This window comes from Hemicordylus capensis, chromosome 5, assembly GCF_027244095.1.
Source record: "Hemicordylus capensis ecotype Gifberg chromosome 5, rHemCap1.1.pri, whole genome shotgun sequence".
NCBI classification, from domain to species: Eukaryota; Metazoa; Chordata; class Lepidosauria; order Squamata; family Cordylidae; genus Hemicordylus; species Hemicordylus capensis.
In genome coordinates, this window is record NC_069661.1 from 216320409 (window position 1) to 216442304 (window position 121896).

At 45.6% G+C, this 121896-nt stretch overlaps 1 protein-coding gene across 3 annotated transcripts; it reads right to left on the reverse strand.

Moving 5' to 3' along the window:
* Positions 1-29719: 29719 nt before the first annotated feature.
* On the reverse strand, positions 29720-119532 carry MGAT3 (beta-1,4-mannosyl-glycoprotein 4-beta-N-acetylglucosaminyltransferase). Of its 3 annotated transcripts, none has more exons than XM_053253053.1 (2): positions 118408-119532; positions 29720-38362 (listed from the first exon to the last, which is right to left on the reverse strand). In XM_053253053.1, the coding sequence occupies exon 2, from the start codon at positions 38359-38361 to the stop codon at positions 36856-36858; it is 1506 nt and encodes a 501-aa protein (XP_053109028.1). In that variant the 5' UTR covers position 38362; positions 118408-119532; the 3' UTR covers positions 29720-36855. The 3 variants fall into 3 exon arrangements, with proteins under 3 accessions (XP_053109028.1, XP_053109027.1, XP_053109026.1); XM_053253052.1 differs by lacking the exon at positions 118408-119532 and adding an exon at positions 61202-61331; XM_053253051.1 differs by lacking the exon at positions 118408-119532 and adding an exon at positions 53693-53989.
* Positions 119533-121896: the final 2364 nt, after the last annotated feature.

The window sequence follows — 121896 nt, forward strand, 5'->3', positions numbered from 1 at the left end:
ACATGGCAAGCCTCTCTCCCTGCACCATGTGTGCAGAGAAGATGCAGAATCCATCTGCATCCAGCTAGATAGATTGATTAGAGATCCTAACTCCTCACTTTCTTATCTAGAATGGAGTTCCTTAATAAATGCCTTTTATATTGATTTGAAACTATGAATTGGCTCCAAGTTACTTTACTCTCAGTATACACGCATGCCTAACTAAATCCGCTGTGTTGTGCCTCTGTGCACTCTGCTATAATGAGAAAGGAATTCTCTCACCACAGAGAATTTCCAACAAAATGAGCCCCCACCCCCACATTCGAATAGGTTCGAACGCGGGAGTTGTGAACCTGTTTGGTGTTCTAGGAATAGAATGCCAAACAGGTTTGTGCACATCCCTGACATACACCAAGCAGGGATCACGTACACACATCAAGCAGGGACCATGTTATTTTTGCAACGCCACCTGCTGGCCAGCTCTTATATTGTGAGAAGTACCCACCCTTTCCCATTCCTACTTTTGTGGTGACTGGGGAGAAGGGCAGGTTCTCAGGATGCAAGAGATGATTGACAGATGACACTTTGAAAACCACACAAGGTTCCTGCTTGGTTTCTGTACAAAGGGTAACAGCATGCTAGGAAGTATCACATAAGCTTTCAGGAAAGTGTGTATAGCAGCAAGAGGGACAAGATTGTGCTTGGAACTTGTGCAAAAGCTTCAAAACACACACACACACACACACACACACACACACACATATGAATGACACTGTATGTGAGTACAAGCATCTCAAAGCACTTCAGAAGTCCTGCCTTAGCATGTCTCTTGTTCCTGTATTGCACTTCTTCATGCTTATGGTGCCATTGTCTGAACTGGCAAACACTGTAACCATGATGTCGGGCATTTCCATGATTGGTGGGCTGGGCCTGCTGTCATCACACCATCACAGTTTCGCTGTTTACCACTTCAGTTGAACACTGTTGTAACCCTGAAGAGATTGGTGACGCACCAGGACGGGACTAGCACTTTATGATGCTTGTACTTGCATACAGTCTCTCTCTCTCTCTCTCTCTCTCTCTCTCTCTCTCTCCACACACACATACCCCTATCTAAATAGGGTCTAATCATTTGGCTCCCACATCCATTTCTGTTTCAGTTGTATTGGAGAGTTCTCTAGTTGGCTCACGCTGGCATTGAACTGCTGCAAAGCTTCCCGTGCTCCTTGGCCTCCATTCTTGATTCAAGATTTTCTTTAAGCGGATGGCTTTGCTACCGGTTTGTTGCTGCAAGACCTCCTTGGCTGCTGGGACTTCCCCTCTGTGTTTGCTTCAATATAATTTTTAAATTGCTACTATTTCCTCCAACCTGACTCAGTAGCAGCAGTTTTTCTCCAAAGAAACACAATCTCACTCCTAAGGCTAGCATTATGTGTTTTTTATTTTATTTATTTATTTATTTGATTTCTATACCGCCCTTCCAAAAGTGGCCCAGGGTGGTTTACATTAAAATAAAAACAACTAAACTCAATTAACAGTTAAAATTTGAAACTGTAAAAACAACATAAAACCATTAACAATTAAAACATTTAAAACAGTTTTTAAAACCGTGGTAAACCAGGCCAAACATTTACAGTTTAAAAACCCTGGAAGGCCAGGCCAAACAGATGAGTTTCCAAGGGCTCTCCTGAAGACAAATAATGAACTCAGATTACAGATCTCTGCCGGGAATGCATTCCACAGCCCAGGAGCGGCTACAGAGAAGGCCCGCCTCTGAGTTGCCATCAGACATGCCGGCCGCTGGTGTTCTTACTTCCCAAAGCAGTGCCACCCAGGATTTGATGTTCTTTGGTCAAATCCTAGACTCTGACCAGGAATTGCCTTTGTTCCCAAGGCTTATGACACTGAACTACATTGTTGAACTGACTTTGGTTTCCAAGTCAGGGTTCCCAGTTTTGGGTCCCCAGACATTGTTGGACTATGTCTCCCATCATCCACAACCTCAATGGCTGAAGCCATTGTGACTGAGATTAGGAAGTTGCTTTACACTGAGTCACACCATTGGTCCATTTAGCTCAGTATTGTCTATGAATGGCAGCGGCTCTCCAAGGTTTCAGGCAGGAGTATTTCTGAGTCCTACCTGGAGATGCTGTCAGGGTGTGAACCTGGGACCTTCTGCAGGCAAGCGGATGCTCTAGCACTACAGCCCCATCTCCTAAAGGGGGATATCGTACAGCAGACAGTGCTCACCTATCCAAATGCAAACCAAGGCAAATCCTGCTAAGGATTCATTCATTTCATGCTCACTACCATACGACCGGCTCTCCACTGGCATGATGGGAGCTTCCATTCATAGAGAGCCTGGCGGGGTGTGGGGCCTAGGGCAAATTAATTAGTGGGGGCCCCTTCTAGCTAATTTTAATGGCAGCAACATATGCTGGGCCCCTCCAAAAAGTGGGGCCCTGGGTGGTCACCCTCCTTGCCCTGCTGTAATGATAGCTCTGGGGAGTTGTAGTTCAACAATGTCATAAGAACAGCCCTGCTGGATCAGGCACAAGGCCTATCTAGTCCAGCATCCCATTTCACACAGTGGCCCAGCAAATGCTTCTGAAGAGCCCACAGGCAAGAGGTGAGGGCATGCCATCTCTCTGCTGTTGCTCCCCTGCAACTGGTATTCAGAGGCATTTTGCCTCTGAGACTGGAGGTGGCCCACAGCCACCAGACTAGTAGCCATTGATAGACCTGTCCTCCATGAATTTGACCAAGCCCCTTTTAAAGCCATCCAAGCTGGTGGCCATCACCACATCCCATGGCAAGGAATTCCATAGATAAATTATGTGCTGTGTGAAAAAGTACTTCCTCTTGTCAGTCCTAAATTTCCCAACCTTCAGTTTCATGGGATGACCCTTGGCTCTAGTGTTGAGACAGAGAGAGAGAGAGAGAGAGAGAGAGAGAGAGAGAGAGAGAGATTTCTCCCTGTCCACTCTCTCCACTCCATGCATAATTTTATAGACCTCCATCATGTCTCCCATTAGTTGCTTCCTTTCCAGTGTAAAGAGCCCCAGATGCTGTAGCCTAGCTTCATAAGGAAGGTGCTCTGGGGCTCCCAAGGTTGGGAATCCATACCTGAGTGCAAAATTAAATTAGGAACATAGGAACATAGTAAGCTGCCTTATACTGAGTCAGGCCATTGGTCCATCTAGCTCAGTATTGTCTACACAGACTGGCAACAGCTTCTCCAAGGTTGCAGGTAGGAATCTCTCTCTTAGCCCTGTCTTGGAGAAGCCAGGGAAGGAACTTGAAACCTTCTGCTCTTCCTAGAGCAGCCCCAAAGGGGAATCTCTTATGGTGCTCACACATGTAGTCTCCCATTCATATGCAACCAGGGTGGACCCTGCTTAGAAAGGGGGACAAGTAATGCTTTCTACCACAAAACCAGCTCTCCTCTCAAAGGAGGAGAACTGGTTATTCCTGAACACTAGAAGGTAGCAAAAGTCTGGCCCTAGTGATTGCATTGCACTAGACCTATACATAAACAGAACAGTGATCCCTTAATACTAAATAATATACTCGGCAACAAGGTGAATTCTCCTTGTCACATGACCCTGTGAGTCATAGATCATTTTTAGAATTTGCTAGGTTGGTTTTGCATTATTCCTTTCTTTTGGGTTGGGTTGTCTGCCCTATTGGTCTGCACTAATGCTCCTAAAGCCTGGGTGTGATGCTGTGTGGGAACAGCTCGTGTTTACATTGGGATTTAGAGGCCAGTCCTGTGGGCTGCTGCCAGGAGAGAGCTTTGATCGAAGCAGCTCCTTGAATACTTTGTAGCTCAGAGAGTGTTTGTAGCTTTGGCTGGGGTGGCACCAGAAGTTGAATGTTCCCTTCTGGTATGTTGATTAGGAGACAAAAATGTATTAACTCTGTTTTTCAGATTCTGTTGGATGGGTTTTATAATGTGCTGCTAATATTTGCTTGCAGCACTGATGGTTTAGGGTTTCTGCTGGAGATTTGTTTTGCCTTGTATGCTTTGGCTGTTAAAATGCTGTCTGAAAAATGACTTTACAAATGTCAGAGCATCCTGTATGCCTCCTCATATTGCTCTCTCTGTACAAAACACACACAAAAAGATGCTTTCCTGCAGTTGATTGCATCGCAGCACCTTCGAGGTGAGGGTCCAGAAGGATGAAGGAGAGGGTGAAGGAAGAAGTACATTCATTGTTAAGGCAGTCTTAGGTTTCCAGATAACGTAGTAGTCGAAAGTGTGGCCAGATGCAGAGCAACTGCCACTTCTAAAGTAAAAGGTAAAGCTGTGCTGTTGAGTCGGTGTCGACTCCTGGCGACCACAAAGCCCTGTGGTTGTCTTCAGTAGAATACAGGACAGGAGGGATTTACCACTGCCATCTCCCACGCAGTATGAGATGGTGTCTTTCAGCATCTTCCTATATCGCTCCTGCCCGATATAGGTGTTTCCCATAGTCTGGGAAACATACCAGTGGGGATTCAAACCAGCAACCTCTTGCTCCCTAGGCAAGTTACTTCCCCGCTGTGCCATTAGGTGGCTGCCACTTCCTACGGCTCTCAAATATACCAAATTTTTCAGCTTCCAAGACCTGATAAAATTTAAGGTTGTTGCTTAAATACTTTGTTATTTCCTTGACTTCACTGCCACTGACTGGTTCAAATCACACAGTAGATCATTCACTGCCTTCTGGATTAGTAACTATCTTCGAGATTTCACTATCTTCTTAGAAGATTCACTATCTTCTAAGTTCTGGATTTAACTATCTTCTGGATTAGTTGTATAAGCAGTATAAGCGGTTTAACAGAGCCACTCAGACTAACTACTTAAATAAAAATAATAAGATAAAGGTTTATTGATTAAGTATTCTGAGGATATTGTCATTCAGTACTAGTACAGTAGGGACGTACAGTAGGAAGGAAATACAAAAATAAGGTGGAAATTTTTGGGACCTAACCAAATTTGAAATTTTAATAACTAAAAATACTGACCACCTATTGGGAATGATATATAAGTTGTTGCTGAGGTACGATACAGAAACTGATCAAGTCAAAGACTGCATGATTAAGTGGAGGTGAAACATAAATAGAACAATTGACATTCAGGAATGGGAATATCAATGGAAGAGGAACATCAGATTCACAGCAAAGAGCAATCTAAGAGAAAATTGGTATAAAATGTTCTTTCGCTGGTATACCACTCCAGTGATTATAAACAAGATGGATCATAATTACCCAGGAGACTGCAGGAAATGCAATCATCATGCGGGCATGTTTTATCACATGTGGTGGACTTGTCTTAAAGCCCAACAATTTTGGGGGGAAATCCACTCCAAGATGCAGCAAATTCTAAATATAAACTTCTCCTATTTACCAGAGTTCTTTTTGTTAAATGTGACCAAACCTAATATATCCTCCAAATATACAGAATTATCTTTATATATGATCACTGTTGCTAGGATTCTTTATGCGGCAAATTGGTGATTACCGACAACTCCGACTATGGATAATTGGCTATTAAAACTATGGGAATATGCTTTGATCGCCAAGGTTACAACTTATTTGCGGCATAATTAAGATGATTCATTCGTGTCAACTTAATAAGATAAAGGTTTATTGATTAAATATTCTGAGGATATTGTCATTCACTACTAGTACAGTAGGGATGTACTATCTCCTATTACAGTAGGAGAGGAGAGCTGGTCTTGTGGTAGCAGGCATGACTTGTCCCCATAGCTAAACAGGGTCTGCCTTGGTTGCATCTGAATGGGAGACTTGATGTGTGAGCACTGCAAGATATTCCCCTCAGGGGATGAAGCCGCTCTGGGAAGAGCAGAAGGTTTCAAGTTCCCTCCCTGGCTTCTCCAAGATAGGGCTGAGAGAGATTCCTGCCTGCAACCTTGGAGAAGCTACTGCCAGTCTGTGAAGACAATACTGAGCTAGATAGACCAATGGTCTGACTCAGTATATGGCAGTTTCCTATGTTCCTATGTATGCTTGCTCTGTTACATGTGTTTTTTCCAGTACAGCTCTTTGCTTACAGCTTTTACACAGTTCTTATATGGTTCAATCTTTAACTTGTTGCTTCACAGACCTTCCTTTTAAAAATGTATTTTGTTACTTAGAACCTATCCAGGTTTTGCTTTACAACCAGCGAGCCTTCTTCTAGGCTGTCTATTCACAATCAGGTTCCTATACCCACTGAACACTCTTCGCCCTTCTCCCACCATTTTTTAACTGTCTCATTTCCCTGCAAGGGTTCCACAAGCCACACTTGTAGCTTAGAAAATGCATTAACCCTTTACTGACCAAATAACACCCTACAGTCCATTACATCATCATTTCCCCACAAATGGGATATGGTGTAAAAGGAAAAGGAAATTTCATTTTTTTCCTTTCCTGGATTTCCTCCACCATGGCATTTTCCAGATTACATGCTACAACAGCGGTTGTTTACTTCGGCTTGGCAGGATTGTCTTGAAACCGTAAATGAAAGGTGTTGCGCAAAGCCACCAGCAGGAGGAGCAGTCTTTTCTAGCTTGTGCAAACCTCCTACAACAGAAAAATACAGCTTTTTTTTTTTTTTACAATGTTGTAGCACTGTAATGCAAAGATAAAACCTGAAAGAAGGCATCAGAAATGTGAACGGCACTTTGCTGACAGTGCAGAGACTGTGATGTTGAAACACACAGTATGGAAGCACACTTAAAGGACACGTAGTGACACTGTTGTAGGGTGTAATCTGGAAAGCGTCCATCTTCTGTAATGAGAAATAACCACCCTGGTATATTACCATGAATTATCTTACCCTTGACTATAAGCTTATCATTTTAGAAAAGCAGGCTAAAAGGACATCAAAAGCACAATCCTAGGAGAAAATATTACAAGATCTCAAGGAACATCTCACGGACAGCTAGGGGTGCACCTAGGTAATTTTGACATCCGGACCTGAAGGGCTTTGGAGGCACCCCTCGCTGCAAGGCCTCTCTTAATTGTTTTTAAAAGATACCATATCTCCTCCACTGCTGCTCCTTCCACTTTGGGGGGCCTCCAAATGATCTGAGGGCCTCCCCATAGCCGAGCTGCTCCTGCCCCACTGCTGCCCCACCGAACCATTGCTGCTGTCCCATTGCGCTGCCCCGCCGCTATTTTCCCCTCTTCACCACTGGGGTGTAAGTTAAAAAGTTTAGTTGAAGTACAAAATTGGGTCAGTAATTGGTTTCAGTACCATCAGTTAAATGAAGTTTATAAGAAAGATCTTAACGTTGGATTTGAGGATCAGACGTCGAGATTTGAGAAGGAGCTGTGTGAAAATGACGAAAAATTAGTTTCCAAAATGTATAAGCTCTTGCTTTTGGAGGAGACAAGAGATGAAGTAAATGAAATAAACTTAGATGTCATTCATCTATGTCAGATGAAGTAGATGAAGTAAACGACTATGGTAAAATGGGCTCAATATGTGGGCTATAATATAGAAATGGCAGCCTGGGGAAAATTATGGAAAACTGATTTAAAGTTCACTGCATGTTATGTTGAAGTTGCCTCAAAAAACCAACACAAAAAAGTGGATTTTTTAACCCTGGATATAAAAGCTACGCTGGGCTTAAAGCAGGGCAACTTGTAGCATGTCTGCTTTCAGATATCTGGAGAATATTCAAATATCTACGATAGCATTTTTGGCGTTAGGGTTGCCAAGTTGCAAACTAGAGGCCTGTAATATACCCTTAAGCATAGTACCTTTAAGCGGGGGTTCCCAACCTGGGGTATTTCAGATGTTGCTGAACTACAACTCCCATCATCCTCGGCTGCAATTTATTGTGGCTGGGGTGATGGGAGTTGTAGTCCATCAACATCTGTAGTCTGTAGTCCAGTAACACCTGGCAAATGCTAGCCCTGGCAAATCACACACACACAGACACAGAGATTTATCCCTTAAAGAGAAACCAGCCCCTGAAAATCTCCCCTCTTCCTGTTAGTTAGTTTGAAGGGGGGAAAGGCTAGATGTTTAGAAAAGCTTGCTCACCTCCTCAGCTGTGTCTGCTCTTCACAGAGTAGCCTTCCCACTCCTTCACAGAGTAGTTGGAAGAAACACATAGAATAAACCCTGCTGGAAATGCCCCATCTGTGTGTTGGATTGTGCTGCTGCGTGTTCTTTGAAAATTAATTTTCTCAGTATCACCAGTGTGATGCAAAAATTCAGTAGAGCATAATGCTGAGATGCATTTGTGATGGCAATTCAATGAGCTTTTAACAACACATGTCACCTGCTGTTGGTTATCTATGCCTTTCATAGATAGAAATAAATTAACCTTTTCCTACTGAAGAGCTGAAATGATGGGAAATGCTTCACTAGTTGAATTTCTGTCTTTCAAGCAGTTGCTAAAGGCAGAAAAGACCTGCCGCTAAAGCAGGGTGTTTTCCAGACTGTAGAAAATGAAGTGATGTATAATCCTACGGCTAACCCTAATGTTTCTAAGATGCCATAGGATTTTACACCACTTCCTGCTGGGAGAGAGTGAGAGAAGAGGAGGAAGGGCCAGGTGACTGAAGGTGAATTCGCTCATGGGCGCCAGCTTCCAGAAAGCTCAGGAGGAGTTTGCCACTGGCATGTTCTCCAACCAAGCCTTGTGCATGGCATCTGCTAACGCAGCCACTGAGGTGGCAAGCAGAGTCTTTCAACCTTCCTAATGCATGGTGGGTTGAATCAGCAGCTGTCCTTAATCGGCAGTTGCTCATCCTCTGGCCCTGTCCTGCGATTTGAGGAAGGCTTTCACACACACAAAAAGGGAGGGGGAATAGTCTGCTTCTGTGCAAGCCACACTACTGCAGCTGCAATCCTATGCACTCTTACTTAGGAGGAAGCCCACTGAACTGAATTGTTTGTTTATATAACACATTTGTATACCGATATTTGTATATTGCAGGTCTCTTGCGTTTACTTCTGAGTAAATCCAGCAAGCCTGCAAACTGTTCTCAAAACTAAAAAAAACCCCACAGCTACTATTTTGTAATGCACATACAATGCTTTAAACTGAAATGTCAAGAAGATAAGATCTGAATACAGGTTGTGGCTATGAGAATGACACCTTACTCCCATATGTAAGGCGGTCTTGCATATGTCCCCATATGCAAGACGGTGTCAAAACCCAGTTCATACGAATGCACACCAAGCATATACATAGCAAAGCAATTTTAAGTTGTTATCTGGAAAGCAAACAGGGATCTTATATTGCAAATAAACAAAGTTGCAGAGGAAGGGATTTTCTAAACTTGCTTCAGAAAAGTATCTCTCTTGGTTGATTATATATTTCTGAAGTTTTCTAATGCACTTCATTTCCCATTAATGAGCCAAAAGAAATTTATTTTGTCAAAACTGCAGTGACGCCAGTGGCAGGATTGTTTATGCAAAATTTGGCATCTGTAAGTGGTGTGGGATAAAGTTATGTACCTTTTACTTGGGGTCAGTAGCTTTTAAAAGATGATTTGGAACAGTTTGTATCTGTTTGAACTAGTTTTGCTTAATCAAGGAGAAAGTGCCAACTGCTTCGTTTTCATCACAGCGGAAGTGCATCTGTGTTTGTCACTGCTAATTAAACATTGGCAAGAACGATGGTGAATGCCTCTGTAAATCCGTGAAAATCCTATTCCTCCTCTGAGACCTTGCTTGCTACACTTTATTCTGCGAGTGCTTTCATGTCTAAATGTGCATATCCAAGTGGGGTGTGTGTGTGTGTGTAGGGAGGAGACGATGCTTATCTTGAAGGGCAGGGTAGCTAACACCCTTAGGTCCAGGCTCCAAAATTACCTAGCTGCACCTCCGTCACCATGCCAGCATAAAGCCGTGTGCTTACGGTGTTCCTGTTAGAAGTTGTTGATTTTTACCCACAATAGGTAAAACAGCAGAACACTAAGGAATGCGCACACACTCCAGAACCAATATAGTACAATGGATAGCAATGAACTTGAATCAGGGAAATCAGGCTTCAAGTCCCCACTGTCTGGCCAGGATGCTCACCAGATGATCCCAGGCCAGTCACTCTCTCTCTCTCAGCATAGCCTACCTCAAAGGGCTGCTGCAAGGATAAAATGGGATGGGTATGTCACCCGCCAGTTTCTTTCAACAAGGGCAGGATTAAAATGTTGGAGATGAACTTCCAGTGCGACTTTTTGCACCAACTGTCCTAATGACCACTAGGGGCATTGGGAGTAGAGACAGTGAGTCAGGGTCTCCCTACCTGTCCCTACTCTATGACCCCTGAACTGACTCTGCAGCACTTCCTGTGCTGAATCACAATCCTTCCTTTCCTCCTAGAGAGCAGATGGAAACACCTCTCTCTCTCCTTACCTATCCACTAGGTAGTCCTTTAGATTAGATATAGGCCTTTCCTATCCAAGTGTATTTAACCAATAAATATTTAGTATTTAGTTCTACAAGAATCTCCGTGTGTTTTCTCTAAATAGCTGCAATATCCAAACCATCCTCTGCTACCTACTCTGTAACTGGAGTGTGTGCTCATTCCTTAGTGCTCTGCTGTTTTACCTATTGTGGGTAAAAATCAACAACCTCTAACATAAAAAGCATAATAAATAAAATAATTGCCACATACAGTACCTTCCACTTTGTGTTTGCCTCATTCTTCAGTAGTATTCATTTCATTTGCATTTAGTTATCAGACCACAGCGAAACAGATTGTACACACATACCAGCAAATTAGCATACAGGCCCAAAGCGCAAGTTGCTTTCCCAAGTAGAGCAAGCAGAAAACACTGTCACACTGCATTTATTCTTCTGCATCTCCATACAGTGATCATTGATGAGCTGGTGGACAGCTCCCAGGAGGCTTTACAGACAGGGCTATTACCCCAAACCTCCTCCGGCAGAGAGTGTGTGCGTTCACACACCAGCCAAACTTACCCCGAAGTCTCTTCGAGATCCTTGGAAGCACTCCACACACAAATCAGGCTTTGTCTTCTGAGTTCTAGCTTATCTCAATGTATTTCTGGGTTTTTAAAACGCTGGTTTCAAGAGAGTTTTTCTGAAAATGCAGGATCAAATATGGAGAGGCACTACCGTAGAATCATTAGCATGATAATAGCTAATTTAGAAATGCAGATATAGCTCTTTAGAAATCTCTCTCTCTCCCCACCCCCCATTGGCTAGAAGGAAAACACGGAGGCATGCAATGTGAACTTGCACCAAAACTAAACCCGAGAGCAGAGGGGAAGGGATGATTCTCTCAATGCTGCAAGGATAATTTGAAGTGGCTTCGCTCAACATTTACCCTGCAGCATGAAGCCATGTGCAAATAACTCCTAGGCACCACACTTCCTCGTTCACACACAGGTTCTGAAACCAAGAGATAGGCAAAAGTAGAGACCTGGTACTAAGATAGTCTGAAGTGCTCCTTTTCAGAACGCCCCTGGGAATGGAAAGCAATTTAGGATGACCCTTTGGGTGCTCCAAAATACACTGAAAATGTTTACAGGCAGCTCCAAGATGAAGGGTGTTCCACACTGGCATACCACAAGGGAGACATATGGTCCCTCAGCAATTGCATTCAGTGGCATACTGCTTTATGATTTCTCCTTACACACTTCCAGTTAAGATGATCAAAAATAGAAGTTGAGGGAGGAAGACCAGAGAAGGACCAGGTTTGAGGAAGGGGAGAAATGAGGCCCGGCCCAGGTGACAGGAATCCTAATCTCTCACACTGAATTTGAATTTGGATTCCTGAAAATACTGCCTTTAATTTTATTTTCCCATTTTGCATGCTGGAATTTATAAAATGAAAACATTTCAGCAACTTCAAACCTTGTGGGTACACTTCATTCTGAAACAGGATAGCTTCCACTCTCGCTAAGTTTCATTCAGATTTGTTTCCAGGTCCTGAGTGTTGAGGGCAATAGAAGATGTGATATAGCTCAAGGGATTCCCACTGAAATGAGCAGCAACACCTCCAGTTCCCCCTTCTCTCCCCATAATGTTGAGTAAGGGGGAGACAGGTTGAGGTACCACCACATCACATGTTTCCCCTCCTCACATTATTAGCTACTCCAGTGGGGAGGGGTTGGCAAGGAAACACACAGTAGGCTTGTTCACACAACCATTAACTGGGTAGGACAAGCATCCTTGCCAGCTTCAGGAGCTGTGCACATTCCCCATGTTTGGTCATGTGCAAGTAAAAAGCAAGGTAGGAAGCAGGGAGCATGATCATGTGCTAACATCTCAGTGAATAGGTTTCTGGTCCAACTGCATTTATTTTCTGTTTCTCTTCTTCCCAGATTAACTATTGCAGCAGGCCCAGTTCTTCAGTTTGGTAAGACAGTTTTTCCTCCTCCTTTGTTTTGTTGAGGGTAATTACTTATCTAGCAGAGTATTTCAGGGTTATTTTCAGGCAACAGCTTGTAAATGATAAGCATAGAGACTGACTTAAGTTAAACTAATCTACTTTATTCAGAAGTACACAATGACAGAAAAGACCTATGTCTAACTGCTGGCTACATGGTGGTCAGAGAGAGACCTATAGAAGCATGATGCTCAGAGAGAGAGAGAGAGAGAGAGAGAAGCATTCTGGGAAGAAGAAGGAGGAAGTCACTCCCAGGAAGTTCTTGAGTATACGCTATCAATTGAGGGGTCATAGAGGCAGAGAAAAATAGGAAAGAGAAGGAGACCCTAACTATCTCTGCTCCCAGTGCCCCTAGTGTTTCATTAGGGTTACTGGTGCAAAAGGTTGATGCCATCTGGAGCTCGATCTCCAACACATTTAAAAGATGGGGATGGAAGCTGGGTAGGGCATGCTTGTCTCATCCAGCTGCCACTCAGCAGATGATAACATGCCACTTACGAGCTCCCTGCTTTCTATCTTGCTTTTTACTCACACATGACCAAAAACTGGGAGCACAGATTGGGTCACTCACCTGCGAGCAAATCATGCCTGGTGTATTTTCTTCTGCTCTGTCCCATTCTTTCTGTTCCTTTCTTGCAACTGCAGGATGCTGAGTATGCTGAGCACTGCCTAGTCCATGACTTGAAGAACATCTCCATCTTGAAAGACCACAGCTCATACTCAGGAACTTGCAGCTTTCCAATCATCTGGAATCCTTGTGCTGTCTCCATTTTTAAAGCTTTTCTCTTTGCTTTGCTTTCTATTTAATTATCTAGGCTTTTCTCCTTTATTTACTGGCTTCACGACCTATAACACTTTGTAGGGGAAGAAGGGCAGTTCAGTCCTCAAATAGCAAAGCAAAACCAGTTTGGTGAGAAAGCAGAAAACCAAGAGGTCTTGAGACAGTTCTTTAGTACTGAAGTACTACAAGGATTTATTTAAATAAAAGGTTACAAACAAATGTGACAAAGCCCGCAGCTTAATTTCAGCCGTAGCTCATGGCTGAAGAGAGAGAACAAAACAAACAGCCATCTCTGGAGAGACAAAATGAAGACTAACATTGGAAGAACAAAAAGGGGAGGAGTCCTGCACTTTTATCCATGACCCTAAAACGTCCTCAGCGGTCACTATGAGACATTGCAGCTGAGAGCTGATGCTGCCAAGGACCTAGCTCCAACATGTCAATGCCTGACATCTCTATGTAAAAGGATTTCAGGCAGTAGGGCTGGGGGAAGCTTCTATACCCATGACCTTAGAGAGCAGCTGCCAGTCAGTTTAGACAGTACTGGTGGATGGACCAGTGGTCTGACTCAATATAGGGCAGCTTCATATGTGACAGCAATTATAGAATTATGCTTTCCCCCCTTGTTTCTGCAGCAACATAAACAGAAAGGTGTTTGCAACACCTGCCCAATAAATACAAAACTTCACCACCTGGTGGCTCACTAATGCCTGATCCTGAGGTTTTGGGGGTGGGGTGGGGAGGATACTTGAGAGGTTTTTCCCCACCTGGGCTGCCTTTAAGGGAAGTAAGCCAGATTTTTAAAAATTGGATTTTAATTCCATTTGTTATTTAAAGATATGAATTTCTTGTTAGCCACTCTGAGCCTTAAGAATCAGGCAGTTATAAATAAAATAAATGAATGACTAGGGTAGGAGTGGGGATTGAAACTGTCAAAGATTGCTTAATAATTGTCAAGTGTTTTTAAAGCATCGACGGAAAGATACTTTCATCATCAACAGATTTGATACTAATGCCAACAGCAAAAAACACCATAGTTAATATTATTATAGATCAATGAAATTAACTTCTGAATCTCAAGAAAACATTTAATTCAAAGGTGGACTGGGGGGCAGGGATGGGAAATAAGGAATTTGTGAATGTGCACCATGGCATTTCCACCACATGACTTTACAACGGCGTTTCCCAACCAGTACCATGGCACACTGGCTGGTGTGCTGACTCACCCCATAATGCAACAAGAAGGATGCGTGTCTCTCTGGTCTACCAGGGAGTGAGTCAGCTCCAAAGTGGAGAGTTTAAACTTTCTTCCTTGGGTCTGTTTGTGCCCAGCAGCTACACAGACTGCTGGCTGGGAAGGGACCGGGAAGAAAGGTGCACAGGTGTGCCTTGCAGTTGGCAAGAGACGCTGGGCTGAATGGACAGGCCCAGCGTTGCTCCGCTGCTGGTGGGGAGAGAAGGACTGCTCCACTCACCCCACAGCAGCATGGTGGCTGTAATTTTTTTAAAAAACCCACAGAGGTTCAGCAGTGGGGTGGGCCTCCAAAAGTAGGTTTTGGGGGGCCTCTCACCGGGGGAGGCCTCACGCTGGGGGTGGGGCTTGTGGCTGGGCAGTCCAGGCACCCAAATTACCTAGGTGCACCCCTGCCTACATCACCGGCTGGTTTTCTAAGATAGTCTCCCATCCAAGTAATAATCAGGTCTGACCCTCCTTAATTTCTGATATCAGATGGTTGCTTTTGGCTTGTTACCATCTACTAGCTATGCACAGAATGCCTGCCTGGTGAGGGGAGGATGTATATCCACCCCCACCCACCCCCCAATTTCTCATTCTGAAATGTTGGCAGACATGATGTTTTATAGCAGCACTTTCACATGGACATACTCTCAAATGCCAAGGTAAACCTTTGAACCACCTTTCCATGGCTGAGAATGGCAAAGCATTTAGTTTAGCCATAGAGAAATCTTATCTATTTAGGGATATTTTATTATGAGTTCTGAAGCACCCTGACAAATGCTGCAGATGAAGAGTACATAAATAATATAAGTAAAATTAAAACAAAATTAAAATCCCTCCTCTGGGAAAGTGGGAGATTGTAAACAACCTTGTCTGAATTCCCCAGAGGTATTCAACCCTGCAGGAGAAGTATCCTTGTTTCAATCAGTTTAATATTGGAAAGATCCATCCGTGGATAAAATCTAAATGTTATTTTGAAACTCACAGATAAATGCCAACCTTTGCCATCATTACCCACATCTCACCAAAAGGCTCACTTTTATCACTTTTATCAAGGAGCCCTCCCTTTAGTTTATGACCTGACTTCCAACCCCATGGGGTCCTCAAGGCTACTCATAGAAGTCATAAAACAATGGGACTATCTAGGTCCCTAAAAGTGCTCCCTATTATTGATAATAATAAATAGCTGGTTGCTAGTTTGGCTATAAGTCTGTTCTGACAAGGGAGCAGGGAGCAACACACCAAGGCCATAAAACCCACTCCCCAGATTAGCCTGCTGTCAGACCACATTATATGCTCCTATCTTTGATTTGTGAACATGACAGCTGAGGAGCCCAAAGATGTGTTTTGGAGAGGCAGATCTGAGCTGGGGGCTAGCTCCTGAAAACCCTTACTCTAGGGTTGTTGGAAGTTAAGGACTTTGCGCTGTCTCTTGTCTCAGACAGTGGAGGACAGACTAGTGAGTCAGAGGGCTAGAGGGTCAAGACATTGGTCATCCCTTCTCTACTGCTCTGACACTATCCCTTTTGAAATGTAGATTGCTAATCTCAGGGACTAACTTCCTTCCTCTCTCTCTCTTCCCTACCTGTCCTTCTACCTTGCAACATGGCAAGCCTCTCTCCCTGCACCATGTGTGCAGAGAAGATGCAGAATCCATCTGCATCCAGCTAGATAGATAGATCAGAGATCCTAACTCCTCACTTTCCTATCTAGAATAGAGTTCCTTAATAAGTGCCTTATATATTGATTTGAAACTATGAATTGGCTCCAAGTTACTTTACTCTCAGCATACACGCATGCCTAAGTAAATTCCGCTGTGTTGTGCCTCTGTGCACTCTGCTATAATGAAAAAGGGATTCTCTTACCACGAAGAATTCCCAACAAGGGTAACCTCTATCATACAGCAGGATATCCTATATCTAAAAGTAGTCATGGTAGATGCTGGTTCTACTCAGTGGCGGTCGGTACCTGAGGGGAGGAAAATCAGACTCAGCTCATTATCATGTTTCCTGCCCTTTCTGTGTACAAGGGTGCTTCATTCCATGCTGTTTGTCTATCAGCTTGCATGGCTGTCAAGGCTTATGTGGAGACTACCACAAGATGTACAATGCACAGAGTTAGCATCTTGCTTTCAGCAAGTGGGTGGCCTGGAATAAAAGATACTTCCTTTTCCCAGGAGTTTCCTGAATCAGTGATTGCACACTACAGTGCTAAGCCAGAGGTCTAGGGAGCCACCCATATGAACAAATAATTTATGGAATCCATAGCCACAAGAGAAGGCAATGGCCACTGGAACCAAGAGCTTTCAAAGAGGATTACAGTCATAGAAGATTGGTTAGTAGCCAAAGTAACTCAAAACAACCAAACTAATTTTGTGTGGACCAGATAACATTTTGTGTTGGAAGTGAAGGACTATGCACTGTCTCTTGTCTCAATGACATAGGAGGACAGACTAGTGAGTCAGAGGGCTAGAGGGTCAAGACATTGGCCATCCCTTCTCTACTGCTCTGACACTATCCCTTTGGAATGTAGATTGCTAATCTTAGGGAGTTCCTTCCTTCCAGCCACTTCCTCTTCCTTCTTCTTCCCTACCTTCTACCTTGTTGCAACATGCAATCTCCTCTTCCCTGCATCATGTGTGCAGAGATGCAGAATCCATCTGCATCCAGCTAGCTAGATAGATTAGAGATCCTAACTCCTCACTTTCTTATCTAGAATGGAGTTCTCTAATAAATACCACTTATATTGATTTGGAACTATGAACTGGCTCCAAGTTACTTTACTCTCAGCATACACACATTCCTATCTAAATTCCGCTGTGTTGTGCCTCTGTGCACTCTGCTATAATGAAAAAGGGTTTCTCTTACCAGAGAGAATTCCCAACATTTTGCATATGAGGGACTGGAGATTTTCACCAATCCTCCCTTATTCAGCTTTCTCTGTCTCCCCAAAACATGTCTCTGAGCATCCCACAGCAATCAGGGATATATTTTTGAGAGGCACAGAGGCAAGGGGGAGATGGCTGAAAGTCAAACCTCCCCTGTTGTGCTCATGCAATGTTAATCTGGGTCTCAGCCGTTACCTCCACATTCAGAAGCAGGACACCTCTAATTAACAGCTGCTGCAGAGAGATGGCAGCCACTACTACTTCCATGCCCTGCTTATCCTGGGGTATCTGGCTGGCCACTGCTGGAAACAAAACACTGAACTAGACATAGAGGTCATTCACACAATCAAAAACTGTGTTCTACCCAGGTTTGGGAGCTGTGTGTACTCCCAGTTTTTGACTGTGTGGAAGCAAGGTTAGAGGAAAACCTGGGTAGAAGTGATTGTGTGGAAGCAAGGTAGGAGAAAAAACTAACCAGGTTTTCCTCTAACCTTGCTTCCACACAATCACTTCTACCCAGGTTTTCCTCTAACCTTGCTTCCACACAATTGAAAATTGGGAGTACACACAGCTCCCAAACCTGGGTAGAACACAGTTTTCGATTGTGTGAATGACCTCATAGCCTTTGTCTGATTCTTATTTGATTGCAGCACTAAGCTCTTGATGGTTTTTTCAATTTGTCTAATTCTGCCTAGAATCTGACATTATTTTTCAGTGGTTTTCACCGGGGTTTTACGATATGCCCCAAGATAAAAATACACTAAATAACATTTGTTTCATTAACTAATCAGAATCTTGTTTCTAGCTGTATGCAAACCCTGTTGCTGTAAAATTTCAATAACCACAATAATCTGGGCATTTAGACACTGACACCTCTGACACCTCTGGCACCTAGAGAAGGGATAGACATTAGATAACTCGGCAGCTACTAGTAGCTCTCAGGCTGAAGTAGCTCACCAGGCTTTTGGGCCTGGTTCTCCCTCCCTCTCCTTCTAACCAATACTGCAAATCTGATTGGCTGGCTGGCTAAGGGCATGGTTGTGCCATTTTTAATCTTTCAGAGTTGCTTTTACTCTCCCATTAAATTATCTCTTCTCCTACAAAGTAGCCTCTCTTATTCCCCTCCTGCCCAGCAGAAAACTCTCTGGGAATTCAGGGGGTTTGATGTTCAAGTCCCTTGTGTACAAGCTGCCATTTTATGACTAGTTCTGCCTCCCTATGTCACCATTTTGTGCTGGTAGCTCCCAAGGCTCTGGCCAGAGGTGCACCTAGGTACATAGGAACATAGGAAGCTGCCATATACTGAGTCAGACCATTGGTCTATCTAGCTCAGTATTGTCTTCACAAACTGGCAGCGGCTTCTCCAAGGTTGCAGGCAGGAATCTCTCTCAGCCCTGTCTTGGAGAAGCCAGGGAGGGAAATTGGAACCTAGATGCTCTTCCCCAAACAGCTCCATGAGGGGAATATCTTACAGTGCTAACACTTCTAGTCTCCCTTTTATATGCAATCAGGGCAGACCCTGCTTAGCAGAGGTGCTCTAACCCCCAGACCTTGGGGCCCCGTTCTGTGACCTCCAAGCTCCCTGAAACTAATGGGAAAGTCAGTGCTCAGGGAGGCTCCTGGGGGGTGCGTGCCCTGTCCCCGGACTCAGAGAGGATGGCAGCGGGCGGGGGGGGGCGATTTTCAATTTTTTTAAAAAAAAATCAACTGTGGTGGTTGGGGCGGGGGTGGGGCATGGCAGGCACTTGCCGCCCCCCTGCAACTGGCACCTAGGGCACGTGCCCTGCCTGCCCCACCCTGGTTACGCCTCTGATCTGAAATCACCCAAAATCTGCACTTGGAATTGCTCAAAAACTACTTGGTTTGGTCTTCCAGAATGCGGTGCTTTAGACAAGACTACTGTGCTTTGGTAAAATAAAGCAATTTTATGTATTTGTTTGTTTATTTGTTCAGCAATAGTCCAATCTGGAAAGAACGATAGATGCTGGATTTAAAGTGTATAAATAGTTGCTGCCATTCGGGGAGAGAAAGCTTCAAAACAGAATTTCTGTCCTCGGGATTTAATGAAGCAGAGAGCATGGACATCCAATAAACTTGTCGGCCTCTGCTTTATTGACACAATCTTTCCAGCTTTGTAGATTGCTATATAAAGTTATATTTAGTCCTGTAGATCGTAATGTTCCTTGCAGTGTGTATGACCCAAATTCAAGCAAAGCATTTGTGCATGTGCTTAAATTCAAGCACTTGAGTAATCTCATTTCTGGGCTGCAAAATACCCAAGCGTGACAGTGTGTGGGTTTGTTTTCAGTTTATTGACTGGCTCTCAGAAGAAGTAAACCTTAATACAGCTTTATGTCTTTCATGGATATTCTTTAAAAAAAATAAATGGAGAAGTGTGCACAAGGGCTTAGCTATTTTTAGGGAGATTTAGTCCCATTCTCTAAACATATCCCACTAGTAGGAAATAAAAAGAAACCTACCAATTTTTAAAACCTCAGAAAGACAAAATATACTGTTTTTCTTTGATAGATTATGTAAAGTTTCATACTTTACATGATCATCCCCAGCCACAGTGGCTAATAGGGACGATGGGAGTCATAGTCTAAGATCTGCAGGATCAGCCAAAGTTGTACAGCCCTGCTTTACACCCTTAATGAGCAACCTATGTAAGTCAGCCAGCCTCTCTCCAATTATTTGCACTCCAGAAGGAATGCAAACCCCAACTCACTAGTTCCCCAATGCATGGGGTTGGAAACATATATGTACAGCAGTGCAGTAATGTACTGCACATATAAGGGAAGGGAGCTGGTCTTGTGGTAGTAAGCATGACTTGTCCCCTTAGCTAAGCAGGGTCTGCCCTGGTTACATATGAAAGGGAGACTAGAAGTGTGAGTGGCGCTGTAAGATATGCCCCTTAGGGGATGGAGCCGCTCTGGGAAGAGCAAAAGGTTCCAAGTTCCTTCCCTGGCATCTCCCAGACAGGGCTGAGAGAAATTCCTGCCTGCAACCTCGGAGAAGCCACTGCCAGTCTGTGTAGACAATACTGAGTGAGATTGACCTATGTATGGTCTGACTCAGTATATGGTAGCTTCCTATGTTCCTAACTTCCAGAGAGAAGGTTGTGTGTGAGAAATTGAAATGTGAGTTAAAATGGGTCTTTTCTGATAAACCAAGGTCTAGAGGTGGAATCAGATGCATTTTTAGGAGCACTTTATTGTACCTGGGTGGGTCCAGTGTGGCAGGAAGCATACTGTGAGAGCAGGCAAGTCAGGGTCAAACCAGCAAGGAATCAAAAGCCAGAAATCAGTCTGTTGGGGTAGAAAAGGTGAAGTCAGGAGCCAAAGATCAGTCTGTTAGGAGCAGGCAAGATCAAAGTCCCCAAACAAGCAAGGGGTCAGAAGACAGGGAATCCTAGAACAGGGAGCAGGAACACGGTAGCACACACCCACAACAAAGTTGCTTCAGTAAAAAGCAAACTGAAGTCTTTGATACAGAGCCTGCACTGGAAAGTCTGAAAGGAACTGAGACCTATTTCTTGAGTGCCGGCTGCGGTGTGGCTGGGTGGTTGCTGGTTGGGATTGGGGTCCTTCTGCTTCATCCTCTGATGACACTGGCAAGGGTGTTGTGAGGGGCTGGTGTTTCCACTGGTGGAGGCGAGGACTCCTCAAACTCTGCCTCATCCTGTGAGTCATCTTGATCAGAGCTGGGCTCAGGGGTCATGACTACTTTGCCTCAAGAGCCCCCAGAGTCCAGCTCAGGGGTCATGACACACTTCCAAAGAGCTGTTTCTGAGGCTCAGGTGTACTCAGGCACCCCAGGCATTTGTGATCCACAAGAGTACTCAATGCCTATCCCTGCATTAGGCATATTAGCACGGGTGGCAGCAGTACAACAGCCACAGTAGCTCCAAGCCCCCGCACTAGTTGGTATCTTTTTCATGGAGATACTTTGACTCTGGTTTCCAAGTTACTGCTACTATCAATGCCCTTCCAGGAATGCCAAGAACAACTTGGGCTCCTCCAGACAGTGATATATTCAAATTCCAGTGCAAATTATAATGGGAGATAAAATGATAAATGCAGACAACGTTCACAAGGATGCAGCATAACCTTCTTAGCACCATCTGCTGGCAATCCATGAAAATATAGTGGCTGACAACTAGACTCAGTTATTCCTGAATGGTTCTATTGAAATCGAGTAGTTCTTTAGAGTAATTTCTGAATATCACTATGGAGTAACCCAGTCTGGATGTCAGCCTGTGTCTTTTGAAACTACTTTTATTCTAATGGGGTGGGGGAGACCACTCCTTATTCATGGGTTGCCAGATGGTGTTAAGAATGTTAGGTGCTTGAATATGATCTATATTTATAATTTTGTCTCCCATTGTAATTTGCACTGAAATTGGGATATATCACTGTCCAGAAGACAGTTCCTTGTCACCCTGTTTGTCAGATGTGCAAAAACTTGCAGGAGTCTCAGGGAGGAAAAAAGGAAAAATTTTCACACTCTTTTATACAGTGATGAAGGGTGAATGGGGAGATAAGGGGATCTACTCTGTTATGGGACCAGTTCAGTTGTTACCTGCTTCATCAGAACGTAATCTTGAACATGGTAGTAACTACTTTGGCTTTGATCCAGCATATTTTGGAACCTATGATTCTTTAATAATTCCCCTAAATACTAAGTAGCGTTGAAATCCCCACTTTTGTATTGAGTAAAATCTCTGAGCTTATTTCATTTCATAGAGGAATAATTATACAGTGCAAAGTTTAAAAACACAATTAAGCTCCCAACTTTCAGAGCTTCACTACAGGAGCAGACCCACCATTATCAAGAAGAATATTTACAGTTTTAATAATGGTATCAAATCCCTTTTATTTTATTTTCAAAAATAACCTTCACCTGTTGCTGAGAGAGCAAGCCATATCATCAAAAGCTTTACAAAAGGAGTACAGAAAGAATTAGAGCTGGGCTTGGTATCAGACCAGGAATCTTACCCTCACTCAGGTTCTCAAACATAGGTCCTTAGATGTTGCTGGACTACAACTCCCATCATCCACAGCAGCCATTGTAGCTAGAGATGATGGGAATTGTAGTCCAGAACCATCTGAGGACCCACATTTGAGAACCTCTGCCCCAGGTTGTTTTAAAGAAGAGGTAACAAACTCAGTCCCATCCACCTCCTCCTATTTATAACAGAGCCCAAACAGCCTCTGAATCAGGCCTGCACAATGTTGGTCCTCCAGCTGTTTTGGACTACACAATTCCCAGTTACAGTAGCCAGGGCATTTTTCACACAGCAGGCCTCATCACAAGTTTACTGCAAGGTTTTACTGCGAGTTTTAAAACCAATGTGAAAATTGGATTTTTTTTTACCCTGGATATAATTCCGGCTATGCAGTCACTTAATGGTGCAGTAGGGAAATGACTTGATTAGCAAGCCAGAGGTTGCTGGTTTGAATCCCCACTGGTATGTTTCCCAGACTATGAGAAACACCTCTATTGGGCAGCAGCAATATAGGAAGATGCTGAAAGGCATCATCTTATACTGTGTGGGAGATGGCAATGGTAAACCCCTCCTGTACCAAAGACAACCATGAGGCTCTGTGGTCGCTAGGAGTTGACACTGACTCTATGGCACACTTTACTTTACACTCTAATGCACAATGAAAAACCCAAAGGATGTGTGAAGTGCTCCCCAATAGCTCGCAGAGACTTCAGGGTAAATTTTGCCAATATGTGAATGCACACCCTCCATTCTGGAGGAAATGCAAGTGAAAAACCTTGTGTGAAAAATGCCTAGTAGTCAGGTATGATGGGAAATGAAGTCCAACATCTGCAAAGTTGTGCAGCCCTGCTCTAAACCAACAAAGGTGGGGCTTGGAGTGTGTTTTGGGATACATTGTGCTGTGTTTCATAATGTCATTTTTGTTTACTTGGATTTGAGTAAGATGCAAGTCTCCCCACAAGAAAGCTCTATACAAACCATCGTTTCCAAGGCAGTTTTCAAAACTGCCCATGGTGCACATGCTAATTTCTGTTTTCTCACCAGTATATCTAGGGGTTGCTATAAATTGTGGGCTTTACCACAAGTTGCCAGCACAGTCTGACTGGCTGTACACACAGAGAGACCCACAGGTGTTTGCTCTCCTTCCATTTTTTAAATATCCTCTGGCCACATGTCAAGCAGGGAGCCTGTCCGATTTTTGCAGTGCCCCCTGTCAGTCAGCCCTTGCATTCAGCAATTTTAACCATACAGTACCACCTAATGGTGCAGTGAGGAAATGACTTGACTATCAAGCCAGAGGTTGTGGTTTGAATCCCCACTGGTGTGTTTCACAGACTATGGGAAACGCCTGTATCGGGCATGAGCAATATAGGAAGATGCTGAAAGGCATCATCTTATACTGCGTGGAAGAAGGCAATGGTAGACGCCTCCTGTATTCTACCAAAGAAAAACCACAGGGCTCTGTGGGAGCCAGGAGCTGACACCAACTCGACGGGACACTTTACTTAGTACTTTTGTGGCAACTGCAGGATAATCACTGAAGGCAAGAGCTGGCTTGCAGATCATCTGCAAGCTGCCAACATCCTGTGAGTTCCTTGCAAAAAAAACATGGAAGGAAACCTGTGGGTCTCTGTGTGCAGACAGATTGTGCTGGCCACAGGGGCGTAGCTAGGGAAGAGGGGGCCTGTGTTCATCCCTCTCTCTGGCGCCCCCCCCCCCGGGTGAGGGAGACAATGAAGAAAATAGGGAGGGATGGAGCTGGAGGGCCCTCAGGAGCTGGGGGCCTGTGTTCTTTGAACCCTTTCGTTCAATTATAGCTACGCCCCTGGCTGGCCACTTAAGGGAAAGCCCACAATTTATTGCAGTCAGGACAGACTCTGGGTCAAACAGGCTTTTCAGTTTTCTGAAGTACTGCAAAGCCTGCAGAACATTTGAGCAGAAACAATAACTGGGTCCATGACACAAATATATACTTCATATACAAAACATATTATATCACTTTCAACTCTCTGGGGAAAGTGTGGGGGACAGTTGCATTTACTGTATAGAAATACTGTCCCTATTTCCGTCCATTAGTTGAGTCTTTTCATGACGGGTCCAGACCATTGCACACTTGTATTGGACACCTGACTCATTTCCACGGTCGGTTTCTTTTAGCACAAGTTCGGACTGCAACTTCGCAATTCCACTTGAAGATGCTTCCTTGTTTTGGTGCACACTGCATCATGTATCAGTGCACAAGTGCAGTTTTGAACATTTATTGTACATTGTGTGTGGGGGGGGGAGGCTGATTAGCTCACACCAGCTTGTCAAAGAGGAAAGATCACTTTAAGGTTACTCATGCAGGACACAAGTAAGTCATCCTACACTGTATTACTATGAGGTAGCAGAGAACACAAGATGAAGTAGACCTTTTCAGTGGCAGTCCTGTTTCTCTTGCATTTTTAAAGGCTCAGACCCCTACCTTTTGGATCAAAATGATCTCCAAGTCAGTTGACAATGGATTATAGGATTGCTCAGTAGCCCTTATTCCTCCAACTAGTAAGAGGCACGAGGGTGCCCTTCAGAGGCATACCTAGGGAAAATAGCGCCTAGGGCAAACACTGAAATTGCGCCCCCTGTCCAAACATCTGACACCCATCTTTCAGATAAGTTTACCATATCAGCTCAAAAATACAAGTCAGGCTCGTTAATCTTTTAATATTTCAAAAACTATTTAGCAGTGGATGTAGCCAGACCAAAAAATGCTGGAAAACTACAAATTTTAGTATGCTGGGGCTCATGAAGTCCCCAAATACTATGTGGAGGTGTACTTGGAAAACTAAACAGAAGTGCCTGTCTAATTCTCTACTATGCATTGTAGCATCACCATTATATAAGTTTTAAAAATAAATGGAGAATTTGACTTTTCCCAGATACTCTGAAGATAATTAAAGGATATGCAGAGTAAACTGTCACTGCTTGGAATATATTCTAGTATTTCAGAAAGACAGTTAAAATGAGAGAAAGAGAGAAAGAAACTCCCAGTGGCCTTAATACTAAGGATTTCACACTGATTCAAAGACAAACTCACCATTAATAGCCATATTATTAAGACATCACATTTAACTCACTTATCACAGGAAGCAAAGTAAGAGCAAATGAATACAATCCTAGCTCATAAGCTTCAGCTCAGTATTCACAAGCCCTGGTTCTCTGTACATAGTGCCAATCTGAATATGTGTACAATGTCTTATATTATATTAATTGTTTTAATTTTTTTTACCTGTAGTTCCTTTGGGGGGCTTCCTAAAGGCTGGGGGGGGTCTGCAAAGGTTCCCCTTCCCCCCGCTGGCCTCTAGGGCCTCGCAGGGACCATTTGAGCATATGCAGTGGCCATTTTTAAAAACAACCTTTTTTAAAAAAAAAAAAGGCCACTGAAAACAAAATGGGCACAGCACATGCTCAAATGGCTTCTGCAAGGCCTGGCATGACCTAGGGCCTCACAGAGGCCATTTGAGCATGCACGGTGGCCATCTTGTTTTCGGGAGCCAATTTTTCAAAAAAAATTAATTTCACAAAATGGCGCCCCCCTGCAAGTGGCGCCCGGGGCACGTGCCCTGCCTGCCCTACCCTAGATACACCCCTGGTGCCCTTCTATAGCCCAATAGCCCAAGGGTGACTTGTCCAGTGTAGCTGATTCTTTCCATCAAAAGGAGGGCAGGGAGGAAGCAAGCTCTCTGCAGCTACTCATTAGGATATTCACGTGATAATTGTGAGTTTAGGACAAATGCTGTACCCTCGTTCAGGAGCTCTGCACACTCCTGTTTTGTGATTGTGTGCTCTTGAAAAGCAAGATTGGAGGGGGAGGAAGCCATCCCTGGGAGAGAGGAGATGGGCTGGATGGCATTTCTTCCTACTTTGGTAAAGTGCTGGGTATAAGAGCTGGGTAGGAAGGCACCCCCACCCCAGCTCCTCTCTCTCAGATGATCACTTTCTCCCCCTCTGACCTTGCTTTTTAAGAACACACGATCATAAAATGGGAGCATGCAGAGCTCCCAAATTAGGGTACAGCATTTGCCTTTCTAATCACTGTGTGAACAAGCCTGTTTCCTGTCCAATGGATGGGTCTTTAGGTGGGTTTCTCCTGTCCAAGATGGTGTGGAGTGGGTGCAGTCTCCCAGTGGTTCTTCTTCCTCTGGTTCATGGCAGGCCCACCTGCCCTTCCCTTCATTTCTGTCTTCCCAGGACAACCAAAAGGTAGTTTGTCCTTAAGCTTCTTGTAAGAAAATTGGCAATTCTATTGTCTCTTAACTGAAGTTTGCTTAAATTGGTTAATCTTTGAAGGTGCTTCCTAGGCCTTCTCCCTATTAATGATTCCTATAAACATGGTTGTTTGCTGTAGCTGACCTGAGATTTTTCTTCAAATGTTTAGAGATATGGTAGAGTATAAACTGCAAAAGAGTTGAGCGATAAAGCTGACTCCCCAGGATAACACTCATTGAAATGTCAGCAAATACTTTCAGACTGCCACTCTGCTGTTAGCAGAACTCCACACGATGCCTTTGAAAATAAAGTGTTTGGGTGAAGACAGAGCTCCAGAGCAGTCACAGCTGGATCTTCACCCATGGTGTGAACTCAGCTTCACAACTGGCCTTGGAGATATATGTATCCGCAAATCAAAATCAAATCAAAACTTTTTTTAAAAGCACCTGGATCAAACCTCAGATTTGCCCCATCCTTACCCTGTGTGCCTTTTAGCCTGCTTTCTGACTCACAAGATTGTCATGCCTCTCTGTATGTCCCCCTCAAATAACTTTTGCATTTACAGTTCAATACAAACCAAATTCACACCACATGGGAGGGGGATCTAGAGGATCTGAACAGAGTTGTTTTGTTTGGGTCAATCCACCATGTCTGTTCAAGGTGGTGGCCACAAAGTAGGGAGGTGTACCAACTGAATCTTCAGATTCGATTCAAATTCTAATCGAAACTGGCCAATTCGATTCAAATTTGGATCAAATTGGATCGAAACAAGGGACAAAATAGGTCAAATAAATTCAACCTATTTTGGTGCCTTTTTTGACCAATCAGGGTGCCTGAATAGTTATTAAAAAGGTGCCCATACAAATTACCCTTTTAAGGGGTGATTGGATTTGAATTCAAATAGATTGGCACATCGCTACCACAAAGCATGGACAACACACCTATGTAATGGAGAGCATGGCTACAATTGAACAAAGGGGGCAGGGGCCCCTGAGGGACGGGGCCCCACCAGCTGGATGGAAGTTTGCTCTTTGCTCTACCCTTTGTGCCTTTCTGAAGAAGATGGGGGCTGCAAACTGGGGGCCATCTTCACTTTTTGTCCCAGGGCCCATTCATCCTTGCTGGGCCCTTGTGCTGACAGCCGGATACAAAATTCACAGCCCACAGGAGGTGGTTCTGGGCAAGAGTCACCATATTAAAGGAAGCAGAAAGTAGCCTTCATTAGTTCTACTTGTTTTCTTTCTTTTAAAAGGAGGCACTTGTGTGTTCATTTAACCACCCTGCAAACATTATACCAAGTAACATTAGCAAAACCTCCTCTGAGGACCCGAAGATTGGCGGGGACAGGACATGAAGAGTTGTTGATGTAACAAGTGTGAAGCAATAGACACCTGCCATCGCTAGTTTGTCTGCATGGTGAAAGGAAAAATAGTTGGTGCTCAGTAAGTGCATGAATTGGCCCTCCGATTTTAAGGAATCTACTGGTGTTAGTGGCGTAGTGGGGAAATGCTTGACTAACTAGCAGAAGGTTGCTAGTTCGAATCCCCACTGGTACTATATCGGGCAGCAGCAATATAGGAAGATGCTGAGAGGCATCAGCTCCTACTGCGTGGGAGGAGGCAATGGTAAACCCCTCCTGTACTCTACCAAAGACAACCACAGGGCTCTGTGGGCGCCAGGAGTCGAAATCGACTTGACAGCACACTTTACCTTTACAGATGTTAATTAAGCTTCCAATAACTGGCAGACCTCTGGTTAAAAAGATTGTGTAAGGCTTCCAATTGCTTGATATAATCAACATCAACTACAGGTCTTGCATTATATTCCATTCGGAGAATTACTAACCCTCCTTTCAGAGTGCAATTGAGAAACACAACGAGCTGTCTTCTATTGAGTCAGACCATTGGTCCATCTAGCTCAGTACAGTCTACACTGGCGGCAGCTCTCCAAGGTTGCAGGAAGGTGTCTTTCCCAGCCCCTGCTAACTGAACAAAGAGGCTCCTTTTAAAGTCTTGATTCTCTTCTGTTTCACAGTGGGAGAGCAAATGGCCCTATCCAACCCCAGCACAGCAACCCTCCAGGAGCGGTTGCTGGTGTCTGCCTTAGAGGACTCTTTTTTAGATTGCCGGCCCTTTTGGGGCAGGGGACCAGCTTATTTATCTATTATTTCTTGTTCTATGTAAACCACTTTGAGAACTTTTGTTGAAAAGTGGTATATAAATATCCATAGTAGTAGCCCTACCTGGAGATGCCAGGGACTGAACCTGGGGCCTTCTGCATGCAAATCAGATACTCTACCAGTGTGAGCTGTGCCCCCATCCCCAGGTCCTTGGAACTAAATATAGCTCTTGCATTATTATGTTTGCTAGACAAATATAGAAATACAAGCTATATTTCTCAATCCGCCCTCCCCACCCCAGAGACCTGGCAGGGCAGCAGAAGGCCCGCTCACTTGGACTCCCCGCCTCCAGCTCGACCTCCCCACCCCCAAGACTTCTCTTGGCCATTCCTCCCCCTACCCTCGCCCTTTGCTCACCTCTCGAGAGCTGCTTTCCCCTGCCTGCTTGCTCTTTGCTCTCCCCGCCGTCTGCTCACCACTCAGCAGTTGCTTCTCCCGTTTGCTGCTCACCTGTTTCTCCCCACTGTTCGCCGCTCGGCAGTTGCTTCCCCCCACCTGCTTGCCCATTCCTCCCCCCGCTTGCCACTCGCCCTTTGCCCTTGCCCCCTGCTCAGCAGTTGCTTCCCCCCCTGCTCGCCATTCGCCCGTGCCTCCCCTCATTCGCTTGTTCTTCTCCTCTGCTCACCACTCTGCCTTTTGCTCCCCCCCCTCGCTACTCGGACTTTGTTCCCCCCGCCACTCGCCCACCACCCCATGGCAGTGGAAATTATGGGCAATGATGGGTTGCAGCTGCAGCAGGGATTGCCACACACACGTCCTTAGTGTATTAAATATATAGAAGATAGAAATGACAAAGAAACATAGCTCTAGTTAATCATGTCGTAAAGGGGGTTATACACTCCGTTTGTCCTCTTACAGAGATAACACATATCTGAGATGTGCATGCCCTCCTTTGAATGACTGGGCACTGCTTCTTCAGGCTAAAAAGGGAAGAAATACAGACAGCTCCAAACTGGAAGAAACAAACAAGCAATCTTCCCTCTTCCATGAAAGCCTTCCTCCTTCAGTCAGAAATAAAAATTGCCACACATGCCAGTATCCCTTCATGGTTTGCAATTTGTTTTATTTCCTCCTTTAAACATCCCTTTAAGGGTGAAATGAAATCCAACCATTTACAGAGAAAATGATTTCAGAATGTACACTTTGATTTATTCTTACAAAAAAAAATATTAATATTGGTATTTATAAATTAGACTTTAAAGGGCTTGTTCTACTTATTTGGCAAGTACCACATATTCCTTAGCCCAAGGGTTCTCAACCATGGGTCCTCAGAGTCTGTTGGACTACAACTCCCATCATCCCCAGCCTTTGGCCATTGTGGCTAGGGATGATGGGAATTGTAGTACAACAGAATCTGAGGACCCAAGGTTAGGAACCCCTGCCTTAGCCAATGGGGCACAAAAGGTGTTCAGGTTGCAATAATGAGATCCCATATCCTTTCCTTGAGAAATGGGCTCCATTTTCCAGTACTGCTCCCTGCAGAATACTGTTGGATTGCTTCCTCAGGAATTACACTGGATAGTGGAGTGTACCCTTGTTGCCAGTTTTTCCCTTTTAAGCTGATTTACCAGCCCTGGTTTTGCTAACATCAGAATAATGCATCATACCTCTCTTTCTCCATGCCATGGTTAAGGCCCTCCACTTTCCTCCCCCACACCAGGACTCACCACTTCCATAATTTCCCCTTTTTAAGTTTCCCAGAGTTACAGAAAAGCTCTGAAAGTTGACATAAATAGAATGAGACTCTACGCAACTCTGTTTGAAACCACTGAGCTTAAGGTCTTTGTAAAGCGATGGCATTCTGTCCCTTGCAATCCAGTAGTACAAAGTGCAACTACTCTAGGTCACACAGAATCTTTGCCAAACCAAAAGTAGTCAGGTTAAGAGAAATGAAGTGAGACGATTAGCTAGGAGCAGGCAACTGGCAAAGAGGAGTACAAGTTCAGACCCAAGCTTGACCCAGCTGTGATAAAAACATCGGTGTTTCAATATAAGATACTCAAAACATCCTTATGTGTCTGTGACAGGAAAATAAGTTATGAATCTTTCCATGTTCCTGTTAAGCAACTAAACACCCAGTCTTAATGCAGATGTTGGAAGAAACAGAATATGGAGCTATATCCTAAGGAACACACACTTCTCCCTTGACAAGGACACACAATACCAACTTTGTCTTCTGTAACTGGATAAGATATGAAGAGCTCCTAAAGTCACCGAGAACATTATGAGGTTGTTCTCACGTGTAGGCAAAACCAGGCTAGGGAAGCCCAGCCCAGGTTAGCCTGCACGTGAGAATGGCCAGGAGCCACGGGACTCCTGCTGGCGGCATAGCAGCAAACCTGCAAGGGAGCCCCAGCCGTTAGCCTGGGTTAAGGATGCAAATGCACCATGAGCCTGGGCTAATTGATCGTGTGTTGGTGCCATGTGGCTCTGCACAACGCCCACGCCAGCAGCCTCCCAGCCAGCATCGGACTCTCCATAATGCACTGTACACTTGCCGGCAGAAGACAGCAATAGTCTCGGCGGGTAATCCGCCCACCCAGCAATAAGAAGAGGATCATCTATGGAGAGGTAAGCTTTTCGAGGCTTCCTCCCCTCGCCCCGTCATGCCCTTCTCATGGATCGTGAGAAAGGGCTCTATATGTTCAACATGCGAGTATGAGAGAGAATTCTTACACAGGGATAACCAACGTCAGTGGTTGTTGGTGCCAGGTGGCATAGAGGTTATTTGGAGGATTAAAGATGAAAGAGTATTCCATATTAGATGGAAGAAGCTATTGTCAAATGCCGAGTTTGCACAAAAAGAAGATGGTAAAACTGCTCTTGGACAGTACCATTTCAGGCTACAGGTAGGGGATTGCATAGCTGAGTGCTTCTTCCCAGGAGAAGTGGTTTCCAGCGTTGGGTCCCCAGATGATGCTAGACTACAACTCCCACACAGTGGCCAAAGTCTATTGTGGCTGAGGATGATGGAAGTTGCAGTCCAACAACATCTGGGGATTCAAGACTGGGAACCCCAGGGCTAGCATGCAAATAGAAGGCTACACTTTAGGCTTGATCACACAATCATTCAAATCTAGGTTTAATGTGGATTACCCACATTAGCATTATTGTGTGAATCCATGCCAAGGTGGTTTATGGACCAAACCCAAATCTAGATTTGAATGGCTGTGTGAACCAGACCTATGACGTCTCCCTCATACCCAGTTTTCTATGTTGCAGAGTAGTTTTGCTTTTAATTATGAAGTACTCAGCTATGTAACCCGTCACCTGCAGCTTAGGGAAACAGTCCAGAAAACATTTCACTACCCAGGTAATTGTTTGTATGTGAAAGTTAATAAGTGGAATGTGGTATTGTAGCAGATGAAGCTTCTCTGTCCATGGAAGAAATGCAAAAGTTAAGTTCCAGTTAGCTGCAAGCAAGGGGGCACCCTGTGGTCTGCTGCTTGCTCTCACTAGCTGTGATACCAATGAATAAACCTAATCTGGAGATTTTGCTAGTGGGGTGAGGGAAGAAGGGCAAAGAATAACAGGTCTTGTTGCTAGGCAACCACAAGATGTACTCCCTAACCTCCTCCAGTTATTCATGGGGACTGAGGGAACAGAAAGAAGTGAAGGACGAGTCAAACTAGACCTTGTTGGTCTGGTTTGAAGGTCTCCAATTGGACAGAGGCCATCTCTGCTATGGATTCTATATGGACCTTTTCGGGTGAAGTATATTGATGTGGGTATAGTACCACTGGTACATTTCCTAGTAGCTGGGTACAAAACTATAGCAAAGACTTCCAATCTTTTCTGCGTAGTAGGGAAGAATCCTACAAATCTGATTTTTGAAATCTGCCTGCCCTTTCCCCCTATTAAAGTGACACAATTTTAAAAACAGATTTCCCTTCAAAAATCCACAAACATCACCTCGAACAATACATGGAAGATATAATCACTGCAGCCACAATGGTATAATGGGATGTGACCTCTTTCTTTGTATCAGCCCCGACACTTGTAGAATTCCGTGTAAGATTCTTGCCTAAGACCTCTTCACCTAGTCCACTCTGGCTCAGTCACCATTGTGCCCTCTCCTGTGGCTTATGAAAGAAGCACTCTCTTCCTCCTCATCTATCTGTTCAGCATATGTAGGATTTGGCTTACTCATTTTCAATAGCTCCTTCAGGCTTAATAGTGCGTTTATCATGAACAACCAAGTCCACTGCTTAAAAGCAACCCTTTATATTCTACAAAGTTGGGGGTAAGATCAAGTGCCTAACTCTCTGAGGCATTTCCAATGTGTAATTTCTTCCTTAGCTGCCCTGCTGCCCCCTCCCACCAGGAATGCAGAAGTCCAAAGGCTTTTCGTTAGTGCAAAGTTCCTCAATATAGACTCTGTGAGACTAGGTTCTAACTACATAATAAATAATTAAATAGACTGTCCTTAAACTGGAAGTTCTAGAAAAGCCACCATATGCAAAGTTTTTATTTTTGGCTTTGGTTTTGTTTGTTTGTTAGTTTTTTTAAAGCAAATGCTTTTATGGTGAATTCTGTTTTTCCTCCCCACAGGGGTCAGTTTCAAGTTTCATTTTGGTGCAGACAAGGAAGGGGACCAGAACAAAAATGTCTTTTCAGAGTCCCAAAGGAATTCAGTGTGAACTTATCCAGTTACAATGGGATCTGTTTCTTGCACACACAACTGCGGAGGAGGGGAGAAAGCCAAGGAAATGAAAAAAGAGAGAGGGAGCAAGAGAAAAGAATTGTGGAAAGGTTCAAGAGGGAGCTGGGGATCACCTCACTGTGTACTTCGGTGACAAATGGAGCCTAGAGACTGCAAGGATGAGAGCATTAAGAATTCATGAGCAGTAATTTTGAAAGTCTAGATGCACTCACGCACACAAAGCATGCCCTGTAGAGCAAGTGAAGGAATAAAAATGAACACCAAGCTGGACTGGAGCAAGGAGTGCCGTGTCTCAAGCAGCACAGTACTGCGGACATAGCAAAGTTGTTGCTTTGGTCATTGTTTCTTGACTGGGCATCTATCGGCCGGTTCAAATAATACTTTCCCCTCCAAAACTGGCCAATGTTATTAAGAAGGGAGATGCACCAAGAGTGTGCCCTGTCCCGACACCCTCCCAGGTGATTCTTTATTACGTGGGGGCATGGCTTGTCTGAAGCGCCATTCTTGCTTCCCATGTGACAAAGAAACATGCTAGAAGATGTTCAGTATGTCCCAGAAAGATATCAGGACAATCTCAGTGTGTCCCCCCTCAAACTGCATGGGTCAGTTTGGGGTGGGTGGAGGGAAATATTGTCTGAACCAATCCTATTTGGTGTTCAAGCTCAATGATTCAGATCTACCTTAGGTTTGGAATCAGGAACTGCTGTATAGCAAACACTCAAGTTCTCAGCAGTTGTCACTTTGAGTGCATCTCCCATAAACACCCCAGTTTTGAAGGAACGTACTTTGTTTTAACTGGCAGATTAGGTCATAAGAACTAATATCTACACTCTTGGTTCCTCCCAGAAATGGGGGATGGAAACCTCTCCCCTCCATCTTTTTATAGTCCCTTGTGTGGTCCTGGAAATGACTAACAGGCAATTCCATATTTTTACCAAACCATTATTATAGTGTCTGAAATGTGCAAAATACATCAGTAACAGAATTAGAAATGTCCAAAAATTCTGCTTCCATTACTGGCCAATTTTGCATGTTTCAGACACTATTTATAATATTTAAGGGTTTTGTAAAAATAAGGAACATCTCTTTATAATAGGAGATGTTTTCTTGCATGTGTGTGAAATTTTGCTTATGGCTACAGTCATTGAAACAGTGGTAACATGCCTGATTCCATTACCCTCAGGATTGCCCTAATGCTTCACTAACTTCAGGTTACTCGATAGTTCCTTTGCTCCTGCCACACATTCACTTTAGCAAAGCAGCCTGAAGACTGTTCTACAAAGCACCATCATCTATACAAATCTCTCTGCCATGGTACCCATTGTGGTTCATGTTTCCTCTCTTCTCCAAGGCAACAACATATAATATGAGAGAGAGAGAGAGAGAGAGAGAGAGAGAGAGAGAGAGAGAGAGAGAGAGAGAAAATCCGTCAATAAGTAGCACCAGTCAGAAGTGCCTCGTTGTTGTGTACAAGTGGCAGCGCAAGTCTAACCATTTGCCATTCCAACAAACATGAAAAGGAAGCTGCATGCTTCCTATGGGCTGCATGCTCTCTAGCTGCTTTACAAATAAAATTCACTTCATTTTAAGGGCATAAGGGCCAATTCAATCACAGCCATTTTTAAATGACATAACACAAGCTGGATTTAGTTGGTCCACACTGGTACCATCTTGCAGCTGCAAATGTTGAGGGTATAGCTCACCACCTTCCAGAAAGCTGGCTGCTAGAGGAGGAACCGCTCTCTCTGGAGATGTCAGAGCATCCACAAGGCCAGTCACTGCATCAAAAAGAGAGTCAATGCACCACATGCATTGAGTGTGAGAACTGGCTGATTGCATCATGGAGACTGAACATCAGGGATGCTGCTAAAGGAAAGTCATAGCATAGACCAGGACTGCACAGTCTTGGCCAACTGTTGTTGGACTACAACTCTCATCATCCCTAGCCACAGTGGCCAATAGTCAGGAATGATGAGAATTGTCCAACAGCACCTGGAGGGCCAAAGTTGTGCAACCCTGACATTGACGCAGCACTTTCTACATCTTGTAGAGGGAGGAGTGTACATACAAGTAGTTAGAAAGTGAAAGCAGAGGATAAACAGATAGACAAACACACCAGATGTCAGAACACCACACTCTTCCAGTCAAAGAACCTTTTTTCAGATAACACAGTCCTCCTGCTACTGCAGATGTGCCACCCATTTTGTGCAGTAAAGCACAGTGGCTCACTCTTTCAAATCTTCCTATAACAGCAAACCTAACACAGGGTCACAACCTGTTTCACCTGAATCCAGATCTGACTGCTGGGCCCTCTTATGTCCGTTCCATCACACACCCTCCCTTTATGCCTGCCACACATTTAGGTCTAGTTTTTGCATACCAATAATGTAGCATTGTCCTCAAAATGGCGGCATCACAGAGCCAAATACCTTTCTCTCTCTCCTGCTCCAGAAGTGGCAGGACATGCATTATAGATGGGCGTCTCTATTCAGAATCCTAAACTCTTTTTTTCTTAGAAAAAACCCCCACTCTCAGTCCCCTCACATACACCCATTTTAGTGGGAAGTGTTGATATAAATATCTCATTGTGTTGTTGCAGAAGAGGCCGACCAGACAGCTTCTCAGCCCTCATACCCTACCAGTTTGTAGTGGTTTACCTGTATGTCCAGTATTAGATGGAAAGAGTTCTTTGGTGCCACCCCCAGTATGTGTGCACACCTGCCCTTACACCCAATGGCTATACCTCACACACTCTAAACATAACCAAGATAAGCACAAGGAGACCTCTCATTATCTACAAGCATACCGCCCCCACTCACTCACTCTCTCACTCTCACTCTCTCTCTCTCTCTCACACACACACACACACACTCCACTTGCCAGCCATCTGTTCTAGCCACAAGAGCACAGGTACCCAAGGGCAGAATGAGTGTGCTCTTTGGCAAAGTTTTATCACATGCTCCGCAAAACAAGCAAGACAGAAAAATTTCAGATCTGTACCCCTTCAAACTACCTTTTCCCTTGCCCACAGTCTCTGTGGGGAGAATTAAGGGGCCAATGGGGAAGTCACTGGCTTCAAATGACTTAGAAGGACTTTTAAAAGGTGGAGTTTGACACCAGCCTCAGCTAAATTATAAGACGACTTGTGGAGGTCTCTGCACATTCACGTAATCACACATCCAGCAGCATGCTCCTACATGTTCTCTCCACGTCAGGCAGAGAGGGCGGATCTCCCCATCTGCTAGCTGCAGAAGAAGATCTTCTGTCCTGCAAGAGAGGTGGAGGAGCTGTGCCAGTCACCCACTAGCTCTCAGGGCCAGTTCCTGCTTCCTGTGATCATCATAAACATGATTAGGAATCCCACACCCGCCAACGGGGCAGGCAGAGACTGGACAGAAAGTATGTTTCCCCAGCAGGGGAGGGGGGAAGAGAAGGAAAAACAAAAGACACAACTCAGTTTCTCCCCCCACCATTTTCCACGGTCCCAGTTTCCCATGCAAGCCACACTCCCTCACCCAGCCCCCTCTGCCTTTTGGTAAGGATTCTCCAGTAAGTAACGAAACCGCCGGTAGTTCTTCAGCAGGTACTTGGGGGCGTACATTTGTTCTTTGGGGTCTGCAGGAGGGTACTCTTGGGTGGTGCCATCAAACCACCCACCAGTCCGGATTAACTCCCGGATATAATTGAGGTCTCGCTTGTCCTCATAGTCACCCCAACGGGGGAAGTCCCCGTTCTGGGCTGACACCAGTTTGAAATAGATCCCTTCGGGCGTGAAGCACCAAGAGCAGTGCCAGCCGGCAAAGTGGAGAGGACTGCCCAGCGACCACTGGACCAGGATGTGACCCGTGCTGTTCTCATACTGCCGGAAGCCAGGCATGGTGTAGTATTCCCTCCGGCGCAAGCGGATCCCATCTGTGGCATAAACGGCTTGGAGCATTCCCACGGTACAACCAGAAACCACCTCCAGGGTGCCAGGCTGCTTCCAGAAGAATCCATACAGAGATTTGCGCATATGGAAAGCAATGGGCTCTGTCCAGCCATCGTAAAGTTTAAGGAAGAGCACACCGTCGCGGGCAGGGATCTCATCAGCATCGTCAATGATGAAAACATCATCCGGTCGCAAGTTGCGGAGGCGGGAGATGCCATCCCGGGTCAGAAATGTGCGCAGGTAATCATCAGCAATCCAGCCATCCTGGCGTCCACCAGGGGGGAAGTGATCCAGGAAGACGTACAGCACTTTGTGTCGGATGTAGTCAAAGGAGCCGTTGAGCAGCATCTCACGGAATTTGAGCGGGCGAGGCTCACCATATGCAGTGAAGTTGGATTCACAGACCACAAAGGCATCAACAACATTGCCCAACTCATGGAAACGCACATCCAAGAGATCAAACTCATGGTTGACATTGATGGCATTAATGACTCTCCGTGGTATCTCCCGGGGTGTCAGGCGGTCTTTAGTGGGGAGATTTGAGTACTGAACCACAGTGGGCACTCCACAGCTAGGACCATGCCAACCAGGTAGGCACACACACTCCACCCACTTACGCCGCTTCATCCCAGGGGCGCTCAGAGGTTTCCGGCCCGTGCGTCCTGAAGCTATTCCCTCCATTTTTTCATCTGGCCGGCCTGCTAGGGGCTTTTCCAGTACTCTGGTGCCTGGCTTGAAACAGACCCCACCAGCTTTGGTATGTACGAAGTATTCTGTAGTGTCTTCGGGCAGCACAAACTCAACTTTGTGCAGCTCCTCACCAGCCCGACTGGGTGATAGAGGCTGGAGCAGAGGCGAGTGGGAGCACAGGGGCGTACGGAGGAAATCTGGGTCCCCGGGCTCAGGGCTGACCTGCGGCGTGACTGGTGCATTGTTCCAGAAAAAGTTAGAGACCAGGTTGGGGCTAAGTGATGCCAGCTCCCTGGGGAAGGTGACATAGGAGAGGGCTTTCAGGAAGTGCAGGAAGGAGATGAGGCAGAGACCACCCATGCACAGAGTCAGAAAGAGCTTGTGGCGTCTCATCTTCATCCTGGGATGGAAAAAGACAAAAGGAAGGGAGAGAAAGAAGAATCCTTTTAGTTTTGTTTAGGTTTTTAACTAGCATACAAGCATGGTTTAATCATCGGTCAGAAAAAAGGGATAGAAGGGGAGGGGACATGGGAAATTGAAACAGAGTTAAATTGGTTTGAATCCAGACTATTTTTATATTGCTTTCACACACACACACACACAAATCTCAAAAAGAAAAGAAAAGAAAAGAAGAGAGAGAGAAGAGGGGGAAAAAGAGAGGTTCACATAGAAATCAGTATGGTTCCCTGTCCCCAAAGGGCTCTCAGTTAAAAGAAACATAGGCACCAGTTATTGGAAGGATGCTATACTGGGGTTGAGTGGGCTAGTTGCTCTCCTCCTGCTAAATACAAAGTGAAGCATCATCTTGGAAGAGTATCTCTTCCCCAATTAGCAGGGGTATTTCCCCCTCCTCTTCCCAGATTCTTATATCTGTCTCCATTTCTTCCCACCGGCTCTAGTGGCTCTCCAGCTCACTCACAATCCAGGAAGCTTGCTGGAGCTGGGAACCATGTTTATGTGCATCTGCAGCCCATCCTATCTGAAGGGCTTTGAGCAGGTAGCAGCAATTGGCTTATAGTGCATGCACATTCAGGGACCAAGGGACATAATTATAAGTAACTTCAGCAGATAGATGCTCCCAAATTCATAGCAAGGTAACTTGAACAGGAGAGATGCTTTTGTAGGGGAGAATTTCCATGAGCATTTCCTATCCATCCCACTAGACTTTGTTCACTTGCTAGAGGGGGAAAAATGGATGGAAACAGTTGAGAAAAGTCAGTGGATGGGGCAGGGAAGGTTAAGCAGTGCCTATTCATTTCCCCTGCAGTTTCTACTCCGATCCCTACATTAGCACAAAGGCAGAGCTGGGAACTCCCATTTGCCTCATTACATGTAGTTCCTCCCCAAGGCTACAGTCCTAAGCACTGTTGCTCGGAAGGGACTCATTTAGTGAGGCTATTCACACGGGTGGGCAAAACCAGGCTAAGGGAGCCCAGCCCGGTTTTGCATGCAGGTGTGACCTGCCGGGATTGGGCCGACCCCGGCAGCTCAACAGCAGCAAACCCACCTATGACGCCTCCCTTGAAAACAGGGTTAGGAGAGTGAACACTCTCCTAACCCTGCTTCCTTGATCGTGTGTCAGCCACGGCTGGCAGACTCAGAGAGTGAGGGGATGGTGCATGGTGCATTATTGGAGCTCGGGGGGGGGGATGGCAGCACATGGTGGCATGTCCAGGCACCCCAAGCCTCGCAGATGCCGGCAGCAGCTGGTGCTTGTCAGGGCAGGTGATGCGCCCGCCCAGGGATGGCAGAACCATCGTCTGCAAGGAGCTAAGTGCTTTTGGGCTTCCTCCCCACAAACCAGGTAGCCCTTTCTCACTGGTCATGAGAAAGGGCTCAATGAATACTAGGCCTTGGATTCTGGGTTTCCCCAGACACAATAACGGAAAGCGATGGCTAGAGGGAACTAGGAGGAACCATCTAAGGGAAGTTTGTTACAAACAGTGCTACATGGTTTTGTAAATTGTGGATGATGCAAGTCATGTAATGGTACTAGAGAAAGACATGCTGTTCTGGTAGCTCCAGGTCTTAACACCCACATCAATTTGGGAGGATGAATACAAATACAACTGAAGGAAGCCCGGGAGGGTGCGTGGCTGGGGGAGTCAGTCATGTGACTTGCCTCTGGGGGACCCCCAAGGCAGTGGGCCCCCAGATAACTGTCTCCCCTTGCCCTATTATAGTTACACCCCTGTCTTCTGTAAATTCTTGTGATCCATCCTACCATATCTCCACACTCTGGCTATGCACTAAGCATGGCTCTTGTGCCGTTTTCACAGTGCCACCTGCCAGTCAGCACTTGCAAATCCATCCCTTTTCATTGTTATATTTATTTAGCATATTTGTATACTGCCCCAAACTCATGTTTTCAATATAACAACATAGATTTAAAACAAAGTTAATAAGTTATGTAATGAACATAAATGGATTTGAAAGCATTGTTCAGCAGGTGGTACTGTGAAAATAGTGCAAGACCCCACTCTGTGTGTGGCCAGAGCTGTGCACCAAAGCTGCAGGAGCACCAATAATTAGGAAGGAGCACAGCACAGCAATCTACAGAAGATGACACAAACATCTGGCTGTGCATGACAGCCTGTGAATAACTACTGTGGGAGCTTTAAAAAGCTTGCAGTAAACTCGCATCTGGAAAAGCATCTGGAAAGGAATCTTTGACTCGCTTTAACTGTGCCTCATCATTTGGTTGTCCTTTCACTAGCCAGTGACAGGCCAGTGTGAGTCCAAGAGGCCATGGAGGTTTGACATTCAGTCACTCACTCACTCTCTTTCTCTGGGATATTATAGGGGCAACTTAACAAAACTAACACGTAGACCAGAGCTACACGATTTCAGCCCTCCAGTTGTTTTTGGACTACAGGTCCCATAATCCCCAGCCATAGAGGCCAATAATTAAGAATTATGGAAGATGTAATCCAGCATCTGCAGGAGGGCTGAAGTTGTGTAGATGTCTTACAGTTAGAATATATAAAATATCAGATATTGAGGGTATTCCCACAGTCACTGGAAACTGGGCCCAGTCTGGTTTCCAATGATCGTCGGAACCACCGGGGTTCGGAACCACCGGGGTTGCGGGCAAACCCGGTGGCTCCATGGCGGCTAGCCCATCTAAAAACTCCTCCCCTTAAATGAGGTTAACAGAGTGAGCACTCCGTTAACCTTGTTTTTGCAACTGTGTGTCAGCCGTAGCTACACACTCAGGGTGGGGTGGGGAGGGGAAACCCCAGGAAGGGCTTCAGGGGCTGGGGCACTGCGCAGCTGCACTTCCATTCCCCTGGAGCTCCCTGGCAAGCCACAGTCAAGCATAGGAGCGCTCAATCAAAGCTGCCACTTGTCTGGGTCACCGATCCGGCTGCCCAGCAACGAGCGACTGCTCGTGTGCAGGGAGAGTGGGCTAAGCCCACTCTCCTTGCCGAACCCCTTGAGGCTCTACACATTGATCGTGTATAGAGCCTCCTTCTTTATGTTTCCAAATTATCTAATATACATCCGCATAATAACCCTTAAGACAACTCTGACAATAGAACAGTAACAATTATGCATGTATTACCAAGGGTGGGTGGTGGCGGGAAAAAGAAAGTGCATGTGTAAAATACCTTGTTCAGAGTTTGTTCATGTGTGTCCTGAAGGATTCAGAAACTCTGCCACAATATGTGGTGACAGCCAACAGCCTGGGCGGCTTTAAGAGGGGTTTAGATGAATTCATGGACAGGTCTATCAATGGCTACTAGTCGGACGGCTGTGGGCCACCTCCAACCTCAGAGGCAAGATGCCTCTGAATACCAGTTGCAGGGGAGTAGCAGTAGGAGAGAGGTCATGCCCTCCGCTCTTGCCTGTGGGCTCCCCAGAGACATCTGATGGGCCACAGTCTGAAATAGGATGTTGGACTAGATAGGCCTTGGGCCTGATCCAGCAGGGCCTTTCTTATGTTCAGTTGGAAGATACATGATGCTGTTATTGTTCATGCTAAGCAGCTATTGCCTGAGGCACCTGGTCCAGCCATATCCAGAAATAGTTCTGTTGCCATTTTGTGTGCTGCATTTGCTATAAGGGACAGACAACAGATCTCTCACTATAGATGGTGAAATAAAATTGATGTGGTTTTGTGGGTATCAGAGGGAGAATTCTTAGTCTGTCATCAAAAGAAGAACAGCAGCTCATGCAAAGGAGAAGTAGTTTCACATGTCGCCACAAGAAGACGTTTATTTTGTTAATAAATGTCACAAGACAGAAAGATGACGAATGTTAAGGACGTCAAGACCAGTCTAATGTTGCCCATCAGTAAATTGGAAGAAAATAGATGTTTACCTCTATTTTGAGATAAGACCACAGGATGCACCTGAAGATGGAACAAAGCCCCTGGAACTGGGCCGGGCCACTTAGGGAAACTTCAAAATCCAAAACCAGAGAAGTGTATATTCAAGAACATCAAATCTTTTAAGTTAGGATTTTATTCAGTTCCAACTAAGATGGCTACTGGTAAGGATGTGCTGCAAGGAAGCTCCTGCCTGGTGTCAAATTCCAGCTCTGTTTTCATGCCCCTAAAGCATCTTTCAATCAAAGATACCAACCCTAAGCTATTAACTGAAAACAATCCAGGTATCTATTTAAAATCTCTCTGCAGGCCAAAATGGGGAAGTCCAATGGGTTTAAAGATAGAAAGAAAAGAGGTATTAATGGCTACGGAGAAAGGGTGGGAGTCAAGCTCCCCCTTGCATCAGGCCCACCTTCTCACATTCCCCTTGAAAACATTGATCCTCCAATCCTACCCCTGTTAAAAGGAAATGGCTAGAGATATTCAAACCAAGCTGTCTTTAAATACTTTACAGTCAGTAAATACTCTGAGCACTAGGGTGGGGGCTATGGAGAGGAGTCATGTCTCATTTATCGAAGACCATGATACTAGAATAGTCACCACCCTCCAGACATTGTGCAATGAAAATAAAATGCTACAAGCGAAGGTGGCATGAAAGAGCTATATATGGCGACGACACTCTCCTTTTTATAGAGGATCCTGCTGCTTCTACCCGTTTTTGTTTATTTCGTTCAGAAATCTTGCCAGCTCTCTGGCTATTCCATTATTGGCCTAGGTCTGAACCAATACCTCTGGGGACCTATCTTCCTCCCTCTTTATTTCAAAACTGGAATTTCAAAATTTGCCAAACAGAAATTAAGTACTTAGGAATTATCGTCACTTGTAATATCTCTTCCTCAATAGAAATCTCAATCCTATTTTCTCTCAAATGAAACTCGATGTTGTAGATGGATCTCCTTACCCAACAGCATTTGGGGTAAAATAAGCATAAGTGAATCTCCTTCCCTGTTTATGTATTAAGGGGTCTCCTATTATTCATTCCTAAACATGCCTTTAGCTGCCCTCTCAAACCTTCCTGCCAGTTTATCTGGCATAATGACAATCCCAGATATTCCCTTTACAAGTTACCTTTATAAGTTACAATTAGCAGTACTGGGGCAGGGTGGGGGAAAGCTTTAATTTTCCAGATATCCTACATGTCATACAAAATACTTGCTTAGCCAGGTCTTTAATTTAGAGACACAGTCTTCCCAACCCACCAGCATAGTCCTCTCTTGAGCTTTCTTGTGCAAAACCTCTATTGTCCTGGCCTGTGTTGGGTTCCAAATTTTCACAGACTGGAAGTACCTTGTCCTCCTGCTATCAAGGCTTTGACAGAAGCATGGCATGCTTTGACTCCACAATGGCTCCAATCCATGACAAGATGGTCCTCAGATACAATCCTGAAAATAGCTGATGTGCTTAGGTGGAAGAATTGGGCCAGAAATAGTCTAACTCTTGACCAAATGTTAGACAACGATAATCATTTCCTGCTTTTTGAACAGTTGCCCATACAGCATGATCTGCCCCAGACAGCTCAAGGGTAATAACTGCAACTAAAACACTTTATAACTTCCAGATTTGGGCACTCTGCTTCTGAGGTACCTAAAGTTTTAGAATATATCATTTGCATTTCTGACCTACCTAAACCCAACATATTCTCTCACTGCTGGTAAGGTAAAGTGTGCCATCGAATAGGTGTTGACTTCTGGCGCCCTCAGAGCCCTGTGGCTGTCTTTGGTAGAATACAGGAGGGATTTACCATTGCCTCCCCCTGCACAGTATGAGATGATGCCTTTCAGCATTTTCCTATATCACTGCTGCCCGATATAGGCGTTTCCCATAGTCTGGGAAACATACCAGCGGGGATTCAAACCGGCAACCTCATGCTTGCTAGGCAAGTCATTTCCCCACTGCACCACTAGGTGGCTGAATGCATGCCACATAATAAATATCACTTATCATTCCTACATGCTAAGTGGAATGAAGAGTTGGAAACCCAAATCCTTCCAGCCCAGTGGAGCAATGCTCTAGCAAGCATGAAATCTTCTACCCTAGGTCTCAAATTGATATGCCATGCCTACATTTATTCCATAAACAGGTCACTGTTTCTCCCTTATGTTGGTGCCGTGATGTTGCCGAGGACTCCCCATCTCATATGATGTAGAGCAGTAATGCAGTACTGTAGCTCCCTTTTGGCAAGACATGATTGGCTCATCAACCTAGTTTGGAATTCCAATTTTAAACTTCGTGACAGAACAATCCTTCTTGGTTATTTATCATATCTCTGAAATGTCTCCTGGAGGCTTTACAATGGGAGGAAGCAGTGTAAAACTAGGACAAAAGTATATAAAGTGAGTATAAATCTGTAGAAGTGTAATTAAGCATAACTTGGGAGCAAATTGCTTATTATTATGGTAGTGTGTGGTTTGTTGCGGTTTTTCAAATGTTGGATTGTTCATATGGCAGGCTTCTCCCCATCCATCCCACCCATTTCTGGCCAATATGGTTGCAGAGATGGTGGGGCATCCTGCCTCCTGATGCGTATTGGTACATTCACCTGTGCTCTGGTAGGCAAGGAGTGAGTGTATATGCATGTGTGGTTTTCAAGTTTTTTTCTACTCCTGGTGCTCTTTTGCAAGTATGTCTGCACAAGAGCACAGCTGTCTATGAGGGAAAAGAGAGGGGAAATTCAGAGTACTGTAATGGCTGGGAAGAGAGCTCTGAAATTTGGCATATAAAATCAACAAATTGCCCGATTTACTTGAAATGAAATACCCAGAGTCCTGCCATCCTCCACGACCCATGTACCAAATTTCAGTGCTCACTGCCCATCCATTACTCCACACTAAGTTTTTCTCTTTTGCCCATAGACTTGGTTTTAAAATGTGTCCTTGCAGGATTCTGCAACAACATAGTTGCCAAAACAAAAAACAAAAAAACCTTCAGAGAACAAAAACTGCAGCCCAGGCAAAATTGCTCTGCAGGTGCCATTTTATATTTCTGTTGAGATTTCTTCTTTCGATTTTCCAGTTATTTTAACAGTAGAGAGTGTGAAAGCCGCTGTGGATTTTGGATCTACCTATCCATTGTTCTAGTGCACCACTGGCAGTGGGGTGCGGATTATATTGCTTGGAAGTTGACTGCAGGGCATAGGAAGCAAGTCAACTCGCTTAGGAACTGAGAGGGGTGGCAGGCAGAGCCCACACTCACCAAAGTCACTCTCAGGCAGGTAACCACATCTCCACCTCTCGCTTTATCCCCGGGGTTCCTCCATGCCACGCAGCAAAAATGCTGAAGTATCCCACACTGTCATTTTCAACACTCTCCCAAAGTGCAACTTTAACATGCTTATATTACATATTGAGGGCCAACCATCTTGAAAAAACTGTTGGCTGTATGAACAGCACTTTGTTGTTCTGTACTGAAGGTGCTGTAAATCCCTCCCTCGTGTGTAGTGAAGCAAGAGTAAACCACCATTTGGAAAACCGCCTGGGGTAGCCAATCATGGCTCTCCCGAGTGCTACTTTTCATCAAGTGTATTATTTTACACTGTTGGAAAGACCATTTCAGCCTCTTAGTTTATCAATGAACAGAAGCCTTCTCTAATCTGGCTACTTTTGAACTTACAATTTACCGCTGTATGCTGAAAGAAGACTCCCATACCAGGATTTGGAAGGACTATTTAGGGTAATTTGCAAAATGTCCTCTATTTCAAATATATAGTTGTCTAAACCCTCTCATCCTCTCCCCTTTTTTCCTGTGTTTGTCTCCTATGTCCACCTTTTTGTTGTAATGTATTTGTTATAAATAAACATGGAAAATTTTGAATAAAATTGGAGGGTGGGGGAAGTTATGATTTGATTCCTTGAAAGAATGATACAGGAAATTTGTTGTTGTTTTATTTAACACATATGTATACTGCCCAAAACGCAAGTTTCTGGGCGGTTTACAACATGGTCAGTTATTTCTGAAATGGTCAGTTAATTCTGAACCCACCAGTGAAATGACAGCTCCTGTGATAGCATCATCTGCAATGGGATTAATACAATAACCATGGAGTTTTTCACACAGGGCTTTAAAGCCCTTTAGCTCACATCACGTCTGGAATGGAGGGCGTGCATTCACATATCGGGCAGATTACCCCTAAATCCCTGCAAGGAGTCCCTATCAGGGAGCACTTCACACACTATTTGGGTTTTTCACTGCGCATTAAAGTGCAGCCGGGGTAAAAAAATTCGGGGTAAAAAATATATCCGGGGTAAAATATATCCAGGGTAAAAAAATTCACTTTTTGTGTCAGTTTTTATGGGACTACTTTGAGTTTGCAGTAAAGCTTGGCAGAAAATTCATGGTAAAGCCTGCTATGTGAAGAACTCCCATGACCTGGTGATATTTAAATAAGAACTTGCATTAAGTTTACTTAGAAAACACTGTTAATCTTTTGCTATACTTTAAATAACCTTCATTAAATTGAAATTGCTGGGTTTTTAAAGATTCCTTTAACATAATCAATGTATCTCCTCATTTTATTTGTAATCATTTCAAACTTTGAATTGGTCTGGTTTATTTTATTAGATTTTTATGCCGCCTCACCCAGGTGGCTCTAGGCGGTTCACAAATATAAAAACAGATAAACTCATTAAAACGAAATTAAAACCAGTTTAAAATCATTTCAGTACTCACTAAAAGGCCTGGCTAAAAAGATACATTTTTAGGGCTCTTTTTATAGGCTGCTAAAACTCTTAAGCTTCAAATATCCATAGGGAGCACATTCCAGAGCCCAGGAGCCCCTACAGAGGTGCTCAATCCCGAGTTGCCACTAGGCGAGCTGGCCACAGCTGGAGATTGACCTCTCTTGAAGACCTTAAAATGTGGTGGGGATCATACTAAAGAAGGTGTCTATGGCTCAGAAGGTTCTGAAAACACTCAACATGGTGGCAAACAAAAGGTATACTCAGAACCTATAGGAGAGGAGAGTCACCTTTGCTAACTGAGCAAAGAGATACCACTTAAAATGGCAATTCTATATTTAGCAGGGAGAGAACAACTTTTTTTTTTAGCAGGTTCCTTTATTTAGCAGGGGGAGAGCAAATGGCCCGATCCATCCCCAGCACAGCATTCCTTCAGTGGCTGTTGCCAGTGTCTATCTTATGTTTCCTTTTTAGATTGTGAGCCCTTTTGGGGACAGGGAGCCATTTTTCTTATTTATTTCTATCTATGTAAACCACTTTGGGAACTTTGTTGAAAAGCGGTATATAAATTTGTGTTGGATTTTCATTGCATTCCAACCATAGCACAGCATGCTTCCAGTGATTGTTGCTGGTATCTACCTTATATTTCCTTTTATATTGTGAGCTTCTTTGATACAGGAAATCACTTTTGTAGAAAAGCGCTATATAAATAAATATTTGTTGTAGCAGCAGCAGAGGAGAACCCAATACCCATTCAAAGGGTCCTCCCCTTCCAACAAAAGTCAGCATGGTCAATGTCTGAGAGCCTTGCAAAAGTCACCATGAGTTTGACAAAAGAATGGTACTTAATACATAAAGATATTTATCTCTTTGATGGTCTCCTTGAAATTTCTTCAATATGTTGATCTGGTGACTCAAACTGGATGAAATACTAAAGGAATGGGCTGCATATCTTGTGGACAGTTCTTCTCTTAATGCGGTATAAATTGGTTTTTTGATGGGGCTGGGGGCATCAGCCTCACATTAAGGCTGACTCATATTGAGATAATCATACCCTGTCCTCACTAGAGCAGAATTTCCCAAACCTTTGATAGCTGGGGCACAAGAGATTTTTCTCCTTCAGGTTAAAACTGGAAACACTCTTCAGTCTTAAGAACACAAAAGACAGATATTTCAAAGGCTCCCCAGACCATAGGCAGGAATCCTCCCTGAAAATGCAGCATAGCCAGGTAATATTGCCTCCTGGCATCACCTTTGCCCAGGGATGAAGCCATGTTTTCCAAGCAACAGCAATGCTCCTCACTTCCTCTCTCCAGATGGGGGTCACTGTCCAAATATTTTGGCTGGTGGGTAGAAAAGAGGTATTTCCACACTTCAGGTATAGAGTGCAGGATTTATCCAATACAGTGGCTTAATTTCTCAAGACATACATAGGAAGCCTTATACTGAGTCAGATAATTGATCCATCTAGCTCAGTATTGTCTACAGTGACTGGCAGTACATAGGAAGCTGCCATATACTGAGTCAGACCATTGGTCTATCTAGCTCAGTATTGTCTTCACAGACTGGCAGCAGCTTTTCCAAGGTTGCAGGCAGGGAATCTCTCTCAGCCCTATCTTGGAGAAGCCAGGGAGAGAACTTGGAACCTTCTGCCCTTCCCAGAGCGGCTCCATCCCCTGAGGGGAATATCTTACAGTCAGGGGCGTTAACTATAATAGGGCAAGGGGAGACAGTTGTCTGGGGGCCCACTGCCTTGGGGGGCCCCCAGATGCAAGTCACATGACTGACTCCCCCAGCCGCACACCTGCCCAGGCTTCCTTCAGTTGTATTCATCCTCCAAAATTGATGTGAGTATTAAGACCTGGAGCTACCAGAACAGCATGTCTTTCTCTAGTACCATTAGCTTAGCTAAGGGGACAAGTCATGCTTGCTACCACAAGACCAGCTCTCCTCTACAGGGTTTCAGGCAGGAGTCTTTCCCAGCCCTATGTAGAAATAGCAGGGATTGACTGAACCTGGGACCTTCTGCATGCAAGTAGGTGCTCTACCACTGAGCTACAACCCCATCCTTTAAGGAGAATATCTCACAGCACTCACATTTCTCCCCCATCCAAATGCAAACCAGGGCAAACCCTGCTTAGCAAAGGGAACAATTCATCCTCACTACTCCAAGACCAACTCTCCTCCCCACTTCAGCCATTTCTGTGGCACACTAGTGTGCCTCAGCAATTCTCAAGGGTGGAACCACATTTCATCATGCCAGGTCCCAGGGCAAGTCTGACGGTACATGATACAGCCAACTTGCGGAAGCCAAGGAGGTAGGCCTGGCCAGTGACTGGATGGGTGGCTACCTGGGAACCCATGTAAATCACCTTACGTGCCAGATGGGAGATAGGATATGAATTTAATCAATAAGAGTGTTTATAAGAGTTGCAGAGGTGTCATATCTCTTTCCTCATCTTCCTTGTGATGTGTAGTTTATCCCAGTCCAGGGCAAAATGTCATCACACTGTGCATGCATTTCCCTTTCTTCACCACTGATCACTGGTGGTCAGAGATAGGTAGCACAACAGTGTCACAGGTTGCAATAAATCTACATGTTACTGGGAAGACAGGGAAAGAGTGAAGGGTGGTGGCTCTGCACCCATGTAATATGCAGCTCTACCCCAAGTGATGCTACAGCTTAGCTGGTTCTCCTTGCTTTGTCATTCCAATGTGCAATATTTTCAGTTTGGCTTTGTTAAAAGTTAATTTGCTTACTTCTCAATGCATTGGCTGATCAAGGACATTTTGAATTGTAATCCTCTCCTCTGCTATATTTGTTGTTCACCATCTGATGAGCATATTCTTTGCTGTCACCCAAATCATCTTCCCCAGGGGACAGAAATTAAGCCAAGAGACCCTGAAATCTCCATTTTTTTGGAACAAGAGCAGCATGTCCTTTTGTAACTTAAGAACATAAGAATAGCCCTGCTGGATCAGGCCCAAGTCCCATCTAGTCCAGCATCCCGTTCATACAGTGGCGCACCAGATGCCACTGGAAGCCTACAGGCAGGAGTTGAAGGCATGCCCTCTTTCCTGCTGTTACTCCCCTGCAACTGGTACTCAGAGGTATCCTGCTTTTGAGGCTGGAGGTGGCCTATAGCCCTCCAACTAGTAGCCGTTGATAGACCTCTCCTCCATGAAGTTATCTAAACTTAAACTTAAAGCCTTCCAGGTTGTTGGCTGTCACCACATCTTGTGGCAGAGAATTCCACAAGTTGATTATGTGTGGTGTGAAAGACTATCTCTGTTTGCTGGTCCTAAATTTCCTGGCAATAAATTTCATGGGATGACCCCTGGTTCTAGTGTTATGTGAGAGGGAGAATTTCTCTCTATCTACTTTCTCCACACCATGCATGATTTTATGGACCTCTGTCATGTCTCCCTGAAATCATCTTTTTTCTAAACTTAATAGCCCCAGGTGTTATAGCCGTGCCTCATAAGGAAGGAAGGCCCCTGATAATCTTTGTTGCCGTCCTCTGCAACTTTTCCAGTTCTACAATGTCCTTTTTTTAGATATGGTGGCCAGAACTGTACCAAGTACTCCATGTGTGGCGGCACCATAGTTGTGTATAAGGGCATTATGATATTAGCAGTTTTATTTCCAATCCCCTTCCTAATGATTCAAAGCCTGGAATTGGCCTTTTTCACAGCTGCCGCACATTGAGTCAACACTTTCAATGAGCTGTCCACCACGACCCCCAGATCCCTCTCTTGGTCAGTCACCGACAGCTCAAATCCCATCAACGTATACTTGAAGCTGGGGTTCTTTGTCCCAATGTGCATCACTTTACACTTGCCAACACTGAAGCGCATTTGCCATTTTATCACTCACTCACCCAGTTTGGAGAGATCCTTTTGGAGTTACTCACAATCAGTTTTGGATTTCACTACCCGAAAAAGTTTGGTACCATCTGCAAGTCTGTCACCTCACTGCGTACCCCTGCTTCTAGATGATTTATGAATAAATTAAAAAGCACCAGTCCCAGTACAGTTCCTTGGGGGCCCCACTTCTTACTTCCCTCCATTGTGAAAACTCTCCATTTATCCCTACCCTCTGTTCCTGTCCTTCAACCAGTTAGCAATCCACACATGTACTTGTCCCCTTATCCCATAACAGCTAAGTTTTCTCAGGAGTTTTTGATGAGGAACTTTGTCAAAAGCTTTTTGGAAGTCCAGGTATACTATGTCAACTGGATCACCTTGATTCACACACTTGTTGACTCTCAAAGAACTCCAAAAGTTTGGTGAGGCAAGATTTACCTTTGGTTCTCTTCTAGAAGGGCCTGTTCTTCTATGTGCTTTACAATTTTATCCTTGAGGATGCTTTCCATCAATTTGCCTGGAACGGATGTTAAGGTAACCAGCCTGTAATTTCCCAGATCGCCTCTGGATCCCTTTTTGAAAATCGGTGTTACATTTGCTACTTTCCAGTCCTCTGGTACAGAGCCTGATTGCAGGGATAAGTTATATATTTTAGCAAGGAGGTCGGCAATTTCACATTTGAGTTCTTTGAGAACTTTTGGATGGATGCCATCCGGCCCTGGCAATTTGCTAGTTTTCAGTTTTTCCAGACAGTTTAGAACATAATCTCTTGTCCCTTCTATCTGACTCAGTTCTTCAGCCTCCATCCCTGAAAAGCCTGTTTCAGGAACAAGTATATGTTCAGTATCCTCTGCTTACCTGTCTCTCCAAAGCTCTCAGGGACCATTCTTAGTGGCTCGCGATTCCTACAATTATGGCTGGACAGACCCTCAAATCTCTTTGTTTCTCTCTCTCCTCACCAGCATTAGAGAAGATGAGCAGTTTAAAGATTAAACTATCTAGCCAGCAGGGTAGCAATATCCTGACTTTCCAAATCCAGGTGCCTAATATGCATACCATATAAATTGGCTTGAAAATTTTGCATATGCAAATTAGCAGTTGAACTTTCCAGTTGATTTGCATTTGCTCTGGATATCTACCAACAATAGTTGGGGAAGATATTATTGCCTGACCATTTTTCTTGATATATTAACAGCAGCAACAGAACAAAAAAAATTGCACAGCTTTTTAATTAAGGCTGCAATTCTGTACAGGTTGTGTATCGCTTATCCGGACTGTTTGGGACCGGATAAACTCCGGATTTTGGAATTTTCCGGATTTTGGAGTCATCCATAAACAGTAAGTCGGATCTCTCGCGAGTGTGCATGAGAGTTCCACTGGGGGGTGGAAATGGTTACGGCAAGGTGGAGGTGGGCGAGCAGAAGAGGCAGGAGGTGCTGCTGGCGGTGAGGAGGTGGGCAAGCACAGGAGGCGGGAGGCGCCAGTGACGACAGCAGTGGGGGCAGTGGGACGGCCCTGGCCCTGAGGAAGGCGGCTTGACTGCATTTTTAAAGTGAGCTGAGGCTTTTTGTGTGTGTGGTTGTTTTTTTTACGGCCGTGGTGACCAGATTTTGGAGCATTCTGGATAAGGGATACCCAACTTGTACACACTTATTTGAGAGAAGATCTGATTGAAACCAAATGTGCTTACTTCTAAGTAGGCATGCATTGAATGTAAAGCCAAGAACATCCTTAAACATTACAATAAAACGCCTGGTAGGCAGATAGTGATTCACATCAAAAGCAATCTATCCTCTCAACTGCCCAAAAGAGATCCCCTGCTGATAACAAACAAGGTAACATTCCTCGGGGGATGACTGTGCTTGTAAAAGTGAAACCCTCTCAGATAGCATCCTGTGCTCTTCCTCTCTTAATCCAGGTCCAGCAGTTGAGCAGAATAGGGACCGCACGTTTTGCTCCTTAACTCCACTCCTACAAGGGCTAGACCTTAGCTTAAAAAATAAAATAAAAATGAAAGCTGAAATCTGGGCGAATTAGAGTGGGCTAAGCAATCCAGGTGAGAGGCTTGAAATCCGGAATTCCGGGAAGCATGGCAATTCTACTAGCCAGCCTGCCTGCCTGTCTCTTCCGTCCTTTTTTTCTGGAGCCATCCTGTATGGACCTTAAACTATGGGTTCAAGAATCCAAGAGACCCCAGCAGAACAAGGAAGTGACCTTCTATCTGTCTCTTCACTTAAACGCATAGTGGAACCTTCCTATCGAAGAACCATTGCCAAGAAATGAAGCAGGAAGGGCCACAGTCTTGACAAGTCATCCAAAAGATACCTACAAACTCATTCCCAGCAGCCTAGGTTCCATTCTTCACACATCCGATCGCTGAAATGCAAGTGCCAGATTGGAGCCAAAATGCATCACCAAGCGATGGCAGGGCACCTCGTTGGCCCACAATTCATTATCTAGTGGATATAAACACTCTTCAGAGCTGCTGCTTCATGAACATAAGAAAAGCCCTGCTGGATCAGGCCGAGGTTCGTCCAGCCCAGCATCCTACCTCACACAGTTGCATCTGGGAAGCCAGTAAAAGCAGGGGGAAAGAGGGCAATCACCCCAAACAGCTATTCGGTAAAGGTAAAGTGTGCTAGCTGCTCTGGCATTTGTCATTTTCACCTTTGAAACCCAGAGCTGAGCAAGGCACACCTTCAAAGTAATCAAGTCTGTGACAATGACACTCCCGATAACACACCTGTCCTTCAGAACTACGAAAGCTAGAGGGGCAAAGAAGAGGGATGCAGTGGCTTACCAATGTGAAGGAGGGATGTTCCACAGAAGCCGGATGTAGGCTGTGGTGCACCTCTGACAGGAGATAAGCACCACCTGGGATTGTGGCCTAGTTCTCACTGAAGTGGAAAGCCTGTTTCTAGTCTGTACTACTGCAGACCGCAGATAGGGGATGCCACATGACGGAATGGTTCGCCATACAGAATTCATGGGCGTTCTTAATTGGATGACATACCCCAGACACAGAATTACCACCTCAGCAAGGCCTAAACAATAACCCTTTGGTCTGTTAAGCTTTTCCGGCAGTAGTCAGTCTCCTAGACACATCCGTCTTCCCCCGGCCCCGCCCCCTTTCCACAACTGCTGCAGGTAGATGAACGTTGCTCATTGTTCTTTATCTGTTAATTCGGGAGTGGCTCAGGTTCTATGGTGACTAAAGCTATAAAATGTGGAAGGAGGCCACACTGATAAGAGGAACCCACAACCCATTGGCTTTACAAATTCAATATTGTTTCACTTTGCATGCTGAGCTTTACAACAAATGTATCAGGACTCTTGATTGGCCCTCAGATTGTGTTGCTTTCTCAGAAACTGCACATAAGAACTTACTAAAATACAAACCCCACTCTAGCTGCCAAATTAGAACTTCACCTGGAGCTATAGGATGTGCCACACCTGACCCTATCGTCTCCCCACAGCCACCCTGCAAATACCTTACATTATTTTCTGTTCTTCACTACTTGCATTTGCACAATTCAGGGCCAATTCTGATGCTGGTAACTTAAAAAATAAAAAAAACTTACCTAAACTGCTGAATATTCTAGTATGACAAGCACATTCCTCCATCTTAACACTCTCATGAAATTACTTAATGTTGAAACAGACCCTCAAAAAAGAGGAAGATGGGTGGTGCAGGCTCATCAACAATATTTTGGCTGTAAGTACCACATGTAACTGATATGGAAGTTATCTATCGATCTCCTTGTGATAGAGGCTCCAACGTATATTCCCAGCAACTAAGAAATCTGAACATTTCGAGAAACATGTTTGGAACGTTGGAGCTGGGGGGTGGGCGTTGCTAACAAAGTTATGCCATTTTAGCCAAAATAAAAGATGCTTTCGGTATTTTATATAAGTACATATAAAAGCAATGGTCTTTCATACACACACACACACACACACACACACACACACACACACACACACTTACTTACTTCATATTAAGAAGAAAATGGAACCTGTAAGAGGCAAAAGGTATTTAAGTTTTAACAGAGATGACAGCAGCCTCAGAAGTTGAAAGTGTAACCAGTACTGCAATATGGGGCAGTATATGCGGAAGGCTGATGAAATCTTCACCACCAAGGAATCTGAGCAACCTCACGGTGTGCAGGATTGTAGATTTGACCATGGAGTCTTAAGATAAAAGTAAAGTTGCCATTGAGTCGGTGTCGACTCCTGGCAACCACAAAGCCCTGTGGTTGTCTTTGGTAGAATACAGGAGGGGTTTACCATTGCCATCTCCTACGCAGTATGAGATGATGCCTTTCAGCATCTCCCTATATCACTGCTGCCCGATATATGTGTTTCCCATAGTCTGAGAAACATACCAGCGGGGTTTTGAACTGGCAACTCTTGGCTTGCTAGTCAAGTCATTTCCCGCTGTGCCATTAGGTGGCTAGTCCTAAGACAGCTAGCTCCCACAGAAATATCTCGTAGCACAGAACACACCCCTGGTGGTTTTTGTAAGTTGCAGATTTGGTTATTCCAGATATCTCAACACTCACCCAGCATAAAATGCTGCATTATTGGTTAAATTCCAGCACACTCACCAAATAGAGTACTCAAGATGATGCAGAAACTCAACATAAGTCACTTTATTTGGCTGGCATGAATAAACTAGTTTATAAAATTATTTAGGCTATATAGAGTAAAGGTAAAGTGTGCCGTCAAGTCGATTTCAACTCCTGGCGTCCACAGAGCCCTGTGGTTTTCTTTAGTAGAATACAGGAGGGATTCATCATTGCCTCCTCTTGCGCAGTATGAGATGAGTACAAGACTAGAATTCATTTGCCTTAGGTTAAGATTTAAACAAGCCATAAATGGTGTGTGCGATATTTATTTATTTATTTGCTTTTAACTACCGGTAAAAACATAAATCCAAGGTGAATTATAAATCACATTATTACTCTGAATGAGATGACAGTTGTTGAATTTTACCAAATCTCACCTTTGAGGTATCTAAGCACGAATGTGGTATAGAAGCAATGTTGGACAGAAATATCTAGAGAGAAGCTATTACTAAATGGAGATTCATTTATACAGAGGCCACTGTTTTGAGTTGTAGACTACTACAACAAAATATAAAAATTTAAAGCATCCATAGATACAATCCTGTGCATGGTTAGGCTTAATAAATCCCATTTAAGCAGCCCAATGACATGCAGGATTGCAGCTCATATCCGCTTAATCAAATGGAGTATCTTGATCATAAATTAGGAGTTTGCCTATCGGAAATAAGAGAAGTGATTACATTTTTTTTTTAATGAGCATTTAAAAAACCTTACATGGTTGTTGATGAAATAATGAACTACATATACTGTATTCAGTAGGGGCATTTGGTTATATGGCACAATAAATTAGAAATTCCTGAATTTACATTCCTGAAGAAACTTCTCAGTACAATTACAGGAACTGGAGATATGTATCAAATTGTCCAGGAATCGTTATGGCTGTATGAGAATATACAATCAGAATATTTAGAGATTATTTGAAACCTTATATTATGTATTGTTTTTAATCTACCAAAGCCTATGAATAATGGACTAAACCGGATTTCAAGTCCCATGATGTTTATATAAGTGAAGGCATAAGCATAGTCTTATGGAACTAAAATCAAGTCAAGTTTAGTTCAGACTACGGCTGCATCCTATCCCCAAGAGTAAGCCCAAGAGTAAGCCCTACTGAGTTCAGCGAAATGAACTTGGAAGATAACATGCAGAGGGTTGAGTATGTTTGTTATTTTTACGTTTATATCCCTCTTTCTCCAAGAAACCCAGAGTGCTGCACATAGTTATGTTTATTTCCACAACAACCCTGTGAGGTAGGTTAGGTTGAGAGATAAGTGACCAGCCCAGAGTCACCCAGCGAGTTTCATGGCTGAACAGGGATTTGAACTCATGTCTCCCTGGTGTTAGTCCAACATTCTAACCACTACACCACACTGGATCTCATCTCACTGAAAGTGAAAGGGCATGTTAGTCACAACCAACTTTAGCTAGGTTGGGGCTTGCAGGGACAAGTTTAGAACACCACACTGTAATTCTGTTGATCCTGCGGAGCAAGAGTCATGGAACAGAAATTTAAAATTATATATTTTAATGGACCAACTAGTTTAAGAGTTGCAAGTTTAATTCCCTGGATTTTCTTTGCCTCCAGGCACAGGTGTTTCTTCAAAAATTTAAGAGATGAAGGAAATTCCTACATGTCCAGACGGGACACATTACCTATGCCTTAAGTGGGGGGTGGGGTGGGGGAACAACCCTGTACATTTGTTAACTTATGAATTATCTGGACTTTTAAACTCTCTTTTAAAAGATTTTTTCTTTTTTTTAAAAGGCAGCAGCTTAAAGTTCCAGGCAGAGGTTATCAGGAGGAAGCTTGAACAAATTTGTTAACACATGAAATGTTCAGCTGGAGAGTATATAGCACTAGGCTTGCCATGAATACCATCTCATAACCTGGACCATTAATTTTACTAGGCTTTTAATGAAAAGAAACCTTTGGTATTAAAAGGACTCAAAATATCCCAGATAAGTGGACATTGTTTCTGAAGGTGACACACAACACAATCCAAAGCATGTTATTTCAGAACAGAAGTAAGTTCCATTGAGCTCAGTGAGGCTTACCCCCTAGCAAGGGTGTTTTGGATAATACAAGGCAATCTTATGCATGCTTATTTGAGAGTTACATCAAGGTAACTTCTACCGAATTCCTTCAGCATAATGGCTCCTATCCATACTTGCAAGCCAAATGACACATTACATTAAGGCCATCATTATCTGATAGACTTACCGTAACACAGGAAGTGGACCAAAGCTGTGGAGGGGCCTGATCTAGCTTGGGATCAGATTGCATGGACAGGGCTGCAGAAATCTACTAGTCTATTAGTCTGTGACAAGTGAAAAATGATGTCTGACTAGTGAAAAACGTCCTGATGAGCAGTGTACCAACATAGATTGACGAGTTTAATATTTTGTCTGACTGATAAAATGAGCCAACATTTCTTCACCCCTGTGCATGGGTAGGGGTGATTTTAACACACATTGCCCATGAACTGCAGATGGCCAATCGGGAAGTGAGTTTTCAGCAAGAAAACAGCACAGAAGTGGTAACCCCACCTTCCTATGGTCCTGAGCTTGATCTGCTCCCTAGCACCTTTAAAAAGAATATTAGAAGAGGGACCTTCCTGTTTACTTCCTGAGTTAAGCCTGTCAATTAATGACAGGCTTAAAAACAACAGTTTGGTCCTCTGAAGCTACTGCTATTTAAACTCCTTAGTTTGAGATCCAACAGCAAGTTGCTTAGGTTTCTTTTGAAGCCCTCCCCCCTTTTTTTCCTTCCTTTTAAAAGTTAGGACATGTATTTGCATAGGGCCTACAAATAAACTTATTCAATTTACAAAGATCAACAGGTTCTTGAGAGAAACATAGCCTGGTAATCTAAATAGAGCAACACTTCTGGAGCAGGAATCCTTGCTCCCAAAGCAGAAGCCACCCTCAGATATGGGAAGGCTGTGGCCCAGGACCTCCACACACAGTCCTGCTTTTTCTCCCCAATCTCCTTCGATTGCCCATTCTGGACTGTGCCACTTCAGGTGCAGTGTCATATTTTTGAATGTTCCCCTGTGTAAAGCACTCTCTGCGAGTAGAACACTAGAATAGGCTGGGCTAGAATTTGTCTTCCCATACTGAAGATTTTTCAGTATGTTAAACTAGCAGGATATTTACATAGGTGAGCACTGAAAAAAGGCAATATGTTTGTTGCATTCTGATGCAGTTCACTCAGCCACTTCAGGATTCTACCGCCTCATTCTGTTGCATGTGTAAACCAGGCTCAAGGAACTGGGTGATCAGGACTAGACACCAATTGTGCTGTTGTGTCAAGTTACCAATGCTGTCATCACAATTCACCAAATACTAGTACTTATGCTTAATAGGATTTATTTCATACTGAGAATAAGCATACTAAGCACTCAGTAATCCTTCAAACCATCCTATAAAGGCAGGCCAGCAGCTGATGTGAAGAGATAGTGGCTTGCCCAAGATCATCCAGCAAGTTCAAGACTAAGATCTGAACTTATCTGCTCACAGCTCACTCTCTTAACCATTATGCAAGTTCTCCAGGAAACTTGCATGGTGACAGAGGCTAGAAGGCAACTACATTGGACAGTATGAACTCTCTTCTTTTGCTACAGAAAGCTGTCAAGCCAGGTCCAGAAAGGAAGCCACTGGGATCTGGATTCCATTCCCAGGATGCCTGCTGCCAACCTCCAATTGGTCCCTCTCCCATGGAAGATGTTTTTGCAGCTCAAATTTGTCAATTATACTTGAACTATAGGAGTCATTGCATGCAGCACCCCAAAGCTATGAAATTAAGAACAGACCTCCATATAGTCGTCTCACATACCAGGGATTTCTTTTGTCAGAGAAAGAGAGACGCTTCGTCTCTGGGTGGGCTGACATTCTGAAGCTCTTTGACCCATTTTTTTCCTCTCCCATTTCCTCAAATCAACATTGCAATGTAAGAAATGCCTCTGAAGCCTAGGTGCTCAAGGCCAAAGTTCGGCAGGTGAAGAAAGCAAACTGTACTCCTTCACATATTTGAACACACACACACACACACTTCAAAGGGTGAAAATACATAGCAAGAACAGAGAACTTAGAACAGGGAACTCAGAAGTCCCATAATGACTAGGGACACTAGTCAAAGAGCAGAAGTGGCCATTCTGCAAGGTGTTTGCCTCAAACTATGGTCTACTGGAGCGGCAAGTTGCACCCTAACCACTTCATCCATCCCCTTCTGTCAACATCAGAGCAGCTGTTCACTGAGCAGTGTCAAGTCACCACTTGACAAAGAGCCACTCTAAGATGGGCCTCCAGGCACCTGGACACTGCTGCTGGGCCTCCCTGGGCCTCTAGCCACCACCGTTCCCTTCCCCACTGTCACTGCCTTTCCAAAAGGCCAGGGGGAGCGAACGGAGTAACAGGAAGTTGCTCCACACTTCCTGTTACTCCGTTGCTCCACACTTCCTGTTGCTCTATTCTCCGAGAGCAGGAAACAACAGCAGCTACTTGATGCGTTCCCCCACCCAGTAAGGAGATGGGAGGGAGGAGGAGGAGGGAGGAATGGTGGAGAGGGTAGAAGGAGAGACTGTCATGCTAGAACCAGAGGAGACTGTCAGCATGCAACCTTGGATCAGTCATCCCTGCAGTGGGCCTTCAGAGAGGGTGCATGGCAATGAGAATAGGCTGCCAGCAAGCAGCCTTTTCACATCAACCTGCAGTCCCTTTACACTTGCAGGAAAGGGAGCTGGCCCTGTTGTGAGGCATCTGACAAGGCAGCATTTGGCATCTTACCTTGGTCCACTTCTGTCAAGGAGTGGGGCCCCATACAGAAGGCAACCATCACCCATGAACTGAGAGCCAATGGGGGAGAGAGGGGTGCACACAGATTGCTCCCTCTCCCAAATCTCCTTTGCCATTGCCAGAAGGGGATGCAATTGGAGCAATTTCTGAACATCCTCAAAACAGGGCTGCAAACATTAGTGTTGTAACTTGTTTCTGTAAATTAGTTCTAAAGTGTTCTTAAAAACATTTTATCTGTTGCAAGCTACTTTGGTGATCATTAGTTGAAAGGCAAGCTATAAATCTTGAAAAAAGAGAAACCGCCATGCATTCCTACTGGGAAGAGTAAAGTGCTGCATTTGAGACACTATCAAAGCAAAGGGCACCACTTCATCCCTAGCAGTGTAGTATAGTGATTAGAGCAAGCACAACTGCAGAGAAAGAAAGGGTGGGGAGGAGAATTACACAGCACCAAAACGTCAGAAGCAAAAAGGTGGGTGGCGGGGGGGGCCTCTCTCAAAGGTGCTGGATAGATTAATGACCCCCCCCATATTTAATACTGCCTGATGAGTTTTGAGCAATTCATGCTCTTCTTCAGAGACACTTACCATAAATTAACACTTCCATAATATAAGAGGCAAAAACCCATGCATGTTAAAATTAGGTTATAAGTAATCTTAGCATAGCATATAGCAAGATATTTTGCTTAAAACAGTGGTACAAATAAATAATCAATATTCTTGTCTACAAAAATTCCAATACTCCTACAAAACAAAAAAAACACCTCCAAAACCCCACCTCTCTAAAAGCCAAGGGGCAGGAACTGAAGAGGAGAGACTAAAGGTAAATAGAGAAAACTGAGCAAAATTTAAGTGATTAACAATAATCAAAATATAGCTTTTGCTTACATGTATTTCTAATAGCTTTCTGAAAACTGTATCCCACACCAGCAAGCATATCTGTGCCTATTCTCCCAAGACAACTTCCTGAAATAAAAGCTGTCTTGCAGAGCATGCACCTGTCTCTGATGTGCTGCCCCAAAGAGATCTAGTGAAGCAATTAACTCATTGGAGAAATGATCAGGAATATATTGTTTTAAAAGGAAGGCATAACCCAGTCCTTCATTTAACCCTTTAGGTATTACAGTCTGCAGTCTCAAAATCCATTACATCTCTTTTCTCAACTTATCATTCTGCCTTCCTTTTAAAAACTGAACAGTGCCAGTGAATACATTTTAGATGGCTGGTTGTGTTAGTGCTTTATATGATTAATTAATGACAATTTGTTTATTTCCCTGTACATTTCCCTTATTTCCCTTATTCCCTGTACAGCCATGTAACGCACTGGGTGACTCTGTTCCAGTAGTTTATTTCTCAGCCTAACCTACCTCACGGGGTTGTTGTGAGGATAAAATAACCAAGTACACCACTTTGGGCTCCTTGGAGGAAGAGCGGGATATAATGGTAAAAATAAAACAAGCCAAGATTTGGCCATGATTGTGCATGCCTTAGTCATGCTGTGGGTAGATTACTGCAATGAGCTTTATGTGGGTGGGGCTGCCCTTAAAGAATATTGGGAAACTTCAGTTGGTGCAGAATGCAGCTGATAGGGTTCTCTCTGGAACTGCTCCCTTGGAGCATATCTTCTATATAATTATTTCACTAAGCCAACCGGAAATGCATGGGGATTGTTTGGTGGGCAGAAATGCGGCGGTGGAGGCAGGCCCAGGCCCAGTCATTGGGAGGGGGGGAAGTGTGTGTGTGGGGGGGCAGAAACTGGCAGCGGGGAGGCGGCAGCGAGAAGGGTGAGGGAGCGGTGGTGAGGAGAGGCAGCTGGACCTGGCCGGGCCCGGGCCGGCCGTGGTGAGGAAGCGGCAGTGGGTCTGGGTCGGCTGTGGTGAGGCAGGGGCTGGGCCGCCAGGAAAAGGCTGAGGGCAGTGGAGGCCCGGTAGGGGTGAGAGGAGGCGGGCAGCGGAGCCACACCCAAAAGGAGCCTGGCCGACCGTGGTGAGGAAGCAGTGGCAGTGGGTCCGGGCCGGCTGTGGTGAGGCACTGCCTGCCAATTTGTTTCCAGATCCAATACAAGGTGCTGGTTATTACCTTTAATCGTTTGGGCCCTAGATACCTGAAGGAATGCCTGCTCCCAAGGAAATTTGCCCACTTAACAAGGTTGTGGGGGGCAGGGGTTTGCTCCGTATGCCAGTGTTGGGAGAGGCTAAATTGCTGTGCACGTGGGACAGGGCCTTCTCTGTTATTGCCCCCAGGTTCTGGAATGTTCTCCCAGAGAATGTCCGCTCTTTGGCATCTGTGGCTGCTTTTAAAAAATTAAAACCTTTGCATTTGTTCAGGCTTTTACCCCTTGGGGGATGCCAGGCCTCTCAGCTAACCTGCTTCTGTTGCCTTTTTTTATGGCGGTTTGTTTTTTGTTTTGGGGTGTTTTATGGTTTTTACTGTTTTAAATGATTTTAATGGAATTTTATTGTGTTTTAACTTTTGTAAACCGCCTTGAAATATTATATGAAGACAGTATAAAAAGTGAACAAACCATCACTGGGTTGCCTAACTCCCAAGAAGAGAGGATGGATGTTGTGATATACACCTTCCCCACTCTACTCATTTAGAGTGACTGACATTCTGCTAATAATTTCTATTCCCCAAGGATCTTCCAAGTAACAAACATACATCTTCAAGTTTATCACCTGTACTAAAGCATTTCAATGAGCAGTCTGGTTTACCAGTAGTTAAGCCATTTTAAGCAATTGTTCAGTTGACAGCTCTTATGTATTCATTGTGTAGGAGAGAGTCTCGAATCTGCCTTGTTTGGGTCTATGCCTGTGCTTACAACCTTACTTCCAAGCAGCAAAGAACTGGGCCTGTGTGTGGTATTATACACTGGAGATTTTCTTTCCCTGCCCCAGAACTTGCTCCACTTAATTGTTTAAGAATTATCAAGTGATTTATACCATCCTGTATTCATATCCGGAACATCAAGAAACTTAAGTAAACAGGTCAGTAATTACTGACATTGGGAACAGGATGACAAGCCTACAAACTACTGTATATTGTATCCTTTCTAACCAAGGACTACTTTAATATTACATTCCTCAATTGCCATTTTATCCCTCAAAAAAACCTCTGGGTAACTCAGATGATTGCACGCTGCTGCACTAGTTTATTCAATTAAAGAGAAAGAGAGAAAAAGAGAGGAAGGGTTATCTCTTACCTTTATCACCACTGCCAAATACTTTAAAAATGAAAGAGCAACTTGGGAACCACAATACCTACTAGAACATCAGACAGTCTATTTAGAACAACAGTCTGGCCCACAACATTTCGATAATGGCAGAAAATGCAAATAGCTTCTCTCTTCCCCCACCACCAGTGGTAAAAATAAATAAGGTTGTCAAACACTGTAAGAGGGCTCCCTCTGGCATGACCTGAATGTGTGGCTCAGAAAAATAAGAGTTTAAACATTTATACCTATTCTTTAAAACAGAGTGTCAAAACCTCATGTGCACTAGAAGTGAGGAATGGATTATTCACCTCCTGTGATGATATGGGGACTAGCCAATATATGCCTGCATACAAGCACAACCATAGTACACAATGTATTTAACAAAAAAATAAAGGATACACATGGTGGCAGTAAATTGCTCACCTTCCACTTGAAACAATAGTATTTTTCCCCTAATTAAATCAGATTTCCCCACAATAGAAGTGCTAATTTAGAAAACATGCTTGTAGCAGAGGATACAGACTAAAGGGCAACTGCATGTTTTCATTTCAGTGGAATGATCTTAGGAAAGGACTCTTAGTCTACAATCCCATACACATTTACCTAGGAGTAAGCCCCATTGAACAAAGCAAGATTTCCCTCTGAGTAAACATGCATAGGATTGCCCTGTAAGTATGTAAAGATTCTCAAAAACAGTTTAAATGTTGAATTAATTCTGTTCTAGGAACACAACCATTTGTGGTTCTGTTGAGACTATATCATCGTACTGTACATTATTGGCTTCCTTCACCAAGAGATCAGAAACTGTACTCCATGCCAATGAATACAAGCTGTTCTAGAAAAAACTAATCTGCCTACTTTCCTTTCACTATCCCTACAGCTGGCCTAAATTTGGTCCAAATCAATTCCCACTTGCACTTCAAAGGTCCACATATCCAACATTTTGAATCAGGTTGGATGCTATCATTACAAACTACGCCCTTCAGCTGTCCCTATGTGTCTCTACACCTGTAGCAAATTTGGTTCAAATCAGTTATGCGGTCCACAAATTAGCCCACTTGCATCTCAAACATTTATGTGGCCCCCATCTTAGATTGAGGAGGATTACATCATCACATATCATTGTGTGGCACTCACTACAACTGTACCAAATTTGGTTGAAATCGGTTAGTCAGTCCACAAGTTAGCCCTCTTGCACTTCAAATGTTTATGCATCCGCCATCTTGGATCAGGGTGAATGCCATCATTACAGACTACATGCTTGAGCCATCCCTATGTTAGGGATGTGCACAGAACCGATTCAGAGGCCCTTTATGGGCTTCTGGACCGGTTCAAAAGGCGGCCAGTTCTGCCAGTTCAGTGGCGATGGGGGTGCTGCTTTAAGAGCTGGGGAGGGTGCACTTACCCCTAACTCAGTGTTCCTTTTCCCCAAAGTTCACTGGAGCGGCAGCATACCTTCCTGCTGCCCCGTTGACCGGATACAACTAGAAGTATCCGACATGCCTGTGCGCGCCGGCACGGGCACACGCACATTGTGTGTGCATGGCGGGCGCATGCATGTGACCATGTGGTGTGCGCATGCCTGTGCCAGCACCTGCATGCATGTCGGATACTTCCAGTTGTATCCAGTCAACAGGGCAGCAGGAAGGTACACTGCTGCCCTGATGAACTTTGGAAAAAAGGAGCGCTGGTGGGGGAAGAGCGGAGGGAGGGGTAAGTGCACTATCTCCTGCTCTTAAAGCAGCACTCCTGCTGCCATCAAATCACCCCCGCCTGGTTCTGTGCACATCCCTACGCTATGTATCCTGACACCTGTAGCAAATTTGGTTCAAATCAGTTTGGCGGTCCACAAATTAGCCCACTTGCACCTCAAACATTTATGCGTCTGCTATCTTGAAATGGGGTGGATGACATTATCACAAACACCACCACTGAGGTGTCCCTGTGTGTCACTCGCTACAACTGTACCAAATTTGGTTCAAATCGGGTAGGCAGTCCACAACAAGTTAGTCCACTTGCACCTCAAAGGTTTATGCATCTTCCATTTTGAATCGTGGTAAATGAAATAATCATAAACTACACCACTGAGGCATCCCTATGTATCCTTTCACCTGTAGTAAATTTGGTTCAAATTGGTTAGGCAGTTCACAAGTAAGCCCACTTGCACCTCAAATGTTTACGTGCCATCTTGAAATGGGGTGGATGACATCATAACAAACTACGCCGTTGAGGTGTCCCTATGTGTCCCTACAACTGTACCCAATTTGGTTCATATTTCTCTAAGCATTGCAAAGTTGATAGGAGCGTGCGCGCGCACACACACACACACAGAGCCAGGTGATTTTATAAACCTACTGGAAAGTAGGCTAAAAAATCAAGCTTTCTATGGTGTTTTCCAGACAGCAAGCTAGAATGTATGACTACCGGTCTTGGAGTGGATTTGGGACTGGTAGTAGGCAGAGCACAAACACCCTAATTCCACTCCTGGGCACACCTGCTTCCTGTGCCCTGTAGGCTACTTCCAGTCCAGAGCTCCATCCAATACAGATATAATATAATATATTTATTATTGTTGTTATTGTTGTTGTTGTTTTCCTCAGTTTTCTAGTGCTTAGCAGCAGCACACTAGAACAATGGCAAGGCCCAGCTACTAAAAAACTGGAAGGCCCAGCTACTAAACTGGTCCATCTCCAGTTACCACTGGTTCGTTTAGTGGCGACTGAGAGGAGGGCCTTCTCTGTAGCTGCTCCTGGGCTGTGGAATGCATTCCCAGCAGTAATCCACAATTTGAATTCTTTACTCAGGAGAGCCCTTAAAACCCTATCTGTTTGGCCTGGCCTTCCAGGGTTTTTAAATAGTTGTAATTGGTTTTAATGTTGCAATCTGGTTTTCAGAGTTTTTTAAAATTGTTGTGATTGTTTAATTGCTGGTTTATGATGTTTTAATTGTTAATTGTTGTTTTATACTGTTTTATAATTTTTATTTTAATTGTTAACTGAGTTTAATGGTTTTGTTTTAATTATAAACCGCCCTGAGACATTTTGGAAGAGCAGTATAAAAATCAATCAAACAAACAAACAAACAAACAAACAAACAAACCATATCCACTTCTGTGCTCTATAGTGGGGGATGCAGGGGATGGGGGAGATTAGATGCAATGTTCATTGGCTGGAGATTGCTATGGTTTTTTAAGCAGGTTTTTTGTTTTGGTAAATATTAAGCGTATTCTTGCACAGCAACAACAGTGCAGCAGAATAACTGAGGATTAGGGTTTGGTTCCCTTAATATAGAGTACACTGAAAAAAGAAAGTTAGGGGCAGTGGGTCAAGAAGCCTGTGTTCTCTTCCAGTTGGTGCTACCTGGGAGAGGTAGAATTTCAGATGTTGCACCATTCTCCTCCTTTTCTTTAAATAATAATTTTATAAACCTTCCCCGGTGTTCTTGCACAAGAACAGCAGTACATCGAAGTAACTCAGCTTAGTTTCCCTTCATAAATAGGTAATGACAGTTCCATGGTGTCTGTGGAAAGGGAAGAGAACGCCTTTCCCTTTAACACCCTCTCCCAGGTAGCCTCATCCACTGATGGCCAATTGTGTGCAATAGGAGATGAGTGCGCAGTGGGCTCCCCGTTGATGTTGGTCTTTTCACATGTGCACAGGTGAGGAAGTGAGAGAAGGGGAAAGGGTGTGTGTTTGTGCATGCATGGTGCATGGTTCTCTGTTTTTCAGTACTTCCACAGTGTTCCTGCACAAGAGCACCAGTACATCGGAGTTGTACATGGAGCTTCTCATTGATCTAGCATGCAGATGTTGCACAAGAACACTGGGAAAATGAAATTTAAAAAGACATAAAATGACAGGGCGGGGGGAGATCCACAGGCACCATGCATGCACATAAACATGTACTCCTGCCTTCTCTTCACTACCTGGGCACACTTGAATGCACCAATTGGAAGCAGGAGGCAGGGCATCCCCGCCTCTTCTACAACCCTATTGGCCAGAAATGGGCAGGATGGATCAGGGGAACCCTGCTCTTTGAACAGACCAAAGGAAGAAAACATGTAATGAACCATAATAAAAGGCAGCAACGGGTACGGCCAGTACTGACTCCATTTTACGCTTATACACACTTTATATACCTTAGTGTTACAATACCTCCTCCCACAGTAAAGCCCTGAATCTGGAAAACGCCTATAGGTTCTCCTTCCTGAAATATCTAACTGACCACACTGAAGCAATTCCAATATTTCCTGGAGCTTTTCCAGACTGCCAGCTTTAGTGCGGGAGGAAGTAGTCTAACATCAGATGACTTATGACGAGAGTAGTCAAAGCAGAAATAAACATTTTTGAGGATAATTCAGAGTAAAGCTGCAGCCGTTCATATCCCTGTATCTTATGAAGTTTGGCTACGGTTTCTTAGGGTTTTTTTCCAAGCAGGGGTTGTTCTTGCTGCATGCCCTCCCTGCTGTCCTCTGGTCAATTTTTGGCCAATGGGTTGCAGAGGAGGCAACCATCTCCTCCTTTCTATTGAAGTGTGCAGGTTGAGAAGGAGCAGGTATGTGTGCATGTGTGGTGGAGATCCTACATCATTTTAAAACTTTGCTATTTTTTAAGAAAACATAAATGTTTTTGCTGTGGGTCTTGCGCAAGGGTGTCATGTGCCTCTATAGCCAGCTACAAGGTTTTTTTAACATAGAGGTCAATGGAAAATTAGGGGGGAAATCCTAAGTTTGTTTATTTGTTTATTTATTTAACATATTTTTATACCGCCCAAAACTTATGTCTCTGGGCAGTTTACAACAAGATAAAAACAACATTAAAACATTGGTTAAAAACAAAAGCAAGAAATTTAAAACACAACAATTTAAAATTTTTAAAACAATGTTCTATAACAACATTAAAAACTGTCAAAACAGTATCAGTTAAAAGCCTGGATGAACAGATGCGTCTTTAAAGACTTTTTAAAAATTGTCAGAAATGGGGAGGCTCTTATTTCACTAGGGACCATATTCCAAAGCCTCGGGGCAGCAATGGAGAAGGCCCGTCCCTGAGTAGCCACCAGACAAGCCGGTGGCAAATGCAGACGGACCTCTCCTGATGATCTCAATGGGCTCTAGGGTTCATAAGTTGGGACGGACTGACCATGGAGCTCTGAAACCAGGCACTGTTGAAGCTGATCAATCAACTGGATGATTTTTAATAATTTTTTAGACAGAGAGGGTATTTCACTTTAAAAAAAACAAAAACCCGTTGATCTTGTGCAAGACAGCAATCGGCCACCAGGTAGCAGGCTTGTACAAGAACAATGGGGAAATTTTAAAAAGTGAAGCACTCTGTCTAAAAAAAAAAAATCATTAAAAATCAAGCAATTCGCCCTTTGGCTTCAAATTTAATACACAAGGTCCCACTATCCTGTGCTATAACTGTGCCCAGTTTCAGAGCTCCATGGCCAGCCCACCACCATGCAAAGCACACTGTTCCACTGTCAAATAGCTCCACTAGGAAATTCTTCCTAACGTCTAGCTCAAATTTCCTTGCTTATTAAAATTGCGATTTTAACCCTTTGGTTCTTGCCCAGCCCTCAAAAGCAACAGAGGACAAGTTAACTTCCTCTTCTGTGTTAATAGAGTCATACTGTTTGCCCAACAGTTCAGATGCTAGAGGAGAACAAGGGTCCTGATACCTAGAGGAGGCAAGGCAGTCTGCTGGCTTTGGCAAAGGTATCCAGAGTACCCAGAATGTTGGGGGCAATATGCTAAATCATTGTAAACCGCTTAGAGAGCTTCGGCTATAGAGCGGTATATAAATGTAAGTGCTATTGCTATTGCTAAGTGCTATCTGAAATTACCTGTCTCTCCTACATGAATTGTTCTGATGCTCAGACATGGATTGGACTGGGTCAGTCTGGTCTCTCAACCCATCGTTAGATTTAAAGGCGCTCTCTGCAAAAGACCAATGCTGCAGCAAGATTATGTCCATGCTTTTCTATGTGACAGCCCTTCAGAGATTTGAAGGTATATCCGGATATCCTCTTAGCCTTCGCTTCGCTAGACTAAACATACCCAGCTCCTTTAACCTTTGGTGGCCAACATTCAGCACAGTGTAATGCTGGCATTTGGGACTTGCCTGCCAGGGCTGCTGAGCACATGCAAGGCATCTCCAGTGGGGTTGCGCAACCATGTTCGTGTGCAGTGTTCCCTCTGAGGCGTGCACATGCTCACAAGCTTTTAAAAGTCTGTCTGCGCAGTTAATTTTAGATCCCGCTAAGGCTGAATCAGGAAGGCCCCACTCTGAATGCATGTGCGCACATACTGCCTGACATGCTGCCGCCCAGAACAAAGCTCATTCGGCACACAGATGAAAAAGGTAGAGGGAATAGTATTCCTGGGCAAATACTTAAAAACTGCCTGCATGCAGTTGCACAGCACTACTTCCATTAGAAACAACTAGCTGGCCCAGCACAGAGCATATATGTACTTGTTCTCCCTGTCTTCTGCCCGCCCGCGCCGATACGGCTCCTTGCGCCGCCTCCCCCCACCCCAGCCACCCCCTACCATCTGGGATGGCAGCAGAGGTGGTGAAACATTCCTGGGCCTCCACCAGCCCATTCAGCCCCTGCTCCACTTCCCCATCCTGCAACTTAAGCCGCCCCATGGCGGCAGAGAGGACGGGCAATGACGGGGCACTGGCAGCGGAGATGGTGGCAAAAGCTCCTTCCCTGGGCCTGCCTGCTGCTCAAATGACAGGTCGGGCCGTTTACGTCCCATTTCGGGGCTCTCTCAGAGCTTTCGCATCCCCCTCCGCTGCCAGCACTGCACTGTCGTCACCATCTCCACTGCCATTCCTGCCTTGGACGAAGGTTGTACGTGCAAGCCCCACTCCCGCATTTTCACTGGTCGTGGCTGTAGCAGGGCTTGCCACGTACAACCTTAGTGTATTATATATATCGATGGGAGCACCACCAATGTGGGAAATACCACTGTGTGCAGCAGCCCTGGCGAGTTCTTAATGCTGGTGTTACATGGTGCTGAGTATTGGGCACTATATTTGCCAACCAACTGTGGAGCTTTGAGCCCAGACCCCATAATGGGGATGGGACTGTAGGTCATTGGTAGAGCATCCACTTTGCACGCAGGTCCCAGGTTCAGTCCTTGATATCTCCAGACAGGGCTGGGAAAGACTCCTGCCTGCAACCTTTGAGAGCTGTTGCCAGTCAGTGTAGACCAGGGATTCTCAACGTTGGGTCCCCAGATGTTATTGGTCTTCAACTCCCATAATCCAACCAAAGGCCACTGGGGCTGAGGATTATGGGAGTTGAAGTCCAATAACATCTGGGGACCCAACGTTGAGAATCGCTGGTGTAGAAAATACTAAGCTAGATGGACCAAAGGTCTGACTCAGTATAAGGCAGCTTTCTACCATATGTTCCAATGTTAATGGCGAATAGTGCTAGTTAATTGCATGGAAGAAATGAAAACACAACATAGTTTATTCCTATTGCATAATCCTAGGATACGCCCTCTTTGATCAGTTATCTGGAACATGGATGGGTGTCATCAATATATAGGATCATCTAAAGGCCACCCAGGGTATCTTGCTGCCTAACGAGAAGGGCAATACAATGTGATCCATCTGCAGATGGTTGCTCAGCATTCTCATGCTGAGGCAGAGGCAGCGACAGGCAAACATTCTTAGGTTATGACACCAAGCCAGCAAGCCCAGTCAGGAGTGGGGGAAGAGGTATGCCTGGGTGGGGCGAGGGAGAGAGAAATAAGCAGCATGCCCCAAGCAAAGTGAGGAAAGGCAGCAGCAGTGGACAGCAAGGTGTCGCCCACGGTAACGGGGACCCGACACTTATCCCCCCACCGTACCCCTCCCTGAGGTGACCACCTCACCCTGCCTCAAAGAAGGACCACCCCTAATCCAGCTCTTCCCTGAATAAGGCAGGCTCCTTAATACCAACCTGTACATTACATGCAAATATGTGCATTAAAACCCTGAGGATTATTTGCACAGGTACATAGAAAACTATCTTATATATGATACTACTCAATATTCTCTACACTGATGAATGCAGTTCTCTGGAGTTTCAGGCAGGAGTCCTCCCAGCCCTATCTAGATGTGCTCAGACAGACGCTGGAACATTCTGCATGCAAAGCAAATGCTCTTCCGCTGTGCCCCATTTCTAAGAGAAAAGGTGATTTGGGATGGTGCAATCTGGAGTGAGGAAACAATAGGGCAGAAGGGATCCTTAACCTTACACACACACACACACACACACACACACACACACACACACAACATGCACGCGCGCACACACACAGCTGCAACTCCTCTCTCCAACCTCTGCTGCTTTGCTCCGCATAGGGTTCCAGATGGGGATCTGTGAGGGTGCTCTTTTGATTAAACAGATACTGTGGTCATTTGAGTTATTTAATATATTTCCATGTCGCTTTTCTAAAATGAAATTTAAATAAAGCAGTTTACAAAACACAATAAAGAATGTATGAAAAGCTAAGAAACACATGCAGCGGAATAAAATCAGCATCCTATCACAAGATATTAGTTCCATTAAATTAAAAGCCAACTGGAATAGAATTTTTTTAAGAGTCTGCTTAAAAACAGGCAGCAAAGGGGCCTGCCAAACCTTCTCAGATAAGGAGTTCCATAAATATGTTGCCACAACAGAGAAGGTCCTGCAATCAAAATTTAGTTAGTAGCTGCCCAGAGAGCAGGGCCCACAATGACTACCTCAAGGCCTATACTGGTTCATATGCAGCCCTGAAGGTAACTTGGTCTGCCCAGAGAACAACTAGCCACCAGGAGAACAATTAGTTATGGGGCAGCTAAAAAATAAAGTTCTTAATTATTAATTATTTGTCCCAGTTTGTATAGAGTTTTAAAGTTAACCGCACTTTGAATTGGATGCAGAAACTGGTATCCAGTGCAACTGGTGCAAGACAGATGTGTTGTGTTCCCAACAACCTACATAAGAACAGCTCTGCTGGATCAGGCCCAAGGCCCATCCAGTTCAGCATCCTGTTTCCCACAGTAGCCCACCAGATGCCTCTGGGAAGCCCACAAGCAAGAACTGAAGGCATGACCTCCTCACCTGCTCTTGCTCCCCTGCAACTGGTATTCAGAGACAGTCCATCTCTGAGCCTGGAGGTAGGCTGTAGCCATCAGGACTAGTAGCTATTGATAGCCCTGTCCTCTTAAAGCCATTCAAGTTGGTGGACAGCACCACATCCTATGGCAGAGAATTCCATAGATTAATTATGTGCTACGTGGAAAAGTAATTCATTTTATTGGTCCTGAATTTCCTGGGCATCAGTTTTCATGGGATGACCCCTGGTTCTAGTGTTGTGAGAGAGGGAGAATGTTTGTCTCTCTCCACACCATGCATAATTCTATAAACTTCTATCACGTCTCTCCTTAGTTGCCTTTTTTTCTAAAGCCACACCTGTCAACAATCTGGCAACCGCATTTTGTGCCAGTTGAAGTTTCCACACCATGTTCAAGGGTAGCCCCACAAAGAGCACATACCAGTAGTCTAGTCTCGACATACTCAGTGCATTGCACCATCCATTGCACTGAGTTAGCCTCGTCCATACACTTCCTTCAATTCAAGACATTAGGATAGAAGCCAATTCTCTCTCATACATTTCTTCTTTTGTCACATCGACTGAAGAGTCTGTCTTTGATTGGATTATGTAGTCTTGGCAAGTCAGTTCAGACCGAGAACACACTCTTATTTACTGCTGTTTCTTCCCTGAAGAACTCCGTGTGTGCACTGTTTATTTTTATTCTGCATTTGATGGACTGATCTATGGACGTAATGAGGCCATCTTTGCATTGGTACAGAATATTTACGTGTTCTGAGGACTGGTCCTCAGTACTGCCAGATACAACATAAAAGAGCTTTTCCCAAGACAAAGCAGGAAATTATCTGTCCTTGCTTAAGCTCTACTTAGTAAAGAATGCCCATAAAGATAAATATGTTAGTACTCATTTTTCAAAAGAAAATGAACAACTTGGTTTTAATGGATTATGATACACGCAGTCAATAGGCCATTTCAGTATTATGACTAGAGCAACTTTCTTGGGGATAGTTTGATTTAACAACCCAAAAATAACAAAGAAGAATTCTGACTTTAACGTTAGGCTTAAGAACTTTTTAAAGAGCCTCTTGGCTTTCTTTTGGTGAAGAGGTTCAACAAAGCCTGCATTCAATCGAATGATTTCCTAGATCACAGATTTCTGAAGGGGCTCCTGTAACTCTTCCACTGTTCCAGCATCCCAGGAGATGGTTGCAGTTTAATATGGTCCTTAGAAATCAAAACAGTTTTCTTAACTATTTCATTTCATCATTTTGGGCAGGGTTCTGGAAGCAGAGCTCGGAAAGCACTACTGGTAGAATTAGTGCCTGAAGGTGGAAGCATATGCAGGGGGCTGGCCTGCTCCCACACCCCCTGGTCATCACTTCACTTGAGGTTTGGCAGCAGGCTCACTTTCCCACAGTAGCGACTCTATTACTGTTTTGGAACAGAGCAGCATGGCCTGCCCCCTGCGTCTCTCTCATTCCTTCTCCCTTTCAGTCTGCAGGGGTCCCTCCTTGGCAGCCTGTGGTGCCTTCTCTTTTTCAGCCAACATCTGGCAAGAGGCCAATCCTACAGAGCATGCATTCCCCGCCCCCACACTACACACAGGGGGAAACCCTACTCCAGCCTTTAGTCTGGGGAGGGTCTCTCTCCTGATTTCCCCACCCTTTCCTCCAAGCTGGAGAGCACAAGCCCTTCCAGAAAGCATTATATTTGCTCAAGGGAGCTTTCCATGACCCAAAAAGTGGCCTTATTTATTTTTCCAGCTTTCTTTTGTTCTCCATTTCCTCCTCCTGAGTGCTGGCAAGACCTTGGAAATCACTGGAGTACCAACAACATTATATAAGGGATTCCACCCCCTTTAAAGAAGCTTGCAGTTCGCCAAAGCAAGAGGGAATGAAAGATCCTAGGCTGCAACAAAGGCTGAGTCAGCAGGGCAAGAAAGTTTTTCTCCCCTAGACCATTTCTGCTTGGCTGAGATGCAGCCCCTCCCCCCCTCCCGCCCACACACACACACCACTAAATCTTGCCCTTGTGGCAAGAGGGCCCTAACCAATAGGATTAAGGCTTGTGTAGGAGTTGTCCCACAATATCAATGGGCACGACATAACCTGAAAAGGGGTTTAGGTTTGCTAAGCTTAAAAGCCCATGGCTATTCACACGCACAAACAAAACCAAGCTGAGGGAGCCCATCCCAGTGTTACACGCATGTGTGATCCTCCAGGGCGCTTTCCAGGCTAGCTGCTGGAACAGCAGCCAAATGCCTCCATTTGGTCAAGACACATTCGGAACGTAAACAGCAGGGGGAGCAGTCTTGCAGCAATTAACGACCCGAAAAAACAGCAACTTTTTCACACCGGATATACGACATCCTTGCTCTATATTGCAGAGATTAAATTTGCAACAAGGCATCGGAAATGTGAACGGCACCCTGCTGTCCCCATAGGGACTGCGGTGTCATGACACAAGAAGTGTGGAAGCACACTTCCAAGATACGTCCTGACCCTGTTGTAGGGTCTAGTCTGGGATGCGCCCGGGATGAGGCCCAATCTTGGGTGAGTGCTCTCCTAACCTCGTTATTTGGATCATCTGTCAGCCGCCGCTGCAAGCAGCTGTGGCTAGTACACTTAGGGAGGGGAGGGCTCCATGCATTATTTGAGCTCCGGGAGGTGGGGCGATGCAGGGCAATGCGTCCCAACACCCCGACCCTCAGAGCGACCAGAAGCAGCTGGTGATCGTCTGGGCGGGCGATCTGCCCACCCAGAGGCAAGAACCTGCACATCTGTGGGGGAGGTAAGCTTTTCGGGGCTTCCTCCCCTCGTCCCATCAGAGCCCTTTCTCTGCTTGTGAGAAAGGGCTCAATATTTCATTGTATGCTAAACTCAGCTGATTTGAAAAAGCCTTGCAATTCTTTCTTCCAGAGGCAAAGCAGTAGATATAGTAGGTTAGCACATGGGCCACAGGCTCACAGAAGATTTGAGCTGAATGCAGATTTATCCAAGTTTCCCTCCAATCCACATGAATACATTGATTTAGTCATGCCAAGGAGAAGTACAGCTGCTTCCTGATCTAAGGATCATGAACACAGCTTTGTAGGACTTCCAGAGGGGTAGCCATTTTTGGTGCTGCTGCAAAAAAGGCGAACGCCTGTAACATAGTATGGAATAAGCCACAAAAGCTCACCCTACAGTGGTTAGTCTTTATTCTTAACCGGGTAGTAGCAGACAGTAAGCAAGAGCTCATTTTGTCCTATTAACTTTACTGGGATGAAATCCGTTTCCATTCAAGCACTGTATCTCAGATTGTGAATTGGACTATTGGCTATGTGTCTGTAGTCAGGTCTATTAGATGTACAGGGATGTTATTAATCCAGCAAAATAGTCAGTGCCCAAAGTGTTTCCAGCTGTATAGTACTTTGGAAACTACTTGTCAAAAAGGTAGCTGCAGGGGCGTAGCTACCGTTGAGGGAGGGTAGAGACAATGTCCCCCGGCCACCAGTGTCTGGGGGCTGTCTGCAGCCCCCACCCCAGGTTGGGGGTCATTGCACCCCTACTGCACCAGGCACCTGTTTTCAATGCCACCAAATATGTTGTTGCTCTGGCACAGTGAGACCTCATTACTGTGGCCACACCCCTTCCCAGGCTTCTATCCAGTCAAGCTCCTTCAACCCGACCCCAGTGCTCATTTCTCACGCTCAACAGCCAAGCCCTTTAGCCCGAGCAGGAAGGAACCAGACCAAAGCAGGAGGTGTCTGACCCTATCTTGTTACCTGCAGCAGCAGTGGAATCACAACTTCACCTGGCCTAGGTCACTGGAGTGGAGAAAGGAAGATACAGACTCAGAAGGGGCATTTTCATTAGCATAAGATAACCCATTGTTAAACTGGTGTCTAAACGATAATTCTTGATCTTCAAGTCATAAATCAACGCATTCAGAAAGACAGATCTCCCCTGTGGTTTTCTGAATATGATTTTGCACGGGTGGTGTGGCATCATAGTTTGGGTAGGTGAAATTATCAAAGAAAACTTTCAGGTAGTAAACTCCAAAACGGATTGTGAGGAGCTCCAAAGGGATCTCTCCAAACTGGGTGAGTGGGCGACAAAGTGGCAAATGTTGTTGGCAAGTGTAAAGTGATGCACACTGGGATGAAAACCCCCAACTTCAAGTACATGCTGATGGGATCTGAGCTGTCAGTGACTGACCAGGAGAGGGATCTTGGGGTCGTGGTGGACAGCTCATTGAAAGTGTCGACTCAATGTGCAGCAGCTGTGAAAAAGGCCAATTCCATGCTAGGGATCATTAGGAAGGGGATTGGAAATAAAACTGCTAATATTATAATGCCCTGATACAAAACTATGGTGCGACCACACTTGGAGTACTGCATACAATTCTGGTCACCACATCTAAAAAAGGACATTGTAGAACTGGAAAAGGTGCAGAAGAGGGCAACCAAGATTATCAGGGGCCTAGAGCACCTTTCTTATGAGGCAAGACTACAACACCTGGGGCTTTTTAGTTTAGAAAAAAGATGACTGCGGGGAGACATGATAGAGGTTTATAAAATCATGCATGGTGTGGAGAAAGTGGATAGAGAGAAATTCTTCTCCCTCTCTCATAACACTAGAACCAGGAGTCATCCCATGAAATTGATTGCCAGGAAATCTAGGACCAACAAATGGAAGTACTTTTTCACACAACGCATAATCCACTTGTGGAATTCTCTGCCGCAAGATGTGGTGACAGCCAACAACCTGGATGGCTTTAAGAAGGGTTTGGATAACTTCATGGAGGAGAGATTTATCAACGGCTACTAGTCGGAGGGCTGTGGGCCACCTCCAACCTCAAAGGCAGACTGCCTCTGAGTACCAGTTGCAGGGGAGTGACAGTGGGAGGGAGGGCATGCCCTCGACTCCTGCCTGTGGCTTCCAGCAGCATCTGGTGGGCCACTGTGAGAAACAGGATGCTGGACTAGATGGGCCTTGGGCCTGATCTATCAGGGCTGTTCTTATGTTCTAACTTTTGTTTGTGTGGCTCACCATGCCCTTAAAGTTCTTCTACAGCAAAGACATGGGAAGGAGAAGAATGCAGGCGTCCATTTTCAAATCTTGTCCCTTGTTAAGTCCCTGGATAGCAGCACGAAAAAGATCAGACAGGCATTCTTGCCTTAGATTTGCAAAGGGCCACTCTGACTCATCAGTGAACCTTTAGACTATATAACTGAGTTCCCACATCTAGCATGACAACACCTTCTAATCAGAGGTGCACCTAGGTAATTTTGGAGTTTGGACCTAAAGGCCTTTGGAGGCCCCCCTTCCCTGCAAATTACGCATCATCATGCTCCACTGGGCAACCACACCACCCATGATAGACTAAAGAGGAATTGGGGGGGCGGGGCTGTGGAGGCTCTGGTCTTCGGCCCCAAAGTCCAGGGGTAAGAGCACCTCTGCTTCTAATACATTATTTTGATCACTTCATGACTCCAAACATTTTAAGAGATACACACTCAAGGCATCAACAGCATCAATTTCTAGCTGCATACATTTGTGGAATATGAGCTGCTGGGGCAGAGAACAAGATCCCTGGTAATTAACACAGCACTGGGGACTGATGTTCTCTTCAGGGCCGCTAAGCACATTTAGCACACATAGCACGCGTAGGGCGCAATGCTTAAACAAACCTCCAAGTGAGTTGGCTGTCTTGACGATAAAATGGCAATCTTAACTGCGTGGATTATCCTTTCCTTCATAGGAAACTGCCTTATACCGAGACAAACCCTTCGTCCATCTAGCTCAGTATCGTCTGCACTGACTGGCAGCAGTCCCTCCAAAGTTTCAGGCAGGAGTCTCTCCCAGCCCTACTTGCAGATGCCAGGGAGTAAACCTGGGACCTTCTGCATGCCAGTCTCCGACTAAGATACAGTTTTCATGCAGACAGCAGTCTACTGCAATATCAAGGGATACCTCCAAAGCTTATTTTATTAAGTCAGCCAGTCATGAAGTACATAGGAAATATTTTTAGCATTAAATTACAAAAAGAACATGTTATTTAAAAGCCGGTTGATTTGCAAATGCACATGCACACACAGAGTAACAGGCCTATACTAGTGTGAGATAGTGGTTGGACTGGGGAGACCTGGGCCATAAAGCTCATGGAATGAACTTGGGTCAGTCATACTCTCAGCCTAACCTACTCTCACAAAGTGGTTAGGAACGTAAAAAGAGGGTAACTCCATAGAAACACAGGAAGCTATCTTAGACTGAGTCAGACCATTGGTTCATCTAGCTCAGGGTTTCTTAACCTTGGGCCCCCAGATCTTGTTGGACTACAACTCCCATCATCCTCAGACATGGCCTTTGTGGTTGAGGATGATGGGAGTTGTAGTCCAACAACATCTGGGGGCCCAAGGTTAACATCTTGGGGGGCCAAGGACTACAATTCCCATCATCCCCAGTGGCCAATTGTCAGGGATGATGGGAGTTGAGGAGGACCAAAGTTGTGCAGCCTGGCTGGTCTACACTGACTGGCAGTGACTCTCCAAGGTTTCAGGCAAGAGTCTTTCCCCGCCTGAGCTGGAGATGCCAGGGATGGAAACTGGGAACTTCTGCATGCAAAGCAGGATGCTCTACCACATTGCTATGGCCTCATCTACCCATGTACACCAAGACCTGAACTTCTTGGAAGAAATATGCTTAAGAACAGCTATACCAACTCTGGTGGCTTTTTGTGCTCCCATTCTACCCACTCTTCTTCATCCACTAGCAATCTCTGCATCTCAATGCATTAGGCAAACCCCAAAACAAAACACCTGAGGATCAGGTCTCTACTACAGCTCAAAAGCTAGACCACTTGCAGTGCAGCCCTATGCATGTTTGCTCAGAAGTAAATCCCATGTCTTCAACTGAACTTACTCTCAGGTAGATACAAGACCATAGCCTCAGTCTCTAAAGTGCCCCAGCATGCTGGTATTTTGCCAAAAAGGTCCCCAGAATTACTTCATACATCACTGTCAGCAGGAGAGAAAATACAGCTTTGACTGCCAGTAAGACTGAGTTTTCAGTGGTTTAAGAGCGCATGCGTGCCTGAAAAGATGTGGTAAAATGTGCACCCAGGAGCACCAGCTAAATTGCAGCTCAAGGAACTTGTGCTCACTGTGCTCACTGCTTGTTTTTAGATATGCAAATGCCCTTCAGCAGTCGACAGGAAATATGTGGTCCAGCTGTGGCAAAAATGGAAGGACCCATCTTTGCTGCAGTCCTAACGCAGCTACCCTTCAGAAATAGAGAAACCCAGTTACTTGACCTGGGCACTTTCCAGATTAGACCTTGCAACAGGGTCACGTTGTATCTTGGAAGTGTGCTTCCACACTTCCTGTGTTGTGACACCGCAGTACCTACACGGACATCAGGGTGCGGTTCACATTTCCAATGCCTTGTTTCTAATTTAATTGCTGTAATATAGAGCTAGGACATTGTATATCCAGCGTAAAAAAGTTGCTGTTTTTTCCAGGTTGTTAGTTGCTGCGAGACTGCTCCCCCTGCTGTTTATGTTTCGAATGCAACTTGCCTGAATGGAGGCATTTTGCTGCTGTTGAGAGGCTAGCCTGGAAAGTGCCCTGGTTTGAGAGCAATCCACTAGCCATAAGAACAGCCCAGTTGGAGCAGGCCCAAAGCCCATCTAGTCCAGCATCCTGCTTCACACAGGGGCCTACCAGATGCCTCTGGGAAGCCCACAGGCTGCAACAGGTATTTAGAGGCATCTTGCCTCTGAGGTTGGAGGTGGCCTATAGTCCTCAGACTAGTAGCTGTTGATAGACCTCTCCTCCATGAATTTATCCAAACCCTTTTTAAAGCCATCCAGGCTGTTGGCTGTCACCACATCTTGTAGCATAGAATTCCATAGGTTGATCATGGTGTGAAAAAGTACTTCCTTTTGTCAGTCCTAAATTTCTTGGTTAGCCAATTGAGCAGTTTCAGCCAGACCAGCAAGAAATCTAAACCTACAGAACTATTTCCAAATACTGAATCAGAACAGCATCCATTACCACTAGAAGTACCTTAACAATAAGATAACACTGTGCATAAAGAGCAGGAATCAGGTTCATTTGAGATGTTCATCCCCTTCTCTGATATGCACATTATCCCTCTACCAGGGATTCTCAATGTGTGGGTCCCCAGATGTAATTGGACTTCAACTCCCATAATTCCCAACCAAAGGCCACTGAGGCTGGGGATTATGGGAGTTGGAGCCCAATAACATCTGGGGACCCACACGTTGAGAAACCCTAAAGAAACCTCCTCCCCAAGACTCAGATTTTCCGCACCACCACCCCAACCCAGGGAAACACAATGAAAGTTTCCTGCAAGTACTAGATTTTCCCTCATTGCAAACCTTTTCAACAATTTCAAACACAAAGGAAAGGCAATACAAAAAGAAAATGCAGAGAGACAGCAGAGTCACTCTGATTACGACTGCCAAGATATAAATCACCAGCACCGAACAGCACTATCTCCAGTATTTACAGGAAACGAGAAGACACTGTTCCACTGCACAAATAGCTTATACATTATTAACAGGGTTGTTTAATTATGCAAAAGCCAGCCTATAGTTGTCCTGGCCATACTGAACGCCGATGTGGATACAAAACAACTGCAGGAACTAATGACAGAGCAGGATTCATTTGGATCTGGGAATATATAAAACCATGCAGGCATACCACAAGCAGTAAGCGGTAGGCAACCTCTGGCAGTCCAGCTGTTGTTGAACTACAAATCCCATCATCCCCAGACAATTTATTGAACTTGCTGTCCAACACCCAACGGAGAGCCTCAGGTTAGCCACTCCTGCATTAGGATAACCTGGGGCAGGGATTCACAAATTTAGGCTTAGATCACTAGCCAGCCATTATTTGTGGTTCTCACCAATCCCCAATCTGATGGAGATGGTAAGAAACCGTGGGAGCTCTCTCCTACTGCTCAAAAGGGATCCCTGCTGTTTCAAACCTCCTCAAAAATGGCAGGGGAATGAGACCTCTGGTGAGGAGATCTGTGTGGGCTGGCTGTGCTGTTCACCAGAGGGCTGGAGGCACTCACCGCTGGTGAGCTGGCAAGTGGGTTGGGAGATGCCTGCTCTAGGAAAAGATTTTTGCTACACTCTCCTCAAAATATCCTAACGCAGTGACCAACCAGAGGCTCTCCAGAAGATTTTGGACTACAACTCCCCTCATCCCCAGCTGCAATTATTGCAACTAAGGATTGTGGGTGTTGTAGTCTAACAACAGCTGGAGAGCCTTAGGTTGGCCACCTCATCCAAATGCACCTTCTTCAGCGCTAGCACTGGAGGAAATGGAAGCAGTTACATGCCTCTGTCGATGGGGCTGACCTGTACCAGTCAGAAGGGAGGCAAGCTGGAAGCCCCAACTTACTTAGAATTGGGAGTGGAACAACTGGATTACATGGCAACCATTTTATTTATTTATTTGATTGATTGATTTCTATACCACCCTTCCAAAAATGGCTCAGGGAGGTTCACACAGAGAAATAATAGATAGATAGATAGATAGATAGATAGATAGATAGATAGATAGATAGATAGATAGATAGATAATAAAGATGGAACCCTGTCCCCAAAGGGCTCACAATCTAAAAAGAAACATAAGACAGATACCAGCAACAGTCACTGGAGGTACAGTGCTGGGAGTGGATAGGGCCAGTTACTCTCCCCCTGCTAAATAAAGAGAATCACCAAGTTAAAAGGTGCCTCTTTGCCCAGTTAGCAGGGGTTCAAATGCATGGCTGAAACATCACAACCCTCCACCGTTCTACAGGGTGGTGCCACATTCCCACCACAAGCTGACTGTATCTTTTCTGCAAGGCTTGAAGGGCATCTGTGCATCTGAAGACACCCAGTAAATATGCTCCTGGGAGCCTTAGCCATTTGTGGTTCCAGGGGACACTTTTATTCAACAGTATATCTATATGGAGCCTTTCATAAAACACATCCCAAGGCTGTGCACAGGAAAAATAGTCAGCATTAAAAAGCCACAGAACAATCATTAAAACAATAAAACACAACTCAATTCAATCAAGCAGAGTCAGCAGTAGTAATATTAAAACACCGCACAACCTCCGAAGCAAACAAAATGGTATTTCCCCAACTTCTGAAGGCAAAAAGGCAGGGCAACAGATGAACATTCCCAAGAAAGGAATTCCAGAGTCCAGGAGCAGGAACCAAGAAGGTCCTGTCCAGGGTTGCCAGATGCTGTTGTCTACAACTCCCGTAATCCCTAGCCAAAGGCAATTGCAGCTGGGGATGATGCGGATTGTAGTCAACATCTGGGAATCCCCGTTACAGGGTACATTGCCCCTGGCCCCTGTACACGCCAACCTAGCCTCTTTAAGCATTGGCACACAGAGCAAGGTCCCTGATGAGCTTGCTAGGCAGGCAGAAACATTCGGAAGAAAGTATTTGTGCCACCTTTTGTATTTGGAAACTTCTCTGAATCAACCCAACAGCTGCAGGCCTAATTCCAGTTTTATTTGGACTCTCAACCATGGGACCGTAGAACAAGCCAAGATTCACCCACTCCAGGAAGAAATCTAATGAAGCAGCCATGCTTTTGTCTGAACAATTTAGATGCTCAAGGACTTTGTTCAGGTTTCTGTACCAGGCATACTCCTTATATCTATCTATCTATCTATCTCCTACAACAGCCCTCTAGACAAGTGTTATTATCCCTATACCACAGATGCGGTGGCAGTGGGGGGAGTATGACGTCAAGAAGGAATAGATCACCCAGGGGCCCCTAGTGAGTTCATGGCAGAGATTCAAACTGGGGCTCAGTTTCTTGTGCTACACCAACTCTCTCTACATCCATATTTCTCCTGTTCTGCAGTTGGCACTCACCTTTGGGTTATACGTTTTGTTGGCAAATTGCTGGACTGCTAGTAGCAGGCGAGCAAGAGGCTGCCCGTGGATTTCCAGATAGGCTCGCCCAGTTCTACACCTTTACCTAGGACTTCTGTGTCTTTACAGTAGCTATGAACATGGAATGAGTTCAGCCAGCTCACCTTTTCACCACTGCAGTACCAGGGCAGAAGAAGCTGCCTAGGCAGAGGCAGCCCATGACACCTTGCTGTCTGAGGCAAATGTCAATATGACACCTCCCTCCACTGCAGGCAGTTGTGTTCAGCACTTTCAAGTCATGCTGCTGAGACAGCCGCAGAGGCACGCAAGCAATATTCCCTGAAATAGGGATTCCCAGATGAAGTCGACTGCAACGCCTATCATCCCCAGCTGCAATGGCCTTTGGCTGAGGATGATGGGAGTTGTAGTCAACACCATCCGGGAGCCCCTGTTACAGGGAACACCACACGTGAGCACTCTCAGACTGGGACACTAATCCAGGCAGTGGCAGCAAGGGTGTTCCTAGCTCATGTGGGAGAGGGAAAAGAAGAGGCACACCCAAGTGGGGCAAGGAGAGGGAAACAACATGCCCCAGTGGGGGCGACAAAGGATGGTGGCAGTGGGCAATAGGGAGGCTCATGGGATGGCACCGTGGGGGCAGGGGCTGGCACTTGGTGCCTCCTGCACTGCTCCTCTTCCCTGCACCTGAAGCAACCCTCTCACTTTGCCTCACGGAAGGGTCACCTTTGTGCCCAAGTTATCTCTAGTGGCAACCAGTAAAGGTACTGGATCCCTATCTTGCATGCAATCTTTCTGAGCAAGATTTATGGCACCCCTCATCAGTAAAGGATTTAGAAGCCACACGACCACCCAGGAAGGGCAGGGTTATCTTTCTCACCACCAATAAACCCCCAGTCTAGGAAAATCTCCACACCTTGAGCAAAGAGAAGGGGAATACTCAACTGCATTGTTAATTGGTTAATTAATAATTGTGCACTGCTTAATTGTGCTGCCTTGGGGACGGAGAGATTTACTCTTTCCCTGAAACCACCTGACCTCTTCAGCGATTAGCACCCTTTATGACGGTGCTGAGCAAAGTCAACTGCTGCCTTCCTCTGAAGGGTCACCCCTTCTGCAGTGCTTATGTCAACCAAGGCCCATATTATTCCAGTCCGAACATGCCTGCCTGGCTTGCTTCTTCCTGTCACAAGCAACCTTACAGCTTTCACAAAGAGTTGCTTCCTCCAGGGCTGCTCTCAGCCTCTTTTTCAAGAGGGAAACCTCAGGGTGAAGAGTCAGAACCAGACTATTTGCTTCTTGGAATGATTAAAGTGTTTGCTGTTCACTTTGCTGCAATGTGGAATAGGACCCTCCACTGCGCTGGGCATAGCCAAGATCTGCCCCTCCAACAGACAACACAGGCTCAGTCCCTCGCTTTCCTCTGCTCCCCCCACTCCATAGCAAGTCTCAAGCCCCGAAGCTCCAGAGACCCAACAACCCTATTTAGTACCCATCAAGCAAGGGTGCTGCTCATTGGCACAAAGGTTTTGTGCAATATCTGCTTTTACGATGCCACCCGAGCTGTTCCTGCTAATGTAACATAGGAAGCTGCCATGTACAGAGTCAGACCAGTGGTCCATCTAGCTCAGTACTGTCTCTACAGACACTGGCAGCAGCTTCTCCAAGGATGCAGGCAGGATTCTCTTTCAGCCCTAACTCAGAGATGCCAGGGAGGGAACTTGGAACCTTCTGCATGCAAGCATGCAGATGCTCCTCCCAGAGCGGCCGCATCCCCTACGGAGAATATCCTACAGTCCTCACATGGAATCTCCCATTCAAATGGCTACCATTTTGATCACAGTCCCCATGTGGCTTTCAGGTGTCTGGCACATCAGTGCACCTGAGCTTGCATTCCTTTAGCTCAACCTAGTGTGAATCAAAATTTTCACCCTTTCTTGATCCCAAAGAAATCTTAGTCAGCACCTCAAAATGCCTCAGTTATAGACTTGAGCTAGTTTGAATAATTCCCTCTTCCTAGGCAGGGCTACACAACTTTGGCCTTCCAGCTGCTGTTGAACTACAGCTCCCATCATCCCCAGCCACAGTAGCCAATAGTCAGAGATGATACAAGTTGCAGTTCAATGACAGCTGGAAGGCCAAAGTTGGGCAGCCCTGTTCCTAGGGAACCCAAGATTTGTGCAAAGAGCAGAAGGGGGATTTTTAATTTCTCAGCACTTCAGACTACAGCTTCCAAGATGCTTTGGGGGAAACCATGGGCATTTAGTTCATGGTTATCACACCTTCTTCACTCACCCTTTACATGGGGTTCAAAACATCATCCATCTGTAATACAGTATCCGCACTAGAATCATCATATTTATTAATCGAGTTTCTCTGTCCTTTTTGAGAACAGTTGTGCAACATGTGGAGACAGTTGAAACATTACTGTTCTGTCCTTTTGGACTGGCATGGTTTTGATGCAATCAGTGACCTTTGGAGGGGAGGGCTGAGCCCCCTTACCACACCTCCAGCTTTCTATTTCCTTTCTTACTGCTACCATTAGAAGGGTTTTTGTTTGTTTGTTTGTTTTTGGGGGGAGACCATGTCATTATAATATAAATATAAAATAATAATAATAATTATTATTATTATTCCATTTTTTAAAAAACCCAATTTATTTTGTGACTTAATACCAGATCAGCTTAGCACCCACTTTGTATCAGCACCTATGTTAACACTGTTTGGAGAGGGGTAAGAGGAAACACCAAGACAACTATGAATCAATACATCAATGTGGTGCTGAACACTTTCTCAAAAAAAGTTACTTGTGGAGTCGCACCCAGGACCATCTGTACATTTGTTCATTCATTTTTACATTCATATCTTGCTCTCCCTTCAAGGAGCCCAGAGAAGTGTATATGGTAATGTTTATCCTCACAACAACCCTGTGAGGTAGGTTAGACAGAGATAAGCAGCTGGCCCAGATATTACTGTCAAGTCTAAGAGCAAGGGAAAGGAGACTTAAAGATACACAGTAACTCCAAACCCAGGGACTCGACCTTTCCAGAGTCTCTGACGGTACCAGGGAGCCTTCACCTAATATGGAGAAGTAAAACCACAGGCAGTATGATGATGAAGGCTCCAAGAGTTCAAACACAAAAGTACGTCATCATAGGCTTTTCCTTTTTCCAACTGAGTCTACATAAATCAACCTAAAAGCAGTAATCCAGAGTTCCAACATCTAGTTTCTTATCACACACACCTCTTCTCCCGTAAGTTGCCTTAAATTACCAATTAACTTATCCAATTTATGATGCTAATTCTACCTGCTGTGTCTCACTGCCTCTCACAACAGTGCTGGCCAGACACTGAAATAAAGTCAGGATTCTTATTTGTCCAAGTGTTGCGTTGCTTTCTTGATCAGCATGGACATCTTGGGGTGTGGGGAGCTGTGCCATCAAGTCAATTTCGACTCCTGGCGCCCACAGAGCCCTGTGGCTTTCTTTGGTAGAAGACAGGAGGGGTTTACCATTGCCATCTCCTGCACAGTATGAGATGATGCCTTTCAGCACCTTCTTATATCGCTGCTGCACAATACAGCAGGGATTCGAAGCAGCAATCTTCTGCTTGTTAGTCAAGCATTTTCCCGCTGTGTCACTTAAGGTGACAGAATATTGATATGTCCCCTTTTTATAGCTGAAATAGTCCAAACCACATATAGCTCTTCTGATTGGTCCAAAATTGCACCCCCATCCAGTCCAAATGTCCAAAACATGTTTTCAAATCCAAATGATGTTTGCAAGAAAAAGACATTTACATGATATCTCCCACCCCATCTTCTCTGTTGGATGCATACCTGGCCCGAAGTTACTTCACTCTCTTCTTCCCCATTCCAGTTTGAGGGCCCAGAATATGCCAAGACTCCTAACTTAATCCTTTCAGTCCTTCAGCCTGCAGTACAGTATGTTCTTCTAAACATCGATCTCCCTCAACACATACAGCCTTACAGGACAGCTTTTTAATTTGGGCGGTGTCACAAGCTTGCTTCAGCATTCTATACTATAATGGATTTCAAAGCAAAGAACATATATATTACAGCTTTGTTATACCAATACATAATGCTTAAAGCATTAGTTGCAGCAGGTTTCGTTCCCTGTTGTATTAATACTTCCTTCGCCTATCCCAGTTTAGCACTTGCAATAGGTTTTCAACAAAATTTCCCAGTCCTTTGGTCAGTGGAGAAAGACCCTAGCTATTGGTCATTATTAGGGCAACACAGAGTCACAGAGTCAGTTTCATGGTTAAGCAGGGATTTGAACCCAGGTCTCCACGGCCCTAGACCAACACTCTCAAAACTACATCACGCTGGCTCTCATATGCCCAAATACAATGAAGAGAAAGGGTCAGTCACACTGTCTTACGTTATAGATGACTCATTATTGGGGAAATAACACAGTACTATAAATGCACCCACAGAGACACTGATGTAGAAGTAACAATGCAAGTTCACTCACCACTCAAAGTGGAAAAGCAAGAATTGGGTGGTACTGCAAGGAACACCTCTGGAAGTGCCCCATGACAGCTCAAAAGTGGCATAAAACCAGTGCAAGATTGAAGTGTAGATAAGCTTGGTTGGTGCTTAAAAGAAAACAAGATTCATCACAACGATGTCACTAGTAACAAGAAACACCAGGGATTCCACTGATTTTTCAAAGCACCAGTGTGTGCAAGAGAGCTGTTTCCACACAGTCCTGTTTGCAGTTCGTTCCTAATTATTCTTAATGCTATAATAAGTATTCTAATGTAATTAAAACCAACATAGCAATTACACATAGAAGATTGCAGACTAGCATGAGATTTTATGCAGTGGGGCCATTTTAATGGGTGTCTCTAAGACTGTGGCTTATGAAATTAACAACAGGTGCATTCCAAGCGAGCATTCTTCAGCCTCAAGTGTGTTTGTGGCAAGGGCAAGTCCACCCCACTGATTTAAACAGAACAGTCTGATCCTGTGCAGATAGGTGCACTCAAGGTACTGATTTACCTACCTTTGCACAGGATCAGGCTGAAAGTATACTTACCAGGCTGCAATCCTAAGCATATTACTTGTAATTCCACTGAAGCAAATAGGATTCACTTCTGCATAAGTAAAGGAGGAGAGCTGATCTTGTGGAAGCAAGCATGAAATGTCCCCTTTGCTAAGCAGGGTCCACCCTTGTTTGCATTTGAATGGGAGACTACATGTGAGCACTGTAAGGTATTCCCCTTAGGGGATGGAGCTGCTCTGGCAAGAGCATCTGCAAAGTTCCCTCCCTAGCATCTCCAGATAGGGCTGGGAGAGAGACTCCTGCCTATAACCTTGGAGAAGCCGCTGCCAGCCTCGTAGTCAATACTGGACCAATGGGCTGACTCAGTATAAGGCAGCTTCCTATGTTCCTATAAGTTAACATAGCAGGGAGGCAAGCCTTCAGGTTTCCAAAATGACTATAGGCGGGCCAATTTCTACAAGCACACATCCAGCACAATTTGGGCTGCCAGCTTCTTCCTGACAGAGCTCTTCTATCTTTAACACCTTCTGGCACACAAAAGTAGAGCGGATAAAGCCTTTCTCATCACTACATCTTCATGCTGTAAATTTAGCTGCTCAGATTTTGCCTCACCTGTACCTCAAGATCACAGGAGCTGTTCCAGAAGAGAGTTGACAACCCAAAGAATTTAAGGATTAGGTTCCCAGAAAGCAGAAGGCTCCAGTCTTCAAACCAAGTGCTGCAGAGTAGTTCCACGAACTTCTAATTAACTGCTTCAAAAAACAGCCTAATCCTAGAGATGTTTACCCATAAGCAAGCTCTGTTGAATATAATGGGGCTTCCTCTCTCTTAATAATGGCTTATTAATAGTTTATTGACCTAATGTATATCAGATTGAGCCTTACAGCCTTTGGATGTTTGCTGGGAAATAATTTCCAGCAAGTTCAGTGGGACTTATTCTCAAGTAAATGCACAGGATTGTATTCTATGTGCTTTATGATTTTGCAGCCAGTGCTCCATTATACTCTTACTGAAATCAGCAGAGACTACTCCAAAGCAAATGGTATTCAACAGTTTCACTGTCATAGGCGGTGCTGAACACATTATCTCTCTGAGTATGCACCATCTTCAAAAGGGGGAAGTATTTATAATAGTCAAAAATACAACCGGGGTATTCAAATTCCCCAGTGGCATGGCTGGAGAACTTCACAGCTGTTGCATGCTCATTTCAAGAAAAATAAGTTTGCACTGAAGAGAGGCAGCGCTCAGAGAGATGATCAGATGAAGGACAAAGGAAGAGAAAGCATCCTAATAAGCAGAAGAATGATAATTTGATAACTTGGCAAAGAGGCATCATTTAACATGGTGATTCTCTTTATTTAGCAGGGGGAGAGTAACTGGCCCTATCCACCCCCAGCACAGTACCTCCAGTGACTGTTGCTGGTGTCTATCTTGTGTTTCTTTTTAGAATGTGAGCACTTTGGGGACAGGGTTCTATCTTATTCATTTATTATTTCTCTGTGCACATGGCCCTGAGCCATTTTTGGAAGGATGGTATAGAAATCGAATTATTAGTAATAATAACAACAATAATAAGTCTTGCAATTACAGTGGAACAAATCCCACTTAATGGGCAAGTTGAGGTTTCTGAACACTGTTCAAATGTAGCCTCACACCAAGGCATAGCAAGGTTGGAGTGGGCCCAGGAACAAGAAGTGAAGATGGGCCCCTAAGCACTTTCAAGTACTTTCTCTCCTCTCCCCCCTCTCCTGTTTCCGCCCCAAGAAGAACTCCAAGGACGTGGTGGAAAACAAAGCATTTCTTGGCACTCCCTTTCTCTTGCCCCTTGCAGATAATATCACAAACTTACCATGCACACAGACACTTTCAAACACGCATTTCCCACCCCGGGTTCAGAAACATCTAATACAATCACCTCATATATTCATATAACATCATCAGTGAAGAGCAAGCTGTCGCCCAGCTACACCCCTGATCCCACAATGTGCATTACAGGTCACAAGAAGTTAAACACAAAGAATTGGTGAAATTCTTGGCATTGATCTTCTTGTAACCAACTTTGCCTATCAAGGGAGAGTCCCTCTACAGTTTCCCAGCCCTGTATACCTTGATAAGAAAACCAGTCCTCCTTCTTCTCTGATGGATTCCTTCTCATAAGGAACTTAGTAGACTCCTGGAGCTTTCTCAGACAGCAGGCTTTATCACAGGTTTTCTGTGAGACTTTACTGTGAGTTCCAAGTTGCCCCCCAAAACTAACCCATAAAGTAGATTTTTTTTTTAACCCCAGATACAAATCGGGCTGTACTCGTTAACACTTGATGAAAAATGTGAATTGTGTGCGAAGTGCTGCCTGATAAACTGGGTGTGAAAAACTTCCTGGATTTGGCTCCTTGCTTTACTTCTAGTATACATCAGAAGAGTCATTTCACTTCACAGAGCCGCTGTTTCTTAGTCTGTAAGATGGGAGAAGTGCTACTTCCGTCTCACCTGGGACTGACAAGAACAGCACTGCTGGATCAGGCCCAAGGCCCATCTAGTCCAGCATCTTATTTCACACAGTGAACATAAGAACAGCCATGCTGGATCAGGCCTAAGGCATATTTCACACAACATCCAAGTCCAACATCCTGTTTCACACAGTGGCTCACCACATGCCCCTGGGAAGCCCACAGGCAAGAGCTGAGGCCATGCCCTCTCTCCTGCTGTTGCTTCCCTGCAACTGTATTTAGAGGCATCTTGCCTCTGAGGCTGGAGGTAGCCTATAGCCCTCAGACTTGTAGCCACTGATGGACTTGTTCTCCTTGTATTTATCTAAGACCTTCTTAAAGCCATCCAGGCTGGTGACTGTCACCACATCTTATGGCAGAGAATTCTATTCATCAATTATGCCTTGTGTGAAAAAGTACTCCCTTTTGTTGGTCCTAAATTTCTTGGCAATCAGTTTCATGGGATGACCTCTGGTTCTAGTGTTGTGAGAGGAGAAAAATTTCTCTCTGTCAACTTTTCCTACACCATGCATTATTTTATAGACCTCTATCACGTCTCCCCGAAACTCGTCTTTTTTCTAAACTAAAAAGCCCCAGATGTTGTAGCCTTGCCTCATAAGGAAGATGCTTGAGGCCCCTGGTCATCTTGGTTGCCCTCTTTTGCACCTTCTCCAGTTCTGTAATGTCCTTTTTGAGGTATGGTGACCAGAACTGTACACAGTACTCCAAATGTTGCTGCACCACAGATTTGTATCAGAGCATTATGATATTAGCAGTTTTAATTTCAATCTCCTTCCTAATGATTCAAAGCCTGGAATTGGCCTTTCCTCACACTTCCAACGAGTTGTCCACCATGACCCCAAGATCTCTCTCCTGGCCAGTCACCAACCCCAAAATCTCATTCACTTATGTGAAGTTGGGGTTTTTTGCCCCAATTTGAAGAAGTTGGTGAAGAGAGATGCAAAGAACTCATTTAGCTTCTCTGCAATCTCTTTATCCTCCTTAATAATCCCTTTCACTCCCTCATCATCTAATGTTCCAACCACCTCCTTGGCAGGTTTCCTGCTTTGGACATATCTAAAGACGTTTTTGTTATTCTCCTTGATGCTTTTAACTAAATGTTCCTCAAACTCTCTGTATTAGGCGTACCCGTCGCTAAGCCCATGTGTGGCAGCTCTCACGAGAGTTCGCGAGCAAACTGCTGGTGGGGGGGGAACAAACAGGCAGAAATGGATGGACGGGTTAGAGAGCAGTGCCGGGGAAAGCGAGAAGGTGGCGGCCGTAGGGTGTGTGTGAAGAAAGTGGTGGCCAGGGGTGAAGAAAGCAGCAGTGGAGTCTGTGTGAAGAAAGCATCGCCGGGGGAAGCGGTGGTGTGTGTGTGTGTGTGTGTGTGTGTGTGTGTGTGTGTGTGTGTAGAAGCAGCAGCCGGGGGTGGGGGGAGAAAACAGCAGCTGGCGGGGGACGAAAGTGGCCGGGGCAGGGGGGGGCCTGGAAAAAGCAGTTGTCCAGGCAGTCGGCCAGAGAAAAAAACATTGGAGGGTGAAGGGCTGAGAACAAGTGGCTGAGAACAAGAGGTGGAGATGCTCTGCGTCCGGCCCAGCTAGTATACTTTGAATACTGCCAGAACACCCAAGACTTTCTTTTCCCTTCTGTGTTCATGATCACTACTCACTGCATGCTCAAAACTGGCATATGCGCAAAACTCTGTTCAGAGGCGTAGCTATAATTGAGCAAAAGGGTTCAAAGAACACGGGGGGCCCCCAGCTCCTGATGGCCCTCCAGCTCCACCCCTCCCTATTTTCCTCATTATCTCCCATACTTGAGGGGGGGGCCACCAGAGAGAGGGATGAACACGGGCCCCCTCTCCCATAGCTACGCCCCTGACTCTGTTAACAAATGGGACTGTTATAGTGCAGAGAAAGTACAATGGATGGATGACACCATCATTTGATCCCCATATAAAGAGTGAGTGAATATTAAGGTGCGACAACCCTGGACTAAACATCCTGAGGCTATTCTCATGATCACTGGAAAGCGGGCTAAGGGAGCTTATCCCGCTTTCCAGGGATCGTGGGAACCACCAGGAGAACCCAGTGCTCCAAAGGCAGCTAGCCTGCCTAATTCCCCCTCCCCTTCAATGAGGTTAATGGAGAGAGCGCTCCGTTAGCCTCATTTGGTCGCTCATGAGTCGCTGCAGAGCGCGGCGAGACACGAGTAGACCCCTGACCAGGAGGCTGCAAGCAGCCTCCCGGGCTCGGGGGTCTCTCTAGGATGCCCCGTGCATTCACGGGGCATCCTAGAACTTCCAGGGGCCATGCAGCCCCCGATCCACGCAGCCCCTGCTAGCTCTGTGAAAAGAGCCGGCAGTCGTGTGGGCGGCCATTCCGGCCACCCAAGGCTGCCTTTTGATCATCTGCAGGGAGAGCAGGCTAGGCTCGCTCTCCCCTCAGACCCAGAAGAAGCTCTTCTCACCCATCGTGAGAAGAGCTTCCCTGTCTCCAAGTGTCCAAGCCTTAGATTTTAAAGTACATTTGCTGGCAAGTAAGCCCAAGCAAATCAAAGGGGCTTACTTCCAGGTAAAAGCATCCAGCACTGGTGTGTTAGTCTGCATACTGGTTTTCAAATCTTATTAATTTAAGATATGTATACCCTACCTTTGGACCCACAAGGATCCAAAAAGCAGCTTACAACAGCAGCCAAAAAATAAGACAAAAACCAGCCAATAGAAAATCAATAATCAGGCAAAAACCAAAAAATTATTATTATTATTATTATTATTACATTTATATCCCGCTCTTCCTCCAAGGAGCCCAGAGCGGTGTACTACATACTTGAGCTTCTTTTTCACAACAACCCTGTGAAGTAGGTTAGGCTGAGAGAGAAGTGACTGGCCCAGAGTCACCCAGCTAGTTTTATGGCTGAATGGGGATTTGAACTCAGGTCTCCCCGGTCCTAGTCCAGCACTCTAACCACTACACCACGCTGGTAATCCATGTGTCACCAATCAACTACCTCCAAAAGTCCCATGCCAGTGGTCCCCGAACTGGGAGCCTCCAGATGTTGCTGAACTACAGCTCCCATCAGCCCCAGCTACAATTGATTATGGCTGGGGATGATGGGAGCTGTAGTTCAGCAACATCTGAAGGCTCCCAGTTTGGGAACCACTGTCCTATGCAACAAGTCACTTTTCACTTGCCACCCAAAGCTTAACAGGGATGGAGCAAGAAAAGTCCCCCTGGGAAAAGGATTCCACAGCTTCGGGGCCACTGATGAGAAGGCCCTGTTTCATGGCATAACTCCATACCTCTAGCAGTGGGGGAATGCAGAGCAGGGTTCCTGTAGATGACCCAAGTATATGGCTGCTGTTTGTAAGTGAGAAGGTGGTCTAAGTCATGTGGTCCTAGCCTGGAGTTATCTGCTCTGAGCAGCCTGCCTTGATTTTGTCATTGTGGCCACCTTATGAACCAGCTGGAGCTTCTGAACAGTGGCAGTCCGTTCATGAGGCAAGGTGAGGTCAGGCGACAGTTTTCCGGGGGTGCCAGCAAGACGCCTCCTGCTGTTGCCATTGGAGCAGTTCTTTGCAACTGATCTGAGCCTTGCAAGCTTTGCAAAGAGCATGGGGGAAAGAGGGAAAGCTGCTCTCTTCTCCTCCCACTCCTTGCAAAGCGGGCAAGAAGAGGTTGCGACTCCACTTTCAAAGCTTGCCAAGGGTCAATTTTGAAAGGGGGCTGGCCCCCATCAGGGGCATGGGCCAAGGCTGCATTTGGTGCCTCATATCAGGTACAACAAAATGCTGGGCCATGCCTGCATTTGAAAACTCTTCAAAAGCAACTTCAAAAAGAGCATCTTACAGTAGCCGAAATATTTTGATTTTGATTTTTTTTTATTTTTTTGGTAATACACTTTTTCATAGGAACATAGGAAGCTGCCTTGACTAGAGTCAGACCATTGGTCTATCTAGCTCAGTACTGTCTACACTGACTGGCAGTGGCTCTCCAAAGTTTCAGGCAGGACAGTCTCTCCTAGCCCTACCTGCAGATGCCAGAGACTGAATCTAAAAACCTAAAAACCTGGCCTTCCAAGGCTTATAAAGTGTTGTTGTTTTTAAAAGTATTTTAATTGGTTTTAAATAGTTTTAATCATTTTTGAATTGTTTTTATATTGTTTTAGCATTGTTTTAATTGTGGGTTTTATGGGGGGGGGTTAAGTTATTGTACACCGCCCAGAGCCTCTGGATGGGGCGGTTTATAAATGTTAATCATCATCATCATCATCATCATCATCATCATCATCATCTGGGACCTTCTGAATGCAAGGCAGATTCTCTACCACTGAGCTATGGCCCAGTCCCAAAGAGGAATTTCTTACAGTCACCCATCCAAATGCAAACCAAGGTGAACTTGGCTTAGCAAAGGGGACAATTCATGCTCATGATCAAGGGAGGCTCCTTATACCAACTCCTATCATTGTGTATACCTTCACAAAAATGCACCAGCGGCTTAGCTGAGAACAAAAGGAAACTTCCAGGGATTATCCTAAGAACAATAACTTGGGATTCAGTCTCAGAGCCCTGCTTTCTTGCTTGCACACAGTTCATTTCCAATTATTCATTAATGCTAAAAGAAGGCTCCTACTAGTGTATCTGAAGCCACCCAGTTATTACCCATAAAAGCACTGGAGGGTTTGCCCTAGAAAGACATTTTAAACAGTATAACCATATTGCTCACGAGAAACCTATACACAGGGCAGGAAGCCACGGTCCAGACAGAACATGGTGAAACAGACTGGTTCCAGATTGGCAAAGGAGTAAGACAAGGCTGTATACTTTCTCCTTCTTTATTCAATTTATATGCTGAATATATACTGAGAGAAGCTGGATTGGAATAAGATTAGCATGGTTTTAAAGCTGGAGGAAGAAACATCAATAACCTGTGCTATGCTGATGACACCACTCTGATAGCTGAGAATGCATAATGAAAGTCAAGGAGCACAGTGAAAAAACTGGATGACAATTAAATGTAAAGAAGGCTAAACTAATGACAATGGGTACAGCAACCAGCCTTAGAATTAATAATGAAGACACTAAAGTGGTGGATAGCTTCTGCCTTTTAGGATCCACCATAAACAGTAAAGGATCCAGCAATCAAGAAGTACGCCACAGACTAGCACTTAGTAGGGTTGCAATGGAGGCCTTGGAAAGGATATTTAGATGCCGTGATGTGTCTACACCTACAAAGATTAGAATAGTTCTGACAATGGTTTTCCTCTATGGATGCGAAAGCTGGACTTTGAAGAAGCAAGATAGAAAAAGCATTGATGCTTTTGAACTTTGGTGCTGGAGAAGACTTTTGAGGATACCATGGGCAACAAGGAAAACAAACAAATGGATCATAGAACAAATCCATCCAGAATTTTCACTCGAGGCACAAATGACCAGGCTCAAACTGTCATACTTCGGACACATTATGCGAAGACCCAGCTCCCTTGAGAAGTCTATAATGCTGAGGAAAGTTGAAGGAAAGAGAAGAAGAGGACGACCAGCAGCAAGGTGGATGGACTTGATTACGACAGCAATGAATACACCACTGAGAGACCAAGTTGAGAGACCAAGGCCAAGTTGAAGACAGATTGTCCTGGAAAGAATCTATCTATATGGTTGCTAAGAGTCAACACCATCTTGACGGCACTTAATCAAATCAACCATATTGCAGGTTTCTTGCTGTGTTGAAACATTTGCTATATTTTATTCAGTTAACAGCAGGCAGTTCTCAGGCAAGCCTCATGACTTGGGGATCCAAATGTGCTTAGGATTAGGGTCAGTCCCTTACACTGAAAAAAGCTACAGATATTAACGTAGCCTACCACTCAGAGGAATTGATAAGGTTATGGCTTAATTCCTGTAAACAGCAAATGGTGTGATAAACTTGTCTCTAGGCTATATGGCTTCAGACTGCAAGGACGGGCTCGCATGACTGAATGCTGCTGCTTCAGAAACAAGTTATTCTGGAAAAAACTAATCTGCCTACTTTCCTTTCACTATCCCTACAAGTGGACAATTTGGTCCAAATCGGTTAGACGATCCACAAGTTAGCCCTCTTGTGCCTCAAATGTTTACATGTTTACGTGCCTCAAATGTTACGTGTCTGCCATCTTGGGGTGGATTAAATAATCACAAACTGTGCCATTGAGGTGTCACTATGTGTCCCTATAGCTGTAGCAAATTTGGTTCAAATTGGTTAGGCGGTTCAGAAGTTAGCCCAAATGCACCTCAAATGTTCATGCATCTGTCATCTTGAATTGGGGTGGATGACATCTTCAAAAACTATGCTGTTGAGATGTCTTGTGTGACACTCACTACAACTGCACCCAATTTGGTTCAAATCGGTTAGACGGTCCACAAGTTAGCCCATTTGTGCCTCAAACATTCATGTGTCCGCCATCTTGAATTGGGGTGGATGACATAATCACAAACTATGCAGTTGAGGCATCCCTAAGTGTCCCTACAGCTGTAGCAAATTTGCCCAGAAACTTGTGCTTTGGGCAATATACAAATGTGATAGATAAGTAAGTAAGTAAGAAAATAGTATATTATGGCCCTATGGCTTGAATTAATTATTTTTAAAAGCTTACATTGTTTAAAGTACCCTCACCCACTCACTCCTCTACCCCAGAAAAAGCAGCACAAGCCAGGGCAGCCAGGTATTTAGGAGACTCCTCCAGCTTCCTCCCCAGGAGCCAGGCCAACCCCTTAGCTTCCTTTCTGGCCAGGAACTGGACTGGGTAAGACCATGTGTGTGGCGGGGTGGGGCGTATGTAGGGTCATCTCCCCTACAGATTTCAGCTGGCCTGGTATTGACCTCTCTCTCCACTCCAGGCTTTCCTGCCACATGGTCTTGGACAGGAAGAGAAAACTAGCTCAGAGAGCAGACTGGAAGGTGTGACCAAAAGGAATCTGGCCCATTTTCTGAATAGGTTGGAAAATGTCAAGCAAACTTCATTAGTAAGGTAAATAAACTAACAACTTTAATTACCTTACCTCTGTAAGTATTTAATGTACAGCTAAATCCTTGGTCCCTTAATAATGTTCTTTGCCACCCCTTTGCTCCCCTAAACTAGTTGTTCTAGAATTGCCCCTGCACAGAAGCCCTCTCAGGGTGTGGATCTAGCAACTCTATAGAAAACCAGCACACCAGGAAGAAAGCAGGATGGAATCCTCTGGTTTACAAACCAGGATATGAAAGTGAGACCAGTTTCACATTGTGGTTTGTAAACCACAACTTCTGGGCTCAGGTAGCATGTATTGCTGTGGTTTAACTAACTAGGATTCTGGATTTTGTTTTGTTTTTTGCTTCCCCCACCCCATCTCCCACTTATGCAGAAGCAGCTATTAACAAAATTATTATGCAGAAAATTATGTAGAAGTTATGTAGAAAATGTTTACACAAATGTAAGTAGCAAATATGGATAAATATTGTTACATTTTGTGTTCTGATTAGTAAATAAAATCCATTTTCTAATCTGTCTGCATCCTCATTCTCTTTTGCATGCCTGTAATGTTATTTTCATTAATAATGCCACTTCCCCAACACATTTATATCAAATGACAGTGACATACAAGAAGATTTTCCAACAGGGGCAATACATAATCCAGCTGCAGTTAACAAATGAGATACCACAGGTTATCAGTCATAAATTCTTCCTTCAAGCACCCAAACATGGCCACTTCTGGAGCATTTATAAGAGCACTTGTAGTAATTTATTTTATCCTTGTCTAAGACTCTTAGTTAAAACTAGCTATGCCATGTGCAGAGCATCTGCACCTCTGGTTCTCCCCCCCCCCCCGCCACCACCTTATCCTTCCCCGCCCACCCACTGCCATTTTCTCCCCCCGCCCACCATTTTGTTCCTCGCATTGCCCACAAGCCTGTCCGCCACCACCGCTTTCCTCTCCCCCTGCCAGCAGCTCACTCACGAACTCTTACGAGAGCTGCCACACATGGGATTAGTGACAGGTACGCCTTAGAGAAATATATAGATAGATTATTTCATCAAGGGATGATGGCAGCCCATTTCCACATTAGCCGCAGGTGTTTGTTCATCCTTCCTGGCCTGCTCAGGCTGTCTCTCTCTCCCTCTGTGTGCATCCCACCCCAAGCTTCATGGGCTGTCATTTACCCGGATGGGCCCAGGAATCCACAACCGTGTGACTGAGGATTTCAATTACATGCTTGGGAATTTGTGTACTCAGTTGGGCAAATGGCAGCCCGTGCAGATCAGAGCAGGGCGAGCAGAGAGGGAGGGAGAGACCGCCTAGGCAGGGCAGGAAACATGAACGAGTAATGCACGCACGGTTCATTTTCCTCCACCAGCCCAGCTCATCTGCAGTGGCCACCCCTGCATACAACATAATGCCTGACTAGGGCTTTAACTAACCAGGATTCCTTTGAATGCAAGCTGAGGGGGAGGAGAGAGCATGCAGCCTCAGAACCCATCCCACCACATTCCCAATCCAACAAACCACAGTTTCTTGGATCATCTGAACCAGCCCTATGACTCTATGTCACGTGCCTGGACTCTTAATTATAATATAATCTTGGCACTTTATATTTCAGTGGGGTTTGTGTGCAGGGCAGCCAAATCTTGTTGCTGTCTCTGCTCCTGTCTCGCTCAGACAGAAAGCAGATAAATCCTTCCTGGCATGGAGCTAAAGTGATGGGAAATGCTTCACTTGTTTAATATCTGCATGACCGATATTATATTATCTATATTAAATATATAGTTAAAGAACCAGTTTAAAAAAAAAAAAAAACATTGGCAACCCCATTTATGCAGGAGGAACTCCCAGCAGTTTTTCAAATTAATGTATGACTGTTGTAAGTTTAGTTTAGAATATTTATATGTTGATTTTCAACAAAAAGTTCACAAAGTGGTTTACATGCCAAACGAAACAACCCCCCCCACACCATTTTTAAATGGCTCCCGTTCTAAAGGGACTCACAGTCTTTCTTTCTTTCTTTCTTTCTTTCTTTCTTTCTTTCTTTCTTTCGGGAGATACTGGCAATAGCCACATGAAAAGACTCTATACTGGAATGAATAGGGAAATATAAGAGAACCACCACCTGAAAGGTGCCTCTTTGCTCAGTTAGTAGAGGTAAGCCACCTCAAGCACATGGAAAGGCAAGCTATACCTGTTTCAAATCAATACATTAAAAATAATAATGCCTAGAATCATCCAATGAATCTCTGGCAAAGCCAGAACTGATGTTCAGTCACCAAGAAGAGCAAGTCATATGAACACAGGAATGGGGCCATAGCTCATTGGCAGAGCATCTGCTTGGCATGCAGAAAGTCCACTCCAAGGTTCAATCCCTGAGAAGGACTTCTGCCCGAAACCTGGGAGAGCTGCTGTCAATCAGTGTAGACCAGTGTAGACTTTGGCCCTCCTGCAGATGCTGGACTACAACTCCCATAATCCCCCGACAAAAACAGCTGGAGTGCCGAAGCAGCGCAGCCCTGGGGGAGACAATACTGAACCAGATGGACCAATGGTCTGACTCAGTAGAAGGCAGCTTCCTACATTCCTATATGAAGCTGCCTTCTATTGAGTAAGACCATTGGCCCGTTTAGGTCAGTGAGCTAAACTGATTGGCAAAGGTTCTGCAAGGCTTCAGGCAAATTTCTTTCCGTGCTACCTGAGATCCTTCAAGTTCAGGTATCAGGGCTATCTGAAGACCATCAGGGATATCTGGGATCATCTCCAAGGTATGCACTCTACCCCTCAGGTATAGCCCCACCAGCCAGCCATATCGACCACATTTATCATTCACCTTAGGCCTATGCACATGTTATGTTTGCACATACAATCTGTGCACGGTGTACACAGACCTGTGCATACAGTTATTCACACATTATGCTCAATGCTTAATGTAGTACACTTCCCTATCTGTACCCTGCACTTGTGGGAGTCTGTACGCAGGTTCACTTTTAAACTGAATGCATGTGCAGTCATTCACGAAAACAAGAATGTGCATTCAGACACCTGTACACACGTACAACATGATATCTGAACAGGGCTCAAACTCATCACAGAGCTCAGTTGCAGAATCTATTTCCAGTAGCACAGCTGAATGCTGGAACGTGTGAAACAAAGAAAGAAAAAGACTTTTGAGTATATGCTGAATACTTTCCCCCCACAACCAAGACTGTTTTCACAAACTCAGAGTTAAGAGGCAAGGATTCCTGGTATGTCTTCCTGGTTAACCAACACGACTCCCACCCTGCACCTTAGAAATTAGGCACTGGTGAATACAGAAAGATAGCCAGCTATCAAATGATGGATGCCGTAAATTCTGCAGAAGAGACCAATAGCTGGACTGGGTCCTGCCTGTTCCTTAAACAGCCAAAGACAGTGAATTTTTCACACAGAGGGGAAAGGGGTATGTTTGTACACAGAATCTCTTGGCTGATGTAAGCCACCCCATCTGGAATCTGTGAGTCACTACCTGAGGTCAGGGGAGGTAAAGGACAAGCAAAATTAATTATTGGGCAAAAAGCAGTGCTGATGGGATGCCCCATATCCTCCCGCACTAAAACTTTAGTCTCCTCAGGCCCCATTAATTAGGGCTCTCACAAGGCTCTGTGACTTTGATTGTTCTTTTATTACAGGAGTTCTCAAACTTGAGTCCCCAGATGTCGTCGGACTACAACTCCCACCATCCCCAGAGAGTGGCCAACGTAGTCCAACAACAGCTGGGCACCAAAGTCTGAGAAACCCGGCTTTATTGTGTTATTCTGTTTATCACATCTATATCTCACCCCACTTCCATGAAGCTCTACAGCCATCACCACATCCTGTGGCAGAGAATTCCATAGATTGATTACATGCCGTGTGAAAAAGTACTTCCTTTTGTCGGTCCTAAATTTCCTGGCCTTCAGTTTCATGGGATGACCCCTGGTTCTAGAGTTGTGAAACAGGGAGAAAAATTTCTCTCTGCCACTCTCTACTCCATACATAGTTTTATACACCTCTATCATGTCTCCGTGGATGCCTCTTTTCCAAACTAAAAAAGCCCTGGACGCTGTAGCCTTGCCTTATAAGAAAGGTGTATAATCATCATCTTGGTTGCCCTCTTCTGTACCTTTTCCAGTTCTGCAATGTCTTTCTTAAGATGCGGTGAGCAGAACTATATGCAGCATTCCAAATGTGGTCACACCATAGTTTTGCATAAGTTCATTATAATATTAACATTTTCATTTTCAACCCCCTTCCTAATGATCCCTAGCATGGAATTTGCCTTTTTCACAGCTGCCGTGCACTGAGTTGACACTTTCTGCAAGGTAGTTTCATAACTAAGCAAGGATTTGAGCCAAAGTCCCAGAGCACCACACTGGCTTGTTCAGTCTCTTTTGTTCACAACACCACCACAGTGGTTCACTTCGGCTGTATATGCAGCAGAAACGCAACAGGTACAGCACTTCTGGGTGTGAGAAACACTGCATCTGTTGAATTTCAACCTGTCATGCAGCTGTGTTATATCACAAACCATCTGAGTCCCTGGTGGCGCAGTGGTAAAACTGCCGCCCTGTAACCAGAAGGTTACAAGTTCAATCCTGACCAGGGGCTCAAGGTTGACTCAGCCTTCCATCCTTCCGAAGTCGGTAAAATGAGTACCCAGAATGTTGGGGGCAATATGCTAAATCATTGTAAACCGCTTAGAGAGCTCCGGCTATAAAGCGGTATATAAATGTAAGTGCTATTGCTATTGCTATCTGTCAGGAAACAGGTGGTTGCTCAATTTCCTGCCATCCAACATTTTGCCAATTAAAACAAGGACAATGCCTGTGAATGTATAGGGGAGGTATGGCCAAGCAACCTGTAAGGCGTGGTGTACAATGTGTGGGGGCGGAGCAAGCAACCTCAGAGGTGTGTACACTATGTAGGGGGTGTGGCCAAGCAGCCTGGGACGTGTGGCACAGAATTCTGACTACAAGCGTGCCACACATGGAAAGCAGGTAATGAAGTGCATGCAGAACATATTGTCGCAGATTACCAAAACAGATGAGCCAAGCCCATACTCCCCAGCATTTTGCTGACGAAAATAGGGATCCACTTGTAACAACCAATTCTCATACCAAGGATTGCTGCTCAGGCTCCCCACACATGCTATACATTGCTGAAGACTGGATTTCACCCATTACAGCTAGTCTCCTAGGCAGGCCTAGGCAAACGCACAAGCCACACTTAGGGCATTGATTCAGGGCAGGGGGAGGGGGCAAGGCAATCAGTGCCATGACCTACCCACTCAAACAAATTAATTTGGTGGGTGTGGGCACCATGCCACCCCACACCACAAAGTACCAGCCAGTACTCAAGTTTTGATGGGTGTGGGCACCACTGGTGACCACCTGCCTGCAAAGCTGCCTGCCTGGCTAAAGGAGAGGGGATGCTTTGCTGCCCCATTGCCAGCACCACAGCTTCCGGGGCAGGGCCTGCCACCTGGCTGGTCTCTGGCTCGCCTTCCTCTTCCTCTTCCCTCCTCAGCATGCTCTGTCTCTGCCTCTGCCCTGCATCCCTCCACTCTGTTACTGCTGCGGTTGCTCAGGCAGGACGCTCCATCCTGGTTTCTCAAGTGCCTAGACCCAAAAGACAGTGGTGCGCATGACGGTTGACTTGGCAGCAGTCACGGAGGAAAGCTCCTTGCAGCACCGTTAAAAGCTGTTAAAAGCTGCCTCACAGGGAGACGGGGAGATGGGCTGGTCTTGAGGACTGTGGCGATAAAGAAAGGGCAAGAGTTAGGCAGGTTTCAAGCTCCTCCATGCTTTCCCACGGTATCCTCAAAGCAGCATGGAATAGTCATTTGCTGGTCATCTGTGCCAGTAAATGAGCAGCCTGTACAGCTCAAGTTAAAGCGGGGGCTCCACCCTGCTCGACTTGCCGCAGGGTCAGCGTGCAAAGACAAACTTCACCTAGGAAACCAGAAACCCTCTGGCTGGTTCTGGCTACATGCAATGCACTGCATCAGTTTTTGCACTCATTTACATGAAGGTGCACGAGAGACATGATGCATCGACCCACCAGTGTTCCCTCTAAGACATGCGCACGCATGCTTTTTAAATGTCCGCTCAGTTAATTTTAGATTTTGCTCAGGTCGAATCGGGAAGGCCCCACTCCGAATGCACATGCACACACCCTGCCTTGATACAGCCACCCAGAACCAAACTCATTCCCCACACAGATGAAAAAAACGAGAAGGAACACTGCCACCCACCCACTTTTTTATTTCTAAGGACTCTGGGGAAGAGGCTAAATCCGGAAGAATGTGATTTTAATTGTTATGTATTTTAATTTTATTTTAGTGTAAACCGCCTTGAGCCACTTTAGGAAGGGCAGTATATAGATTGAATATATAAATAGACTCACGTGCGGCGGGGGGGGGGAGACCTGAACAAGAGGCCGAAATAGGGACAAAATAGGGACAATGATTTACCAGGGTCAAGTTCCAGAAAAACAGGGGCTATCCTGTCCAGAACTCCTGCCAGTGGGGACCAACCCTGTACCCTTCCACTCTAACAAAATAACCACCTTCCAGGGCTTGGAGTTCAGGGAACGCCACTGGTCAGCTTTACTCTAGAGGCCCACCGGCACACAGCCAAGCTGCTTGATCTGGACCTCAGAGAGAAGTCTCAGGAGTGGTGTCAGTATTGCGTCTTCCTGGGCCACACACTTTCTGTCTGAAAGGGGGACAAAGCGTGCCTTGGTTGCTCCTTTTGTTTGGCGCCACATGCACAGCCCTAAACTGGATGCAGAAAAGCCTGGCAATGCCTAGCATGTGCTTGTGAGGCTGGCTGCGCCCCCCCACTCTCCGAGACGAGGCCATTCGCCGGCTCTCTGTTCTGTATACAGCACCAGCAGACCGCATGGCAAGGTGAGCTGGAGGGCCATTACTGCGCACTCCCCACCCTCGCTCATGTGCGATTGCAGCCAGTGTGTTAGAATGTATCCTGAGCCTTGCGGCACGTGATCTGACCCAGAGATGCGAGTCCAGATTTCTGGCCAGGCGATCCCTCCCCATCTTTCTCCGCACGCCCACCCTGGCATTATGGAGTGCTGTACCAGCCTTCCTCAGCACCACCACTTCCTCCTCTAACTGCATCCCATTCTGACTGGGTCATAGATTCCAACAATATACAAAGAGTTTGTTTCAGAGCAAGCAGCCCCACCTCTAGCCCTGCCAGCCATTACACAACAACTCCCCCACCCCCACCCACCCGCCCCAGGCAGCTCCTCCTGTTAATTTCAATGGGGCTTTTTGCAGGAGAATTCCCCACTGGCAATGGTCCTTCACCCTCCTCCGGCCAGCCTACACAGCTTTCCTTCCTCCTTCGATCTGATATGTTCGCGGTCTGATGGGAGGCCGGAATGGGAGGAGGGCAGATGCCTTTCTCTTCAAGATGCTATGCTCAAGGAAGCTTGAAACAAGAAATCCAGTAGCAGCCTGATGAGATTCCTATCCCAGTGCAGAGTTTATCTCCTGGGCTGAAAGATTAAGGCACAGCTGTGCACAAGTGAGAGCGAGATGCGGGGGGGGGGGGGGGACGGGGGACGTAAGCTGCCTTCAGGCTACACACACACTATTTGTAAAAATGCACATCTTTAGTATACAAACATTGACTTTTAAGCTGTCCGTAAACAATTTCAGCCATTTGCAGACACTGCACTGCTACACCTACTGAGCATTTATCTAAGACATGAGTGGCCAGCTGAAGTTCTCCAGCTATTGTTGGACTACAATTCCCATCATCCTCAGCCAGCCGGGGATACATATTCCAGTAACAGCTGGAGAGCCTCAGGTTGGCCACTACTGCTCTAAGACAGCATGTTGGACAGGACAGGGAAGTGATACAGCATGGCTGCCCAGAAGGTTTGAAGACTGTAACAGACTAGCAAGGCAAGGAAGGGGAGAAGCTATACATTGCCATGAGGGGAGAGTCAAATGGCAATGAAGGAGCAGGTACGTGAGGTTCTGCTCTTAAAAATGACACACCTACAAGCCCAAATGCAGGAGCACTGAAAAAAGTTGCAGTCTCCAATCAAACATAAGAACATAAGAACAGCCCTGCTGGATCAGGCCCAAGGCCCATCTAGTCCAACATCCTGTTTCGCACAGTGGCCCACCAGATGCCACTGGAAGCCACAGACAGGAGTTGAGGGCGTGCCCTCTCACCTGCCATTTTCTCCCCTGCAACTGGTACTCAGAGGCACCCCGCACTTGAGGCTGGAGATGGCCCACAGCCCTCCGACTAGTAGCCATTGATAGACCTCTCCTCCATGAAGTCATCCAAACCCCTCTTAAAGCCATCCAGGTTGTTATATCGTCATACACCAATATCAGCAGTCTGTCCAGCCTATCCCTCAGGAGAATAAATTTCCTAAATAGCATCTTTCCCCTTGCTGCACTGCTTTTAAGGTTGCCAACTTTTTCCCTGGCAAAGCTCCTGTGCTTTTAACAGCCACACAACCACCAGCACTAGCAGGTAAAGCACCCACCCACCCACCCACACACACACACACACACACACACACACACACTAGCATGGAGATGCAGTGACATGGAAACAGTCACCTGTTGAATTGAATTGAATTGGGAAAGAGGACAGGTCTTCTGTGGCTTGTAATAGATGCACTGGAATTACAGCAGGTGTAGCTTTTCTTCCCCTGCATGACAACTTCACTTGCTGAAATTCCCTCTTCCGTATACCCCTTAAAGGTATAGGAGACCTGTCCCCTTTTCCACATGGCAACTATAAGCAGAGGTCCTGTTGGAAAACATTAACCCCCCCATTTTTCCAGCTAGGATGTTTTCCAATTCCTGGCCTCCCTGTGTGGCATGGGCATACCACAACAGTGTGCACAGGCTACTTTCAGCCCACTAGGCCAGCATCCATATCAAAGTGCACACATGCACTGCAAAAGCAGCCAGTAGGCATTGCACATACACAGACACAATAAGCACCAGTGGAAACCACGCTCAAGACAACACAGTCATAATCCCTGGATACAGAAAGATTATGCAGCTCTTTGGAAGGCTCAGCTCCTGACAAATTGGTGCAGTTTTCTGTCTTATGAAGGGCTGTCAGAGATAGAGACCTACCTTGCATGCGCGCGCACACACACACACGTTGATACCAGTTGCTCTGCTCTCCGGACTTAAAAATAAAATAAAATCCCAGGACACAATGCAGAATCCTACTTCCTATTTTTTAAACAATCTTTCTGACGTTTTCCATGAGGAGGATGAGGCCATAGCATATCCGTGAAGCAGCTAAAAGTGCTGGAGGGATCTCGTGGCATTTCAAGCAGGCATCGCAGACCTGAAGAAACATGATTGTATCTGAAGCAGCTGCTTGGACACCAATCTGGGGAAGGACCTTCTTAATGTGAGCTGGCACCCGCGGGGAGATTAGTCAAGTTTTCTTGCTGCAGTTGGCTTACAATGAATAGTCAGCATCCCATCGGGTCTGCCCTCTATTCAGAGGTTCAGTACTGAAGGATGTAGGTGAACAGCAGCACCCTGGTAGGAATAGATGTCGACCTGCAATAGATGTCCTGTCTCCACGGCCAATTCACCTTGAGTCAGGAGGTTCAGAGACTAGACTGGGAGCTTAACTATGGCCTGTGTTCATCACAGGCTTCATCCTAAGTCTAGAGAGGAGAGCTGTGGTAGCAAGCATGACTTGTCCCCTTTGCTAAGCAGGGTCCACCCTGGTTGCATATGAAAGGGAGACTAGAAATGTGAGCACTGTGAGATATTCCCCTTAGGGGTTGGAGCCTCTCTGGGAAGAGCATCTAGGTTCCAAGTTCCCTCCCTGGCCTCTCCAAGATAGGGCTGAGAGAGCTTCCTGCCTGCAACCTTGGAGAAGCCGCTGCCAGTCTGTGAAGACAATATGGAGCTAGATAGACCAATGGTCTGACTCAGTATATGGCAGCTTCCTATGTTACTGTTTACAAGACTTCACCACAGAGACTCAAGGATTCTCAAAGAACATCAAGGGAAAGACTACTTTGTACTTGAGGGAGAAGAGCTGGCCTTGTGGCAACAAGCATATATTTGCTTAGCAGGGTCTGCCCTGGTTTGCATTTGGATTTGTGATTACATGTGGGCACTCTCTGCTGTAAGATATTCCCCTTAGCAATCAGGACCATAGCTCAGTGCAACTGCTTTGCATACAGATGGTCTGAGAAACCTGGGAGAGCTGCCACAGTGTAGACCAGGGCTGCTCAACTTCGGCCTTTCTGCAGATGTTGGCCTACAACTCCCATAATCCCTGGCTATTGGCCACTGTGGTTGGGGATTATGGTAGTTGTAGTCCAAAAACTGCTGGGGTGGTCTACGTTGAGCAGGCCAGGTGTAGACAGATGGACTGATGGTCTGACTCAGCTTCTATGTAAGACCAAAGTATTCCACCCTCAAGGAGATGCAGAATGATGTCATCTTTCTAGGCCTTGGTTTGTTTGTTTTAAATCCCTGCCTTTATTATTTCTCCGATGAAACTTATACAGATTATCCAGTTGTTATTTTTGCATGAAGAATGGAAGCTACTTTGGAGATGAAGCTCTGCTGAGTCCTGTTTTCTGTCTGTTTAGGCTGAGCACCAATGATAACCCTGCCAAGATTTGAATAAGGCACAATAAAATGATGGTTACCAGTACATTCATTTTCCCCATTCCACTATGGTCCCTGGTCAAACACATCTTGCATGTTTTTGAAGCAAAACCCTGCAATGCCTCTTTGACCAAAGACCAGAATGGGACAGGAAAAGATGAGTGCATGTACATTCAGGCAATGATAAAACATTCCTCTTTCAAGAAGGGAAGAGGGAACATCTTGGGCAAGGCAGTGACTGTGCTTGTGCTTCTGCCCCACCTTTCTCCAGGTGTGTACCATCTACCATCAGCCTCTGCTGCTTTAAAGCTCAGGCTGAGCCAGGGGCTGAAGAAGGGAAGAGGGAACATCTGGGCAAGGCAGTGACTGTGCTTCTGCCCCACCTTTCTCCAGGTGTGTACCATCTACCATCAGCCTCTGCTGCTTTAAAGCTCAGGCTGAGCCAGGGGTGTGAGCACAAGGGCTTTTGTCCTTGTGGTGAGCTGCCTGGAGTTGGAGGATCTTCAAGACATCCCTTCTATCAAGTCAGCATATCCCTTCCATCAAGAAGTCCTCCACAAACGGGGCTGGCCTTTGGGGTGGGACTGGGGGCTGAGGGGTTGGGTTGGGCCAGGCCTTTTGCAGATATGTGTTTGGGCTCTCTTGAGTGGGATGGTGCTGGGGGGGTGTCTAGCAGTTCAGGGGCAGCTATTACTGTAGTGGTGGGGAATAGAAGAATTGGCGCTGGCAGAGCAGCTGGCCGTTACAGGGGAAGGGAAGTCAGTAATTTAGTAACTGTTTCCACTTCCAACTGTTCTGTCAATTCTTTGGCCTCGGGGAGCAGCTCCAACGACCCACAGAATCTGGCCTTGCTCCTCTGCAATGCCAGGTCAGTTCAGAATAAGATCAAAATTGTCCACAATCTGATCATGGATGAGGGAGCTGACCTGGCATGTATAACCGAGACCTGGTTGGGGGAGGCGAGTGGTCCAGTGTGGGCTCAGCTTCTCCCGCCAGGTTACTCTGTCATGGAGCAGGCCAGGGGAAGTGGGTGGGGTGGGGGGGTTGCGGCTGTGGTCCATAAGAATACCATTTCCCTTACCAGGACCCCTGTGAGACAGCTGACTTATATTGAGTGCATATTTTTGAGGCTGGGAACTAGGGATAGATTGGGGATTCTGTTGGTGTACCGTCCACCCTGCTGCCCAACTGACTCCCTAACTGAGCAGATGGAGCTGGTCGCGGAGTTGGTGTTGGGGTCTCCTAAACTTTGGGTGCTGGGGGACTTCAATATCCACTTTGGGGCTGGTTTGTCTGGTGCGGCTCAAGAGTTCATAGCGGCCATGACAACTATGGGCCTATCCCAATTGGTTTCTGAACCGACTCACATTGCTGGCCACGCACTCGATTTGGTCTTTTGTTCGGATCAGGGGGGTGTTCCGTGGGTGGGGGACCCAGTGGTTTCCCCATTGTCATGGACGGACCACTACCTGGTTAAGGTTGGTCTCACAGCTTCAATCCACCCCTGCAGGGGTGGTGGACCTATTACGATGGTCCGTCCGAAAAGGCTGCTGGACCCAGTGGGATTTAAAAAGGTCTTGGAGGATTTTGACGTTGATGCGGCCGGTGATTCTGTCGATGCCCTGGTGCGAACCTGGAACAGGGAACTCAACAGGGCAGCAGACACGATTGCTCCTAAGCGTCCCTTCTGACCTGCTGCAAAAAGGGCCCCTTGGTATACTGAGGAGCTGCGGGGGCTGAAGCGGTTGGGTAGGCGACTAGAGCGCAAGTGGAGGAGAACTCGGTTCGAATCTGACAGGATTCAGCATGTGACCCATTTGAAGGCTTATGCAGTGGCAGTGCGCGCAGCGAAAAAGAGATTCTGGTCTGCGTGCATTGCGGCTGCAGGTTCACGCTCGGCGGAGCTATCCCGGGTTGTGAGGAGTTTGGTTTCTGCTCCTTCTTCTTTCAATCGGTCCCCGGAGTTGCTCTGCTGTGATGCCTTTAATGGGTTCTTTGCGAATAAGATCTCCTGTATTCGGGCTGACTTGGACTCCACTATTCCTGCAAGGTCTATGGAGGAGGTGTCCAGCAATCCCTCTTGCAGTATTAGATTGGATCAGTTTCAATCTGTGACTCCTGAGGATGTGGACAAGCTGCTTGGGGCGGTGCGGCCTACCACCTGTTCTCTGGATCCTTGCCCAACTTGGCTGCTTCTATCTAGCAGGGAGATTGTTGGAGGTGGCCTAATTAAAATCATAAATGCATCGCTGAGGGAGGGTAGGGTGCCCCCCTGCCTGAAGGAGGCAATGGTTAGACCACTCTTAAAGAAGCCTTCCCTGGACCCCTTAGCGATGGACAGCTACAGGCCAATCTCCAATCTCCCTTGGTTGGGCAAGGTGATTGAGAGGGTGGTGGCCGACCAGCTCCAGGCAGTCTTGGAGGAAACTGATTATCTAGACCCATTTCAGACTGGCTTTAGAGCTGGCTATGGGTTTGAGACAGCCTTGGTCGGCCTGATAGATGACCTTTACCAGGGAATCGACAGAAGGAGTGTGACTCTGCTGGTTCTTCTGGATCTCTCGGCGGCGTTCTATACCATCGACCATGGTATCCTTCTGGATCGCCTGGGGGAGTTGGGGATGGGGGCACTGCTTTGCAGTGGTTCCGTTCCTATCTCTCGGGTAGATTCCAGATGGTGGAGCTTGGTGACAGTTGCTCCTCAAAACAGGAGCTGTTATATGGAGTCCCTCAGGGCTCCATTCTGTCACCAATGCTTTTTAACATCTACATGAAACCGCTGGGTGAGGTCATCAGGAGGTTTGGTGCTGGGTGTTATCAGTATGCTGATGACACCCAAATCTACTTCTCCTTTTCATCTTCAGGTAATGGTACTCATTCTCTAAACGCCTGCCTACAGGCAGTAATGGGCTGGATGAGGGATAACAAATTGAAGCTGAATCCAAGCAAGACGGAGGTGCTCATTGTGGGGGCTCAGAATCTGAGGGGCGAGTTAGATCTTCCTGTGCTGGATGGGGTTACACTCCCCCAGAAGGAGCAGATGCGCAGCTTGGGAGTACTCCTGGACCCAGGCCTCACCCTGGTATCTCAGGTGGAGGCCATGGCCAGGAGTGCTTTCTATCATCTTTGGCTGATTCGACAGCTGCGCCCATTCCTCGAAGAGGATGACCTCAGAACAGTGGTGCATCAGCTGGTAACCTCCCGGCTTGACTATTGCAATGCGCTCTACGTGGGGCTGCCTTTGTATGTAGTCCGGGAACTTCAGTTAGTTCAGAATGCGGCAGCCAGGTTGGTCTCTGGGGCAACCCGGAGAGACCATATGATGCCTGTTTTGAAACAGCTACACTGGCTGCCGATATGTTTCCGGGCAAAATACAAAGTGCTGGTTATTACCTTTAAAGCCCTGAACGGCTTGGGTCCAAGATATCTTAGAGAGCGCCTTCTTTTACATGATCCCCACTGCACGTTAAGGTCATCTGGGGAGGTCCGTCTCCAGTTACCACCAGTTCGTCTGGTGGCGACTCAGAGGCGGGCCTTCTCTGTGGCTGCTCCTGGACTGTGGAATGCACTCCTGGCAGAAATTCGTAATCTTAATTCTTTGCTGTCCTTCAAGAGAGCCCTTAAAACCTATCTGTTTGGCCTGGCCTTTCAGGGTTTTTAATTTAGTTTTAACTGTTTTAATCTTAACCTGGTTTTCAGGGTTTTAATTGTTTTGATAGCTTAATTGTTTTTTAAGATGTTTTTAAATTTGATGTTTATATTTGTATTTCTATTTTAATTGTTTTTAATGATTTCTGTTTTTTAATTGTAAACCGCCCTGAGCCAGCTTGGAAGGGCGGTATAAAAATCAAATGAGTAAATAAATAAATAAGTCTCTGAAAAGCGCACACTCATTCTGTACATATAAAGGAATGGGCAGCTTCCTCATGAATGTATGAAGCTGCCTTGCACTGAGTCAGACCACTGGCTAACTGGCTCAGTATTGTCTACACTGACTGGTAGCAGCTCTCTCCGCAAGTGTTCCCAATAGGGGGACTAGTGCCCCTGGGGTACTTGAAGGGCTCCCAGGGGGTACTCAGAGCCCTTCTGCTTCTCCATGCTGCAACTGTACTACAGTATTTGTTTCCCATCTGAGGACCACTTGCTTGAAGCTAATGCATCCTCAGCCATGTGACTACTACAGAAGAGGTAGGTGAAGAACCTCCTCCTCTGCTCCTGATTGGATCACTATTGGCTCACTGAAGCTCAGCGTCCCCCTCTCCTCAGACTGACTGACAGGAGTCAGAAAATTAGGACTGAGTACTCCCACTGACACCTTAAGGGGTGCAGCAGAGACATGCTTGACTAATCAGCAGAAGGTTGCTGGTTCGAATCCCCGCTGGTACTATATCAGGCAACAGCAATATAGGAAGATGCTGAAAGGCATCATCTCATACTGTGCGGGAGGAGGCAATGGTAAACCCCTCCTGCATTCTACCAAGGACAACCACATGGCTCTGTGGGTGCCAGGAGTCGAAATTGACTTGATAACACACTTTACCTTTACTCCCACTGAAATGCAGAAGACAAGTAAACTTGCCCCATTAATCTCCACCTGGAAATTTCTATATCAGGTGGTATAATAAACAAGCAAATAAATACATAAATATTATATAATAATAATAGTTATATTCCAGTTATATTATATTTTTCCAGTTATATTGTGCAAATAAGCCACTTCATGGTCAATATTTGCACAATATAACTGGAAAATCAAACATCACCAAGACCTCGCAATGGCTTAAGAATGGTTACTTGAAGAAAGAAACTGAGGGTTTAATACTGGCTGCGCAAGAACAGGCACTAAGAACAAATGCAATAAGAGCAAAAGTAGAAAAGTCAACAACAAACAGCAAGTGCCGCCTTTGTAAAGAAGCAGATGAAACAGTGGACCACCTAATCAGCTGTTGTAAAAAGATCGCACAGACTGACTACAAACAAAGGCATGACAAGGTAACAGGGATGATACACTGGAACATCTGCAAAAAATACAAGCTACCTGTAGCCAAAAATTGGTGGGACCATAAAATTGAAAAAGTTGAAGAAAATGAAGATGTAAAAATATTATGGGACTTTTGACTACAAACAGACAAACATCTGCCACACAGTACACCAGATATAACTGTAGTCGAGAAGAAAGAAAAACAAGTGAAAATAATCAACATAGCAATACCAGGGGATAGCAGAACAGAAGAAAAAGAAATAGAAAAAATCACCAAATACAAAGATCTACAAATTGAAATTGAAAGACTGTAGCAGAAAAAGACCAAAATAATCCCAGTGGTAATTGGCACCCTGGGTGCAGTTCCAAAAGACCTTGAAGAGCACCTCAACACCAAAGGGGCCACAGAAATCACCATCAGCCAATTACAAAAAGCAACTTTACTGGGAACAGCCTATATTCTGTGACAATATCTATAACAACAGCAACAACATTGACAATAAAATTCAGCCATCCCAGGTCCTTGGGAAGGACCTGATGTCTGGATAAAACAAACCAGTCAGTAACACCTGTCTGACTGTGTAAATAGATAAATAAATAAATAATAATTTTAAAGAGAGAGAGACTGGAGTAGCCTGTCTCATAACTGTAACACCTACATTTTTGTATGCATACATCTGTGCAAACACACAGTAAAAATCTCTATTAAGGTTTGCAGCAGAAGGGGTACACTTAGGATTTCAGAGGGAGATTTTTCCAGTCCTTTCTGGAGATGCTTGGGATTGAGCCCAGGACCCTGAGCACCCAAAGAATGTGCTCTGACATTGAGTTATGGCACCTCTTCCTGGGAGTAGACCGCCAGTTCCTAGCTGATACCAAAGGTTTTAGTTGACATGGGCCACATGCGTGTCATGTCAGACAACGTGTTGGGAAGGACAGTAGGTGAGAAGGAGCTGCAGATTTGTTCTTCAAAGATGGGAAAGAGGGCAGCCACAAGAGACTTTGATGAGACAGCCCTGAGTAACATGAGATCTTCCTTGAATCAAGTGTTGAGGGATCAGGAAGGAGATGCCAGTGCCCAAGACCATGTGACTATTCTTGGAATGTGAGGTGACTTGAACTCTAGTGTAAAGGATGGTGGTGAGGAGTGCTGTAGATGATTCATTTTCTGTTTTCATGTATGCATGGGAGGTGGGTGTTGGGCTTTATGGGTGACTCAGATGCCTCCACTCTCAGCAGTGGGTGTGTACATGTGTGTGTGTTTGGCGGGGGGGTATGTAGGGTGACTGAGGGAAAGAGGGTGTTCTGGTGTACAGAGCACCACTCTCCAGAGATGAAGTGCTGGTTCACCCATATCTGCTGACCACATGATGGCTGCAACACATGCAAATGAATCAGCTGAGTTTGAACACTGCAAATAAGTCCTTCGGTATCCCACAACATCCCCTCAAATTGAACACTTTTCAATGGGGACTATTCATACATTCAGTTTTCAGTAGTTTTCATGTGCTGAATAATCTGATGGACATGCATGTGTGAACCAGCCCATACACACTGGGTTGACTCAGACAACTGAACATGATTTGTTTGATCATTAACATAACCTGAAGCCTCCTGAGCCTGTGGCTTCCTTTCTCTGCCATCCCCTTTCCCCCTCATCTTATGTGTCCAGGGAATCTTGGTTTGGTGAAACAACAGTTCTGCATGACGTCTGAACCCAGAACTAAACCAAGATTTATCAGTGGTTTCACATCCTCGTCTGTAATCCGGTCACCCCATTCACATGACCAAGCATACCTGGGTACAGCCTCTGACCTGAGTATGCATGGTCATGTGAGTGGGCATGTGTGTATGGCACAATCAGTCACCCCATTCACATGACCAAGCATACCTGAGTACAGCCTCTGACCTGGGTATGCATGGTCATGTGAATGGAGTGACTGTTTAACAACAGCACCCAGGTTCGGACAATTCGTGTAGCTGGTGTTAAATTAGAATATCACTGTCAAAGTGCCACACCGAAGCTGAGGAGATAAGGGGAAGAGGGTGCATGCAGGTACAGCAGGCTTCACTTCATTATCCACAGCTAAACAAACCATGGCTTGTCTGGTTGTCTGAACTAGCCTTTTGTCAAGGATGTCCCTGCTTTGAATCTCACCTCTGCCAAGAACTCAGTAGGTGGCCTGAGGCAAGCCTCTCCCTCTCCATCTCAGCTTGCAATATGTGGATAATCATATTAGCTTACTTTGCAGGGTTGTTGGAAGAATTACAGAGATCATTATGTGGAGCGTTTTGAACACTCTCAAGTGCTATATAGTTATTATTGTTGCTGTTTGGGTGGAAGAGCTTCAGCAAGTTCTACCACTTGGTGCCCTTCACTCCTGACAGATTGTTTTAGCCTCACTTCAGGGTGTGAGTGGGAAGTTTCAATGTGACCATTGATAGGGCCGTGATTCAGAGGCAGAGCATTTGCTTTGCATGCAGAAGGTCCCAGGTTCAATCCCTGGCATCTCCAAGTAGGGCAGGGAGGGACCCCTGCCTGAAACCTTGGTGAACTGATGCCAGTAAGTGTAGACCAGGCCAGCACAACATAAGGCCCGGGGCCCATATCTGGCCCCCGGGGACTTTTTTGCTGGCCCCCAGGTAGGAATATCCTACAGCAGGACAGGAGCCAGGAAGAGTTCTTGGCCTTTCTGCTGATGAGCAGTGGCAACTCAATGAAGTTGGCAGCTTGAGATCAGATGTCCCCCATCCCTGGGTTGGAGCAGTATTGAGCTACATACCCAGCAGACTGGCTCAGTGTAAGGCGGCTTCCTTTGTCTCTCTGAGACACAAACTTTGGGGATGGGCCATAGCTCAGTGGGGGAGCATCTGCTTTGCACAGAGAAGGTCCAAGGAGCCCGCAAGGTTCCTCCTCAATCTTTGGCATCTCCAGGTAGGGCTGGGAAAGACTCATCTCAAGCTCGAGAGAGCCACTGCTAGTCAGTGGGAACAATACTGAGCTAATGGACCAATGGTCTGACTTAGTATCTCGGGGGGGTTCCCCCCACCACCACCACTGTTCCCTCTAAGGCGTGTGTGCACACTCACAAGTTTCTGGATGTCTGCTCGGTTAATTCTAGATCCCGCTCAGGCTGAATCAGGTAGGCCCCACTCTGAACGCAGGTGCCCACGCACACTGCCCTGATACTGCCACCCAGAACAAAACTCATTCCACAGAGAGAAGGAAAAAATTAGAGGGACCACTGCCCACCACCCCCACCCCCAAATCCCTGAGAAAATAAAAGCAGAGGCAGCCCAAGTCTCCCCCACCCTCTTCTCTTGCTGTCCCTATTTCTGTCCTACTGCCTGTCTGCAGTACACGCCCCCACCCCCCGCACAGAACTCCTCTGTTGTGCTCGTGCAGACAACCACATCTCCCAATGATGGAATCGCACACCCTCACTGCTGCTTCACCCTACTACATAGATAGTGATATTAATAGCTGACAAATCCCCACGCAGTACCAGTGGCCCTATAGACCAGGGAAACAGAGCAAAGCCTGCCTATTCAAAGTGGATGAGGCACAATTCTCATATATATATATAGAGGTAAGAAAGGAAATATTGAAGACAGCATAGAATAAACGTCAGCATAGATTAAATGGCACGGAGATTGTATCTCCTGTTCCCTTTCCATCAATCCATATATATATATATATATATGGATTGATGGAAAGGGAACAGGAGATACAATCTCCGTGCCATTTAATCTATGCTGATGTTTATTCTATGCTGTCTTCAATATTTCCTTTCTTACCTCTATATATTCCCTATAGGATGCTGCAGCCTTGGCATCAATGCACTGCCAATGCCCTGCTGGCACTGGGAGCATGGGCAGCAGATGGGCCGTTGCTGCAGTGGTGGCGCCTGTGGGCTCCCAGTGTTGCTTGAGGTGTGTGGGTCTTCAGTGAGTAGGGTGGGGAAAGAGACCCTAGGAAGGGAAAGCATCCTTGTCTGCTGAGGTCCCCAGCATCCCTGCAGATACAGGTGGGTTGTTCCTCCGACTGCTGCGAAGGAAAAGCACCCTTGAGTTCCCTGCACTACTGAACTACCTAAGCAGCTGCAGGGATCCCCCTGGTTTTTGGGGAGGGCAGGATCCTGGGCGTTTTCTTTTCTCCCATCCACACACCACAATAGTTATGTCAGTGTCTCAAAGGAAAGTCATGGGGGGGGCAGCAGCAAGAGCTTTGAGTCTCTCCTTCACCAGCGATGGGGTGGCCCAGGGTGTCCGCTTCTCAGAACTGGCCTGATTCAGAGAAGGGACCAATGGGGGCTTCTCCACCTCACCCTGCCCCTAGGTCTAGTCCTAAAACATTGTGCCTCTGAATGGTTTCCCAAAGAACACCCCCCACTCCAACACACACGTCCCTAATCAAGCACAAAGAGGGCTGGAGAAAGAGGAAGACCCAGAGATGTGTTTGCAGGAAAGGATACCTGAGGAGAAGGTGGGGAACAAGGGAGCCAAAAGAGGGACGGGGGAAAGGGAAGATGGGTGGAGTGAGGGCAGTAGGGGTGAAAAGGGACAGCGGGCGAATGGGGAAGGGTGGGCGAATGGGGAGGAGGGAGCAGGAGAGGTCAGAGAAGGGGCAGCTGAGGACGGGGAAGAGGAGCTGGCCGAGCCGGGGATCAGTCAGTGGGGAAGGGGGCCACGCCACTTACCCATCGCCCGTTGTCTTTCAGCAGCGGCAGGAGCGGCGGCGACGGCTCCTCTGCCTCCTGGGCCCCCGGTGGGGAGATGCTGGGATCCGCAGCGGCGTCTCGCCCCATCCCTGCATCCAGCAGCCGCGGCCGCCCCCCGGCATGGCTCAGCCTGGGCGAAAGCCCTCCACCTCCCCCTTCACCCCAGCAGCAGCAGCAGCCTCCGCAGGGGCGGGGGGGGGGGAAGAGCGGCGAGCGAGCAGCCCACAAGCGGGGGAGGGGGCCGCGGGCTGGTGGAAAGATGAAGGAGAAGAGGATGGGTGAGGAGGAAGACGTCGCGGAGGAGGAAGAGGAGCAGCAGCCGAGGAGGAAGCAGGGCAGGCGCCGGAGCTAGGAATCACCTCCCTGCACAAGAGGAATAATAATAAGAAGACCAATACTACTACTAATAATGTGTGATCAAGGCCCCTCCTCCGTCTCCTCCTCCTCCTCCTCGCCCTGCAGCAGCCAAAGGAGGGAGCCAGATGCTAGCGGAATAATAGAGGGATCAGGTTGGGAAAGGTTTCTCCCTTGTCTCTCGGCTGGCACCACGCTTGGCAGGTCTGCTCTCCTGCCTGGGCTGCTGCAGCCATTCAATGCCGTGCGTGTGCGTGTTTGCCTTGTGTGGGTATCTCCTCCTCCTCCTCTCTGTCCACCGCTCTGCCCCGCAAGGTTCCTCCTCAGCCCCCCAACCTAGTGCTGCTGCCAGGCCAGATCACAACAACCTCTCTCCCCACCCCTACCGCTCCCGCCCCATCTCCGGTTTAAAAATATCCCTGCCACCCTCATACGCCAAAGAGGGAAGGGAGCGGGCGAGGCGGGGAGGGGGGAGAATCTCGGTTCCAAGAACAGCTCATAGGAAGGCTGGAGGGGGAGATATTAAGTCATCCGAACATCGTCATGACCATCCCAAGCCTTTAAAAAAAATAAAAAATAATCTAGGTAGGATTCAGCTTTTTATTTTTAAAGCAAGCCGCCGCCGCCTCCTCCTGGCCTCCGCCGCCACCCATAGATAGATTGCTGGGTGTGATGGTTTCAGAAATGTAATCTGCGCCCCGCAGCAACTCCTATCGGCAGCTTGGCAGCTCCAGAACCGCCCGCCCGCCCCCCTCGCGTCTCTTTCTTCTCCGCACTCGCCCTCCCGTTCTGCCTCTGCAAATGGAAGGGAATACAAAGAGTCGCCTTGTGTTTGGAAGCCGAGCGGGGAAGGGGAGGGGGGAGACGGGGGGGAGGGGAGGAGACTGGTGGGTGGGCTTTGGGAGGGTCTGAGTTGGGCAGCCACTTGTTCCAGGCGAAAGAATGCACCAGGCACAGCCCCCAAGAGGACAGGCAGGGAGGCGCAGGGAGGGCTCTTTCCATCCAGGTACCTGAAAGAGGAGGGGAGGCGGCGGCCAGCGTGCCGCGGCGAAGAGCGCGCTGGGACTTAGCAGGGGGGCCTGCGGTTTGAGGCTCTGCGGCGCGCCCTGAGCTGACCTCACCACCATATCTGTGAAATGGGCATAATGGTCACCCTGTCCCTCAGGGTTGCGGGTAGCGAAGATGCCTTTTGTAGTGTAACTCCTCTCTCCACTGCTCAGAGTGGTCTGGCGCACAAACACAGGCCACACCATGGGGACCTAGGAAGTTGCCTTATGCCGAGCCAGACTATTGGTCCATCTTACTCAGTCATGTCAGCACTGACTTGCAGGTTCTGTAAAATGTACACACCACATGTACATTTTGTACTGTACAACTTGTACACCTCCAGGAGATTTCTCTATAAAGTGGTACAGAAATTTGATAGATAGATAGATAGATAGATAGATAGATAGATAGATAGATAGATAGATAAAATGGGCATAATGACTCTGTCCCAGAGGGTTGAGGGAAGAAAAGGAAGAAGGGGGGGCGTGTTTTTTGTGGTGTAACTCCTCTCTCCTGTTCAAAGGTCTGGCAGGCCAACAGGTAACATCATAGGAACATAGCCTCCTCACTGTACCAGTTCCCAAACCTGCAGAGCAGGGACCCTCAAATGTGGGCATACAGGAGGAACCCTCTCTAAACTGTCTATGAGCCCAGATTTGAACTGCCCCAGCTGTAAGCCTGACAAACAGTGGACAGCTCTGCAGACAAAGGAGAGCTGGTCTTGTGGTAGCAAGCATGACTTGTCCCCTTAGCTAAGCAGGGTCTGCCCTGGTTGCATTTGAATGGGAGACTTGATGTGTGAGCACTGTGAGATATGCCCCTCAGGGGATGAAGCCACTCTGGGAAGAGCATTTATTTATGTATTTATTAGATTTGTATACCGCCCTTCCAAAATGGCTCAGGGCGGTTTACAGCAAGATAAAAACAATTAAAATCAAACTATTAAAACACAATAGAACCAATTAACCTGCTAAAAACCCTGGAAATCAGGGCAACAATTTAAAACAATGTAAAACAGTTAATCATTTAAAACCCTGGAAGGCCAGGCCAAACAGATAGGTTTTAAGGGCTCTCCTGAAGGACAGCAATGATCTCAAATTATGAATTTCTGCCGGGAACCATTTAGGTTCCAAGTTCCCTCCCTGGCAGCATCTCCCAGACAGGGCTGAGAGAGATTCCTGCTTGCAACCTTGGAGAAGCTGCTGCCAGTCTGTGTAGACAATACTGAGCTAGATGGACCAAGGGTCTGACACAGTATGTGGCAGCTTCCTATGTTCCTATAGAATAGCTGCCTTACATGGAGTCAGGCCATCGGTCCATCCAGCACAGTAATGTCGGCACTGACTGTCAGTAGCTCTCTGAGGTTTCAGGCAGGACAGGAGTTGTTCCCAGCCCTACCTGCAGATGCCAGGAATTGAACCAGCGACTTTCTGCATGGGAAGGAAAAACAGATGCTCAACCTACCACTGTGGCTCAGCTATGACCCCATTCCCAGCTACAACCTGACAGCATGTTTTAAGGGCATTCCTAAACAGCCATCCCCAATCCTATGTGATGAACATGCATTTGTTACTTATGGGGGGGAGGGGTCTAAATATTTCTTTGCAAGATAAAGCATCTGCTGAGGGAATGCTCACGTTTTCCTACCACACAAAAGGAATGTTTTGTCACAAGGAAAATACAACGTTCTGCTCAGTAAGCCAGCAAATAGTGCTGTGTAGAATGTGGTCTTGCAGCTGTCGCAGGCACCTATTGCACAGTGCTGGTGACATCACTAATGATGTGTGACACAACAGCTTCCCCACAACTGGAAGCTTCTTCATGGCTTTTATGTTGCATTAAATTAATTCATTAATTGCTTCTGTAAAGGCTGCAAGTTTACCCTCTGTAAACTATCCAAAGTCATTCAAACACAGAAGATACAATCCTTTGGTTAAGAAGAGAGGCCCACATTAGGAAGACTACCCCATCCCATACAGTTGCCCTTTTGTACATGTTTTAATTTAAAAATAGCAATTCTTAATTTAATTTGTTATTTGAAGGTTCTTTGAAGGTCATGCTCTCCTC

What these genes read in the sequence shown, in the direction of transcription:
- MGAT3 (XM_053253051.1), bottom strand. Translation starts at nt 53,880, where the DNA reads ATGAATTCTGTATGGCGAACCATTCCGTCATGTGGCATCCCCTATCTG. An exon ending in AACATCCCTCCTTCACATTG is followed by an intron (nt 38,363 to 53,692) that starts GTAAGCCACTGC and finishes TTTCCATCCCAG; the next exon opens with GATGAAGATGAGACGCCACA.